We start from the raw sequence: 144,179 nt of genomic DNA, 5'->3' as shown, positions 1-144,179 counted from the left end.
CAATATCATTGATGAATATAGATGCAAAAATCCTCAACAAAATATTAGCAAACAGAATCCAACAACACATTACAAGGGTCATACACCATGATCAAGTGGGATTTATCCCAGGGATGCAAGGATTCTTCAATAAATGCAAATCAATCAATGTGATACACCATATTAACAAACTGAAGAATAAAAACCATATGATCATCTCAATAGATGCAGAAAAAGCTTCTGACAAAGTTCAACACCCATTTATGATAAAAACTCTCCAGAAAGTGGGCATAGAGGGAACCTGCCTCAACATAATAAAGGCCATATACGACAAACCCACAGCCAACATTATTCTCAATGGTGAAAAACTGAAAGCATTTCCTCTAAGGTCAGGAACAAGACAAGGATGTTCACTCTCACCACTGTTATTCAACATAGTTTTGGAAGTCCTAGCCACGGCAATCAGAGAAGAAAAAGAAATAAAAGGAATCCAAATTGGAAAGGAAGAAGTAAAACTGTCACTGTTTGCAGATGACATGATACTATACATAGAGAATCCTAAACATGTCACCAGAAAACTACTAGAGCTAATCAATGAATTTGGTAAAGTTGCAGGGCACAAAATTAATGCACAGAAATCTCTTGCATTCCTATATACTAATGATGAAAAATCTGAAAGAGAAATTAAGGAAACACTCCCATTTACCACTGCAACAAAAAGAATAAAATACCTAGGAATAAACCTACCTAAGGAGACAAAAGACCTGTATGCAGAAAACTATAAAACACTGATGAAAAAAATTAAAGATGATACTAACAGATGGAGAGATATACCATGTGCTTGGATTGGAAGAATCAATATTGTGAAAATGACTACACTACCCAAAGCAATCTACAGATTCAATGCAATCCCTATCAAATTACCAATGGCATTTTTTATGGAACTAGAACAAAAAATCTTAAAATCTGTATGGAGACAAAAGACCCCAAATAGCCAAAGCAGTCTTGAGGGGAAAAAACAGAGCTGGAGGAATCAGACTCCCTGACTTCAGACTATATTGCTAAGCTACAGTAATCAAGACAATATGGTACTGGCACAAAAACAGAAATATAGATCAGCGGAACAAGATAGAAAGCCCAGAGATAAACGCATGCACCTATGGTCAACTAATCTATGACAAAGGAGGCAAGGATATACAATGGAGAAAAGACAGTCTCTTCAGTAAGTGGTACTGGGAAAACTGGACAGCTACATGTAAAAGAATGAAATTAGAACACTCCCTAACACCATACATAAAAATAAACTCAAAATGGATTAGAGACCTAAATGTAAGACAGGACACTATAAAACTCTTACAGGAAAACATAGGAAGAACACTCTGACATAAATCACAGCAAGATCTTTTTTGATCCACCTCCTAGAGTAATGGAAATATAAACAAATGGGACCTAATGAAACTTAGCTTTTGCACAGCAAAGGAAACTATAAACAAGACAAAAAGACAATCCTCAAAATGGGAGAAAATATTTGCAAATGAATCAATGGACAAAGGATTAATCTCCAAAATACATAAACAGCTCATGCAGCTCAATATTAAAAAAACAAAAACCCAATCCAAAAATGGGCAGAAGACCTAAACAGACATTTCTCCAAAGAAGACATACAGATGGCCAAGAAGCACATGAAATCTGCTCAACATCACTATTAGAGAATGTAAATCAAAACTACAATGAGGTATCATCTCACACCAGTTAGAATGGGCATCATCAGAAAATCTACAAACAACAAATGCTGGAGAGGGTGTGGAGAAAAGGGAACCCTCTTGTACTGTTGGTGGGAATGTAAATTGATACAGCCACTGTGGAGAACAGTATGGGGTTCCCTTAAAAAAGTAAAAATAGGGGCTTCCCTGGTGGCGCAGTGGTTGAGAGTCCACCTGCCGATGCAGGGGACACGGGTTCGTGCCCCGGTCCGGGAGGATCCCACATGCCGTGTAGCGGCTGGGCCCGTGAGCCATGGCTGCTGAGCCTGCGCGTCCGGAGCCTGTGCTCCGCAACGGGAGAGGCCACAACAGTGAGAGGCCCGCGTACTGAAAAAAAAAAAAAAAACAAAAAAACCTAAAAATAGAATTACTATATGATCCAGCAATCCCACTACTGGGCATATACCCAGAGAAAACCATAATTCAAAAAGACACATGCACCCCAATATTCATTGCAGCAGTATTTACAATAGCCAGGTCATGGAAGCAACCTAAATGCCCATCGACAGACGAATGGATAAAGAAGATGTGGTACATATATACAATGGAATATTACTTAGCCACAGAAAGGAACGAAATTGGGTCATTTGTTGAGATGTGGATGGATCTAGAGTCTGTCATACAGAGTGACGTAAGTCAGAAAGAGAAAAACAAATATTGTATATTAACGCATATATGTGGAATATAGAAAAATGGTACAGATGAACCAGTTTTGCAGGGCAGAAATTGAGACACAGATGTAGAGAACAAACGTATGGACACTAAGGGGGGAAAGCGGCGGGGGATGGGGTTGTGGTGGGATGAATTGGGAGATTGGGATTGACATGTATACACTGATGTGTATAAAACTGATGACTAATAAGGACCTGCTGTATAAAAAAATAAATAAAATTAAATTTAAAATTTAAAAAAATTATTTTATGTTCTGTTTAAAGCTACATCATAATGTTATAATTGAAGAGAATTCTACAATCCCTTAAGGAAAAAAGATTGGTAATAATTGTGCACACAAACTGAAATCATGCATAAAAAAAAAGTAAAATCCCTATAATTTAAAAAAGACAAATGAGAAACAGAAAAAATTTGCAACAAATACAACTTTTAGAGTTAATATCACTTATCTTAAAAGAGTGTATAAAATACTCTGTTTTCCAACATTGCTTGATTTATTACAATGAGCATATACCATTTTTTCTAGTGAAGAAAATAACAAAGCTATTTTTATTTTTAAAAGAAGTACTTGTTTAACCATGCCTATTTCCTCCATTGTATAACTTCCAATATTTAAAGGAACCACACAATAACTTTAGATCACACCACTGCAACTCTAACCACAGGGGGTCTCAAAGCTGGATGTTCTTAAGAATCACCCAGGGGCTTCCCTGGTGGCGCAGTGGTTAAGAAGCTGCCTGCCAATGCAGGGGACATGGGTTCGATCCCTGGTCTGGGAAGATCCCACATGCCACGGAGCAACTAAGCCCATGTGCCACAACTACTGAGCCTGCGCTCTAGAGCCTGCAAGCCACACTACTGAGCCTGTGTGCCCCAACTACCGAAGCCCGTGCGCCTAGAGCGCATGCTCCGCAACAAGAGAAGCCACTGCAATGAGAAGCCTGAGCACCGCAACGAAGAGTAGCCCCCGCTCACTGCAACTATAGAAAGCCCGTGCGCAGCAACGAAGACCCAATGCAGCCAAAGATAAATAAATTAAATAAATAAATTTATTTTAAAAAAAAAAGAATCACCCAGGAAGGTTTTATTGCTGATTTCAGGGGTAGAGGAATTTGCCTTTAAAATTTAACAAGTATCTTAATGTGTCTCGCCTGCTAACCTCACTTTGAAAACTATAATAGCATATCCAGTCACACAACATTTTAACCTGAAAAAAAGTACACTGAGAGACTATCTCCATATTTACTAGGAGATGTAAAAATATCCAGTGCTTCTTAAAACAGCTACATTGGCCATTGAAGAATTGTTTTCTGTCTTGTAGCTTTGGTGGTCCCTTAAGACCTGATGTTAAAATGCTGGTGCCAGGGCTTCCCTGGTGGCGCAGTGGTTGAGAGTCTGCCTGCCGATGCAGGGGACACGGGTTTGTGCCCAGGTCCGGGAGGATCCCACATGCCGCGGGCGGCTGGGCCCGTGAGCCATGGCCGCTGAGCCTGCGCGTCCGGAGCCTGTGCTCCACAACAGGAGAGGCCACAACAGTGAGAAGCCCGCGTACCGCAAAAAAAAAAAATGCTGGTGCCAAATGAAACTTATTGTCTAGGTTTTATCCTCAAGACAGCTTACATTTTATGCCAGGAAAACAATTCTGGGGTATGACACTAAATTCTCTGCAGCTCCATGGTGTGAAGTATGCGAGGTCTGTCCTCCCCCAGTTAAATGCCTCTTACAGGAATTCAATCTTCTGTGTGCAGTATGAATTTCACTTAGTGGAGATGCTACACATATTTTCTAAGGTGAAAAAATTCTGCTTCTTTATTGGAACTTTCCTGCTTCATCCTGACAATCCTATTTTTTCATAAACTTGGAATGACCTTTATAAGGTTCTATTGGCTCCTCTTTCTCTCCTCAGTTTTCACTTCGATATTAGGAGCTTCACAGGCTTGAAGTATTGAGACACTACTACAGTTAGCTAGTTATGTGTGATTTATTCAAAACTATCTTGTTATGTTAGAAACTTAAGATTTCAAGTCAATTGATGACATGTCTAGAATTAAATGTAGTCTACTTTGAGACAGCTTCCTATAATTGGTTTTTCAAAGGATGTGAAGGCCTTAAAAATGGATTGTTTTTTCTAATTGTTTTTTCTCTTCTTTTAACTTTTAGTGAGAAGTAGTTGGGTCCTATAACCCACATGTTTAAGCTTGCAGTCATTTCTCTCCTCATACATACATATTATTGTACCAGATAAAAACAACTGTTACCATTTTATTGTTTATCTAACATTAGATCATTCCTTCCTTCCTTCTTCAATCATTGTTTGATCAGTTCTTATTGAGCACCAAGATTCAGTCTAATTACCTTGCTAGATCATAAGCACATACGAATTTTGGAAACTAATTGTGAGTGATATAATTTTGTTCTTCCCTATGCTTCCCCAGAAAGCAGCCAAACTCCACAATCACAACATAGCTCCAGAAATATCAGCTCTACAACTACCATGAGGTTAGGCTCAATAATCCTGGTAAATGGCCATGAAAAAATTTTAGCGTGATGTCTTACCAGTCAGGGACTAACAACTAGCATTACTTTCATCTGGTGCTCATGGCCCCCAGTCAGGTACTTCTGGATCTCCTGGTCTTCACTGGTATAGAAATACCTAAGCATCCTACCACCCGATGATATATATGACATGCTCTGCCAGTTGCTCTCCTTCATACTGGTTGAGGGACATATTCTTTCACAATTACCATTCTTCCAAAACAATCTTTACCCGTTATCTTGAATCTGGGAGTGGATCATTGATAAAACACTGCTGTCTGAACAGGGACTGCTTGTCTCCAAAGTCCTGATAATGATTTGGGATTGGCACCTGCTCACCCAGGCAGTAAAAATTTCTCTCTTCATGTCTCAACAACCTTGTACTGCTGTTTGATTTCTGAGAAAATTAAAAATTTACTCTCAGTGCCCAGGCCTCGCTCCATGCCAAAGAAAGCATCAAATTGGGATCAGTCAGGAGTCTCCCTTGGAAGTCATTGCCACGGATTCCACATATAAGATGATCTCACAGGAAGCTATTTTGGAAATCCCCAATATCAACGTGTGGGGCAGAGGCTTTGACTCTGGGAGGTTTCAGCAAAGCCTCTCTGATCTCTTGCTTGCATTTGTAGAATTCAAGACTCTGAACAGTGCCCAATAGGACTGGCAAAACATCCTTCTTTAATAATTCAATAATTTCACCAAACTCCCATATCTTAGACAAGCCACTGGTCACAAGAGTTGTTATCATGCCATGTGTTTGGTCCCATGGGCAGTCTGCTTGTGTTTATTTTATTTGCTTCTAGATAGCCTCCAATACAACTTGGAAAACCCTGAGCCTAAAAATTGGGGGAATTACGCAAAGTTCATCTGGAAGTCAGCACAGACTTTAAGCAAGTCCCTCGTTCTTTGGTGCAAGATGGGCTGGGTAATAATTCTCAAGGTGTCAGCTTGGAGGAAGGTCTCTAATCAATAGGTCACAGCGTTCTTTCTGTCCTTAGACATTGTCTCAATCAAAATGCTTCCCTCTGCCACAGACAAGGACATGGATGGCATGCTTATCAAATCCAATGAAATTCATGCAGCATATGAATCCCAAGAAACAGGACACTTGACATCCAATTCTGCAATACACTTCAGAGAAACCTTTTAAGCAGTGTCTGTTCAATTTTCAGTGAAGATAGGATTTAGTGGCATATGAAGAGTAATTATCAAAGGACTTATACTGCCTGCTATTGTTTTGTTTTCTTCTTCATTCTCATTAGTAACCCTTTTTTGGGGTGGGGGCAAAACTGTATGCAGACTTTGAGATCACGGTACGTGTCCATGGTAGTTAGTTCCAGCAAATTACAGCCAGCCATTTACTACCATCTTAAAGGAACACCCCAAGATATCACACACAGAAGATAAAGTCCTTGCAGGCAAGTTCAAGTCCTATAGCTCAAAGGCCACTGGATTTTAGAGCTGATAAAAATATTAGAAATTATCTAGCCTGTATGTCCCATATTACAAATGAGGCACTTTAAAGCTACAGGATTCTCAGGACTTCCAAATGCCCCACTACAATTCAGAGATAAAGCCTGAATAAGAAGCCCACTCCCTCTCTCTATGTCATTCCCCTGATGCTCCAGGATGCCTGACTCAATGCTTCCTTCTAAGTAGGTGGTGCCTCCCTTCAGGTCCCCTTCTTCCCAACACATGCCCTGTGAGCCATTCACACCAGCAATCCCACAAAGCTCCATCCCTTTATTGTGACTTCCTCTGTCTAGAAGTCCTTCCTGGTTGGTCTGGAAACCATTGCCTAATCATCTTCCAGGACCCCGCTCAAATATCAGATTTCGGGGAAACTATTTACTCCACCACAGTTAGCTGCTCATGTTCACTTTGTCCATACTATGTGAATTTTCAGACTGGTTTACATCCCGCTGTCTCTTCCACTGTGAGCTGCTGGGAGCAAGGATAAAATGTCAGCCATCTTGAAAATCCAACTTCAGGTAGAGCCAGGTATATGGTGACAATAAATGGCCAAATTAAAACAAGCAAATCGATAACAACAGCGATTTAAAAAAAATTTAGGCCCGGCCCCATTCCATAATTCTGTTGAAGCCACAGAGATTAAAAAGACAACAGTTTTGCTCTCAAGGGGCTTACAATCCAATGGAGAATTCACTTATAACTTCTCAACAAATATCTGCTGAATGATGAATTAACGTGATCTAATTCCAATTCTCCCATGTTGATAAGCTATTACCAAAATTCAACTGATCTCAGTGTGTTTTGTGGAGCCATCGTTTTTTATCTTGATTAACGAGACTTCCTACTTTGTGGTCCTGATTTCCTCACTTCATTGCATTTATCACAGTCCCCAATGCTGGGCTCTCACCATAAAGCTGTACAGAGAACACAGTGGGAAAATTCATTCACTAACATTAGAAGTGTCTCCCATGAAAAAACTATGCGTTGACCTGGAGTGGGGAAATAGGCACACATACTGCTAGTTGCAGTATAAAGCAGTACAATCATTCTGGTTATCGACTTGGCGATATTTATCACCATTTTAAATGTACATCTCTTAGTCCCAGCATTTCCACTGCTAAAGTATCCCGTGAACATGTTTGCACAAATCTGCAAATGTATAAGGATATTCACTGCAGTGATGGTTGAAGTAGCATAAATTTTTAAATTGTTACATCCATATCCTGGAATTCCATGCAATCATTACAAAGGATGCAACAGATCTAAAGGCACTGAGAAGGAGAGATGTTAAATATATTATTAGTTCAAAACAAGGCACTGGAGAGTTAAGGTTTGGTAATACCCCACTTGTGTAAACAAAGAATAGATACACTTATTCGTATATGTATAAAAATTACTAAAAAATATACAAAAATATTAACAGAGATTGTAACAGTGGATGGTATCAAAGAAAGGAAGGGAGAAGAGGACAATTTTTTATTTGATACACTTCTGCAGTGTTTGAATTATTTTCCTATTGAATATATTTTATGATTTCTTCCATCTTCCATCGTCTGATCACCTCCTTGTTTTATCTATTTCAGTTTAAGCAACTAGGTTTTCTCAAGACTAGGTTATTTATTCCATATTAACCCTCTCAAACTCATACACATCTCCCAAACTTATTCTCTCTAAACCACTTTTTCTGCTTTAAATATGACCTTTCCAAGATCTTTAGCTTATGATTGACCAGATGAAACCATCAGTACATGGACCCCCAATCCAGGTACTGAATTACAGAAAGTACTTTTGGAAAAAAAAATGCTAACTCAATTGAGTCAGTTAAAACATCCGCAAACATTAGCAATGCCACAGTGTCATGACGCAGGAGGTCAAAGGTCCATGCACCTCACACAGAGAGTCACATCAGGGCTTAACTGGGGCAGTTCTGGTTCTGCCATCAGGACCACGCACACTCCAATCTCAGTGAAAGTACGTAACACCACAATTATCCCCGGATCATCGGCACGGTAGACCCAAACAACTCCAGTCTACCATGTCAATGTATATTCCGGGAGTCTTTAATGCACGGATCATTGGCAAGCTGCGCCATAAAAGCCCTGTAGGCGCCGTGGCCGTGTGTGGAGTCGGTGCACACTGAGGGACTCCCCCAGGCCCGCATCACTGGCAGCGCACCGTGTCAATGCATACTTCGGAAGCCCTGTGCGTGCTGAGGAAAAATGTACACCAAAAATACTCATGAAATAGTTGTTACAGTGCATACACAGTATTCACTCTTCTAAATGGCATGTCAGCAAGTTTAGTGTGCGACAAATAACTCCTAAAAGGCACAAAGCACTCCTAGAGGCCCAACTTTGCACACGGATGGTTAGTCCAGGGAATCACGGTTAGTCCAGGGAATCGCGGCAAGCCTGTGGCGGGAGCGTGGGTCTTTCTTTACAGTGAACAAAGGGAAAGGAACAGCCAGTTGATGCAACCTAAGCCACTGCTTCTACTCTGTGTTGTTAAGGTTTTCAATAATCTGATTACTTCCTAATTATCGGCCTGGGCATTTGATGCTTAAGATCCAAGAACCTTCTCTCTCTCCCTGCCCTGTTCCAAAGAACCTGCAGAGAAAGGTGAAAGGGTTAGAGGGAAGGGTCTTGGGTCTTAATTAAGCCTCTAGACCAGCACTGTCCAATAGAAATATAATGTGAGCCACGTATGTCATTTTAAATGTTCTTTGTGGCCACATTTTTTAAAAGGTAAAAAGAAACAGACAATAGATTTTAATAATATATCTTATTTCACCCAATATATCCAAAACATTATCATTTCAATAACCTATCAATATTTTAAAATGATTAATGAGACAGTTTATATTCTTTTTTTCAGTCTTTGCAATCCAGTCTGTATTTCACACAGCACATCTCCATTTGGAGATTTCAAGTGCTCAATAGTCACACGTGTCCAGTGGCTGCCCCAGGGGACCGCACAGCTGCAGAGGCCTAGGAAAACGAATCCCAGCAGCTTAAACATTCACTGTGCCCCGTCAACTACCTGTCTCAAAGCAGGTGTGTGTCTAGCTTGCCGTCTCATCTCCTGACAGCGCTGAACCTGCCGAACCGCCTTTTCTCAGCCGCCTCAGCCGGTAGATCTGTTTGGGGCTTTGTAATCCTAAAAAGGACCACAAATAAGCCTTCAGAAAGGGAAGAGAACGACTTTAGGCCAAAGTGATACTGTCAGTGCCAAGTCCTCTTTCTTGGAGATGGAGTTGAAGAGGAGAGCGAGGGGCTGCTGGGGGGAGGGAAAAGGAGCGGGGACGGCGCCCAGTGTGAGGGTGGCGGCCTCCCTGCCACTAACCCCCCCAAACGTGCCGTCAGCCGGGCTTGCGGGGTCACGGGGGGTCAGCCCAGGTGGGGTGGCTGGGGTCTGAGGCTGAGTCTTCCCAGGGACACAAAGGGGGCGGGGGTGCAATGAGAGGGAGAAGACAGGGAGAGTGAAAGCGGGCGCGGGTGCGGGCCGAGCCACAGACAAAGCCGGCGGCTGGCAGGGGAGACGCGGCGCCGCGCTCATCCGGGTACTCGCGGGACGCAGGGGGCGGAGGAAGGGCGAAGGCCGGGGCCCGGCAGGCCTATTTGAATATCAGGCTCTGCCACGCTCGGGGCGCCGCTGACAACTTCATTACCTCCGCGGATAAAAATGACTGCGGGCGAATGCAAACGGCTCATCCGTCTCGCCGCCTGCCTCCGCGGCAGCCGGCTTCAGGCGGGGCCCCGCCCAGCACCGCCTCCTCCGCACACCCCGCGCAGCGGCCCCCTTCCCCCGGGCACCGCGCAGTGCCGCCCCCTCTCCGCGCCGCCGCCGACCCGCCGGCGAGCCCGGCTAGGGACGCCACGGAGTGTGGGCGACTGAGAATTGCTAATCTACTAAGATTTGCTCGTGAATGTTAAGAAAATGCCCTGCCTCTTAACTGTCATCGAATTAACGTATGGAAATGCCAGAAAAAGAGAGTACTCTGTGCGTAGGATTCCTAATCTTGAACCCTGATAGAAGAGGTTGGACCCCACTGGTTCCCAACTACCACTGCCCTGGTGATTAAGTTGGACGAAAGCATCCCCAGCGCCCCATCTTCACCCACTGAGCAAGCAGGTGAGGGGGTGTGCTACTCCCTGTTCCCCAGACCTTAGGGTCCTGCCACCACCAGGATGTTGCTGCGTAACCGTGCAGAACCCCTTCCCAAACCCCCGGCCTAGTTGAGCAGTCCATATGGGAATGGGGGCAAGTCGTGTGCAGAAGGAAAAGCTGTGTTTCCAGAGCCTCTCTCCTTCCTTTGGCATAAAGAAAAAGGGGAGGACTGACTCCTGGCAAGAAGTCACCTCCTGCCTTGCGACAGCTGCGGTTATTCCGTGTGGACTCCTTGTGAACTTCTGGGGAGCAGGAGCGAGGTCATTTTTATTAATGATAAAAACAGCAGCAGCAATAACAGTAATAGTAAACATCTACTGAAGGCTTATTATGCACAAAACATTATGCCCACTGCTTTACCGAGATTATTTTATTTTTGCCACAATGACCCTAGTGCTCTCCTGGAAACCGGGGTTTAGCCAAGCCTTGCAAGGAGCCCAGGGTAACCCAGCTAGGAAGGCGTGGAGCACAGGTGAGAAAGCAGGCCTCCCTCCCTCCAGAGCCTGTGTTCTCAACCACTCCGCAATTTTCTGGGCTTTTCTTGCAGCTCAGACTGCTGTCCCATGTCCTCTTCCTTCTCCCTTACGTCCCCCAGCCCCCCAAGCCATTCCTCCCTTGTGACTGAAGGGTGAATCCTAAATAGTCTAAATCAATCAGATCAACCCAGGGCTTTTTCTTTTGTCCAGGGCTTGGTTCAGAAAAGAGCACATGACCAGTCCTGGCCAACACCAGGTAGGGGGGACATCTGCGGGGGCATTCTGGGAAATGCTTCCTTGCCACATGGTATCTTAGAGCTGTGTGTATTTGGGCGGTGTCCACCACCTGGTAACCAGCAGCAAAGCTACTCTACGGAGACAGATTTGCAAGATTTAGTACGATTCATGCGAGGGCTGAAGTTTAGGAAAGTGGCTTTCTAGTCCCATCTCTACCAGCAGTGAAATCATGCTGCTTCATGATTATTCAGGATTATATTTAAGGTTGATTCCTTTTTGGAACAAGAGAAAATATAAAGAAGTTAACAAATGAAAACTTGAGAAATTTCGTTATGTCTCTTCCCCACTCTGTTCCGTTTCTTCATTAGTAAAATGACTGAAGAGCTCCTGCTCCTGGGCAAAGGGAACCTCACAATCCCAACTTCTCTTACTGGGCACCAACCTCATTCAGTCTCAAGGCTCTAAGCAGCTTTTCCTCGACTCCCTTTTCCATCAAGACATCTCTTTGCCTACACAGGCAAGGCATCCCTTCCCTCCCAGAGCATCAGACCCTCTATCTAACTGTCCTGCATGTGCACATCCAGGTGTCTGAGCTTGACTGCCTTTGAAATGTTGTTTACTGGCTTTCAAGTAGTCTCTCTGGAGAACTTGTGTCTGGTTTTGAACGTTTGGAAAACAATGGCTACTAACCAGTCACTTACTTGTTTCCCTTGGCAATTGCTTTAAAACACAGAATCCAAATTAGAATGGAAAATTGATTTTTATTGTTTCATTAAAGTCATGCACACCTATTAAAATATGCCAAAAAACCTATGTAAAATATTAATATATACTATATGCTTTAACAATTCATCCAGAATCAATAAGTGGTGACCAGCTCAAACATCTCTAATGTTTCCCACCACCGAGGAAAGGAAACCCAAACTCCTTAGCAAGACATTCAGGACAACCCACAATCTGTACCTAACCAGCTCCAGCCTTACCTGTCTACCGTTATATACCCCCAAATCATACTGATGCACTTCCTCTCCCACGACATACAGTTAAGCAGGTTGGGGGCCCACATTGTCTAGAATGCCCTTGAACCTCACCTCCAACTTTTCCAAGTCCAGATTAAATACCACCTTTTGCAAGAAGCCTTTCCCATTCCTCACATTTAGCGACACAAAATATTGAGTTGTCTAGTATTTGTTCTCAGTAATATTTGGCATATGTTTTGCGTTTATTGATACCTGGTATTCTAGAAATAATGCACATGTCCAAATAGCAGAGAACTTAAATATTATTATTCAAACGAGTAAAATGGGTTATAAATATTATCAGCAGAACGTATATACAGCTCACTCCCAGCTTAAGGATGAGCTGTTCTCTTAAAGGCAATAAAATAAAGCTTCTTTCACCTCTTGTTTTTGACAGAATAGCTTTGATGTAAATAAAATAGGAAACCTGTCTCTACTAGCTTAAACAACAAGGAAAATGTAATATCTCCTGTAGGAAGTCTCATGTAGCAGGTACTGAGGTTGATTAACTCATGTTTAATGTTGTCAAGGACCCAGGTTCTTCTCATCTTTCCACTCCTCCATCCTCAGCTTATTGACCTTGTCCTTAGCTAGTTCTCCTCAGGGTCTCAAAATGGCTGCCATAGTTCCAGGCATCACTTTAGGAAATGGTAAAGTCCAGCCAAAAAAGTGGGACTAGTCTTACTTTAAATTTCTTCTTAAGAGTGGGGAAGTTGGGGGCAGGGCGGTGGCAGGAGTGGGAGCAGCTGGGAGCCCAGGTGGCGACACAGCCCCAGTCGGGCAGAGGATGAGGGCTAGTGCAGGGCTCAGTGCTGCCCCAGCTCCCGCACCACACTCCTGCCCACCCTGCGGCCCGCAGCGGGCAGAGTCCACGAGAGTTTGCCCCTGAGCTCGGGGAAGTTTCCCACAGAAGCTCCGCTCCCATGAAAGCAGTACCTGCCGGTGCCCTCCGCTACCCTGGCCACTGGTGAGAAGGTATTGTGGAGAGGGACCTTCAAGATGGTGAAGGAGTAAAACGTGGAGATCACCTTCCTTCCCACAAATACATCAAAAATACATCTACGTGTGGAACAACTCCTACAGAACACCTACTGAAGGCTGGCAGAAGACCTCAGACTTCCCAAAAGACACTCTCAGGTGACCTACACACAGTGGGGGGGAGGGGGCAAATCCAAAGCTGAACCCCAGGAACTGTGCGAACAAAGAAGAGAAAGGGAAATCTCTCCCAGCAGCCTCAGGAGCAGCGGATTAAATCTCCACAATCAACTTGATGTACCCTGCATCTGTGGAATACCTGAATAGACAACGAATCATCCCAAAACTGAGGTGGTAGACTTTGGGAGCAACTGTAGACTTGGGGTTTGCTTTCTGCATCTAATTTGTTTCTGGTTGTATGTTTATCTTAGTTTAGTATTTAGAGGTTATTATCATTGGTAGATTTGTTTATTGATTTGGTTGCTCTCTTGCTTTTTTATATATATATTTTTTTCCGTTTTCTCTTTTTGTGAGTGTGTATGTATATGCTTCGTTGTGTGACTTTGTCTGTATAGCTTTGCTTTTACCATTTGTCCTAGGGTTTTATCTGTCTGGGTTTTTTTTGGTTTCTTTTTGATAGTTTTTAGTGCTTGTTTTCATTGCTGGATTTGTATTTTGGTTTGGTTGTTCTTTCTTTCCTTTTTTATTTTTAATAATATTTTTTTATTTTTTATTATAATAGCTTTTTATTTTATTTATTTTTTCTTTCTTTCTATTTTTTTCTCCCTTTTCTTCTGAGCCGAGTGACTGACAGGGTCTTGGTGCTCCGCCAGGTGTCCGGCCTGAGCCTCTGAGGTGGGAGAGCCAAGTTCAGGACATTAGTCCACCAGAGACCTCCCGGCCCCACATAATATCAAACAGCGAAAGCTCTCTCAGAGATCTCCATCTCAATGCTAAGACCCAGCTCCACTCAACGACCAGCAAGCTACAGTGCTGGACACCCTATACCAAACAAGTAGCAAGACAGGAACACAAACCCACCCATTAGCAGCGAGGCTGCCTAAAATCATCATAAGGTCACAGACACCCCAAAACACACCACTGGACGCAGTCATGCCCACCAGAAAGACAAGATCCAGTCTCATCCACCAGAACACAGGCACCAGTCCCCTCCACCAGGAAGCCTACACAACCCACTGAACCAACCTTACCCACTGGGGCAGACACCAAAAACAACGGGAACTACGAACCTGCAGCCTGCAAAAAGAAGCCCCCAAACACAGTAAGTTAAACAAACTGAGAAGACAGAGAAATACACAGCAGATAAGGGGCAAGGTAAAAACCCACCAGACCAAACAAATGAAGAGGAAATAGGCAGCAGACCTGAAAAAGAATTCAGAGTAATGATAGTAAAGATGATCCAAAATCTTGGAAATAGAATGCAGAAAATACAGGAAACATTTAACAAGGACCTAGAAGAACTAAAGAGCAAACAAACAACAATGAACAACCCAATAAATGAAATAAAAATTCTCTAGAAGGAATCAATAGCAGAATAACTGATGCAGAAGAACAGAAAAGTGACCTGGAAGATAAAATAGTGGAAATAACTACCACAGAGCACAATAAAGAAAAAAGAATGAAAACAATTGAGGGTAGTCTCAGAGACCTCTGGGACAACATTAAGCGCACCAACATTCAAATTATAGGGGTCCCAGAAGAAGAAGAGGAAAAAAAAGGGTCTGAGAAACTATTTAAAGAGATTATAGTTGAACACTTCCCTAATATGGGAAAGGAAATAGTCAATCAAGCCCAGGAAGCACAGAGAGTCCCATACAGGATAAATCCAAGGAGAAACACACCAAGACACACATTAATCAAACTATGAAAAATTAAATACAAAGGGAAAATATTAAAAGCAACAAGGGAAAAGCAACAAATAACATACAAGGGAATCCCCATAAGGTTGACAGCTGATCTTTCAGTATAAACTCTGAAAGCCAGAAGGGAGTGGCAGGACACATTTAAAGTGATGAAAGGGAAAAACCTACAACCAAGATTACTCTACCCAGGAAGGATCTCATTCAGATTCAACGGAGAAATTAAAACCTTTACAGACAAGCAAAAGCTAAGAGAATTCAGCACCACAAAACCAGCTTTACAACAAGTGCTAAAGGAACTTCTTTAGGCAGGAAACACAAGAGAAGGAAAAGACCTACAATAACAAACCCAAGGGCTTCCCTGGTGGCGCAGTGGTTGAGAGTCTGCCTGTTAATGCAGGGGACACGGGTTCGAGCCCTGGTCTGGGAGGATCCCACATGCCGCGGAGCAACTAGGCCCGTGAGCCACGACTACTGAGCCTGTGCGTCTGGAGCCTGTGCTCCGCAACAAGAGGCCGCGATAGTGAGAGGCCCGCGCACCGCAATGAAGAGTGGCCCCCGCTTGCCACAACTAGAGAAAGCCCTCACACAGAAATGAAGATGCAACACAGCAAAAATAAATTAATTAATTAATAAAAACTCCTACCCCCAACATCTTCTTAAAAAAAATAAATAAATAACAAACCCAAAACAATTAAGAAAATGGTAATAGGAACATGCATATCTATAACTACCTTAAATGTAAATGCATTAAACGCTCCAACCAAAATGCATTAAATGTTCCAACCAATGCTCCAATCGACTGGCTGAATGGATACAAAAACAAGACCCCTTTATATGCTCTCTAAAAGAGACCCAAGTCAGACCTAGGGACACATACAGACTGAAAGTGAAGGGATGGAAAAAGATACTCCATGCAAATGGAAATCAAAAGAAAGCTGGTATAGCAATTCTCATATCAGACAAAATAGACTTTAAAATAAAGACTATTACAAGAGACAAAGAAGGACTGTACATAATGATCAAGGGATCAATCCAAGAAGAAGATATAACAATTGTAAATATTTATGCACCCAACATAGGAGCACCTCAACATATAAGGCAAATGCTAACAATCAAAAAAGGGGAAATCGACAGTAACACAATAATAGTAGGGGACTTTAACGCCCCACCTTCACCAATGGACAGATCATCCAAAATGAAAATAAATAAGGAAACACAAGCTTTAAATGATACATTAAGCAAGATGGACGTAAATGATATTTATAGGACATTCCAGCCAAACACAACAGAATACACTTTCTTCTCAAGTGCTCATGGAACGTCTCCAGTATAGATCATATCTTGGGTCACAAATCAAGCCCTGGTAGATTTAAGAAAATTAAAATCATATCAAGTATCTTTTCCGACCACAATGCCATGGGACTAGATATCAATTACAGGAAAAAATCTGTAAAAAATACAAATACATGGAGGCTAAATAATACACTACTAAATAACCAAGAGATCACTGAAGAAATCAAAGAGGAAATCAAAACATACCTAGAAACAAATGACAATGAAAACACAATGACCCAAACCTATGGGATGCAGCAAAAGCAGTTCTAAGAGGGAAGTTTATAGCAATACAATCCTACCGCAAGAACAAGAAACATCTCAGACAAACAACCTAACCTTACACCTAAAGCAATTAGAGAAAGAATAACAAAAAATCCCCAAAGTTAGCCGAAGGAAAGTAATCATAAAGATCGGATCAGAAATAGATGAAAAACAAATGAAGGAAAAAATAGCAAAGATCAATAAAACTAAAAGCTGGTTCTTTGAGAAGATAAACAAAATTGATAAACCATTAGCCAGACTCATCAAGAAAAAAAGGGAGAAGACCCAAATCAATAGAATTAGAAATGAAAAAGGAGAAGGAACAACCGACACTGCAGAAATACGAAAGATCATGAGAGATTACTACAAGCAACTATATGCCAATAAAATGGACAACCTGGAAGAAATGGACAAATTCTTAGAAAAGCACAACCTTCCAAGACTGAACCAGGAAGAAATAGAAAATATAAACAGACCAATCACAAGTATTGAAATTGAAACTGTGATTAAAAATCTTCCAACAAACAAAAGCCCAGGACCAGAGGGCTTCACAGGCGAATTCTATCAAACATTTAGAGAAGAGCTAACACCTATCCTTCTCAAACTCTTCCAAAATATAGCAGAGGGAGGAACACTCCCCAACTCATTCTACGAGGCCACCATCACCCTGATACCAAAACCAGACAGTGATGTCACAAAAAAACTACAGGCCAATATCACTGATGAACATAGATGCAAAAATCCTCAAAAAAATACAAGCAAACAGAATCCAACAGCACATTAAAGGGATCATACACCATGATCAAGTGGGGTTTATCCCAGGAATGCAAGGTTTCTTCAATATATGCAGATCAAGCAATGTGATACACCATATTAACAAACTGAAGGATAAAAACCATATGATCATCTCAATAGATGCAGAAAAAGCTTTCAACAAAATTCAACACCAATTTATGATAAAAACCCTCCAGAAAGTAGGCATGGAGGGAACTTACCTCAACATAATAAAGGCCATATATGACAAACCCACAGCCAACATCATTCTCAATGGTGAAAAACAAAGCATTGGGGCCTCCCTGGTGGCGCAGTGGTTGAGAGTCCGCCTGCCGATGCAGGGGATACGGGTTCGTGCCCCGGTCTGGGAGGATCCCATATGCCGCGGAGCGGCTGGGCCCGTGAGCCATGGCCGCTGAGCCTGTGCGTCCGGAGCCTGTGCTCCACAACGGGAGAGGCCACAACAGTGAGAGGCCCGCGTACAGCAAAAAAAAAACAAAAAAACAAAAAAAAAAAAACAAAAAACAAAGCATTTCCACGAAGATCAGGAACAAGACAAGGTTGCCCACTTTCACCACTATTATTCAACATAGTTTTGGAAGTTTTATCCACAGCAATCAGAGAAGAAAAAGTAATAAAAGGAATCCAAATCAGAAAAGAAAAAGTAAAACTGTCACTGTTTGCAGATATGATACTATACATAGAGAATCCTAAAGATGCTACCAGAAAACTACTAGAGCTAATCAATGAATTTGGTAAAGTAACAGGATACAAAGTTAATGCACAGAAGTCACTTGCATTCCTATACACTAATGATGAAAACTCTGAAAGAGAAATTAAGGAAACACTCCCATTTACCACTGCAACAAAAGAATAAAATACCTAAGAATAAACCTATCTAAGGAGACAAAAGACCTGTATGCAGAAAACTATAAGACACTGATGAAAGAAATTAAAGATGATACAAACAGATGGAGAGATATACCATGTTCTTGGATTGGAAGAATCAATATTGTGAAAATGACTATTATATCCCACCCCATTATATCCTCAGGGGCAGAGAGCTTGTCCTCTACCTCCAGCCCATAATATCCAGAGATCCCACCTAGCACTACGTACCATCAAGCCCCACTCACAGGTAAGATCTCCTCAAGATCTCCTAAGATCTCCTCAAATCTCTGTTTTATTACATGTCCCAGCAGCCCAGGCAAAACCAGGGTACAAGAAACGTACTTGATAAGGTGCTTCTCTCTTCCACGCCTGTTTAGCTAGTGAGGAAAGGGGAAAATGGAAGAATGCAGTTGATGATGCATTGCTCTCCATCTTCTCGCCATCACAGTGAATTTAAAGCCAAATTTTAAGATTAGAATCTGACAGCTAAATCATATAATAGGTTTTTCGTTCTCAAATGTTAGTTGAATTTTCCCCCTTAAATAATTATCTGGATTTAGGAACCCTGGTGCCTGTATTTTTCCAATATGGAATTATTCCATTTGCATCATTTATTTAAACCCACAACTCATTTGTTCAAATCGTATACTTCTAAACAGGAGAAAGGAAAACGCGCTCTAGTTCTCTAATATCTTTAACAATTAAAGCACAACCAGGGCCTCCCTGGTGGCGCAGTGGTTGAGAGTCCGCCTGCCGATGCAGGGGATACGGGTTCGTGCCCCGGTCTGGGAGGATCCCATATGCCGCGGAGCGGCTGGGCCCGTGAGCCATGGCCGCTGGGCCTGCGCGTCCGGAGCCTGTGCTCCGCAACGGGAGAGGCCACAACAGTGAGAGGCCCGCATACCGCAAAAAGAAAAAAAAAAAAAAATTTAAAGCACAACTAGAGGATGAAGCCTCTTCACCCTCCTCCTTCTCCTCCTCTTCTTCTCTGACCAGCAATTGCTAAAATCCACAGTAATGAGGTAGACTGTGCTAAGAATTTTCTTCACTTAACATTTCTCATTATTAATAAATATTACACTGACAACTATAAAGTGAACACTTAGGATTTATGCACCTAACCTAATTACATATGCTACATGTACGCATTTCATTATTTACTTGACAGATTCATTCCTTGATATCATAAATAATTGAATAAGAATCAAATATTAACAATCAGATACATGTTAATTCTCCTCAAATCTGTAGAAACAAACTATATTTTTATTTTCAGTTCAACAAGCACTGATTAAAATGTCTTCATTAGGCAAATTTTGTAAGCAAAATTCTTGATCTACTTTTCATACTTTCACTGAAAATTAAACCTGGACCAAATTATTCCAGGATTACTTCATGGAAAAAAAGGAATACAACAGTATTTCTAACAAGCCATTGGATTCATAATCTTTCTCAAGCACTGCTGTATCTTATATATGAAACTAAATCTGTGTGTTTTAAAAGAATTTGAAAAGGAATTTTCAAATATAGCTTTTATTATAAGCTAGGAACCAGCACCATATTGGTTCCTAGTAGTATATTACCAGAGCTTCTTGTCTTATGGGATGATGGGTTTAACCACACAATAATTATATAACTTGTTTAAAGAAAAATTTCTAGGCATTCTGGATAATAGTAGAACTAAATTTATTGTGGCTGAAAATTTACCCTGAGATCAAAGTATAGCTGTTACTTTTTCTGCTTTAATGAGCTAGGTTTAAATTTTTTAATTCATGTATATCAACATCTTCACTGATAAACTATTCTCACATTTTATCAGATTTGCTTTGGTAGAGCATACCATACAGTTTCATCATTTAAAAAATATTAAAGATTCATAGATAGCCACATTATTCATAATACAAGATTAATGCCAGGCTGACAGGTTTTTGTAAAGATCTGACTCTTTTTTTCTAAGTGCATATACCATATCTGTGTGAAATGTACCTCTGATGTTGCATATTGATTACTCCCTTCTCTTTTCTTCTAATGCTAAAGAGAGAATATTATAGAATGATTGTCAGGGTTAGTGTGTCTCTAACCTACACATGTACTATTAATAATTTATGAGCTGACTTGAAATACAGCACCAAGAAACCAACTGAGGACCACTGCCGCTGCCTGGAATGATATATACTCGGTTTTGACAGCACGTGCACCCAGATTTTGAGGTTCTGTTGTTAAAATACATAGAGAGACACAAGTGCTCTAACTGCCAGAGCTAACTGAATGGAAGGAAGCCATGCTTCTTTGTTAGAAATCTCAAGTAGCTACATTTATCTCTTTTCATCCTATCCTTTACATGCCATGAAATTTCCTTTTTAAATTATTTAATCAGATTTCCAAGTGAACTCATGGTGTCTATAAACATTAGAGAATCTACATTCAAGCAATATGGAGGTGTAGAAAGCAAAAGATCAAGTCTTCTTATTTCCCACATTCCTTCACACTCAGAGTTTGTCTGGTGTGGATCCTTCCAGACTGTGTTCTATGCTCACACAAAGATCGTGGAGGTAGGGATAGGGTTTCCCCTACCCTCAAAAATGGTATCACACTCTACATACTGCACTGCAATTTGCTTTTTTCACTCAACAATATATCAAAGACATTTCCCATATCAGCACATACATCTGTAGTTCAGTTTTTAAACAACAATATAGTGTTCTATTTTATAGAGGTACCATGGCTCATTTATCCATCCCCTTATTAATAGATTGTTAAGTTGTCTCAGATTTTTCACAATTAAAGAACAATGCCACATACACTGAACATACTACGCACTTGCTTAACTATTTCACTAAGACAGCGTCCTGGAAGTGGAATTGCTAGGTCAGTAACTGATTGTTTAAATCCCTTTAACCGGTCAGTTAGGCGAGAATCAATAAATATTACCATTTAGGATTTAAATATTATAACATTTCATTAATAGATGTGCTCATAATATTTAAGTGTATTTTTTAAAAACATACTTTTAAAACTTTAAGAATAGGGAGTAACTTAGGAAAAAGATTATGTAAGGTTTTAGTTACATTAATTTCATATGTGAGTAGCTTTCTACAAAAGCAGACTAAAGCCGAAGTTGTTTCTAATGGTTTAGCAATATGTCATCAAGCCACCTGTCTGTATATACTACTTTTAACATCCATGTCCAAAGCAGCCAGTCTTCATTCTAGTAGTGCTACCCATAACTAAGGATGTTTATAGAGATTGACAACTGTTAAACCACTGAATGTTTTTCAAAATATATTCAAAGAATTTTATGTTTGAAAACATTTCATCTAGGAAATCTAATTAAAAACAAGGTTATAGTTATTTGAAACCACCACAAGTAAGTATAATTTATAAAATTTTCTGCTTTTCACCTAAAGTGTTTGAAGCCTTCTACAAACAGTGTAATGGTTACCTAGTGTGTCTGTCAAGTTCTATTATGTGAACTAGAATATGCTTTCAGAAAGATGCCTTGCATCCGATGACAGGCACTTCCTATCTGCTAGGATTCATAAAAAATGGAACATTGATCATTTCATGTAGAGATTTTCCTTAGGAAGAAGATAAAGGGAAAGTTTACTATGCTAAATGACTTACTAGTCAAAAGTAGCCAGGACACTGAAACCTAGAAACTAGTTAATGGTTTGTAACAAGTCAGAAATATAAAGATGTTCAACCAAGAAAATGACATCAAGCAGCACTGGCTACAAGAGAAAAGAGCAGCCTGTCAGAATCACGCGAGAAGACTGTGGTGACAGGTAGACAATAAGATGGGATGACACCAGTTCCTCTCACCGGGGGTGTTTTCAACAGCTTTCTCTTGGGAGTTTCCATGCACTTCCTTTGTAGGAAACCTTCCCTCTAAAAATGGCAGCAGACCCCTTGGAGGTCTTGTTAAAATTCTTGTTCTGTGTTATGAAGTGTGTTGTTTAAGGCAGGTGGCAGTACACGAACAGTTCATTCTTTGTTGTATAAAGGAAAGTGGGAACAACAGTCACACCAGTAAGGTAGCTCATGGCTGACATATCCCAGTAATATTGCACAGTAGGCATCGTGAAACAGGAAATGAGTCAAAGGGGAAAATCGGTCCACAATTCCACCTAAGATGGCAGACAGCATGAATCCAAACAGAAGCAATATGGTACATAATGAATATTTCATATTCAGATTGGTATCCATTATATCTGCAAACAAATTTCATACACCAGCTGAAACCTCCACATCACCATTAGGATGAACACTGCTTTTAGTTTTAAGAGAAATTTTCTTTCATTCCCTCCCCGCTACAAAACTGCAGCTATAACAGTGTACCTCTACCTACCTCATTATGGACTATAAAGGCTATGCCCCGAAAGAATTGAAAGAAAGCAAGGAGCCCAACTATTGCCCAATGACTTTTTTAATACCAGTAATTTTAAGGAATCCATCTACTTTATCTAAAATAATGCATCTCTGTTTTTTACTTAACCCTGTTCTAATGTAAAGTTATATCATTTCCTATATGTCTACTTAAAGTGTTATAATACCACTAAACTATTTCCAATAGGGTAATAGCTGTTAAAACAGTCTTCTAAACTATTTCTCTCTTTTTTTATTCTATTCCCAACATATTTTAAGCTGTATGACAAAATAAACATTTCATAACCTTTTTCAGCTAAATTTTTTTTCTATTAATGTCATTTCAACCAGTGGGAGATCTATATTTTCCGCACTGCAGTTCTACATCTAAAATTATTTCTGATATAGATTAGCTGTCCCTTAGTGAGCCATGAAAGACAAAATCTTAGCCTCTTTAAGCCCATCTTGTTTGACAGCATGCAAGCATTTACATGAAATATAAAGCAAATATTTGTTCTTTTCATACAAGCTGTCAGCACAAACTTGGGTTGTTTAGAAACCTGTTCAGACAAACAGAATTGGCATTTACTACATGACATACAGTAAAAGGTCAACAATAGGTAAAATCAAAGATTACTGAAAAAGAAATAAAGAGTTGACATGCATTTGTGGAACAAAAGTTGATCACATTATGCCATAACTTATATAGTAAATTGACAATTAAAATTTCATTGTTTATTCATTTGATTGTTTAAGAAAATGTGGGGCTTGATTTTAGTTGCTTACTTACCAGATATTAACTTTTGGTTCACTGCAGGGATAGGTATAAGAAAAGTCTTATTACCCTGAAAAGTTCCCAATTAAAGTTGCTTTTTGGCTTTTTTCTCCATGGAACTTTCTAATAGCTAATAGGAATGTATTCTGGAGATTTCTTGATATTACTGCCACCTAATCAGGGCCACTGAGCCACCACCTCCAATTGCCCAGCAAAGTCAGGCTTCTGCTTTAAGGAACTTGTGATTCCTGAGTGTGCAGGAGCAGTGGTTTACCAAAAGATGCAAATTTGCTTTCCTCGTGCCTCTAGGATTTGCACTATAATGGCTTCCCTGGGGAGTACCTCCATCGTGGAGGCACATTTCATCTGCCCCTAGACCCGCTCTGTTCTGAAGCCACAAGCATGGAACTTGTCCTGCTTCCTGTGGACAGCGTCCCATCTGCTGAACACACATTTTAATAAGGAAACTCTATTTCCAGGGAAATACCTATTGGTATTAACAAGAAAATAGCATCTCTACAAGATTCTCTGAAAAGAAATCGTGTCAGTGCCACTCATTCTGCTTTCAAAGACAAGTCCCTGTAATTACTTTCTCCCCTTCATTTCCTTGTGTGGATAAAGCAACAAGATCAAGAGAATCTATCCATTTTCCCCAGATACCTTCCAAAATGTGCATCCACTTTGCAAGCTGGGATCAGAAATTTCATCATCTGTATTTGTATTAGTAATTCACTGCACAAAGAGAACAGGGGGCAGAGGAGGAGAGCAAGCATGCAAGCAAACATAAGAGAGACAATTGTATATATGCAAATGCTTGCAAATTTCTGCCTGCATCTCCCTATCTATAACCACGCAACATGGAAGCCTATTCATCCCTCAGCTTCTTCACTGCCAAATATGGTTGTGGATTTGGAGGAAGATACTCAGGAAACATTGAACTTTCAGCCACTGGGACTAAATCTAACTCAAAACCTACTATATAAAAAGCTAATGCATAAATATAATCAATGATTTTCTAGAAAGACACAAGATATGCAACCTCCTGGCTACAGAGGGCAGAAGAACAAGATGCTCTGCGAGCAGGCAAGGGAAGGGAACGGTTGCAAGCGGCTCTCCAGCCCAACTGACAGAGGACTGAAGGGTAGCCTCCTGGCTTCAGGGCGGTGCATGTGCATAAACAGCCTGGGCAAGAAGGGGCATGGGAAACCAGAAAGAGGCAGGATGCAGAAAATGCCCCAAATTCAAATTCGTAAATACAGAGTGTTCACTTTCAAATGAATATATACATGGTGATTGAAAATGACAGCAAAAATCATCCTATATTTTGTTTTGTCTTGAAATTAATTATTCCCAAACAATATTGGTAATAGAAAATTTCATGACTTTCTTTATTCTTATATATTTATTTTACTCACTGCAAATCAGAAATAATGGTAATAACTCATATATACATGCTTTTCACAGACAGTAATTCCATTCATCCTCAAAATTATGCTTCGAGGTAGGGTCAGTATACCCATTTTACAGGGTAAAGAAACCTGGACATGGAGGTTGAATCAGCTCCACTGTGAACTGAGAGTGAAAGGGGCAGCCCAAAGAAAACCAAGAGACTTGTGAGAAGAGAAGGGACAGTGGACAGGTGAAACAATGGATGTTTACTATGTCTACTAGTTGTCCCTCAGCTACCGCCCCTGATTCATTCTGTCTGGCGTTATGGTTAGATGTTTTCATGTGTATCTGCCCTCGGATTGAGAGCCCCTGAGAACTATGTATCTGGACTATATATTTGTTATCATTGTATCTCCTGGAGGACCCAGGACAATCCTCCGAATATAGTATATGCTCAGTAAATATTTCTTGACATTATTGTTTCATTAAACTAGTTTAAACCAGTTCATCTTTTGCTCATTTTAAGTTCTGTGGTGCCTTGTTCTTTTTACTACATGGATATATATAAAATCTCACACACACATACACCTTTTAACACCATCAGAGACAGGATTTCAACAGCAGAAGCAAATATCCTATGTTCATAATTTACACATATATTGACTGTCCTGTAAAATCATTCCCTCAGCTAACTTTACACAGGTGAGAAAAAGCAAGCTTCTGTGGTGCCTTTCTAAATCATTTCATTTTGCTGTTCTGTTTTTGTTCAGCAAGTGCTGTATTTGCTGAAAATTCAAGTGCCTACAACTTTGTGTCCTTTCACAAGGTGTTAGTATGCAGTTGTCATCATTTGGATTTTACTGCGGTGTAGAAATGTCCTTACTCTTTCCTTGAGTCATTTAATTTCCATCTCTCTGGCCTTTCTCAAGGACTTCCCTCAAAGCCTATAATCTCAAGTACGGCCCTCTTTCCTTCTTCCTGGGTTTACAGCTGCCCAGCTAGAGACTCTGCCCAGCCTTGCTTGTAGCTAGACGTGGCCATGTGACTGAGTTCCTACCAAGTGATATAGCGATATGTACAACTTCCAGATCATCTGCTTAAAGATGTCTGGGATTTGATTTCAAATAATCCAGCAAAGGAGAACATATCTGGGGGATATAATGGTACAAGTCCGACCATGTGAAGATAACTTGAAGCTGAGTGATGGGCACATGGGGATGTATTATACTACATTATCCCTACCTTTATATGGATATGTTTGGAATTTTCTATTGAAAAATAAATTCAAAGGTGCTTGCACCAGATGTGTTGTCCCCTTTCCTTCTTACTGGCTGGAAATAGAAATGACTGTAGTGACCTTGGAAAGCACCTGTGGAGGATGGCAGAGCCACCCCACCAGACTGGGTCCCTGACTGACTTCCTGGAGCAGGGTTTACCCACCTGCCTTGGAGACTTACTGAAAGAGAAATTGATATCTCGCTCATTTGAGCCGTTGCATTGTGGGGTCCCTTTGTTACAGCTACAGAGTTCTCTACATAACCCAGCTCCCTATTTACTTATATTCTGTTTCAAAAGTCTCCTTTACTCTAACAGAAAGTAGAATCTCACCTGCTTTCCCCATTCCTTTACTTTTCTCTGGCTTTCTTATAGGTTGGCAGAGTGTTAGAACTCAATCAACCTTTACTATGGTTACATTTTTTGTTCCTCTGGAGATCAGGCAGAACCACAAACACCTAGATTGCACTAAGACCAACTTAAATTAAATTGCTCACAATCCAACTCACTGTCGAAACCCTTACAAAAATATCACTTTTGAGTTTGAAAGTCTACTATTTAATATAGCTATTGACAAACTTTATTCAAAAAAAGAACCCTACATTATTACAGCAAAACTTAGGATGAAATAGTAATGTTGAAAACATTTCAACTAGACAATAAAAGATTAAGAAAAAATTTAATTTTCTCCACACAAAATATGGTTGTATTCTAAGCCACCATTTAGGCTGCATCTGACCCATCAGTGTTTTGTCTCTCCCTCTCCAGGGCTGGCACAGTCCAGCACAGTGCTTTCAGGACTTTTAAATTTCAGTGTGTGTACAGGGAAGATGCTCTCCAGTCCAGAAGGGTTTCTGCCCTTCCCTGTGGCCTCACAGCAGCCTCTCCCACACTGACCCTGGCCATAGATTGGGCTTAACATGTAGCATGAGGCATGTGGGTTAAAATAATTTTCTAAAAGGAGTCGTTAATCCTTGTAATAAATTGCCTAAGAAGGTCACAGACTCTTTCTCCAATAGTCCTTAGAAATAAGGTAGATTTTCACACAATGGCTTTTAGGGGAGGTCCTGTGAAGGTCAGAGGGTGAACTTCGTAGGCAAACCAACAAAGAGGAAAGCAAAAATGAGATGCAAACTAATGTTTGTTATTCACTGAAACTAAACAAAATGAGGAGTTTCGGGAAGTTCTCTTTGCAGGGCTAGACTGCAGGTTTCATTTTGCCCACTTTTGCTCACAGGAAAAAAAAAAATCGGCTGTGAGTATAGCTGACCTGTTCCCACCCTCTGCCCCCCAGCACACTCCACACTCCACTCTCAGCCCTCCTGCCCCCACCCTTCAGGAGAATTCTGTCTTTGCCAGACTAGTTCCTGAGCTATGGCTGCACAGGTTGGAATTAGTGTGGGCAGGAATCGAGAGGACTGGGTTTATACCAAGGGCTACTGGGAGAAGTGCAAAGAAGGTTAGAGAAAAGGAGGAGAAAGACAAGAGCCAGTGTGGGCTGGGATCTGGAAGTTTGGGATCTACAGTTGTCAGGAGTTTGAAAAAAGCTGACAAGGAATGTGAGGTGTACATAGATAGATAGACCATCTATCTAGAGATAGAGAGGGAAGAGGGACTGGGGCTTTTAAGAAAGTTTTGGATGTTAAAATTAGAATCCTTCAGTGTTTTTTAAGGAGAACTTAGTAAAGCTTTAAATTATTTTTCAATTGCTTTTTGAAAGCCAGACTGGGTTTCAGCTTTATGGGCTTATATGACATAGCAGCATACATTTGGAGAACATGCTAGCCTGTCCATATAATCAAGTATTTCAACTTAATCATCAATCATTTATTGAACGTCAATCTAGTATGTACACACTGCGCTAGGCACGATGCCTTAGAAACAAGGTGACCAAATGAAATATTTCACCAAAGTATTTCATCAAATGGTCTCTTTGATCAAAGAAAAGAGGAATCTTGAGCAAAGCATTGACTGACTGCCACGTAGACCTCATGAATGGACAACTACATCACCATTTCAAGGTCTACTGCTGGAGAGAAATGGAAATGAGGCACTGTAACAGAGGGTTCTCCTACACCCTCAGGACGACCAACATTTTCAAGTTCAAGGAGGCAGACATCTCTGAATTACCTACTACCATTCCTGAAGTTCGTCTTCTACTACTTTTGCTCGTTCTGCCACAGGAAACGGGCTTTAAGAAGGGTCCTACGTAGAGGAGACCTTCAAGATGGCGGAGGAGTAAGACGTGGAGATCACCTTCCTCCCCACAGATACACCAGAAATATATCTACACGTGGAACAACTCCTACAGAACACCTACTGAACGCTGGCAGACCTCAGACCTCCCAAAAGGCAAGAAACTCCCCACGTACCTGGGTAGGGCAAAAGAAAAAAGAAAAAACAGAGACAAAAGAATAGGGACGGGACCTGCACCAGTGGGAGGGAGCCGTGAAGGAGGAAAGGTTTCCACACACTAGGAGCCCCTTCGCGGGTGGAGACTGCGGGTGGCGGAGGGGGGAGCTTCGAAGCCGCGGAGGAGAGCACAGCAACAGGGGTGCGGAGGGCAAAGCGGAGAGATTCCCGCACAGAGGGTCGGTGCCGACCGGCACTCACCAGCCTGAGAGGCTTGTCTGCTCACCCGCCGGGACGGGTGGGGGCTGGGAACTGAGGCTCGGGCTTCAGAGGTCAGATCCCAGGGAGAGGACTGGGGTTGGCTGCATGAACACAGCCTGAAGGGGCTAATGCGCCACGGCTAGCCGGGAGGGAGTCCAGGAAAAAGTCTGCAGCTGCCTAGGAGGCAAGAGACCATTGTTTTCGGGTGCGCAAGGAGAGGGGATTCAGAGCACTGCCTAAACAAGCTACGGATATGGGCGCGAGCCGTGGCTATCAGTGCAGACACCAGAGACGGGCATGAAACGCTTAGGCTGCTGCTGCAGCCACCAATAGGCCTGTGTGCAAGCACAGGTCACCATCCACACCTCCCCTCCCAGGAGCCTGTGCAGCCTGCCACTGCCAGGGTCACGTGGTCCAGGGACAACTTACCCGGAAGAACACACAGCACGCCTCAGGCTGGTGCAACGTCATGCCAGCCTCTTCGCCCCGCATTCCGTACCCTACCCTCCACCCAGCCTGAGTGAGGCAGAGCCCCCTAATAAGCCGCTCCTTTAACCCCGTGCTGTCTGAGCGAAGAACAGACACACTTAGGTGACCTACATGCAGAGGCGGGGCCAAATGCAAAGCTGAACCCCAGGAGCTGTGCGAACAAAGAAGAGAAAGGGAAATCACTCCCAGCAGCCTCAGGAGCAGCGGATTAAATCTCCACAATCAACTTGATGTACCCTGCATCTGTGGAATACCTGAATAGACAACGAATCATCCCAAAATTGAGGTAGTGGACTTTGGGAGCAGTTGTAGACTTGGGGTTTGCTTTCTGTATCTAATTTGTTTCTGGTCTTATGTTTATCTTAGTTTAGTATGTAGAGTTTATTATCATTAGATTTGTTTATTGATTTGGTTGCTCTCTTCCTTTTTTTTTATATATATATAGATGGATATATTTTTTTCCTTTTTCTCTTTTTGTGAGTGTGTATGTGTATGCTTCTTTGTGTGATTTTGTCTGTATGGCTTTGCTTTTACCATTTGTTCTAGGGAACTGTCTGTCCTTTTTTTTTTTTAGTATAGTTTTTAGCACTTGTTATCATTGGTGCATTTGTTTTTCGGCTTGGTTGATATTTCTTTCTTTTTTCTTTTAGTGTAGGTTTTAGCACTTGTTATCATTGGTGGATTTGTTTTTAGGTTTGGTTGCTCTCTACTTTATATTTTTTTCCTTTTTCTATTACTTTTTAAATTTTTAAATTTTTTATTTTAATAACTTTATTTTATTTCCTTCCTTCCTTCCTTTCTTTCTTTTTTTCTCGCTTTACTTCTGAGATGGGTGGCTGACAGGGTCTTTGTGCTCCAACCAGGTGCCAGGCCTGTACCTCTGAGGTGGGAGAGCCGAGTTCAGGACAATGGGCCACCAGAGACCTCCCGGCTCTATGTAATATCAAATAGCAAAAATCTCCCAGAGATCTCCATCTCAATGCTAAGACCCAGCTCCACTCAATGACCAGCAAGCTACAGTGCTGGACACCCTATGCCAAACAACTAGCAAGACAGGAACACAACCCCACACATTAGCAGAGAGGCTGCCTAAAATCATAATAAGGTCACAGACACCCCAAAACACACCACTGGATGCAGTCCTGCCCACCAGAAAACAAGATCCAGTCTCATCCACCAGAACACAGGCACCAGTCCACTCCACCAGGAAGCCTACACAATCCACTGAACCAACCTTAGCCACTGGGGGCAGACACCAAAAACAACGGGAACTACCAACCTGCAGCCTGTGAAAAGGAGCCCCCAAACACAGTAAGTTAAGGAAAATGAAAAGGCAGAGAAAAACACAGCAGACGAAGGAGCAAGGTAAAAACCCACCAGATCAAACAAATGAAGAGGAAATAGGAAGGCTACCTGAAAAAGAATTCAGAGTAATGATAGTAAAGGTGATCCAGAATCTTGGAAATAGAATGGAGAAATACAAGAAACGTTTAACAAGGACCTAGGAGAACTAAAGAGCAAACAAATGATGAACAACCCAATAAATGAAATTAAAAATTCTCTAGAAAGAATCAATAACAGAATAACTGAGGCAGAAAAACAGTTAAGTGACCTGGAAGATAAAATAGTGGAAATAACTACCACAGAGCACAATAAAGAAAAAAGAATGAAAAGAATTGAGGGCAGTCTCAGAGACCTCTGGGACAACATTAAGCGCACCAACATTATAGGGGTCCCAGAAGAAGAAGAGAAAAAAAAGAGGACTGAGAAAATATTTGAAGAGCTTATAGTTGAACACTTCCCTAACATGGGAAAGGAAATAGTCAACCAAGTCCAGGAAGCACAGAGAGTCCCATACAGGATAAATCCAAGGAGAAACATGCCAAGACACATATTAATCAAACTATCAAAAATTAAATACAAAGAAAAAATATTAAAAGCAGCAAGGGAAAAACAACAAATAACATGTAAGGGAATCCCCATAAGGTTAACAGCTGATCTTTCAGCAGAAACTCTGAAAGCCAGAAGGGAGTGGCAGGACATATTTAAAGTGATGAAAGGGAAAAACCTACATCCAAGATTACTCTACCCAGCAAGGATCTCATTCAGATTCCACGGAGAAATTAAAACCTTTACAGATAAGCAAAAGCTAAGAGAGTTCAGCACCACCAAACCAGCTTTACAACAAATGCTAAAGGAACTTCTTTAGGCAGGAAACACAAGAGAAGGAAAAGACCTACAATAACAAACCCGAAACAATTAAGAAAATGGTAATAGGAATATACATATCGATTACTACCTTAAATGTAAATGGATTAAATACTCCAACCAAAGACATCAACTGGCTGAATGGATGCAAAAACAAGACCTGTAGATATTCTGTCTACAAGAGATGCACTTCAGACATAGGGACACATACAGACTGAAAGTGAGGGGATAGAAAAAGCTACTCCATGCAAATGGAAATCGAAAGCTGGAATAGCAATTCTCATATCAGACAAAATAGACTTTAAAATAAAGGCTACTACAAGAGACAAAGAAGGACACTACATAATGATCAAGGGATCAATCCAAGAAGAAGATACAACAATTGTAAATATTTATATAACCAACAAAGGAGCACCTCAATACATAAGGCAAATGCTAACATCCATAAAAGGGGAAATCAACAGTAACACAATCATAGTAGAGGACTTTAACACCCCACTTTCACCAATGGACAGATCATCCAAGATGAAAATAAATAAGGAAACACAAGCTTTAAATGATACATTAAGCAGGACGGACTTAATGATATTTATAGGACATTCCAGCCAAACACAACAGAATACAGTTTCTTCTCAAGTGCTCATGGAACATTCTCCAGGATAGACCATATCTTGGGTCACAAATCAAGCCTTGGTAAATTTAAGAAAATTGAAATCATATCAAGTATCTTTTCCGACCACAATGCTATGAGACTAAATATCAATGACAGGAAAAAATCTGTAAGAAATACATATACATGGAGGCTAAACAATACACTACTAAATAACCAAGAGATCACTGAAGAAAACAAAAGAGGAAATCAAACAACACCTAAAAACAAATGACAATGAAAACACGATGACCAAAAACCTATGGGATGCAGCAAAAGCAGTTCTAAGAGGGAAGTTCATAGCAATAAAATCCTACCTCAAGAAACAAGAAATATCTCAAATAAACAACCTAACCTTACACCTAAAGCAATTAGAGAAAGAAGAATTTAAAAAAACCCAAAGTTAGCACAAGGAAAGAAATCATAAAGATCACATCAGACATAAATGAAAAAGAAATGAAGGAAACAATAGCAAAGATCAATAAAACTAAAAACTAGTTCTTTGAGAAGATAAACAAAATTGATAAGCCATTAGCCAGACTCATCAAGAAAAAAAGGGAGAAGACTCAAATCAATAGAATTAGAAATGAAAAAGGAGAAGGAACAACCGACACTGCAGAAATACAAAGGATCATGAGAGATTACTACAAACAACTATATGCCAATAAAATGGACAACCTGGAAGAAATGGACAAATTCTTAGAAATGCACAACCTTCTGAGACTGAACCAGGAAGAAATAGAAAATATAAACAGACCAATCACAAGCACTGAAATTGAAACTGTGATTAAAAATCTTCCAACAAACAAAAGTCCCGGACCAGATGGCTTCACAGGCAAATTCTATAAAACATTAAGAGAAGAGCTAACAACTATCCTTCTAAAACTCTTCCAAAATATAGCAGAGGGAGGAACACTCCCAAACTCATTCTACGAGGCCACCATCACCCTGATACCAAACCAGACAAAGATGTCACAAAGAAAGAAAACTACAGGCCAATATCACTGATGAACATAGATGCAAAAATCCTCAACAAAATACTAGCAAACAGAATCCAAGAGCACATTAAAAGGATCATACACCATGATCAAGTGGGGTTTATCCCAGGAATGCAAGGATTCTTCAATATATGCAAATCAAGCAATGTGATAAAACATATTAACATATTGAAGGACAAAAACCATATGATCATCGCAATAGATTCAGAAAAAGCTTTTGACAAAATTCAACACCCACTTATGATGAAAACCCTCCAGAAAGTAGGAATGGAGGGAACTTACCTCAACATAATAAAGGCCATATATGACAAACCCACAGCCAACATTGTTCTCAATGGTGAAAAACTGAAACCATTTCCTCTAAGATCAGGAACAAGACAAGGCTGTCCACTCTCACCTCTATTATTCAACATAGTTTTGGAAGTTTTAGCCACAGCAATCAGAGAATAAAAAGAAATAAAAGGAATCCAAATCGGAAAAGAGAAAGTAAAACTGTCACTGTTTGCAGATGACATGATACCATACATAGAGAATCCTAAAGATGCTACCAGAAAACTACTAGAGCTAATCAATGAATTGGATAGAGTAGCAGGATACAAAATTAATGCACAGAAATCTCTTGAATTCCTATACACTAATGATGAAAACTCTGAAAGAGAAATTAAGGAAACACTCCCATTTACCATTGCAACAAAAAGAAGTAAATACCTAGGAATAAACCTACCTTAGGAAACAAAAGACCTGTATGCAGAAAACTATAAAACACTAATGAAAGAAATTAAAGACGATACTAAAAGATGGAGAGATGTACCATGTGCTTGGATTGGAAGAATCAACATTGTGAAAATGACTATACTACCCAAGGCAATGTACAGATTCAGTGCAATCCTTATCAAACTACCAATGGCATTTTTCACAGATCTAGAAAAAAATTTCAATTTGTATGGAAACACAAAAGACCCCGAATAGACAAAGCAATATTGAGAAAGAAAAACAGAGCTGGAGAAATCAGGCTCCCTGACTTCAGACTATACTACGAAGCTACAGTAATCAAGACAGTATGGTACTGGCACAAAAACAGAAATACAGATCAATGGAACAGGATAGAAAGCCCAGAGATAAACCCACGCACGTATGGTCACCTTATTTTTGGTAAAGGAAGCAAGAATATAAAATTGAGAAAAGACAGCCTCTTCAATAAGTGGTGCTGGGAAAACTGGACAGCTACATGTAAAAGAATGAAATTAGAACACTCCCTAATGCCATACACAAAAATAAACTCAAAATGGATTAAAGACCTAAATGTAAGGCCAGACACTATAAAACTCTTAGAGGAAAACACAGGCAGAACACTCTGTGACATAAATCACAGCAAGATCCTTTTTGACCCACCTGCTACAGAAATGGAAATAAAAACAAAAATAAACAAATGGGACCTAATGAAACTTCAAAGCTTTTGCACAGTAAAGGAAAACATAAACAAGATGAAAAGACAACCCTCAGAATGGGAGAAAATATTTGCAAATGAAGCAACTGACAAAGAAGGAATCTCTAAAATTTACAAGCAGCTCATGAAGCTCAATATCAAAAAAAAAAAAACCCAACCCAATCCAAAAATGGGCAAAAGACTTAAGTAGACATTTCTCCAATGCAGATATACAGATTGCCAACAAACACATGAAAGGATGCTCAACATCACTAATCATTAGAGAAATGCAAATCAAAACTACAATCACCTCACACCAGTCAGAATGGCCATCATCAAAAAATCTACAAACAATAAATGCTGGAGAGGGTGTGGAGAAAAGGGAACCCTCTTGCACTGTTGGTGGGAATGTAAATCAATACAGCCACTATGGAGAACAGTATGAAGGTTCCTTAAAAAACTAAAAATAGAACTACCATACGACCCAGCAATCCCACTACTGGGCATATACCCTGAGAAAACCATAATTCAAAAAGAGTCATGTACCACAGTGTTCATTACAGCTCTATTTACAATAGCCAGGACATGGAAGCAACCTAAGTGTCCATCAACAGATGAATGGATAAAGAAGATGTGGCACATATACACAATGGAATATTGCTCAGCCAGAAAAAGAAACAATACTGAGTTATTGTAGTGAGGTGGATGGTGGACCTAGAAACTGTCATACAGAGTGAAGTAAGTCATAAAGAGAAAAACAAATACCGTATGCAGAAAAAAAATGGTTCTGAAGAACCTAGGGGCAGGACAGGACAGGTATAAAGACGCAGACACAGAGAATGGACTTGAGGACATGGGGAGGGGGAAGGGTAAGCTGGGACGAAGTGAGAGAGTGGCATGGACATATATACACTACCAAATGTAAAACAGATAGCTAGTGGGAAGCAGCTGCATGGCACAGGGAGATCAGCTTGGTGCTTTGTGACCACCTAGAGGGGTGGGATAGGGAGGGTGGGAGGGAGGGAGACGCCAGAGGGAAGAGATATGGGAACATAGGTATATGTATAACTGATTCACTTTGTTATAAAGCAGAAACTAACACACCATTGTAAAGCAATTATACTCCAATAAAGATGTAATAAACAAATAAATAAATAAACTTAATTTAAAAAAAAAAAGAAGAAGGGTCCTACGTAGGACAGTAATTCATCCCTGACTCTGGAACGTGCTCCTTATTAAACTGTGGCTGGCACTGGGAGGGCGGGGCGGGTCAGAGATAAAATGCAGTCCTCGCCCTCCGGGGGCTACTGCCTGAAGGGAAGATGAGTGAACAACGATGCAGCACAGGGGGATGGGTGCTGCCAGAAAGGCATGTGCGAATGTGAGGCAGGTCCTGCCCAGAAAACACTGCAAGCGTCCCTGCCCTGTAGAGGGTGTGGTCAGAGTGGGCATCTGCACCGGGAGGCATTTCATCAGAGTCCTGAAAAGGAGAAATTAGCCAAGCAAGAAGGCATAGGAGGGGAAATGAAAAGACTCTTCCAAGTACCGGGAACACGCAGTGATTTCATCAGCACCTCACACCTGCCCTCAGGTTGTATTATTATCTTCATGTGGTAAATGAAGAAACAAACTCCAAAAGGTTGAGGGACCTGCCCCAAGTCACTCATCTTTAGGCAGTGAACCTAAGATTAAACTTAGCACCATACTCCCTGCCTCTTTACAGAACCTAGTCTCAGAACGGGATTCCTTCTCATTTGGTGATGTCCACACATCCCTCACACCTTGGCCTCAGGAACACTTAGGATGAACACAAGTGTCCCTTAACCATTCTGGGAAGGAATCCAAAGTATTATAGATTCAAAAGATCATAAAATTCTTATTGTCTTCTTGCATACGGTTTTTAAAAACAGTATCACACACACACACACACTCTCTCTCTCTCTCTCTCTCTCTCTCTCACTCACTCACTGTATATCAACATATGAAAGGCACTGAGAAGTCCTGCAGAAATAATGTAATAGACCATGAAAACCTCCACCCTCTCTCTTTCTTCCTTCCTTCCTTCTTCCCTCTTTTTTTCTTTTCTTCCTTCCTTTCTTTCTTTCTTTCTTTCTTTTTCTTTCTTTCTATAACCCTTATTAACACCTTTAAAGACATTCTGTATTGTCTTCTTATTGTACTGATGAGGAAACCCCAGTCTACAGAGGGTGGGAGCTGCCTTTGGGTATATGTTAGTGGCAGAGCCAGAACCCCATTCACTAGACTTCCTTCCTGTCAACACCCTCTTGGCTAAATCACACTTCAAAGTGTCCATTCCATACCTCCAATATATAAACAGTACATACAGCACATGAGCTGATAACCTTGTAATTGTCAACTTACAAATTACCCTTTTAAAAAAATACAAAGAAATCCCTAGGTGAGAGCTGAGATGGTGTATACAAATTTGAAGTGTGTTTATATACACTATTAATCGCCCTTGTCAAGGTTTATACGAGTTATCCAAGTCTTGCTGATATCAATTGTTTATCTTCACAGACTTCCCACTGAAATAATAATACCAATAACAACTACTAGCTCTTTTTTTGCTATCTATGAAGGATAACATTAATATGCTGATGCAAATTTCCAGTGTTTATGCATGCACTTAAATGGAACCAAAGCTGAAGAAACCACACCTTAACAAGATAATCACAAAACAAATCTTTGTACCAAGCACTTCATTGCTAAATCATATCCCATTATCACTAAAAAAAAAAAAAAATTCTTTACTTTGGAATTTGGTTGGAATCAAGACAGCAAAAAAAGTGGGAGAGGAGATTGGAAATCCTTTCATTTTTGCAAAGATTCACATTGTAACAATATTTCTTATATTAAAATTAAAGTTGTTTGGAAAAATTTTTAAGTCATATACAAATTTAAAAACATATTTCAAGAGCAGTCAGTATCCAACTTTGAAGAGTATTTATGAATATTCTAGTATGAATAACGTACTAGAAAAGGTCAACTGGGCTTTATGTCTAAAAAGTTAAATATGCAGTGCTTGTATTCTGCATTAGCAGAAGGAGGCAAATGATACCCTGAAAATGTTTTAAACGTGCAACTTTGCTTATCTTCCTGTATTAATGATCCTTACGGCAGTTGTTATATTAACCTTATCACGTTGCACAGTAATTGGGGAAACCCATTGTGAAAGAAAGGAAAAGAAAAAGCATTTAGTTTAATCTTGGAACTTTTTCCCAACCTAGCATTTTTCTGATTATCAAAGAGGGTGAAAATGAAAGTTAGATTTTTACTGGATTTTCTTAAAATCTCAAAGAAGAAACTAGAGAGTTCCAAATGGGTGATTCATTAAACATCGTATTCTGTGAAAAGGACACAAATTAGATTATCGACGAACTGCTCATTATGTGAATTCTGGGTTTCATGAGGTCCACGAAGGAGCTCTGACTAGGAGACAGTCAGTGGCTCCTTAGAAAGCCAGTTTCTCCTTCAGGGCTCTGAATCGCTCATTTGTGGATATGATATTCAAAAAATGCCATTTGCCCCTCGTACGACTTCTATGTCCTTCTTCATACATTTCTGTGTGCACATAGAGGAAATTCAAAGCCTCCATCTTTTAATCCCTTCTAACTTTGACAACTATACTAAACCTGACCCTGAGACCCTTCTACCTTCACGTGCTCTCAAGGTGCTTGAGAAACCAGCTAACTTTATGATTGAAATTAATGTTTTCAACTGCAGATGCTTGAGCTCAATACACATACCAGCAGTGTGAGCACCAGCCCCTTCCGCTCCTTTAGCCAGGTAATATGCTTTTTCCTTTTTTTTTTTTCTTACTTTTTTTTTTCCCCATTATCCTTTTAATACAGAGCAGCGCTACTGATTACAAAGAGGCAGTTTGACTCCAGCAATAGGTCTTCTTCACTAATCCTCACTGTCATGAAAATTCCAGCTGCTACAAGAATAAGAGGCTCAATCCATATTTGCCAGCTCTAATATGAAATCTGTCAGAACCCAAATTAATGAGTTCCAAATTCCTTACATCACGATAACAGGTTAAGACTGGTCAATTAATTACATAAATCCTTCCCGATTCATTGTGCATTTGCAGCCCAGATTGTGTCTTACATTACTCCATGACACAAGGCCTTTTGGCTCCTGTTGTTCTGCAGAAAGGCCCCATTTAAGTGGAGGCTGCCTGCCACAGCAAAATGTTAAATGTCACACGTTAAATTTGCACTTTTCTGTAATTGCTTTTGTTAAAAAAAAAAAAAATTAAACTACAGCACAGGGCTCCCAGTACACCACTATGCAGAGGGCTGGGATTGTACTGAATAGATCCCAGGGCAGGCAAGCTATCTTTTATAGTTTACACAGGTCTGAGAGTTTACAGTCTCCTTTGTACCTGGTGCCCAGTAGGCAGCAGAGCCCAGAACGTGCACGTCTGTGAAAATAAACCAAGTTTCCCTAAGATCTGTGGCAACAAAAGCATATATTCAGAAGATTCTTTTCCTTATGAAAGGATTAAAATAGGATTCTTTAGCCAGTTTCCCTTTTGTTTACCAGTAAAAGTATTAGATATATAAAACACTGTTGATCTACTCACCTTTTCAGGACCATATATTGTACAAATATATGTTATACTTGTGCAGGTCTTTGTGTAGGCTTTGCTATTTGTATTTGTAACTGGCACACACCTACAGAGGGAGAATAATTGAGGATTAAGATCTCAAAGGACAAAGACACAGACCTACTAGAGAATGGACTTGAGGATATGGGGAGCGGGAAGGGTAAGCTGTGACAAAGCGAGAGAGTGGCATGGACATATATACACTACCAAACGTAAGGTAGATAGCTAGTGGGAAGCAGCCGCATAGCACAGGGAGATCAGCTCGGTGCTTTGTGACCGCCCGGAGGGGTAGGATAGGGAGGGTGGGAGGGAGGGAGACGCAAGAGGGAAGAGATATGGGAACATATGTATATGTATAACTGATTCACTTTGTTATAAAGCAGAAACTAAAACACCATTGTAAAGCAATTATACTCCAATAAAGATGTAAAAAAAAAAAAAGAAAAAGAAAAAAAATCTCAAAGGACTTCAAAAATTATCCGGGCCTTATCCTTCTTAAAACATCAAAATGCACCTGGAATCACAACTAGTTAGATGTATACCTAGAACTATAGGCGTCCAGTGCCATCTCTCTTCACCACACTACATTTCCTGATGGAGTGGACTTTTTAAGTACCTAGGTACTCTGTATCCAATGGAACCTGTTCCGGTTGTGTTTCCTGCTTCATCCTTTTGAGGGCTGGGTGTTCTGCGAATACACAAGCGAGCAGATGATGCTCCCAAGCACCGACGGAAAGCTGTGTGAGGCGTGGGTTCTTTCCACCTGGGAGCCCTAACACCACGCCACCACACAGACAGCTGGCCAGACCCCAGGCGGCGCGTTCTGCCGCGGACCGCCGGGCCACCGCGCTGGCCCGGCAGCGCCCCCCTCTGTCCTCCTGCAGCCTTGCATCGGGTCGCCGCTGGCCGCGCGCTTTTTTCCAGGGTAAAGGAAGCTCGGCCTCTGGGCTCCGGGCCTGATGGGGTGAGGGACTTGTCCCTCCCTATACGTCCCCCACCCTCCCACATACACACATTAAACCCTGACCCAGGGTCGTTTCTGGACCCAGAGGCACGCGCTTCTTCCCCGGCGAGCCAGTCCCGACACCAAGCGTCGTCGGTCCCCTCCCTTCCCAGATTAACGGATTAACGCGACGGCGCGCTTACCCGCAGGTTTTATTTAGGGTTCTGGGGAGACTAGAAGAGAAAGGGGTCGACTAATGTGTGTGGTGCGTGCGCAGATAAAACTTTCGCAACGCCTGGGCTTGGCCCCAGCCCCGCCGCGACCCCGGGGCCGCTCTAGGCCTGAACCACACCCGCGCCGGCGGCGCGTCGTCGCCCCTTCTCGGGCTGGGCGGCGGGGCGGAGGCCGCAGTGCCGCGCGAGCATCTGCAGAACAAAGACTCGGGTCCAGCCCTAGACTGAGAACGGCCGCCGCCGTCTCCCCGGCCCGGCCGCCCTGACCCAGCCAAGCCCGAAACCCACCCGAGCGGCGGGGGCCGGCTCCACGCGCGCTGCCAAACCAGCGGGGACCCGGAGACGACTGAACCAGGAGGCCCCAGGGGGTCATCGGTATTCAAAGCTCCCTCCTGCACCAAACCCACTACCCCAGGCCCCTCTGCATTATTTTATTTTTTATTTTTTTTCAAGCCGCCAAGCTGTCACTCTAACTCTGGGAAGGGGACCTCGCGGTGCCCACGTTCGAGGCAGGTGGGCAGGGGAGGGGGCGCTGCAGGTCGGTGCTGTAAATCCTGTCTCTTTGCGGTTGTTGTTCCCACTCACCACCCGCCGTCCCCCTCCACCCGGGTTTCTCCCCCCCTTTCTTTCCGCCGCGCAGTTGCTATGGGTTACCAGGGCGGTTGCCATGGGTTACCGGACCGAGGCCGACTGGCTCGCTACCTGCCACGCAGTCGCCGCCGCCGCCGGAGGCTGAGCGGCCAGGGCGGGAGGCAGCGGGAGCGCGCGTGTGCGGGCCGCAGCGCGGGGAGTGTGCGCGAGCCGGCCGGGCGCTGCAGCCAACAGGCGGCCCGGGTGCAGCCGCGGGAGCGCCGCCGCCGGTGGGGTGGGGGGCAGAGCTATAAAGAAGGCCCAGAGGTAAGAAACAAGCAAAAACAACCGCAAGTTATGCCCGTGCTGTGCCTCTAACGGCAAAGACAAGCGGTGTGGGGCTTTGGATGGGTCTGCACTTCTCGTCGGGGGAGAAAGGGTATTTTCCTCTTTAGCATAAACCATTTGCATAGTGTCTTTAGACCAGAGTTTAAATTCCTTAGAAAACTGTAGCTTAATTTTTTTTCTCGTTTCCTATCTTTTGAAAACAAGTCTTTGGAATTTTGGAGAAAGAGAAAAGGGTCACTACCAGAGTTTGCGCAGCTAAAATAAATTAGTGTCCAATGCACTGTTCATAACAATGATCTAGAAAAGTTTCCAGCAAGAGTGAAGAGCAATTGTGCCTGACTTAAAGGAACAATGGTGACTCGTTTGTGAGCTGCATATGGCAAAGAATAGAGCCAAAATCCTTTGTAAATACTTCAAACTTAAAGAGATTGTTGCTTATTTACGTCCTAAACTTTTTGAACTCCATTCTACTAAAATGTATTAATTTTTTATGACCTTTATGTGCAAAGGAAACTGTATCTATGCTTTGACTGTCAAACTGCAATAACTAATCTCAGACAGCTCTGTGTATTTGAAAATATGTGTATATATATATTATATATATAATAAAGGTCTACATTACAAACAAAAGCAGAAAATTGTATTGAAATAAATTGTTCCTACATTGAAAAGATGCTGCATTGTATTCATAGGATACCAACTAAGTGATTTAAATATTAAGAGGAAAACTATTTAGAAATAGAATAAACTTTTGTTATTTTTATCTTAAAATTTTAGAGGCCTTTCATGGAAAAGGGTCTTCCTTTATAGCTGAAATACTGAAAACCTTATTTGTACCACAGTAGCTCAATAATGATGACTCCTTAAGGCACCAAAAAACATAAACTGAGTTCAAAACAACATTCAGTTTACTGTTGGGATATAATGGTAATTGTGGCTAGGATAAATGAATGTTTAAATTCTTAGTAGCCATAAAAGAAATTTTATTTTTTTTACCAGACTATAGTAAGGTTATTGCGTATCACTTGTTTGTATTTAATTACTTAGTAAAATGTGAACTAGGCTTAAAAAGTTCCTGCAATGTATTTAATATCTTAAGGGACATAACTACTTAAAGATTAACATTTCTGTTTTTCCTTAGTAATTTTTAAAACTTGAAATTTTGACTAGAATTTAAATCACTTTCTTCCAGGCGAGACTTTAAAAGAAGCCCTAAGTAACAGGTTATTGACTTTCATTGTTGACACCTTTGGGTTATATATAAAACCAGTTCTCAAACAGAACACATAAACTATCTTTATAGGTGAATAAGTGTGCCCTTTAAGAATTAGCCAGGGAAATACAGTTTTTTGTATGTAAATCATAAAGCAACCAGGATTAGAATTCTTTAAATTTGTTACATTTAAAATAGTTTTAAATAAACATCTATGCTATTTGGTTATTTAAGTAATTGTTTTCTTTTTCTAAAGAAAGCTTTATAAAAATATGGCGGAGAAAAATAAGAGACTTGAACAAAACAAGAAAGCCATTGGGGGCTGAAGTTCATTTAAAAATTTCAGCTGCAGGAAATCAGTTTAAAGAAGCCAGTGCTTAGATATCAAAACAACCAAACCAAGGCTAAACCTTAAATGTACACAACTACAGTGAATATGAAACCAAATTTTACCAAAATTATTCACTAAAAATTACTAATCATTCAGAAACACACTGAATTTAGATCTAAGACAGAAGAAATAATATTCTCTTGTATAAAATAAGCGATCCAACAAACTGGAGTTGATTTTTTCATGTTTAATGTGAAAATGAAGATCTCATGAAGTTTACATATCACAGAATTAGGCATTACTTAATATCAATTTTGATAGCTATAGTTACATCATCTAAAAATCACATGACGATTGATGGCACGTTATATGCTTTTCAAAATTGCAGTAAAACAGAAATAACGTGAATGCAAACACGTATTGCCAAGGACCTAGGGATCACACTCAAATGACTGGATGGCAAACTTTACATGTTAGCAAGATAAAAAGAAATTGCTAAATCTTTTTTTCCCCCTGTATTAAAATAATGAGTCTTAGATGACAAAGTAACAAGATCCAAGATACCTTAAATCAAAATATTTATGAAAAGTTCAATAATGTTTTAGAGCAAACAAAAAACAAAAAGGTGAAATTAAGGAGATCATTCGTATTCTAAATTTAATTTTTTCTGTTGGTTCTTAGTTCCAAGCATTTCAAAGACTCTTTAAATAATACTTTTAAACTCCTAGTTAAAATAAAATGAGGTGAGGTAATATTTAATTAAAGCAACAAGTTATACCAGTTATGTAAAAATATCTTCCTGTTAATTTCAGAGATATTTTGTACCATTCAACAAGGACGAAACTTGAACAATTATCTCAAGAAAATGCTGCTTTATCTGAAATTTGAAGTTCAGTATACTTTATCTAAGACATTTAATCTTTGGGCCACTAAAAAAAGAAAAAAGACATTTAATTACTGCTTTATAAAATAAGCATTTATAGATGCTCAGGCAAATGCCTTAAAAGAAAGGACTTTTTAAAAATGAATAATTCTGAAATTAGCAAGTTCATATCCTTTTCTAAATTATGGGAATATTTATTGGCAAAATTTATTAACTTTCATAAGATCCTACTTTTAACTTAAAAAAGTAACAAGCAACTATCACTGACACTGAAAGTTATCTAGTGATAAGAAATTGCACATAAAGTCAGAAAATAAATCATGAACCTATAATTCTAATTACACACAGATAATGAAAACAAATGGTTTGTTTCCAGAAACCATGTGTTAAAGCTGATTTTGGACAATGAAAATGTATTTCTGAATCTATATATTGCAAATATAAGCAAGATGACTAGTGCTATTTCTAGGCTTTTTCTCTAAGATGTAAACATTATTTTAACATGTCTCTCTATTCATAAGATACATTTTCCATTTACGTGTGAAATAGAATACTGGAAAGGTTAAACACTCTTAAAACATTTCAATCAACCACCCCAAAAGTGTTTTCCCAGTGCAGGGGAGGTGCCCACAGAATTCCAGCCGCCTGTCTGAGAGAGGCATTCTGGTCTGTGCCGAAAGCCTTCGTAGCGGCTATGACCATACCTGCTGTGTTTATGCTAACACTGCCCCAGTGATACAAGAAGGAATGCTCTATCTGGATTTCAAATGCTACCTATTTACCTATCTTTTAAAATACAATAAAGCCAACTAGTTTTTTTTTAAACATATAAGTCATTTCATTTGAGGGCAGGATCTTGTTTTACCAATAGCGTGCGCCTATCAAGGAGAATACTGCATTCACTGGCTTTTAGCTTTTTACAGAAGCTTAGCCAAAATAGGACAACATAAAGAGACCACTAATAAACAACACAACGTCTTTACGAATTTAAATACTTAATATGACAGTGAGCTTTAGGTAAGAATATATTATTAGCAAGCTTTCTGCTCTACGACTGGACACAGTTTGCTATTCCTAAAATGGTAACATTAGAATTATTTTTCAGGATTCCTGCAGAGCTGTGCTCATTTTACATCCGTGTGAACTGCTCTCATCACTACTATGTCCAAACCCAGAGGATGAACTGGAAAAGAAGAGAGGGGGAAAATAATAAAAAGAGGAAATTGGTTTTCACAACACACTCAAAGCCTGAGTAACAGAGGAGAACTTTAATTATCTCCAGTCACAGAGAGAGACAGGAAATTTGGACTTTTAATTAGCCATTTGGAGTGCAGTTGGATATTTTTTTAGCTAGATAATTTAAACGCGAATAATTCAAGTCTGACTAAATGAAAGTCACATAATCAGAATGCAGATAATTGAATTTCTACTGCATTCATTAATTCAGTGTGGAGGTGTGTGTGAAGACTACTATGATGAGCTGTCACAGCTCAATAAAATCTCAGTCAATTAATTTTTTCATTATCTTAGTATTACATCAACAAAAATGTGGAGTGTGTGTATATATCTATACACACGCATATGTGCACGATGTGTTATATAAATACGTATACATTAAATCAAAATGCAAGGAAATACCTTTCTGAATCATAATCTATATCATTTTCTTTTTTTCCTTCTTCTTCTTCTTCAGGGAAACGTCTGTTCATCAAGGCAAACTTGTGAATTGCTTCTTCTACAGAGTACTTAGTCTGCCCGGAAACACATGCCTCGATGTCTTCTGAATTCAGATGGCTTTGCAGGAAGAGGTGAAGGCTGCTATCTGAAAGCAGAAGTGCATTCTGTAGGACCCTATGTAAAAGAAAAAAGGAGACATGACCAGTGGACGGGGATGGACAGTTATAGGGTGGGAAAGAAAAAACATTAGAAATGTGCCACTGAAGTAATTTCTCTACTATGGCAAACTTGGCATCAATTACGACTCTGCCTATTAAAGGGATGAAAGCATATGTTAACTTTTATTCCATTATTTGGAAATTTAGGTGAGTAAAAACATGAAGCTAATAGTTAAGAACATCTGTTAAAAGAATAACTTCAAGGACATTTCTTCAATTTAACCATCTGTTATGACCATGTGGATTAATTATGGAAATATTTTGCTTAGATAGTCACAGAATTTTATTCTGCTTTTAAAAAATTTACTGCCAACCAGCATGTCAATTCTGTGATCTTTATTGGCTCGGCTGTCATAAAACATCAAAACTTTCAACAACTATTAAAAACTATATTGAAAAGTCAATAGATTTCTCAGCATGTCTTACATTTTCAAACTTTACAAGGAGGCTTATATACGTGTTCACAAGGGCTCAGTTGAGAGGTGGCTTTTTTGAATACTTAAGATTGACTAGAAATTTCTACAAAATCTTCAGCAGCACTACTTATCTATTTTTAAATGAGTCCTTAAATAAAATTGCTCCCAGACAATTTTACCATATATGTAATTAAAGTATGATAATTTTGTAATAAGTACATACTAGCCTTCCCACATGCAAGATCAAAGTTTACAAAGAGAATACAAATTTCAGCAGGTGCATCAGAACTACATGGAGAATGAAAAACTGCCCTGTAGCAAAATCTGCACGTGCTCAAATTCATATTAGCAGTGAATGTGTCTTTTTCTGAAATGCATGTCAAAGAATACCCTTATATTTAAATAAAAACTGGTTTTCTCTTTTTAGCAAAGATTTTGATGTCGGATAATTTAGTCTCTATTAATAGCTTGATAATGATATAACACAGACACTAAGACCAGATATAGGGGACAAAACTGAAACACTGAAACCCAGGTATAATTCTGTCCAACATGGGATTTTTCATATGGAGATCTATGAAAAATAGAGTAAGTATTTCATACCAAACGAAACTTACTTTATATTCTGCATTTTTTAAACAAGTAATTAGATAAGTAAATCTCTTTTGGCCATTCATATCAATTTACTTAAAATCCAGGGTCACTGGAATATTTCCTTCTCTTCCATATAAAACAGAATTATTTCTTCAAGAAGGCAAGCGTCTAAAAATGTACAGTATCAAAACCAAAATCTAGCTGTCCTCTTTGCTTCAAATAGGCTTACAAATGTAGTTTGAGAAATATTCTTTACTGACCTACTAAAAGGAAAAGGAAAACCTTTGTGCCTTTTTAAAAGGCAAAGTCTCAAGCAAAGCAGTTAAATATTTACACTCCCTCCATGTCCTCTGCCCTGGATGCCCTCAGAAGATGACCATATCACATGATAAAGATTAATTTACCAAGTATAAGGAGTAAAGTAGTAAATCCCTTTTACTACTCTTTGAGATTTATTTTCTACCTTTATAAATGTTTACCACTCTTGTTTTAAATGCTTCAAATCAAGAGAAGATTTATATAGCAACGACCCATTAATATTACCCTGCATTTGCTGTGAAGTTTGAACGGAGTGTTTCCTGTGTCCTTTGTCAGTGGTTTCCTGCCAGTGATGTTACAAGTAACTGTTCATAGGATTATACTTACTGCTTTGTTTCTGCTGGAAATGTATTTTCTTTATAAAATAATGGGTAATCTTTAAAACTGATTTTAGATGGTTTGAGGCATTACACCACAAAAGTAATGAGCACTAATGCCAATGATATTGGACACAAATTCAGTTTAGCTTTATTTCATGTCTAAAGCAATTCTACTGAGCCTTGAACTGGTCACACACTGTTATTAACTTGCTAGTAACCTAACACATGGGTACAGCAAACAAAAGTGATCAGAGTCCAGGTTGATCGGGACCTCAAGGCTACTGTCTTTTTTCTTGAGCTATAATTCAATTTCCAATTTTACTGTGCATTAGACTCATTTCCCAGTGTTTTCTTTTCTGCTTAATACTGCCATCTGGAGGACACACAGGTGAACAGCCAGAGGGAGCCCGGCACACCCAGCTCACGATCCTGAACTGGGAGAAGGATGTTCAGGGAACATCCGAACACCCACACAGGCCCTGAGTTCAAAAACATGTGCCAGGCACAGTTTAGGTTTTTTGAATTGCTTCTGTCTGATTGGCTAAATTTATGCCACCGTACTCCATGGGTATGAGTTTTAAATAAGCAAAAATACTTTTTTATTGTATTTAGGATTTTTATTTTCAGTCCAGTATTTCATTCCAAAATTAAAAATACAAAATTTTTAGAGTGTTTTCCCATCTGGTTCAGTGAGCATAGTTAGTTCATTTTAAGTAATATCTGATTTATTATATATCAGAGAGTGTTGTGACTGCCATAATATTAAACCTTATTTTTACCTTAGTCATACTTGTGCCACATTTTCCACCAACAAATCTAACAGCAGAAAATCAACTTCAAACTTAATATAAAGAGTACTTTGTAAAACAGGCAATAAAATGTCATCTTTATAAGCCTCCATAAAAATAAATGTATACAATTTTCAAGCCTTTATAAAAGGAACAAAAAATAGCCTCTAGAATTTTGAAGGAATTTCTGAAAGGATATTTACAACACAAGTAAAAAGTTATTCCTTTCTCCATACCAACTTTTAAATTAAACAAAGCAAAACCTGTTTTTCCTTGAATTAAACACAGCTGAAAATCTGGTTTTCCTCAACGTGATTTTATTAGGTGTATTATATATTGGTTCAGCTGAGAATATACATAGCTATGCAAAACCATGTAATCCTAACTAAGGATGCCCTGAGTCTACTGAACCCAATATAATGATATGTATACACATCTGTATAGCATGTGGAAGGTTAGCAGTTTGATATAGGAAAAAAAATTAATTCAGCCTGTTTACCTCTTACCATGAGAAAAATAAAACCTACAAATCTTCATTGAAGACACTCATGATCTGTGCTGTGGTGCCCTCTATTGAACACAAAGACATAAAAATTGTGTGTGTGTGTGTGTGTATAAAACTAGCTGTAGTGTTTCCATGGTATCCTTTTGCAAAAAAAATTTTTTTATTCAATTCCTTAAATTTTTAAGAAATACAAAACTGTAATACAAAAGTCTACATTGTACGGTACATGTAGTTATATTAATGGGGGTGGATTCAGTAAAAAAGGAAAGCTGGCTCCCATTTGTGATAGCAATCAAATGTAAAAAATTAGTAGGAATGCCAATTTCATAGTTAGAAACTTACCAACAGAGTTTATCATTTAGTCTATAACTTCTTTTTTCATAACTATTAGTAAAAGTGACTTACAATTTGAAAGTAACTGGGGGTGGGGGGAGACCCCAAAGGGAGAGTATAGCCAAGATTGAGGAAAAATGAATATATCTGAAAAATCTCACAATCATACTGACCAAATTTAGCTAGCATTTAAGAGTTCTAATTATACACCTGCCAGTTCCTGGGATTAATATAGTGCCTCTACCTTTCTTATAATTTCCTTGTCTATAAAACTGAGATGTAACCTGACTCCTAATGTTGTAAGTATTGAGATAAAACATGTAAAAAGCTAAACATAGCCAGTGTTCAATAAAATAGTATAAATTACTCTTATTTGATATCCTGGCAAAGAAACAACTTTCTAATTCCTCTATGAAGAGTGGCCTGGATATGTACTTTGCTATTAATTATGTATTACTTCACAAATGACCTTAAAATGGAAAAAATATATATTTGTATTACAGGCACACACCTGTGCACAGAGACAGCAGCAGTTTGGTTTCAAAGGTCTTGAACATATATAGCGCTCTTAGTTCATAACTTCAAAACTTACCTAAAAACCAAGTTTTAAAAATACTTGCTAAAAATCTACAGCACAGGCATGTTTCACATTTTAATGCTGTGGTGTTTCCCTCTCAAGTTCCGAAAGTGCTCGACAAACAAGGTACAGGCTGCTAACGGTGGCCTTACTTAATGGGTAACCAACAGGGCCTCAGAGGACAGCAAGGTGGGGTCAGGACACAGATGGCTGGCTGAGTTGCATGTCACATCCAGTTTCCCAAAGTGGGCTTAGGCTGGGGTGACAGAGGGGGTGTACCCGGGGCAAAGAGATGCGAGGTTGCTATTTCTACACAAACTAGACAAAGAACATGAAGACTATGCATCAGAATCGGAGGGGCACAGGAAAGACGGTGGCGAGGATTAGAAGGGCCACAGTATTCAGGGCATTTAGGTCAGGACTGAATCCAACCGTGTGGTATTAGACTCCTTACTTCCTTCAGGTTCAAACCACGTAGAAGCACCAGCTTTCATTTTTAATGTGAAACTCATCGCTTGGAGACTAATGTTCACAGACCATAATGGAACAAATAACATCACAAGAGAACTTGGTGTCCATTTCATGATTTGACTTCTGGATGGTAATCCAGATCCAATTTTAATGAATCTAGCCATCCCTGGTATGTATATAGTTGCTTCCCACTAGAATGGAAGCTTCAAGAGGTCAAGGATATGTGTCCATCTTGTGCAGTCCTATATCCCCAGAACCCAGCCTGGTCCAAAGCAGTCACTTAATAAATAGGTTTGCAGAGTCCTTTCCAAGCCATCCTCTGAATGACTTAACTACCCATGAGGTCGGCAATACATGTGTTACATTATTGCATTCTTTCTAGCAAACCAAGGCTCACAGGAATGAAGTGACTTTTCCAAGGTCGAAGAGCCAGAAAACAATCAGAAGCCAAGATTCACAGGAGACCTGGAACCCAGTTCCTCAAGCCCCTGACCCACGACACTTTCCATTATGACCTCTGCATCAAATTCAATCAGAAAACTGCCAAAGGACACAGCATGCCCAAACAACCTCGAGTAACTAAGCACAACCCCTCTGCAGCCCAGTGACCCTCACTCTGGCATGAATCTGGTTGACCAACTGTGCAAGGAAAGGTCATGTTTAAAACAATGAAGTGATTCCTGGTCGAAAAACACATGCCCTGCACTTAACCAGCAACATAAATATAGAGACACAGGCTGTCCTTTGATCTCAAATAAGGAGATTCCTCTACCAAAAACATGTAGCTCCCCGACACTTGTGGGGACTGCAGGATTTGACTAGCTCTGTCCAGGCCTCACTGGCGATGGCCAGTCTGCAGCTTCCCTGAGCAGCATCTGGAACGACAAGCCACTCTGCAAACTTGGCTGCGGGGACCACGTCTTAAGGGAGAGGCCATTAGCCACCTGGGTCCCATACAGACAATTAAAATTGGAGCTATCCCCAAAGGGAAAGGGCAGAAGAAACTTGACAGGGTCTTTGTCATGCCTATGATACCCCAAAGAACACCACTGTGAGGTTTTCCGAGAACCTGGCTCGGTTAATCAATTCTTCTGGTCTCTTGTCATTTTTATTCCTCTGCCTTCTTTTTCTCTACCAACCCTCCCTCAATTTATAATCTTGGATGTTTCTGTATGTCTCCATGACCCCCTCAAAGGAAAAGCATGATATCAATCTAATAGAAATAAATGTTAATATTCATGTGGATACTTAACACCCAAACCCTTGATGAGTGAGCCATATGGGGAGAGGGCAGTAGATTATTTCAGGCTAGCTCAAAGTTACCGTGTAGGAAGCTCAAAAGGAGATGGCTTCAGATCGTGAAGCTAGTAGAAAAAGACAGTTCAGGAGACTGGGCCCTGCCACTAACTGGTGGTCATAGGACTCATCCTATTTCCTTATCTACAAAATAGGAAGATAGAAAAATTAGCTCAAAGCTATTTCATTTAAGTACATTAAAATAATGGCCGATACTTGGATACCACACATTATATGTCAGTCTGTTGTGAGTGCTTTACATTCGTTAACTGATTTAATCCTCTAGACAACCTTATGAAGTAGATACTATTATTACCCCATTTTATAGATGGGCAAACACAGGCACAGAGGAGGTAAAAGACTTGCCCAAGTCCCCAGCTAATAAGTAGCAGAAGCAGGATTTGAACCCAGGCAGTCTGGCCTTAGGGTCTGTGTGCAAACCACTGTGTTGTCCCATGGGATAGGTAGGTATTCCAGCATTCCAGAGTGGAAAAAAAGGGGAATTATAGCAGTGTGAATTCAAGTCACTTTCACTGCAGTACCAACCATCACCAAGGTACCCCAGAGTTAATAACCCACTGAGACTATTCAAACACCAATTAATACTCCCTTATAAACATTCTCTCCAAAGAGTATCACTAAGCTATTCATTTAGAGGAGCTCAGAAGGGTATTAGCAGCCCATCGTAGAGCTGATTTTGGTCTGTCGATCCTAAATGTTGTAAATAAAGAGAATTTCTAAGAAGTGCCTTTTTAATAAGGCACATTTGTTTCCTGGAAAATTTTACTTTTGTCAGCTAAACTCCCAAGCAATTTGGCTCTGCTTTATAGCTTAAGGGAGTATATATTTATTATCTGATTCAATTAGTTTATTGTTTTCTTTCTGGAAAGTTTGGTCCCGAATATGCACTGTGTGATGTGAGCCACAAGATGGCGCTCTAATATAGGAAATGAACTACTGAGAGTCCCTCCAGAGCAGATTACTAGCGTTTTAGAAACAGAAACATTCTCCCCGACTTGATCACAGGACACTCAACTCTTGCAAAGCACTGTGCTCATATCTCCAATCTGGCTGCAAAAGTTTCTGCATACTTACTTTCTGAGGAAATCTTCCAAACCCTGACGGCGTTGATCTACATGCTGGCGATTGTTCATGTTGAAAAATAGGTTTTTAGATGGAAGTTCTGGCAGTTGTCTTATGAGAAAGAAAAAAAATGTTTTTAATCATCAAATTAAGGTGGTTTAGTTACAGAAATCCCTCAAAATGAAAGCAAATTGTGCATGATAATTATCACACAACTATTATATACATATTATATGGTTATATTATATAATCAGGGTGCGAGAAAATCAATTAACTTAAACAAAAAAAAATTTTTAAACATTTTTGAAGACTTTCATGTTGGTATAATCCAAGTGATAAATTTTGATTTCAGATGCAGTAGCCAAAAAAAACTAACTAAAGCTATATATTGCGATCAAGAAGAAAGCCTACAAAATCCTTCCTATTTTATATATCTTAATACATGTCAATTTTTTAATTGAAGTATAGTTGATTTACAATACTGTGTTAGTTTCAGGTGTCTTCCATTGTTTTTCAGATTGTTTTCCATTATAGGTTATTACAAGATATTGAATATAGTTCCCTGTGCTATACAGTAAATCACTGTTGTTTATTTTATATATAGTGGCATGTCAAATTTTAAAATATTGAATATAATAATAAGGTCTCCTTAATATACTCTTTAAATCACTTACACCAGTAATGCATTACTTTGGAGTCTCTGCCTCAGCCACACAAATTCTCTATATCTTCTTCGTACACAGGATGTTTTCATTGTAAAACACATGCTATTGGTCTGTTTAAAGAAAACAAAAAATATAAGCCTCACTTGAGGAAAAAATGCTTTTCTTATATCTATAACTCCCTATATGCCCCCAATATTCATCTAAAGTAGGATTTTAAAAATCAAAAATACATTTGCATTTATGCCAGACTCAAATAGTGCACATAACCCACCAATATAGCATCCATGAAGACAGCTGGGGTGACATAAATGAGCAGTGTTGTCCTGGAGCAAGGAATGACCCTGCACTTCCCTGAGTCCTGAAGTAGCTTCCTGCTCACCTATTAGCACTCCCTTCAGAGACAAATCATAAACATTAAATAAATCCTGAAGAATAAATGACCAATAAGAGCTCAGGGTCATCCACTGCATTCAACCCCATCCATCCATCCGTGGAGAAGCCTTTGGAGATTAGAAACACCTTCTCTTGGTCCTTCACATGACATCACGGAAGCTGTTGTGTCCTTGATATGGCCATCGCCACAGATCACACAAATCACCCAGAATCCTGAAATCACTTTTAAACAAGAGATCAGCATTTCCCTTCTCTACTTAGATGTGCAAGGAAGCGTGATCAAGTAAAAAGAGACATGTGGTGCACAGGACGAGTATGTGCATGGAGGACCCAAATTCCAGTCCTGGCTCTGCTATAAAGCAAGTCACTTAAACTCCAGTTCCCTGAATGGTAAAATGGGGATGAAATAGTACATCCCAATTTCACAGGGTTGTTGTTATTAGGATTGATAATATGCACATGGCAAATGTTATCTCTTAATAGTATTATTAGTGACTAGACATTGGTTTCCTTCCAGCTACCTTAAGGCAAACTTAGAAAAAGCCACCCTCAGAGTCCCTACCCAAAGCAAAACAGCAATGCTTCTCCTCTGGGTAAACACAAGGCTGGTAAATATGTGTGTTCCTCCTTTCTGTAAAACAAGAGACTGGCTTATTTGTCTGTTGGTTTTGTAAGTAGATCTCTATTCTGCCTATTAATTTCAAAATTCTATTTCATAATCTTTACACTGCCAAATGGGAAATTTTTTTGCCCCCAAGATTTATATCATTTCAAAAACTGTTATCAACCTACCACTTAATAAGCACCCAGCCACTGTTTTCCTTGGAAAGTGTCAGGGATGGTGTACATTAGTTCCTAACTGTTCCCATGAAATGTATGGCACAGTTCCTGGTATTCCTGAACTTCCTAAAATTCAAAGAACCTCAGGATACAGGGAGGTTAAGAGACTTGCCCCCAGAATACTTATTGGCCTAAATCTCGTCATGGACGATATGGCAGCAAACGCATTGGATGGAGTCTGTGTCACAATAATAACGTTGTGGGACTTCCCTGGTTGCGCAGTGGCTGAGAATCCGCCTGCCAGTGCAGGGGACACGGGTTTGAGCCCTGGTCCGGGAAGATCCCACATGCTGCGGAGCAACTAAGCCCGTGCGCCACAACTACTGAGCCTGTGCTCTAGAGCCCACGAGCCACAACTACTGAGCCCGCGTGCCACAACTACCAAAGCCCGCGTGCCTAGAGCCCATGCTCCGCAACAAGAGAAGCCACGGCAGTGAGAAGCCCACGCACCGCAACGAAGAGTAGGCCCCGCTCCCCGCAACCAGAGAAAGCCTGTGCACAGCAACGAAGACCCAATGCAGCCATAAATAAATAAGTAAAATAAATTTATATATAAAAATAATAATAATAATGTTGTGTGTGTGGATTTCAAAGCACACCAGGGCCTCCCTCTAACGTGACCCTTAGGGACTCAGGCAGCAGGCCGTTTACTCCAGAATTCGTGCCCTAACAAGGGCTGGGTGAGTATCCTCTCAGTGCTCTCTCCCCAGAGAGAACCAGGCCACTGCAGGGCCTCTTGAACCTCAGGCAGAGGTGGAGTTCAGTTCAACTGCTTTTCATTTCTCTGCTCAGAATCACTGTGCATGCAATAACTGGAGATCCATCTGGTGCCTACACCAGACAAAGGTCTACCTATAAGTCCTTCATTTGCAGGACAAGCTCAGGAGAGGATATATGAAGGACTACCCACCTCGACAGTCCACTAGTTTAAAATTCCAAGTAAATGCTACAACTTCGGAGTTGCCTGGTATCATTTCCCTTGAGGTTAATTTAAGTGCGTTTAACACCAGCTTCTCTACCTGCAAAGCTCTATGGGTACAGCATCTAAGTGAGGGTAACAAGAACTCTCCAGTCTCCCCACCCATTCCTAATCGTACAACAATACGTAGAAGCCTCTTCAGGATCAGGCTACACTGAGATCACTAATTTATTAAGTTCCTCTAAATCTAGTTGCTTGTTTCTGCTATCTATCAAGCCAAGAACATTTACTCATTGTCAATTTATTAGCATCTCAGAGAAACACCAGAGCCGCCACCAAATAACATGTGTCGAACCCATTATGTCTGGGTTTAGATGGACATTTCTGAATTCAAGTCACGTTATTTATGTAGAAGAGAAGGATCTATACTTTCATTAACTCCCTGTAGATAATTAAATTTCATGCCTACTATAAAGTGTGTCATAAGGACCCACAAATTTTTTAGAGGAAGTCAAAAGGCAACTAAAGAATTTCATTTCATTTTCAAATGCTTAGTCTTACATACTTGTATTATAGTTTTCCACACAGAATGCATATCTGGTGTGACCTCATGAGTAAAACCAAAACAAAATCTAAATACAAGGCATACCCTGGCAATGGGCTTCAACACAATCATCAAAAGAAGCAGTTCTGAGTTTTTACTTTATTTTCTAAGTTGGGGAACTTTGAAAGAAAAAAGGGAAGAAAGGAGAAAAAAGAGAAGTTTTGTGGGTGGTATCTGGGTACCCAATATACCAATGTAGCTATTAACAATGTGAAGATCAAAAGATGGCTAAATTTTATCTCACCTGTTCTATACAGTCACAGATAAAATCTGAGCCCATTTCTATGCTCTCAAGAAAAGTCTGGACTAAATTAGACAAAAGAAGTGACTATCTTCATGATCAAGGGCCAATAAACTATATACACCTGTGGGCCAAATCCAGCCGCCACCTGTCTTCACTAATAAATTTTTATTGGAACACAATTATACTCATTCATTTATATATTGTTTACGGCTACTTTCACCCTACAACAACAGAACTGAGTAATTTTGAGAGTCTGTATGGCCCCCATAGCTAAAGGTATTTACTACCTGGCCTTTTACAGAAAAAGATTGCTGACCCTCATTCAAGATAATCAGAGGAGGCGACACACCACACAACACTGTTCAAGAGATTATGATACAGTACTACTTCCAAGTAAAGTAAATCATTTCTAGTTATTTACTTATCTTAATTACTCAGAATTGAGACTAAGGCAAAATAATTCCATATATTCATTTCCTACTTTCCTGTTCTACATGTAAAACACTGCACATCTCTTTTCCAGAGAACTCTACATCCTCTCAAAACCTAAGATTTATCAGGCAATATAGTCTCCAGAAATATGCTATAACAGATCATAAAGAAATACCATTAATGAGCTATAAAAACTCTTTCTGAATTTTAGATGTATTCACATCTTCATACATGAAGGCAATAAACATTAAAATATTAACAAAGGTACAATAAGGAATTCAAATAAAGAACTTTAGGAACCATTGTACTACTTCATTTAAGAGACAGGCACTAATTGTAATCATTCAAATTCAGTTCTTTGAATTCGAAATTTTTTTATAAATTTCAATTATATCATAGTATCCCATCAAATGTATGCTACCTAAAAATTACTATGATTTCTATGGACTATTGACGGCATACTTACATGAATACATATCTCATAGTCAATATAAGAATGCCAGAAGTCCTCCTTCTGAATCCTAGGATCTCGAACCCAAACACTTACAAATTCCTGTAAGGGCATCACAAGCAAAGAAATAGGTTTCAGAATTGCAAATAGGGCTAAGAAGGGCTGAGAGAAATGACTGTACAAGAACAAAGCTGAAATGAGCTTTAACCGATGTGGCTGTAATCCTTTAAAAAACAAGAAGTTAATGAATCAAGCACCACAGGAAGTCTAAAAAACGCTGTTGCCACAGATGGAATTTTTACAATAACGCAAAACCGAGCTGGGTGCACTTGTGGATAGTTTTACAGGTTATGTGAAGGCAATAAGAACAGATACTCTAAAACTGATTTTTAATTTTGCATCATGAAAAATAGGTTCACATTTTTATCAAGTTTTAAAAGTGGCCATTTCTTACTTTCTTCATTTCTCTGAATTAAAACTATAGGCCCTGCCTGATAAATCACTTGCTAGAACCCAAGTAAGAAAGAGTGACAAAGGTCATGTGAAAAGCAAGCAAGGAGAGCTGAAAATGACTTTGTGTGTGCACCCCGACTTCCTGAGAATAAGCACCACTAACTTAGTAATAGAAAGATGAGCACCTTTGACACACTCTTCTATTTTTAAAATATACCTTCCCATGTAGTCAATCATTTCATCTTCATAACAATCTCATGTTATAGATAAGAGTTAGAAAAGTTAAAAAAAAATACAAAGTAGATCATTTTGTTCCTTTTTAAAGATAGTAAGAACAGGAAATAGGGGGTAAAATTTTAAATACAATATTTTTTTTTAAAGTGCTCTTTATTAAATCAGCTTAATTTTAAAATATGAAAACATACAACAAAAAAAGTGTTATGTTTGGCACAACAATTCATTGCTAACTGAATTTCATTTTAAATATTTTAACTTTTTGTTTTGAAAAAAAAGACTTCAGGGCTGAAATTTTAGGCATTTCTTACTGCTTTGCTTTGGCACGTCTGAAAAGCGGGCCGTCAGCGCTCTAGAGCAGCAGAAGAAAAAAGGTTATGAGGTTTTCTGGACAGCGCACCTCCATTCTGTTATGCAGATAATGTAATGAGAATTTTTCAGGACAGAGGATTAAGAGAGGAGGAGAAAAATAGTCCACATTCCCTTAAATCGCTTTTGCCACCTATCAAGTTCACCATTTGGCCATTTTTTCTTAAAAGCGTATTCTAAATTATAAGAGGGTCTATAAAGACAATTGTTAGTAAGAAGGCCTCTTACATATAGTGTGATTGGGTCAGGGTAAAGTAGATCCTGCCCAGAGGTGGAAATGAAACAGAACCCAGGCACCCTGCCCTTAGTGCGTGTGTGTGCGTGTGTGTGTGTGTTCATTTTCCCAGAGTGCTTTTCACACATCCATAGTTCTTAGAAGGAGTGAATCAATCACCAATGAATCAATGAACAGAAGGACAGACAGGTCAGGAATAGGAGAGAAGACCAGAATCCAGGGTAGACCACAGCTAACCCTCCAAATGCCCCCAACACACTCAGGGCAAGGCAGAATGTTGACAAGGGCTGACAAGGTTATCCTACCCCCGTGAAGCCAGCCTAAGGGAGAAGGCTGCTAGTCATCAGGCCACATGTAAGCCACACTCCCTCACAGGGTGCTGGCAGCTCCATTTTTCCACTGGAGAGGCAGAAGTTCTTGAATATCTCACAGGGGAAATTAAATATTTCCAACAGCTCAGTGTTCCATATTAACAGTAGAAGATATGCACCTGTTACTGAAATAGTGGGCCTCCACTCAGGTTAAACAAAAATGAAAAGACAAAGAAATGCATCTGTCAATTTTCTACAAACCTGTCATTTAAAAAAAGGTTTCTGAACTAAAATTATAAAATCCACAGTTACCACAGCATCACAGACCCCTTGAACACTCAACATGTTATTAATTGAAGATGGCAGTAATGACAAATAGTTCTCAAAAAAATCAGGACTTTTTCCCCTGTATTTGTTCACTACTGTCTAACTACTGACATCTACACTTTGAGTAACATGCCCCTTTTCATGGAAAGAGCACTGAAATTGTGGTCACAAGACCAGGGGTAAATTCTGGTTCACTTACTTCCTAAATTATGAACTTATTCACTGAGCCTCCGTTTCTACATCAGGAAAATAGGAATGATGCCTGTCCGGCCCATCTCAGCTGTTGGTTAGGAGGATCATATAAAAAATACCTGTGAAAGCACTGGGAAAATTTTCATTAAGTGCTACATGACAGTCAACTATTATTATGTAGAAAGGAAAACGCTTATAAACCCAAAGCACAGAGGTCTTCCCATAGACCTTGGCAATAAGCAATTCAGAAAAGCTAATCCGGATATATATCTTTTTTTAAGTAAAAATTTATTAATTTAAGAATCGAGTTGCAAACACTTTAATACTGTAATTTTTCAGTGAAAGGCAGAGTGACCTAAAGATTTCACAGAAATTGCTTGGAGCAGGCCCCTCATAATATCTGTAAAAGGAATGAACATCATAATGAATACTGTAGATTCTAAAGTAAAGAATCTACTTTCCTCATCTTAGTGGATTGTAATTCTTGGATTGTACCATTATTATTACTCATTATGACTAATCTTTATGTAGGAAAGATATGTTGAAAACATATTCTAAAGTCATGCTGGAAAAAGAAACTCCTAAGAACATAGCAATGCACTTTAAATGAACACTCAAAATTAACTGTGGTGCTAAGGCTCCAAATGCTTTTTCAATCCTGAAAATCTTTAACTTGGTTGAAGCGCTAAATGGCGAACTTTCTTCCTTCTCGTTCCCTTCAACGTTGCTGTTGCCCTGAGAGCCATCCCAGGCTGCTGTTCTTCACACCCTGTTAGGATTCCAGGATGACTTCATCCAAACATATGGTTTCAAGTGCTCAGCGTGAGCTGATGATTCTCTCTCCATCCCAGTCCAGGCATCTCCCCACATATCCAGCCTCCTGCCTAGACAGCTCACTGGGAAATCCCACGAGCACAAAGAGTCCACACCCTTCCCACATCCTCCTCCCCATCTCATCCCCAGCAACCCCAGCCAGAAACCCAGAGCCCCCGGACTTCTCTATTTGACTCACTGACCGCATCCTCCAGATTCACCCTTCTTGATCCACCCACAACTCTATTCCCTCTGTGAGTGCTTTGACCCAAGGACTGCTTGCCCAACATTAATGCAGGGGCTGCTAATTGACCTCTGGGCCCGTAATTCATCCCCCACACTAAAACAAGAATGGTTCCAGAGCACACATCTAATGATGTCATTTTCCTGCTGAAAATCCTACAAAACCTGCCCCATAACCTTCAAGATCAAGTTCAAACTCTGTAGTTAGCACAATATAGCCTTTCATGATTTTCACTCTCCTTATCTCCAAAGGCGAAGCTTACATCCCCATACACAACATGCAATTTCACACCTGCATGCCTTTGAACATGCTGTTCTCTGTGCCTGCACTGCTGTCCTCACCCCAGTTTCTGCTTTTTCCTTCATCGCCATCATCTGGTTCTTTCTTTTATTTTCTGCTAACTCCAATCCATTTTCCAAATGCAACTCAGTCTCTAGAAATCCTTCTGGAATTCCTCTGGAAATCCTCAGATTCACCCAGTCTGACTCATTTGACTCTACTCCAAGCCCCTACCGCCTCTGGGCAGACCTTGGGCATCCTCCCTCTTCACCATGCCTTACTGCACTGTAATTACCTGCAGGCCTCCTCCACTAGATGCTAAGCTCCTTTAGGGTAGCTTAGGCTGTCCAGCATGACTTGAGTGCCTGGCACACCCAATGCAGTCCATTAATATCATTTAATGAATAAATGCATGCCTGCAGGAATAAATGAACTGGCTTCAGGAAAAAAAAAAAAGATGAGATCAAACTTCAACTGAAATAAAAACCTCATCCACTTGGGTTCTTGGACTCCATGAATTAATGATAAGTTATTTAGCAGCTGGTCTAAAGTTTATCTTAATTTAACAAACCCCTTCCTCTAAGGGTGTGCCAATTTAACAGCACATGGCTACAAGAGCAATGTTTAAGGTCTATGAGAATCAACTGTTTTCAAGCACCCTAAAGAATTCCAGAAGCACCTATTTACATAGAAATAATTGAAAATCATTCTGAGAGCGCCAATAACTTGAGTCCCCTAAGACTTGTACCAGACAACAATTTGTTTGCATAGTTGGAGTTAAAATATGTACTTGAGGGCTTCCCTGGTGGCACAGTGGTTGAGAGTCCGCCTGCCGATGCAGGGGACACAGGTTCATGCCCCGGTCTGGGAAGATCCCACATGCCACGGAGCGGCTGGGCCTGTGAGCCTGTGCGTCCGGAGCCTGTGCTCCGCAACGGGAGAGGCCACAACAGTGAGAGGCCCGCGTACCGCAAAAAAAAAAAAAAAAAAAAAAAAAAAAAATGTACTTGAAAGTAATAAAAGTACATTTATTTTAAAATATTCTATAATTCAGATGGGCCCCCTCCCCTAATCTGCAATTAGTAGGAATTAGTGAAGTTTCACGATACTTCCAGCTACGAATAGCACACCCAGGAAGCCAAGGTTCACCTATAATCTCTTAATTAGACGCATCCCTCATGATGCTGCCCACCATCCTTCAAAGGAATGTTGACAGCCTGTCAGCCACAAAGGACAGCTCCAAGTTCCATAACTAGAATCATATGGATTTCCTATGAAAATTGCTTCAGTAGCAGCAGTTAGTCAATTTAATAACCTTATTAAACACTTTAATGACTTCTTGGGCCTAATGATTATATCCAGTATGAAGGAAGAAGTCAGGCAGAGTAGAATTAAAAATTTAAGCTAACTGATCCCTACTGTTCTCCATGTGAAAACAAATTTCTGAAGAAAGAGAACTGCACTCTTTGAAAGTCTAATTCCTGTGTTGTCTTATAATCATCACTCTTCAATTTCAGTGTACCCCCTTCCCTCCCCAACTCCCACCCCAGGTTCAACCTTTATCCATTTATCCATCTACCTCGTCTTTTCTTCCTTAGCCCTGATATATGAGAATAAATCAACAATAAAAATAACCATACTGAACAAGGCATGTACATGTGCCAGGCACTGTGGTAAGTGTTTTATACATGTTTTCCTTTAATCTTTATGACAATCCTAAGAGGTCAGTAATATTATCACCCCCTTTTTACAGATAAGAAAAATAAGGCTTCTTAAGCTTAAGCAACTGGCCCAAAGTCAAATGGCAAACAGCCTGAGCTAGGTTTCAAACTCTGGTCTGCCTTGCTCCAAAGCCTGTGCTCTCAAACATGTTCTACTGGGTGCTTCTTCAACAATAAATAATAAATCTCCGATTTCACTATATTTCCAATTTCACAAAAGGGCATTATTTTGGAGGGGAAAAAATTATTTTCTTTGCTATTAGCTAAAACATCAGTTCAAACAACAAGTTCTTCTGAAACTCTGTCCCACTAGCTTCTCAAAGGCCTTGTATTTCATTTTTATATTTCTAGCACCAAGCACAGTATTGGCACTCATTAGTAAGTGCTGATGAAATGTTTGAGAATTAACCAACTGATTATAAAGAAGATTCAAAACCAAAGGATGTACAGGTTCTGTATGCTGAAGACTATAAGATGCCATTGAAAGAAATCGAAGAAGTATATACTTCTTTGTATATATCTGTGTAAGTATATTCTATACTGTGTTCATGTATTGGAAGAGTCAACATAGTAAAGAGATAAATTCTCCCCAAATTGATCTATAAGTTTAATGCAATTCCTGTAAAAATCCCAGCAAAATTTTTGAAGATACAGCTGACCTTATTCTAAAATTTACATGGAAAGGAAAAGACCCTAGAATAGTCAAAATAATTCTGAAAGAGAATAAAGTAGGAGGAATCCTTCTTCCTGATGTTAAGGCTTACTATACAGCTATAGTAATCAGGATAGTGTGGTACGGGTAGAGGGGCACAGGTCAATGGAACAGAATAGAAAACCCAGAAATAGACTTATGCAAATATGCCCAACTGATTTTAGACAAGGGTGTAAAAACAATTCAATGGAGGAGAGATAGCCTTTACAACAAGTGGTTCTGGACCAACTGGACATCCCCAGGCCAAAAGATGAACCTTGACCTGAACTTTGCCCCTTATGTAAAAATTAACTCAAAATGGATCGTAGATTTAAATGGAAACATAAAACCATAAAACTTTTAGAAAAAAACATAGGAGAAAATCTTTGCGACCTATGATTAGACAGAGTTCTTAGACTTGATACCAAAATGATAATCCACGTAAGGAAAGAGAGCTGAATTAGACCTCGCCAAACCTAAACTTTGCCCTGCACCTCCTGCAAAGAGGTTGAAAAGAAAAATTACAGGCTGGAAAATATCTGCAAATCACTCATCCCTCAAAGGACTTGTAGCTAGAATACATAAAGAACTCTCAAAACTCAACATGTAAAAAAAACAAAGAATTCAATTAGAAAATAGGCAAAACACACGAAAAGGCATTTCACTAAGGAAGACATACAGATGGCAAACAAGCGCATGAAAAGATGTTCAAGATCATTAGCCACTAGGGAAATGCAAATTAACACCACAACGATATGTCACTACATACCTATCACAGTTTCTACTATTTTTATAGTACAGTAAACATAACTGTGTGCTAACTGTAAAAATATTTATTCTTATTACAAAAAGATGAGTACAGACAAAAGCTAACAAAGAATCTCTAGGTGTTAGTATTAGTTTTTCATAGCCTTGATGAGAATCTTCTACCACAAAAATGAAAACTTGTTTCATTTTATGCTCACTTTCTCAGGCCATTTTTATCCTATTCCAAAGAATATACCCATTTTATATGTTTATGTATTTGAACTGGAGACTCATTCATTCAATTAAAATGTATTGAGTCCCGGTTCTGTGCGAGGCACTGACGTTTAACCTGGTGGTCTTATTCACCAGGGTTCTATCCAGGACTCCCACATAACAATCTCAAAATTAAAATCTAGCCCCTTTCACACACACTACATTCTCTATAAATAACATGCTTGAAAGGCACAAGCAATGTGTCAAGTAACCTTCCTTTATTTCCTAATAATATTTATGACAAATAACCTAAAAGACATCCTCCAAGGAATGTTACTTGTCACTTTATAGCTTGGAGTGTGTTTAAATGCCGTTCTCTGGCAGTTTTGAACGATGACTTTTAAGAAAGCTTTTATTACGTCGGGATAAATAGCTGTGAATGAAATTCAACTAGGCCTGCCTTTTACATGACTTATAATGATTCATGATGTTACGAGTTTCTTTACATAAGCAGCGTCCAGAATTGAGGAGAGTTACCTTTTTGTATTTCATAATACATTAGTGGAAAAAACTCATCTTTTACAACAAGAAATAATTGCCAACCTGTGTTAAACTACACCACAAGGACACGATCAGCAAAATCCAGAATGTGAAAACATCTGTAGGTCAAAAGATGCAGTTTCTTCAACAAATAAATGGCACAAGGGGGAAAATGGGCAGAATGAGAGGTTTTAAGCAATATATTAACCAAATGCAATGTGTAGTTCTTATTTGGATCATGATTAGAACAACCAAATATACAATTTTTTTTTCAGCATAATCAGGGAGACTTGAACACTGACTATTTGATGATATGAAGGAATTAATGTTAATTTTTTAAGGTATGATAATGTGGTTTGTTTCTAAGAAGGGTCATTTGTTATAAATGCATACTAAAATATTGACAGATGAAATTACACTATGCCTAAAATTCGTTTCAGATAATTCACTGTGTGGTAGCAGGAGGGAATGGGTGGCAGTGGGGTGATAGCTTGGTCATGAATTAATAACGTGTTAACTCTTGAACCCTCAGGTACATAAGGGCTCATTATATTAGTCTCTCTACTTTGTGTGTTTAAAATTTATAATGAAAAGTTAAAACCAGTAAAGGAAGAGAAGGAAGGGAGGAAGGGAAGAAGGGAAGAGGTCATCTCAAGGGGACTGCTTTATGAAAAGAGACACATGTGGCACTTGAAAGCGAAAGTAAGTCAGAAACATGAATCTGAAAGCGTTAACCATGAGCCCAACAGGTACTGACACTGTTAACATAATGACATCCTAATACTTATCTACCTTTGAAAAATAAGATTTTTTCATTATTATAAAAATAAAATATGTATGTGGTTAAAGAAAGAGAGAGAGAGATCATTTCAAGTACAGATGAGAACACCATGAAAATGAAGTCCCCTCCTACTGGACTTCCAGTTTCTTGTCAGCCTATCTAGGACTTTTATATACTTCTTCTATTATACACATAATTGGCGCATATATGTATATATGTGTGTGTGTATATACATGTATATATAATTTTTAATGCAAATGGGAGCACACTGTAAATACTGTTTTGTACCTTGGTTTATTCATTGCACAGTCTTTTAGAAATCTTTATGTGTGAGCACATATAATTCAATGTTGTCTGTTTTAAAACTAACTGTTTTAGAGCAGTTTTAAATATACAGAAAAACTGTTCAAAGACAGTAGAGAATTCCCATATATCCCATGCCCAGTTTTCCCTATTATTACATCACGCCACATAGGCAGGGAGGAAAGGAGGAAGGAAGAACAAATTGAGTTTTGGGGATTGGGAAAGGGTCTGGTCTTGTCACTTCCCTTCAAAGTCCCCAGCACCGCAGGACACCAGGTGGAGGTCTTGCTTATGGGATATCCTTTAACGTTACTCACTGGTCCCAGCTCAGTCAGTTTCCAATCAGAAATCAATATTAAAACCATGCTTTCCTAGAGCAAGTCCAAATGTTACCATCAATCAGTGTAAGTGTATCTTGAACACTTAAATGTTAAGCTTAGAGCCAACACATCCAAAACAGCAGCACATCCTTCCCATCTCTCCCTGTAGGGCCCTGTGTGGCAGGGTCCTCATGGCGCCTGGAACTGTCCCGGGCCCACTTGGTTCTGCTCCACTCAAGGTATCTCCTGCCACGGAGCTGTAGATTTACTGTCACTCAAGTGTCAATAAATGTTAATTACCATTATATCCAATATAAAGTATGTACCTTTTGAAGGAGAAAAAACTCTTATACAAAAGGTATGAATCTCTAAAGGTAGAATTCAGCCATCATGATCCAGGAGAGTTGGGGACATACACACACACACACACATACACACACAGAAAAGAGGTTTCAGCCCACCCTTCCAGTCACATCACATATATAGGACTAGCCCACTCACACCAAGCAAGCCCTGGGCAGAGACACAAACACAGTTCCTTGGAGGGGCCAGAATGTCAGACTCCATGAAAGAGTGTAAACTGCTTATTTACATATCACATAAGATGAGCTCAATGTGGCTGAAGCCAAAGGTCCTTAGTGATGCAGGAAGATCAACCTATTCATTCTGGGTGTTAGAATATAAAGAGAACGAAAACGCCTGGCTCCACACAAGACGCCGTCTGAAACGCGTTTCCTGTCACAGCCACCTACCTTTTCATTAGGGTTCTGGGTTCTGTCTCATTAAACAGAAGAGTTGATTCAGTTGGGTCCACCTAATTATTCTTATTAAAATATGTAACCATAATATTTTAATTGTAAATTAAAGCGGCATGCATGAATGAATCTGAATTCATTTTAATTTTACAATGGCCCGATGCCAAGGCCTTTTTACGGGGAAGGTCCATCAGCACGGATACTGCTCTCGTGGGAATTCAAACCAATGTACAAATGGAACATGTTTAGCTAACAAGGGAGCCTCTCCCTCCCTGTTCTCCTCTCTCTAGATTTATTGCGATAATAAAGCTACTTTAACAAGAGAGACTGCAATCGACTCCCCACTCTACCCACCCCATCTTTAAAAAAAAAATTTTACCAAACTTCTAAGCTGGCACTACCAGCTTAGGTAGAACCAAGATGTCAGTCCTGGGCCGTTTGCATCTTGAACAAGGATGGTAACTAGGTCTCAATTCACATGTCAACCTTACGATTAATTAGCAAAGTCTCCTGTGGGCACCAAGTGCAAAGGGCTTACACACACACTGCCCCCCTGGTCTAGATTCTAGAACAATCAGTGATATTGCATTCAGCCCTTATATATGCAGTTAGGTGGGACTTGAATTATTTTCCACTAAACAACCACCAGCCACTAGGATATTTAAAGGCTCAACCAAAACCTCCTCCACTTCTAACTGGCATTAACTACAGGGTGCTGATGGGGTAGCTGCTGAGATAAAAATATCTTGATAATTGAGGCTTTAGGAAAGCCTCTCCTTGACTTCTAAGCTGAGGCCTGAAAGATAAGGAGTCGTCAGCCTGTCAAGGTGGTGTGAAGGCTGGGGAGAGAGATTATTCCAGGCAGTGGGAAAAACATCTGTGAAAGCCCAGGGGCCCAGGGCACACAGAGCAATCCAGTTTCCAGAATAAGGCGTGAGAAGGGCACTGGGTGGAGTGAGAAGGAGGAGACAGCCTGGGGAAAGAAGCAGGGTCAGATCATACAGGGCCTTGGAAACCACACTGAGGAATTTGGACTTTGTTCTAAGAGCAACGTGAGAGAAACCAAGAAATTCTGGCCACACATAGAAAATGAATTGATACGTGATGAACAGTAGTATGTCACAGCACATCCAGAATTTCGCCTTGCTGTGCTCATTTCTTGCTGACAGAGGCTCAAGTAAATTTCTGGGCATTATACCTCTTTCTCCTTAATGGTATTTTCCTTTTCAATTGAAGGACTTTCCAGTTTAAAACTGCTTAATGTTACAATATTATTATATAATTAGTTATAATAAAGGCCTTTGTAAGGTCAATATAATGCTTTCTTTATGCAGTTGGTTAAAGTTTGTGTCTAGTTTTTATTAACTGAAATGAACTTTAAAAAGCGTGATTAAACCAGCCAAGCCAAAAGAAAAAAAAGCTTCTCATTGGAAAAAAGTCTTTGTTGCTTTCATGGGTAGCCTTTGGAATAGTGCCGGCTGTCAGCACAGCTCCGCTCTCAGGCCAATACAGGTGTGTAGCTTACCTGAAAGGAGGTCTGGCCTCTGCCCTTGGCTTCTGGGAGGTGATCTCTAGGCCCCTGGAATGTCTTGCCTGACAAGAGTATCTTTGTTTGCCTGGGCTTTGGCCACTGGACAGTCTTAACAATGTGAATATGATGGAGGCTTAGGGCCACGCTGTATCAGCTGTGACCTCTGGAGGAACTAGAGACTAAAGGTATTAGCCTGATCCCAGGAGGAGCGGACAAAAAGGTCGGCCATGCAGGCAGGATGAGCCCCAATAAAAACTCTGGACACCAAAGGCACAGGGGAGCTTCCCTGTGGAAATTATCACACACTGATTCCTTGTGGAGAGAAGAAGCAGTAGCTCTGCATTTGGGCCCCTTCCCAACTTGGCCCTCTTCATCTCTTCCTTCAGCTGGTTCTAACTGGTATCCTTTCCCTGTAATAAACCATAACAGTGAGTATAACTGCTCTCAGTGAGTTCTGTGAGTCTTTCTTGTGAATTATCAAAACTGAAGATGGTCTGGGGAGCCTCCAAATTTGAAATTGGTATCAGAAGTGAGGGCAGTGTGGGGACTTGCAGTTTGGCCACCTTCACAGAGAAGGTATTTCCTGAAGCAAGCACCTTGGTCCCAGTACTGTTTAACACAGGGACAAGGAAGAAGCATGCTTGGTCTTCGTACTGGGTAGGGCCAAGAAGGCTGCACTGATGCTGGAGAGTGGGGGTCAGCAGGTTCAGGAGGGCAGCTGTTTTGTTCTTTCATTAGCCCCCTTCTATGACATCCTGTGGTATCTTGACTCTCCTCTACAGATTTATGGTTAGAGAATGAAGAACTAACCTGTAGTGAGTCAAAGCACATGGATTATCTATTTTGGGATTTCTGATGACATACCTCTTTCTGCTGTTCTGGAAACATCTTCAACACAGGACACGATCGATCTGAAAAATAAGATACCAACACTCAGTGATTCGGAACCTCCATACAGGAGCAGATATGCCTCTCAGGGCCTCCCACCCAGATCCCCCCTGAGAGCCTGCCCTCCCACAGTCTCTGAAAAGTATACCTGTGCTTCTCCCCTACCCTGTCTCCTGCTGACCCAACCAAGGGGAACATCGGTCCACCTGGGAATTGGGAGTTTAAGACATGGCAAGGCCAAGACAGCCAGATGATGACCGGCCCTCACACTGAAGGCCAGGCAAGGTCAGGCTGGAGTTGGAGCCTTGAGGAAATCAGAGGAGGCTGGAGATGCTGGGGAGCAGAGGGCCATGAGGGGCAGCAGGGGATGCTGGTTGGCAGTGAGGTGAAGAGAATGGAAAAGGTGCCCAGAGATCCACCACTGAGAACAGCCCTGACGGTTTCACCAGCAACCCAAGCTTTCAAGGGACAGGTCACTCCTGTGACATTTAAACTACTCCAGAGTTCAGATAAGAGATGGTGTGGCCCCAAGAGGGATGAAGATGGGAACCTTGATTCTGAGACTCCAGTCAGTGCAGTCAGCCTCTCGGCTGATTCCAGGCCCTGCCTGTTCCTAAGATTGTCTACTGTTCCTTAAAACCCCACTTAGCTAGTTGGACTTAACACCTACTCCCTGCCAAAAAAAAAAAAAAAAGAATCCTCTCACTAGATGCATGCACAGGTATTTTACAACAGAAAGGTGGCTATGGCTGCATGGTCACGATTTGCCTTTATTTTGATAATGTAAGTCTGACCCCACTTTCCAGATGATTATTATCATCCACAAGTATTTCCTGAGTCTCCACGAACATCCCTGGCACTGTAGGGAATACGAGGAAGCAAGTGGGTGCTTCCCACATGGTGAGTGTCGGGGAGGAGAACCCAGAGCAGGCAGAGGAAAGAGCTCCCGAAGGAGGTGAGTGAGCCACACCGTGAGCAGTGGCTGTGCTTCCAAGGGGAAGGAAGCTCCTTTCAGCCAGAGTGAGTGAGCGAGCAAGGGGACCCACAGGTGAATTTCAGTGTTCACGAAAAGAGGAGGAAGAGGTGTGACAGTGACATACACAGAGGATGGGGGAAAAGCGTGATGGACAATCCAGAGATGGGGGCCAGGCCAGTTCAGCTGAGGGAAAGGGCTCATGGAAGGTGGGAAGCTGCCAAAAAGGTAGGTCTGCATCCTAACCTCTGGAACCTGTGAAGATGATCTTATTTGGAAAAGGTGTCTTTGCAGGTGGGTGGGCCCCAAATCCAATGACAAGTGTCCTTCTTTTTTTTTGTTTGTTTGTTTGTTTTCTTTTGCGGTATGCGGGCCTCTCACTGTTGTGGCCTCTCCCGTTGTGGAGCACAGGCTTCAGACGCGCAGGCTCATCGGCCATGGCTCACGGGCCTAGCCGCTCCGCGGCATGTGGGATCTTCCCGGACCGGGGCATGAACCCGTGTCCCCTGCATCGGCAGGCGGACTCTCAACCACTGCGCCACCAGGGAAGCCCAAGTGTCCTTCTTATAAGAGACAGAAGAGAAGAAATCATCCACACACAGAGGAGAAGGCCATGTGAAGATGGAGGCAGAGACTGGAGTGATGCAGCCACAAGCCAAGGACACCTGGAGTCACCAGAAGCTGGAAGAGCAAGAAGGCCTTCTCTCCTAGAGCCTACGGAGGCAGCACAGTCCTGCCAACGTCTTGATTTCAAAGTTCTGGCCTCAGGAATGGCGAAGAGAATAAACTTCTGTTGTTGTAAGCCACAAAGTTGGTGGTAATTTCTTATGGCAGCCACAGGAAACTAATACAGAGAGGCTCTCTGGGGATTAGACTAGAAAGTCAGGCTGGGAACGTAGCTGGGGAAGGGGGAATTCATTCATTCACTCACTCACTCAGTATTTATGTGCCATGTGCTGGAGTAGGAGTGGGACACACAGTGGAGGGCAGAGCAGACCCAGAGCTTACGAGATGACTTCATAAATATAGTGTACAAATGATAGGAAAGGAAAGGGAAGGACAGCCTCTTGAAAGAACGGAAAGACTAAATGGGGAGGTGGGGGAATGTCGCCTGGGAAGGCTGTACTGAGAAAGTGGCACTTAAGCTGAGGCCTAAAGGGTGGTGTGATTTAGCCAGGAAGGCTACAGGAGAAAGGCATTTTAAGCAGAGGGACTGGCGTGTGCAAAGGGCCGGAGGCTGGAAGGAGGAGCAGCTCGAGAGTTCAGGTTATTGAAGGAATCCCTGCATCGGCTGAAGGCTAGGCCATGGGTTACCTCCATCTTGGGATTCTGCCGAAACACTGATCGGGTGGGTCCTTGACCCCATGCCTCCACCCCTTCCAGATCATCCTGCCAACTCCCACCTCTCTTCCCCGCTCCTGCCCCAGCTCTTCACCCTCATTACACAGCATGTTGTGCAAGTCCCTGCTGGCATGAACCTCACTTGCATCATAATATTTGTATATCCTCTTTCTCCCAGTTGACTGAATGTCTCCAACAAAGCACATCTGCGTTTTCTTGTGTAAACTGCACAACCATTCTGTGAGGGAGATTTGAGTGTCCTCACTTTTCAGGTAAGAAAACAGAAGGTTGGAGGGAGCAGGTTGCCCCAGGTCACACAGGGAGGGAGAGAGCTCAATTAGTCCAGTGTGAACTCAAGCCAGTCTGCTTCCCAACTCAGGTCTTCCCATTGCCTGAGGCTGCCTCCATGACTGTGTGGCTGGACAAATGGTTCAAATTTGGGGTCTTTAATTTAATTCTCCCCAAAGGACTTGAGCTTTTCACCCACCCCCACCCAAGGCAGGAGGATTCAACAGTTCTCACAGGGCCACCTGAGATGCTAGAGACCAAGTCAAACTGTACAAATAGGAAGCTGAAAGTTTAAACTGGCTCCAAAACATCACAGAGAACACACAGTCAAGCTTTAATATTTTAAAGCTGGATAGAGGGATGGGGGTGGGGTTAGAGGGGAGAAGACTTTCATTTTCCACTCCATCCACTTCCACATTGTTTGAATTTTTCCAGTGAACAGAAATTAATTTTACACTTTTTCAGGTAACAATCATTTAAAAATAAACACAATAATTCTATCAGAAGTATTAAAAAAGAAATGACAGGCCCAAAATGGAGACACCTGTGCTAAAACCAAGACTTAATACCTAACCAAACTGCCATTACAACCTTCCCCAGGAATGTAATCCTAACTAGAAAATGTGAAATTTTCTAGTCAGCACCAATTAGGTCACTCTTTGGATCCCCCCAAAGGAAGATGAGGTAACTCCTTCTGTCCCCCATAGGGAGGTTACCTAAGCCAGAAATAATCTTTTTGTTTGTTTATGGCCTGTCTTGCCTTTGAAAACTTCTCCCTCTCTGCAGCCCTCTGGAGCTCCCCTCTACTTGCTAGACGGGATGCTGCCCAATTCATGAATCGTTCAATAATGTTAATTAGATCTTTAAATCTACTTGGTTGAATTTTTGTTATTCAACAGAAGAAATAGTGACTCAAACATAAATTATGGAAGATTTTTACTTCATGTAAAATAAACAGCAGATTCAAACGCAGGAAAAGATGCTACCTTTATAACGCAATAGGAAATGTCATCTGGTACTGGACCTTGCCATGGCATTTACTGATGGGGAGAAGGAAATTAAATGATAGCATGATAGAATGGTTTGAGAGAAAAGGTTAGATGTCTATAATTTAGCAAACCGAAGCCGCTAGTCAGAAACTGCCCCCTGATAGACTATGCCCTCCTGGTGGGTTGTAAAATTTTTCATTTGTTTAGATTTCCAAATTCCCCAGGCTAGCCCCTATGCCTGTCAAAATAATGGATATGGAGAATTCTTGCCTCACTGAAAGACTAAACAGGAACCAGTGTGGAGATCTGACCCCAGGTGACCACCAACAAGGCTGTCCTTGGAGCGTTTTCTCTCCCCACCACAACCAGGAAGCCACAGCACACGTCCATAGTCACCCACCGCAATCCATTCTCCCTCCCGCTTACCTTCCTCACAAGAACTGGTCAGTCTCACAGCCATTCCAGACAACAGGTTTGATTTCTCAAACCTGTTATTCAGGTTAGAGTTGGGGACACACAGATGACAGAGCTACATGGTGACCCCCTACAGGGAAATATGGCAGCTACGGAGAATCCTCTGAGAGACTCAACATGTGTCTTCATGACTGCATCACCACCTTGACAGTAGGATTTGCCAAAACCAGAAACTCCAGGAGAAACCTGCCTCCACTTTTCACCCTGGAATATTTCTTCTATAAACAGAAAATGTTTGTGAGACAAACAGAACTCTCTAGAGCAGAGGTCAGTACTATTTTTCTATGAAGGGCCAAATGGTAAACATTTGAGGCTTTGCAGGCCATATGGACTCTGCTGCAACTATTCAAATCTGCCATTTGTAGTAAGAAAGTCCCCGCAGATGGTAAGTAATCAAATGAACATGGCAGTGTTCCAGTAAAACTTTATCCACAAAAACAGGTGACAGTACTCTGCCGACCCCTGCTGCAGAGCAGTCGAGTAGTGTGCTTTCAGTTCTATACCTTAAAAGCCCTTTCTTAAATCACCAGAGGACAACCTTTGTATCGCTAAGCTTGGTCTGTATACCTAATGGTGGTCTCCTCTCCGCCAAGCAAATTACCGACCAAAACTAGGCTCTATATGTGAGTGGAGTGAAAAAGGGTTACACATGTTCTCCACCGGTGAAATAAGGAATAACAAGCACGGTTTATAGATTTCTTTAAAATGAAAATAGAAGGGGGTGAGGTTCAAGTAGCACAGTTTTGGTTTTTCCTACCATCCCATGTCCAAACAACAAACTTGTTAATCATGAAACAAGATCTGAATTTACATCAAAGTCGCAAGGATATCCTGAACAGAATGAAACTGGTTTTATCAAAAATATACAGTTTTTGACCCACCATAACAATATACAATTTCATAAACCAAATAGACACGTTTTCCTGTACTTCCAATACAGAAACCAAGAGAAACCTCATGTGTTTCCAGAATAAAGTGCAGGTGGATTCATAACTAACCTCACGGTGGACAAGGCCTAAGAGTAAGGGGAGATGAGTGTATTTTTACAAGGAAACGACTTTGTTATCTTTCTTTTCTTTGCTGTGTTAGGAGTAGTCGTCAGCCCTCAAACAAAATATACTTAACCTCTTCTCCCTTCGGGAAGTGTGGCCAGGTTCCAAGAGTGGGGGGCTTCAGGCTGGGGACAGGCCTGTAAGTTGGGTGTGGAGAAGGCAAAAAACTAAAAAAGATACCATCTGATTATTATTTCCCTCCATGTCTCACCATCTTGCTTTGACACTGCTTCCTGTCTAGTCTTAGAGAAGAGACTCCACTACGGGACACCCATGCTTGGGGAATACCTGGTTCCTTTCCTATTACAATTCTGCCTCCAGAGAGGGTTATTTTATAAGACAGTTAGACAAGAGCCTTGGTACTGAGAGGGGCGGAAAGGGTGTGAGATAGGAACCCCAGGGAGCACTTGAGAGGGTCCAAGGGGAGTTGGCTGAATAGCCTGGGTCAGTCTCAGAGGTATCTAAGAAGTGGGGGGCAGGGGGTGGCTACTTCCAGGGGCATCCAGTAGCTGTGTTGATCTGGGGTTCTCAAAAGCTTTGTGCCCACCCTTCAAAGGGAGAACTTCCTCCCATTGCACCCTGTCCTGTGCCTGAGGCTCCTCAAGTGTGCACAGAGGAGCGAGCCGTGTTGTGCCATGCCTGTGTCTCACCAGCTCACTGCCTCACAGGGGAAAGGCTGGCCATGCCAGGGAGTTTATGTTGTGGCCATCATGCTCCCTAGGGCACTGAAGTCCCCAAGGAGTCCTCTAGGACACCGAGAGGAATTGGTCCTAGTAGTATGGTTAGTAAACATCTCCCTACCCTCACATAAACATAAAAACAATACAAAGAACTTGAGAAAACAGTGATAGACATAACCATATGAAAATTAAACCTGCTGTATGTTTGAAAAGGGATTTAAAGACAAATGTCACATAATAATAATATTTATAATATGTATGACAAGGTATTAATATTTCTTAATTTGTGGAAAGCTCTTACAAATCTATAGCAAAGAATATTCCTGTAGAAACGTGAACAAAGGTTACTAACAATCAATTCACAAAACAACAACAATAAAGGTCAAACTCAACAAGAAAACAACCTGATTTTTAAAATGGGCAAAGGACCTGAATAGATATTTCTCCAAAGGTAATGTACAAATGACCAAAAAGCTTATGAAATATACTCAATATCACCTCACATCCATAAGGATGGCTACTACCAAAAAAACAGAAAACAAGTATTGGTGAGGATATAGAGAAATTGGAAACTTTGTGCTGGTGGGAATGTAAAATGGTGTAGCTGCTATAGAAAATAGTATGGAGGTCCCTAAAAAAATTAAAGTAGAATTACCTTATGATCCAGTAATCCCACTTCTGGGTATATATCTAAAAGAGTGGAAAGCAGGATCTCAAAGACACATTTGCACACCCATGTTCATAGCAGCATTATTCATAACAGCCAAGAGGTGGAAGCAAATCAAGTGTCCATCAACAAACGAGGGATAAGCAAAATGTGGTGTGTGTATACACAATGGAATATCATTCAGCCTTTAAAAGGAAGGAAATTCTGACACACTCTACAACATGGATGAACCTTGAGGACATTATGCTAAGTGAAATAACCCAGACACAAAAAGACAAATATTTTATGATTACACTTACTTTATGAGGTTTCTAAAGTAGTCAAATTCATAGAAACAGAAAGTAGAATGGTGGTTGCCAGGGCTGGGAGGAAGGGGAAATGGTGAGTTCTTGTTTAATGGGTATAGGGTTTCAGTTTTGCCAGATGAGAAAGGTCTGGAGATTTGTTACACAACAATGTGAATATACTCAACACTATTGAACTATACGCTTAAAACAGGCAAGATGGTAAATTTTATGTTTCTTACCACAATTAAAAATAACATTTTTTTCATAAAAAGGTCAATAATCTATTTTGAATGTTTAACCTTGCTGTAAGTGCAAATAAAAATGAGATGCCATATTTCTGTCTATCAAATTAGAATGTTTCTTCAATGATGTCCATTGCTGGCAAGCATCATGGGAAATGGGACTGAATGCTGCTGGTAGGAATGTGAGCTATTTCAATATTTCTCAAAGACAATTTGGCCATATGTTTCAAAAGCATTTTTAAACTGCTTATGTTCTTTGACTCAATTATTCCACATCTGGAATCTCAACCTAAAAAAACTGGCCAGACGTGCAATTAATTTTTATATGAATATTCACAATGCAGTATTTTTCATTTAAAAAATCAAATAAAATAGAAACCTAAATGTCCATAAGTAGTACACTAGGAAAAGTGAATTATGGTAGGGCTGCAGAAGAGACCACCTTGTAGCCATTCCAAATTATGTTACAGAAGAATATTAAATGGGGCTTCCCTGGTGGCGCAGTGGTTGAGAGTCCGCCTGCCGAGGCAGGGGACACGGGTTCGTGCCCCAGTCCGGGAAAATCCCACATGCCGCGGAGCGGCTGGGCCCGTGAGCCATGGCCGCTGAGCCTGCGCGGGCTCCGCAACGGGAGAGGCCACAACAGTGAGAGGCCCGCGTACCACAAAAAAAAAAAAAAAGAATATTAAATGATAGGGACTGTTCAAGAAGTATTAAGTGATCTTTTTACGTATGTTTTTATTTCTTATTTATTTAAGAACCGAAGCCTACATGTGACAAGTCAACAGTGGTCATTTCTGTTTTATTTCCTTCTTTTCTGTATTTTTCCAGAAGTTTACAATGCATTTGTTAAAGTAAGAAAACCATGATGATATCACTTATATTCAGAATCTTAAAAGATGATACAAACGAACTTATTTACAAAACAGAAATAGACTCACAGACATAGAAAGCAAACTTACAGTTACCAAAGGGTGGGGAGGGATAAATTGGGAATTTGGTATTAACAGGTACACACTACTATATATGAAATAGGTAGACAACAAGGATACTGTATAGCACAGGAAACTATATCAATATCTTGTAATAACCTATAATGGAAAAGAATCTGAAAAAGTCTGTGTGTGTGTGTATGTGTGTGTGTGTACATATATATATGACTGAATCACTTTGTACACCTGAAACATTGTAAATCAACTACATTCCAATAAGAAAGTGGGAAAAGAAAAAGGAAACTATATATATATGGTTTTTTTGCCATATGGCTCAGCATGCAGGATCTTAGTTCCCCAACCAGGCCTACGGCAGTGGAAGCACCAAGTCCTAACCACTGGACCACCAGGGAACTCCCAGAAAACCATATATTTTTTAAAAGATAGTAAACAATGTATTCAATTACTTTTATTATTCCCCCCTCCAAAAAAAACAAATAGCTAATTTCACTTTCAGTGTTTGTTTCATTTCCTCCTAAATGTTCAGCAATTTTTCTACTTAAATTAAAAAAATCACTGGCTTCATACTTTCATCTGTACAAGGATATGCCATCAGTGGGGTTATTTAAAATTCAAAGTTTAATTTAGTGCCAGTTTTTCCCAGACCTGCTCTCGGTGCTACCTATGTCCTTTGTAGGTCTGTAGTGGGGATAGGGGCAGGGGGTGGGGGCCGGTATAGCCCTCCCAAATCTCCCCTAGGGGGAAGTTCTTGGCCAGGGTCTTGCTGGAGGGGTAGTTCTACAGGTAGCCCTGTTTTCTATCACCTGGGGGGCCCTCCTCAGACACAGGAAACAGCATCAGTGATGGGCATCAGACTCCAGGGAAGCCCATGCACAGGTTAGCCAGGTGCCTGAGGCATGGCCTGGCATGGAAAGCAGGGAGGGCTGGGCACCAGCTCCCTCCCAGCATTTAGACTAGGAAACACTAAGACTTGGCAGTTCTCTGGGTCCTGAAGCTAGGAAATGATGATGAGAAAAGGGAGAGATAATGATGTCTTAACTGGAGTTCTAAGGGACCAGAGCTTATGCTTAAACAGAAGCCATGACGTAAATAAAAGATCTCTTGAGATATTAAAGAAACCAGCCACCAGAAAAGTTGAATTACAGAAGCCGGCTTCAGCTGCTGATGTCCGCAGGGCTGCCTGGTGCCAGCACCGTAACCCAGAGTTCTTACTTCCCCAGTGGCTTAAGTGCCCAGCGTCTCCTGGGTTCCCATGCACAGTGTCCTTACAATAAGCAGCACCGTACTCGAGGCAGCTTGAGGGAGATCCCAATTTGTGCAATCAAAAGAGCTCAACCAAAAAGAAAAAGAAAAAAGAGCTACACCAAAACATGAGAACGGACTGAAGTGGGGCAGCCGTGCACTTTGGAGGAGGGCGGCAAGGTGTGCAGAACCGTGTGTAAATCAGGCCCAAGCTGTTCTTCCTCAGTCTAATCTTAGAACTTTCAAAAGGCAAGACCAAAATGGAAAAAAAAGCAGAAATCTGAAATTCAGTTAATGTTGGAAAGACAAACAAAATAACCATTCAATTTTTCCAGCATTGATCACACATACACAAAAATATATTAAAGAGGGTTAGCAGTCTAAAAAAAATACTGGTTCATAACACATAAAATAATGAAACCACTAACTTGCTAATCTCTATTATATAATCTCTACAATGGGTTCCATTTGTGGTCATGAATATGATGCTAGGACAAATTTAGGGTTTGAAATCCAGAGACAAGAAAAAGAAAAAAAAAGTGTATATATATATATATATATATATATATATATATATATATATATATATATAATTTTAGCCTCACAACCATTTTGGTGGCATTTAGGAAAAGTGCTACCTTAGACTTACAGATGCTCCGGACACAAGCATGTGCATGTTGGGCCTGACCTCCACCTCCCTTCATACACATGCTAAGGAGAGCCACTGAGGGGAGAGCAAAACACAACTAGGATAAACAGAGGAAGGAAAAAAGCCATAAAAAGCAGATGTAGGAGAGAGAAGCAGACCGCTAGAGCAGACAGGCAGGTAACAATGGACTTCCTAACTTGTGCTGTGACATCCTCTTTCCTCACAAGAACCTTAACCTCCCAGATCAAATCCAAAAATATTTTTCACACTTCCCAAACGTCTCCTTCCTTTTTTATGCTACTAAATTTCTCCTATTACTGATTCATCTGGGCTACTCATTTTCCCCTTTTAGAAAAGCAGACAGGGCTTCCCTGGTGGCGCAGTGGTTGAGAGTCCGCCTGCCAATGCAGGGGACACGGGTTCATGCCCCAGTCCAGGAAGATCCCACATGCCACGGAGCAGCTGGGCCTGTGAGCCATGGCCGCTGAGCCTGCGCGTCTGGAGCCTGTGCTCCACAACGGGAGAGGCCACAACAGTGAGAGGCCCGCGTACCGCAAAAAAAAAACAAACAAAAAAAAGAAAAGCAGACAAATCTCAGAAGTTGGGGGAGGGGTATTAGTAACTTAAATATTAATGTGAATTAGTCCAATCGGATTGCATTCCTATTAACCAAGAGTGATCAATCTTCAGCTACTCACTCTCCTCCCCCACCACACAAAACCATCGGCTTTTGGGTTTATGGAGTTCTTCGCAGGCTGATGTATCCCTCAGTGGCCTGCCATAGGACCATGAAAGACTTAAGCACACAGCCTCCTAAAGAATGACAGAAAATGCCCTGCTCCTCTCTCCAGCCAACAGTTGGAGAGACATTTTTTTTAACTCTCCACTCACCCTACCCCTTCACCTGATAAGAAGACTTTGCAAAAGTATTACCACAAAAGTTCCCATCAAAACACTACCTGAAGAATAGCATCAAAAGAATAAAATACCTAGGATTAAATTTACCAAAAGTGCAAAACATATACTCTGAAAACTACAAAACACTGTTGAAAGAAATTAAAGAAGATCTAAATAAATGGAAAAACATCCCGTGTTCATGGATTGGAAAACTTAACATTATTAAGATGGCAATTCTCCCCAAAATGATCTATAGATTCAGTGCAATCGATCAGAATCCCAGCTGAATTCTTTGTACAAATTGACAAACCGATTCTAAAATTCACATCTAATTGCAAGGGACCCAAAACAGCCAAAACAACCCTGAAAAAGAAGAACAAAGTAGGAGGACTCTCACTTCCTGATTTTAAAACTCACTACAAAGCAACAGTACTCAAGACAGTGTGGGACTGGCACAAGGATAAACAAATAGACCAACAGAACAGAAATGAAAGTCCAGAAATAAACCCATATTCCTATGATCAACTGTTTTCATCAAGGGTACCAAAGCCATTCAACGGGGAAAGAACAGTCTTTTTAATAAATGGTGCTGGGACAGGAGGATAGCCAAGAATAAAGTTGGACCCCTACATTATACCATATATAAAAATTAACTCAGGGCTTCCCTGGTGGCACAGTGGTTGAGAGTCCGCCTGCCGATGCAGGGGACGTGGGTTCGTGCCCCGGTCTGGGAAGATCCCACATGCCACAGAGCGGCTGGGCCCGTGAGCCATGGCCGCTGAGCCTGCGCGTCCGGAGCCTGTGCTCCGCAGCGGGAGAGGCCACAACAGTGAGAGGCCCGCGTACCAAAAAAAAAAAATTAACTCAAAATGGATCAAAGACCTAAATGTTAAGAGCAAAAACTATGAAGACTTAGGAGAAAACAGGTAAATCTTCATGGCCTTGGATTTGGCAAAGGATTCTTAGATATAATAAAAGCATGAGCAATAAAAGAAAAAATAGATAAATTAGACTTCACAAAAATTAAAAACTTTTGCGCTTCAAAGGATGCCATCAAGAAAGTGAAAAGTCAACGCACAGAATGGGAGAAAATATCTGCAAATCATTTATCTGATAAGGAACTTGTACTATCCAAAATATATAAAGAACTCTTACAACTCAGTAATAAAAAGACTTAAGGATCTAATGTATAACATGGTGACTACAGTTGATAACACTGTTAGTATAACTGAAATTTTCTAAGAGAGTAGAATTTAAATGTTCTCTCCAAAAAAGAAAAAAAAAAGGTAAATAAGTGAGGTGGTGGATGTGTTAATCAACTCAGTGGGGGAATCCTTTCACAACGTATACACATATTATCACATTGTACACTTTAAATATCTCACAAATTTGTCAACTGTACCTCAGTAAAGCTGGAAAAAATAATAAAAAGACTAACAACTCAGTTCAAAAATGGGCAAAGGATCCTGAATAGACATTCTTCCAAGGAAGATATACAAATGGACAATAGGCACATAAAAAGATGCGTGATGTCATTAGTCATTGGGAAAGCAAATCAAAACCACAATGAGATACCACTTCACTCCCACTAGGCTGGCTAGAATCAAAAAGTCAGATAATAACAAATGTTGACAAGAATGTAGAGAAATTGGAACTGTCATATATTGCTGGTGGATATATAAAATGGTGCAGCCACTTTGGAAAACACTCGCATTTTCTCAAACAATTAAACATAGTTTACCATTTGACCCGGCAATTCTATTTTAGGTATATACACATATGTCCACAGAGAAACTGGTATATAAATAGCAGCATTATTCATAATAGTCAAAAAGTGGAAACAACCCAAATGTCCAGTAATGGGCGAATGGATAGATAAAGTGTGGTATATCTATACACTGGAGTATTATCCGACAATAAAAAAGAATGAAATACTGACACATCCTACAACAGAGATAAACCTTGAAAACACCATGGTAAGTGAGAGAAGCCAGTCACAAAAGTCCACATATTATATGACTTCCATTCACATGAAAGTCCAGAATAGGGAACTCTATAGAGACAGAAAAGAGATTCCAGGTTGCTTGGGGCCTGGGTGGAGTGGGTGGAAGGGTGGAGATTGGGGGTACAGAGGGTGATAGCTAAAGGACAGTGAAAATGAGGTAGTGAAGTATTCTAAAATTGGTTGTGATGACAGTTGCACGTATCTGTGAATATGCTAAAAACCACTGAATTGTACACTGCAATTGGGAAATTGTATAGTATGCAGATATCACAACAAAGCCACTTAAAAAAAAAAAGTACTATCTGAAACCCTTCATTCGTGGCCCTAGTGTCACTCATCCTGCAAACCACAACGTCTGCCAAGCTGAAGGCCCTCCAGGCATCATCCCTCCCCTGGGGTTCCCTCATCCCTACCTGGCTCCTGTCCCTCCGCCATCTCTCCTAATCCTGACTTCCAATATGCCCCTGGAACCCTCAATCCAGAGCCAGCAAATGTCCCACATTTGCACTTATCTCAGCAGCTTTATCTTAGCTGGGTCCTGGTTCTTCCACCCTCTCCTTCCATGGTAACCCTCCCAAGTCAAAGCTACTCATTTCCTCAGCACTCCTGTTTTTCAGGACCAGGAGAAACCAAATTTCCCTGGTCACTGTTATCTCCAGACAATAACCTACCAAGAAGTACCCAGAACCTAGGCATGGGACCAACTAACTCTCTTCTCCTCACTTCCTAGCATCAATTCCTTCTCTCCAGGCTCCTGCTCTTCCTTTCTACATTTTTAGGGACCTCCTCTGTGTGCTCCTCCCCACTTTTTCCTGATCCTTCCAAGGAGGACCTCATTCACAGAATGACCTAACATTCACTGGTCTCACTTTAGCCTGTTCTCCTTCATTCCTGTGACCTAACACTTTGTTTACCAACAATGTATTTACCATGTGGCTACATCCCAACCAGGAACTGTTCTTTGAAATGGAAAACTAAAAAGTCCCCTCTGACCACCACCTGCCCACCCTTCCTTTACTCACTTCCTCATTCTCACCCAATTTGCTCTTCCACTTGAATGAAAAGCCACCAGAACTTTTGATCCTACCCTTCTTATTCTCCCTCTGGACTTCACTTCCTTCTACCATTCAAATATTCTCCCCCCTCCAGCATCCTTTTTTTCCTGCTCCATTGACACATAGCTCCTTCTACCTGCCAGTCCCCCAAACATGGATCAACATAGCCTCTGCCTCCTCCACTTTCTCTCTTGTCCTGTCCAATACTGAAGAAAAATCCAGTCGTTCTGTGACAGGCTCCATCACCAGGTTCTGAGTTCCAGCCTAAGTGCGGCCCTCCAGGGTTCAGGAGTCTTTCCACTCATCCAGCAGTTTCAGACCATTATCTCTCATACCCAGCCTCCTTCCTCTTCCCAGTCTACTCCTCCTCTATCATCTGATAACTGTATCTCCCACTTTATCAGATAGTAAGACCATCAGGTTTACACTCTTCATCTTGATCCTCAGCTGCCTTGAAATCTACCCATATATTCACCCACTTCCCTTAGTCTCAAAGAAAAGCATCAAACTCTCTCCTGTCTTCATGATCTTATCTCCCTAACCTCCTCCAAGACCTCAGCCCATCAATTATTCCACCCCCTTAATAACTACAGCTTCTTTCTTTTCATAAGTCCCTTCTCCTTCCCCAGCAAGCAAGCTCAGGTTCTACTCATCCCAGTGTAGATGGGCAGCCCTGCCTAATTCATCAACCTATGAAAGACCAGGCGCTGCTGCAGACATTGTAGATGGGGCAAAAAAAAAAACAACCCCAGGTCCCGGGTTTCACTTACATCAGAGTGGGAGGAGAAGGAAAGTTCTCCAATAAATGTACAACTCAGCCATAAAAAAAGAATGAAATTTTGCCATTTGTAATAACATGGATGGACTCGGAAGGTATTATGCTTAGTGAAATCAGTCAGACGGAGAGAGACAAATACTATATGATATCACTTATACGTGGACTCGAAAAAATACAACAAAACTAGTGAATATAACAAAAAAGAAACAATCACAGATATAAAGAACAAATTAGTGGTTACCATTGGGGAGAGGGATAGGAGAGGGGCAATATAGGGGTAGGGGATTAAGAGGTACAAACTATTAGGTATAAAATAAATAAGGTATAAGGATATATTGTATAACACAGGCAATATAATCAATGTTTTATAACTATAAATGGAGCATAGCCTTTAAAAATTGTGAATCACTATATTGTACACCTGTAACATATAATACTGTACATCAACAGTACTTCAATTTTTAAAAAGATAATAAACAAGCTTAATGACGAAAATGGAACAGGATGATGTGATCAAGAGTCATTATGGGGACTTGGTGGGGACGACTTCACATTCGGGTCATCAGGGAAGGCTTCTCTGAGGAGGTGACATTTGAGCCGAAACCTGAAAGGCAGGAGGGAGCCAGTGCAAGGCAGTCTGGGGAAAGAGCACTCCAGGAGGAGCAATCACCTCATGCCAAAGCCCCAAGGCAGAACAAGCTTGGCTTACCTGGGGAGCCAAGGAAGCCATGTGGTCAGACGGAGTGTGGTGGATGAGACCGAGGAGCTCAGAGAGGGAGGCAGGTGCCCTGTGGACCACAGTGAAGAATCTGGAAGCCATGGGAGCATTTCCAGCAGGTGAGTGACATAGTCTGACTTATGCGTTAGCAGGATCCCTCTGGCTGCTGGGTGGGGAATAGATTATCAGGGGCCAGAGCCGAAGCAGGGAGGCCTGTTGGGAGGCTACTGACATGGTGCAGACCAGAGGTGATAGTGGCTCAGACACAGGAGTAGCAGCAGAGGTGTGTATGAGGGGAAGTAGCTATTGGTGTGCTTCCTCATCTGTGCATATCCAATTGGACAAGAGAGAAAGTGATGAGCCACAGTTGCTAAGAGAGAGGGACCACAGCATCTATTCAAGAAGGGTTCTATGAGACATGCTGCAGGGGAAGGAGACAGACACTCGCTGCAGCTTAGGGCCTGCAGGTGATGCAGTGAGGCCCCCGTGGGGAAGAGGGCATTCTTCTCCCCACCTCCGCACTGACACCCCAAAGGCTGGTCTTGACCTGCAGACAGTGAGCGGTGTGTGGTTGGCAGAGGACATGAGTGGTTTCTGTGGTGAGGAACCACACATGGCTTCCCAGGAGAAGCCACAGACTCACTGTCACCTTCCACTTTAATCAGGGCAATGCCCCAAAGGGCCACTGGCAGCCCTCTTCTCTTCCACTCTATACTCGTTCTCCGTCTTGGCCACCACCCCCATCTCACATGCAAAGGAGTCCACAATCAGACCTCCTTAGTAGACATCCCAGTCCAGACATCCTTCAGGCACCTCAAACTGACTGTGTCCAATCCAGGCTGGTTGTCACATGACACCTCTTCCTGGCCCTTCCAAAACGCAGCCAATTTACCACCTCCTATGCCATCCAGTTTTAGTTAGTGGTGTCAGTATCCACACATTGACTCAAGTGAGATCCCAGAGGCTGTCTTTTTTTTTTTTTTTTTTTTGCGGTATGCAGGCCTCTCACTGTTGTGGCCTCTCCCGTTGTGGAGCACAGGCTCCGGACGCGCAGGCTCAGCGGCCATGGCTCACGGGCCCAGCCGCTCCGCGGCATGTGGGATCTTCCCGGACTGGGGCATGAACCCGTGTCTCCTGCATCGGCAGGCGGACTCTCAACCACTGCGCCACCAGGGAAGCCCCAGAGACTGTCTTTGATTGCTTCCTTTCCCTTACTTTCCAAATTCAGCTGGTCAGCAAGCCCTGACCATCCTCTCTCTAACTGCCTGCTAAGTCCATTCCCTTCTCACAGCCCCCAATGTCACTGGCCTAATTCAGGCTCTTGTCATTTTTCTCCTGGACCCGAGCTGGAACAATGGTAGATTCCTGGGCCCAACACACTTAGCAACTGCTCATAAATGATTTTTGAACAAATGAGAGAGAATGCATGAATAAAGAAAATGACTGAGTGGACAGATGAATGAGGAAATCAAACAAAAGAATCAATGAATGCTGTGTAGAAACAAAGAAAACTAAGGAATATATAGTCTAATGGAGGAGATGCAACCAAGCAGGTACAAGGCATCAGGTGATAAACAGAGTGCTATGTGGGGAGGGGAACGGAAAATAACACATACAGATTGTCTTCCAGTTGTCAAGTACTAAGCCAGGCACTTCACACATGGTTCACACATGACTCACCCAGAAACCATGTGATTTATTGTACTCCAGATGCGGAAACCGACATTCAAAGAAGTTAAGTAACCATCCAAGGCCACCCAACACAAGGGGCAGTGTTCAGATTCAAACTTAGGTCCTCAGTCCCTAAATCCCACGTTGGTTAGTGGACACAGGCTTATAGGACAGGCCAGACTTCAAAAGATAATAATAATAACCAACACCCAGAGAGTCCTTCTGACCAACAGTCACTGTGCTAAGCACTTTACATATATCCACATAAAAATCCTATGAAGCAGATATGAATATTATCCCCCTTTTAGAGTTAGGAAAACAGAAGTACCAAGAAGGTAACAAGTCATTTGTCAAAGGTCATAAAGCTACTAAGCGACAGAACTGAGATTTGAGCCCAGGCGGTCTTGCTGCAGTGCCCATGCTGGTCATCCCTATAAGCTTCTGTTGTGTTGCCCTAAGGATGGAGGTAAGATGGCAGAGGTGGGTTCCAGGTGAAGGGGACAGTCTGCTTACCCCCAGGGAGGCAAGAAGTTTCAAGCCACTTTGGGGAACAGGAAGTGGCTCGCTGTGGCTGGGCTCCAGGGAGTGGTGGAAAGTGAGACTCCAGGCAAAGGTGGGATCAGACATGCGGCTTCCTGTCACCTGGCCCAGGTCCTTGGCCTGTCGTGTTTGATATATAAAGTTCCTCCCTCTTTCACAAGGTAGTGAACAGTTGGAGGAGCACGTTCGTTCTGTTTTCTTAACCAAAGTATTTTGTTGTCTTGCATCTGAAGGTGGAAAAGCTAAAAGGCAAAGGAATCACTGATTTGTTGGTCTTACCATTAACTAGACGGTACGACCTTCTCCCCACAGTCCATGCAGATAAATATCAGGGCCATGATCCCTTGGCACTGATCCATTTTTTTTTTGGCTGCATTGGGTCTTCATTGCTGCGCACGGGCTTCTCATTGCGGTGGCTTCTCTTGTGGCGGAGCATGGGCTCTAGGCGCGCAGGCTTCAGTAGCTTTGGCACGCGGGCTCAGTAGTTGTGGCTCACGGACTCTAGAGCACAGGCTCAGTAGTTGTGGCTCACGGGCTTAGTTGCTCCGCGGCATGTGGGAACTTCCCAGACCAGGGCTTGAACCCGTGTCCCCTGCATTGGCGGGCAGACTCCTATCCACTACGCCACGAGGGAAGTCCCGGCACTGATTCTTGATACAGATTTAGTTTGAAAAGATTACACATACTTTAAAAATCTGTCTCTGATTTTATTTCCTGGCACTATAAGTGTGAGCCAATACATTGCATCTTTACAGCTCACTACTACAAAGTTATATAAAAGTCAGTCAAATATACATTTATATTAGGAACACTTTAGTAGAAGAAATTAAAAGGCAGATCCCCAAAACTAACATTTAATTTGAAAACTGCTTTGGGAAATTAAAAAAAAAAAAAAAAAGAAAGAAAAGAAGAAGAAGACCAGGTCTGCCAAGTAATCTAAGCAAGCCCTTGGGTCATTTGGAACCTGCTGGGGTCATAATCTCATCAGTCACAGGAAAAGGGCATCTTGGAATCTGCAAGTGCTATTCTAGTTCCTTCCTGCATGACAATCTAGGGGGAAAAAATGATCACAACTGGAAAGCCTCCCAGCTTGAAGGAGACCAACATAGTCATTCCGCATGGTCAGGAGGACAGACTAAGTATAAGAGCCCAAAGAAATGTTCTCTGACCTCCGAGAGTAAATATTCTAAAGCAAAATGATTATTTTTACATATTTTAGTTCAAATTAAATTTAAAGTAGTATAATTCAGGAAGTTTGAAAAACAGAGGAGTAAAATTACCACCCGTAGTTAGGGTGACCACATACCCTGGGTGAGTCAGGACAGTCCTGGTTTACACTCATCACACTGTAATTACTGATAGTGCACACACACATACACACACATTTTAAGAGTGCTCAAAAGTACTGTGGTTTAAATGGTAAGTTATTTCTGGTCACCCTAGCATAATCCACTGCTATAAACAATTGTCACCACAGTTTTGGTATATTTCTTTGCTGTCTTTTTCTCACACGCATATTTTTTTTATCATCATAATCAAGTGTTTCAACAAACCTATATATTCTTTTCTTCAATTTTCATTACAACGAAAATAGCATTCTAGGTTCCTAGATAATAGGTCATAGCGTTCCACTGCGTAGATGCTACCTTTCTTCTATTGTTGAACATGTAGGTGGCTTCAAGATAGTTTTAAAGGAAATGAACTTGTGGGGTACTTACAGGACCAGTGATTAGGTGAGAAAGAGTCAAAAGAAATAGTAATTAGGAGGAAATTTCACAAATTCTATTTTTTATGAACAGGGGAGTCCCCTGTTCCCTTCTAGACCAATGAATTTCTTCATTCTTCCCTGATCAAGGGTTCCCAGACCCATTCCAGTGTGTGTGTGTGGCCTTTGCATTCTTGCCCCTACAATCCATGCGCCACACATGCAGTGATCCTCTCAATACAAAATTCAGATCAAATGCCTCTCCTGCCTGAAGTCCCCCCATGGCTGCCCACTGCAATAAGAATAAACTCCAAAGCCTTTGCCATGTCTTATACGCCCCATGTGGTCTGATCCCAGCCTACATTCCTGCTTCCCCTGCTTCCCCTCTCTTCTTTACTCTCTGCCCCTCTGGCCTTCTCTCCATCTCTCATATAAACCAACTTCATTCCATCCCAGGGCCTCTGCACTTACTAGTCCCTCTTTCTAGAATGTTATTCTCTATATCTTCTCTGACTATGTCCTCAACTCAGATGTCACCAGAGGCATCTTTGCTGCAAAACCTTAACTAAAATTTCCTCCCAAAGTCATTCTCTTTCCAGTTACACTATTTTATTTTCCTTATGGCACTCAACACAATCTGAATCTATAGTATTTGTTTATATGTATTTTTTTTCCCCTGTGATGTGGACTCCAAGAGGGCAGAGACTCTGCCCAGTTCACTGCTGCACCCAGTGCCCAGCCCGTAATAGCAGATGGAAAGCAAGTAACTAGAATGAGTGAACGACAGTGGATGGGAGAGTTGCCGTGAGAACAGATCCTTATTCAATCAGCAAAGTACTACAAACCCCTTTTTGTTATTCTGCAAAATGATCAACCAGTACTATTATGTGGAAATAATGAAATTAATGAAACAAAATATTCATCCAAGAACACATCATCAACACCAATAAACAATATCATCTGGATTAAAGGAATTAAAGTTTTGCTTTGTAGGACCCCCCCACTAAAATATAAAGAAAAAACTTCTAGCAGTCTGAAATATATAACAGGGGTCCCTATATGGCATTTAGGTCCATGACCAAGTTTTTAACAGTCCAGAGTAAAATGGGAAAAAGAAAACAATGCATTGAATTTTTAGAAAGCTAAAATCTTTCAATTTAAAGGACTCTTCATTATTCTTAGATTATGCCTTTCTTACTTTTGGGGTATCAAAATATTTTTTTATGCGACAACAGGGATTGTATCCAATAGGTTGTGAGGAGGTTTTTATGCCCTTTATATGGAAAGCAAAAAGTTAGCGATCCTGGGGCTTCCCTGATGGCGCAGTGGTTAAGAATCTGCCTGCCAATGCAGGGAACACGGGTTCGAGCCCTTGTCCAGGAAGATCCCACATGCCGCGGAGCAACTAAGCCTGTGCGCCACAGCTACTGAGCCTGCATGCCGCAACTACTGAAGCCCGCATGCCTAGAGCCCGTGCTCCGCAACAAAAGCCCGCGCACTGCAATGGAGTAGCTCCCATTTACCGCAACTAGAGAAAGCCCTCGTGCAGCTATGAAGGCCCAAAGCAGCCAAAAATAAAATAAATAAATTTATTTAAAAAAAAAAAAAGGTTAGTGATCCTGTGCTAGGCCTCAACCTTCTTTTATCATTTTAAAAATCCAAGAATTCCACAGATCTGGGTACCATTCATCTCTGCATTCCCCTCACTCCTTCTTCTCAACTGTGGCCCTTGGAGGTTTTACTAGGCGCACAGTTGTACCAACTCTAATCCTAGAGTGCCAGGCCCTCTGGCTCTATGGGAAGAGGCAGGATCAATCAATGATTCAATCAATTAGTGACGCCTGCCATGGTGAGGAGGAGGGTGGGCAGGAGATGGGAGATGCAGTAGAGGGAGAGTGGCATGAGCAATGTGTCTAGAAAAATAACCCCTCCCCTAAGACATGTCAGAGTCCAATATTAAAACCACTTGGAAAATTATAAGTGAGAAATCTAAGTGACTTGTTCAGCCCCTTAACATAAGTCGTTGCTGAACACAGAGAAGTGAGGACAATGAAGTCACGAGGGTGCCCAGCGGTCAGCCAGCCTCCCTCGCTACCTCCTGGTACATAACTCATTGCCTGCCTCACCAAAACAGTGGGAAGCTGTCAGTGCGGAATCCATGAGCTCACCGGGCTGTGGTGCACCTGGGAAGGAACCTTGGCCAAGGTAGTCTGGCCAGGAAAGGGCTCAGGGGGGAAGGGGTCACAAAACTGATCAAATTAAACTAAGCCAGTGGGAGTCATTTTCAAAGAAGGCTAATCTTGTGATCTTGTCAGCAATTTTAAAGTCCAACGGTTAACAAAATACCAAGAAGGAAAACAAATGCAGGTGGTTGGGGAGTGGGAAAGAAAACCAAGACCAGCCTTGTTCTAGGAGCAGACCTGGCATACCGGAGTTCTCTGTGAATTCATCTGGAGTCAAGCAAAAGTCAAGATTTGAAACTTGTTACCTTCATAAATTGGAAAAGGGTGAAACAGCTGGGACAAGCATCATGCCCATTAACTAGCTCTGTCCAGGCCCAGGGCTCCGGGTGCTGCTGCTTTGCCCGCCTCATGGAAACCAAGACAGGATTCCATCCAAGTCAGGCCAGAGCTCGCACCTCCACCCTGACTGGAACACAGGGTCACTGGCTCCGAAGTCTAGAGCTCACACACCCTTTGACCTGGCAGCCCCACCTCTGGGAAGGGATCCTCGAGAAAGACCAGCACCCAGGCGCCAAGCCACACGTGAGGCTGCTCACTGTGGCTGTGTTTATAACTAAAAAAGTTGAGACAACCGAATGCCCATTCCTAAGGGAGTGATTAAATAAAGTGAGCTGCATTCACGGAATACCTTGCCGTTGTTCAAAAAAGAGGGAAATCTGGAAGTGCTGAGGTGGGGGGATGTCAAGGATGCACTAAGTGGAAACAACAAATTGCAGAACAACATGCAGTGTGATCCCATTGTTTCAGTGTGTACGTACACTTGTATACACTGATATGCTTGGAGATGCATAGAAAAAGATTCCAGAAGAATTAAAAAAGACACATGCACCCCAATGTTCATTGCAGCACTATTTACAATAGCCAGGACATGGAAGCAACCTAAATGTCCATCAACAGAGGAATGGATAAAGAATATGTGGTACACAGTTAGACTGGGCATCATCAGAAAATCTACAGACAACAAATGATGGAGGGGGTGTGGAGAAAAGGGAACCCTCTTGCACTGTTGGTGGGAATGTAAATTGATACAGCCACTATGGAGAACAGTATGGAGGTCCCTTAAAAACTAAAAATAGAATTATCATATGACCCAGCAATCCCACTACTGGGCATATACCCTGAGAAAACCATAATTCAAAAAGATACATGCACCCCAATGTTCATTGCAGTACTATTTACAATAGCCAGGTCATGGAAGCAACCTAAATGCCCATCGACAGACGAATGGATAAAGAAGATGTGGTACATATATACAATGGAATATTACCCAGCCATAAAAAGGAACAAAATTGGGTCATTTGTAGAGACGTGGATGAATCTAGAGACTGTCATACAGAGTGAAGTAAGTCAGAAAAAGAAAAACAAATATCATATATTAATGCATATATGTGGAACCTAGAAAAATGGTACAGATGAACTGGTTTGCAGGACAGAAACTGAGACACAGATGTAGAAAACAAACATATGGACATTAAGGGGTGGTGGGGGTGGGGGTGGGATGAATTGGGCAACTGGGATTGACATGTATACATTGATGTGTATAAAATTGATGACTAGTAAGAACCTGCTGTATAAAAAAATAAATTAAATTAAATTCAAAAAATAAAGTATTTTAGAATTTAAATTCAAAAAAATAAAAGATGTGGTACATATATACAATGGAATATTACTCAGCCATAAAAAGGAATGAAATTGGGTCATTTGTAGAGACATGGATAGACCCGGAGACTGCCATACAGAGTGAAGTAAGTCAGAAAGAGAAAAATAAATATTGTATATTAATGCATACATGTGGAACCTAGAAAAATAGTACAGATGAACCGGTTTTCAGGGCAGAAATATAGACACAGATGTAGAGAACAAACATATGGACACCAAGGGGGGAAAGTGGCAGGGGGTGGGTGGTGGTGTGATGAATTGGGAGATTGAGATTGACATATATACACTAATATGTATAAAATGGATAACTGGACTTCCCTGGTGGCGCAGTGGTTAAGAATCCGCCTGCCAATGCAGGGGACACAGGTTTGAGCCCTGGTCCAGGAAGATCCCACATGCCGCAGAGCAACTAAGCCTGTGTGCCACAACTACTGAGCCCACATGCCGCAACTACTGAAGCCCGTGCGCCTAGAGCCCATGCTCCACAAGAGAAGCCACCGCAATGAGAATCCTGTGCACCGCAACAAAGAGTAGCCCCCACTCGCCGCAACTAGAGAAAGCCCACACGCAGCAACAAAGACCCAACACAGCCAAAATAAATGAATAAAATTTAAAAAATAAAAATAAATAAAATAAAATAAAATGGATAACTAATAAGAACCTGCTGTATAAAAAAATAAATAAAATAAAATTCAAAAATTCAAAAAAATAAAAGATGTGGTACATGTATACAATGGAATATTACACAGCCATAAAAGGAACGAAATTGGGTCATTTGTAGAGACATGGATGGACCTAGAGACTGCCATACAGAGTGAAGTAAGTCAGAAAGAGAAAAACAAATATCATGTAATAACACATATATGTGGAATCTGAAAAAACTGGTATAGATGACCTTATTTACAAAGCAGAAATACAGACACAGACATAGAGAACAAATGTGTGAATACCAAGGGGGAAAGGGGGGGGTAGGATGAATTGGGAGATTGGGATTGACACATATATGCTATTGATACTATGTATAAGATAGATAACTAATGAGAACCTACTGTATGGCACAGGGAACTCTACTCAGTGCTCTGTGATGACCTAAATGGGAAGGAAATCCAAAAAGGAGGGGATATATGTATACATATATATACGTATAGCTGATTCACTTTGTTGTACAGTATAAATTAACACAATATTGTAAAGCAACTATATACTCCAATAAAAAAAAAATCTTTAACTTAAAAAAAATGAATGCAATTGGAGCAGGGGAGGGGGACTTCCTTTTTTTTTTTTTTTTTTTACTTTATACACTCCTGGATTGTTAACTTCTTTTTCTTTTAATATATTACCTTTGTGATTTGAAAATACAGATCAAATAAATATGTAAGTACATATATATAAAATAAACAAGAGCCCCCCCCAAGGCATCTTTATTCCTCTTGCTGAATAAGGAAAAACCAATTACTAGGACAGAAAGCAAAGCTGGAGAAGGGACCACTCAAGCCCTCTCTCCAGCAACTGTTTGATATTTCTCCCTCCCTTAGCTGACATGTCAGGTTGGATTTTTATTTAGTTCTGATCAAGAACACTTACTTTTTTTTTTTTTTTTTTTGCGGTTCGCGGGCCTCTCACTGTTGTGGCCTCTCCCGTTGCAGAGCACAGGCTCCGGACGCGCAGGCTCAGCGGCCATGGCTCACGGGCCCAGCCGCTCCGCGGCATGTGGGATCTTCCCGGACCGGGGCACGAACCTGTGTCCCCTGCATCGGCAGGCAGACTCTCAACCACTGCGCCACCAGGGAAGCCCAAGAACACTTACTTTTTGAAGCAGGATTTGAATTAGCAGAAAACAAAACAAGAAGTGCAGAGCAAATCGGTTTAGAAGTGAGCTCTGCCAGTCTGCAGCGGTATCAGGCACTGATAGTCAACAGTTTTTTTGGCCGAAGGTCTCATTGATATACCTTTCCAACTCCACCCACAGAGACTGCATCCATCTCTGAATATACTATTTATTTATAATGCATCCTCCCCTTGCTTCCAGATGAATGTGAAGTAGTTCCCCAATAGATTTAAGGCAGCGAACAATGGTTGACCTGAAGATGGTAAAGTTATTAATATAGGAATTGAGGTAAGAATAAGGAAAAAACTAAAATGTTATTTTAAGTATAAACCCTTAATACACATAAGCATATTTAATTTTTGCTTGATATACACTAATGCTCCTTAAGGTATGTACTGCAAAACCAAGGTTTATAACAATCAGGAAAATCATCTAGAAGACATTGCTACAGTGTCCACTTCTGATTCACTGAATAAATCTAAATTCCATAAGCTTCCTCATGCTCTTCAGAGGCATCAACATTTTTCATAAGCCTTTCTCATGACCATATAAAAGTATAATAGACCTTTGGACACATACCTACCTTGCTGACACAGGGGTTTGATAATCTTCAAAAACTAGTTTGAAAGGAAGCATCAGAGTGTTTGGAGCTCAGGTTTGGAGCCACTCACACCTGGGTTCAACCCCAACTATGCCACTCATGGCTGTGTGACCTTGAACAAGTTATTTAACCTCTCTGAGCTTCCATTTTCTTGTAGGGGAGGGAAAAGCATCCTTAATAGTGCCTATTCCATAAGGTTACTGTGAGAACTAAATCAGGTAAGTAATTAAAGCACTTAGCAAGCATGAAATAAAAATTAAGTTTGACCACTGGCTGAATTCTTGGTACCTTTCTTTTCAAAATGTAAGAACAATGGAAAATGCATAAAATTACATATCCAATCCGGTAAAAAGCTGGACTGGATATATGCATATACATGTATATCTCCACAGATCAAAGAGAGAAAAGCAAGACTTGCCTTTCCCAAAGGATGCACAGGGACCCCTGCACATTTAGCTATAAGAAATATCCATACATAACTACAAACACTGCAAAAATCACTGGGCAAATAGAACATGGTGTTAGAACAGAAAATATACATTAGCCTAGCTATGTATGATTGACTGCCATGAGAAATGTAGGAGATGTGATCTAATAATACTCGTGTCTTAAAATCCTAGTATATTCCAATTGCTTCCAAGGCAGCCCCATCATGAATGTGACTTCACGCCAAAGGCTCTATAAGAACCTTTCCCACATCTTAGATGCTGAGGACACTTGGCCTATTTGAAGACCATCGTTAAATCTCCCTTTAGCTTCCATTTTCCAAGTAAACTATTCTCAGTTATTTAGTGGCTCCTGCTACCAGAACAAGGAAAGATTTAAGTAAGTATCTTTTCAAAGTGTCCAGCAAAATAAACAGAAAGCACAGACAGTAATAAAAACAGCTACCATTTACAAGCATCAACTGTATGCTGGCACCATGCTGAGTATATGCTGTGCACTGTGTCATTTAATTCTCACAACCATCCAGTTCACAGATGAAGACACTAAGGCTTAGAGAGGGGAAGTAACTTGCTCAAGGTCACCGCCACAAGGTCACCAACTTGCTCAAGGGCAATGCTGGGATTCAAACCCATCTGTCACTAGATAACTGCTACTCACTTTTCAGATCTCGGTTCCATTCTCACTAACTCAGGGGGGCTCGCCCTAACTTCCTCCAGCACAGGCAAATCCCCTTCGTTACACTTCCGCTGCACCATGGTCTAACTCTGTAGTTCTGATCTCAGCGATAGTCTTACCCTTATTCATTTAAGTATTGAATTAATGTCTGTCTCCCCACCAAACTGTAGGCTTGGGGACAACACAACTCTCACTGTTCTTTATTTAGGGCCTCTGGCCTCTGTCACAGCACCAGGCACTTAATGGGTCCTCTGCACACATTTACACTGATTGAACAAATAAATGGGAAAAAACAGTGCTCAGAAATCACCCAGACACTTGGGCAACGCACCAAGGAAGCACAGGCAGCCCAGTGTTCGTCAATGTGCAGGCACCACACACCAGCTGCTCACTCGGAGGGTCAAGATAATGCTGAGGCAGAGGTCTTTTTCGGAACGGGAAAAGGATCTCAGGTACAAAGCGCTGCAGTGGTGAGACGGACACAGCAGCATCTTCGCATTTGAACGAGGGCAGTGCGAGGTATGGACTCTTCATCAATCCAATTAATACACTGTTAACAATAAATCGCTTTTCTGATTCATTTTGGTTGATTCTTTTCACTACGTATGGCTCATTTCTGTTTTGATTACTTTTCCCACTATTGTAATCTGCTTTCTAGTCCCTTCCTTGAATATCTTTTTTCTTAAAATATTTTAAGCAGAATCACATGCCATTCACAGGCTAGGTTCTTAACACTCAACTAGAAAACTGAAATCAACTGAAATAAAGGAAGCTATATACACAACAAAAAAAGTTATCAAGGGGACTTCCCTGGTGGTGCAATGGTTAGGAATAAGCCTGCCAATGTAGGGGACACAGGTTCGATCCCTGGTCCAGGAAGATCCCACGTGCCATGGAGCAACTAAGCCCATGCGCCACAACAACTGAGCCAACCTGCTGCAACTACTGAAGCCCGCGCTCCATAAGAGAAGCCACTGCAATGAGAAGCCCGCGCACCACAAGGAAAACTCAACGCAGCAAAAACAAAAACAAAAACCATTATCAAATCTCAGCACTTCTTCACAAGTCACTGTTATAAGGAAAAGCCCAAGGGTTTCAGAACACTATATTTTAAGCAAGTCACATAGCACCATCCCACATTATACTCACTCCTAGTATAAAAATATTAAACCAGAAGAAGGATTAAGTCCTTTATGAGAATAGACTACCCTTTGAAAACACATCCACAGGCAACTTATTTTAGTCTAAAAAGATTTTTTTAAAAAAAGGAAAAAGAAAATTATATGTGTTGCCTGTCAAAAAGTGAGGTTCTTAGGGTCTCAGGATTTGATTAGCACGATGACAGGCTCGATTTCATAATGTTTTTATTTTTATGCCACAAGTGAACAACAAACTTTAAGAGGAGAGAGAAAGTAGAGACAAGCAGGAGGTGGGGCTTTGCTACATGAATGTTCAGGACAAACAGGGAAATAACAAACTTAGCTGCACTGGTTTGGCAGAGCCTCAAACTCACATAAGGCCTAAACTATTTGCCCTTTTTAATAGGTAGATAATTCCTCTGCATAGTCTTTTCAGAGAGCTACGGATAAAGCAGGTCCCACCAGAGAAGCAAAACCATCTTGAAAAGCCCAGTTAAGCAACTTCCTGACCAAGAAAAGTGCCTCAGGTGAGTGAAACCTTGGGGAGGCCTTGGGGAGGAAAGAATTCCATTTATAGGTTCTAACAAGATCAAGTATCTGCTAGATGAATACATTTAAAGATCTGCTATACAACCTTGTACCTATCGTTAACGATACTGTATTGTTCACTTAAAAGCTTACTAAGAGGGTAGATCTCGTGCTAAATGTTTTTACCACGATAAACTTAATTATTTTTTTTAATAATCAGGTATCTGCTAAGTGGTTTTCTAGTGAGCCCTCCAGGAAGGACTAAGGGAGAGAAACACCAACATCCCTAAAACGCTGCTGACACAAACACCCCTTCGTGCCTCTTTGACACACACACACACACACAGCCTAGCTTCTCTCTCCTTTTCCTTGATAACTTCACGTTTTTGTTTCATGTGACCCCTCGGTTCTTTCCTGAGAGGCACCTCGGTGCAGGATGTACCATGTGATATCTTGTGCTCCAGGTGGGGAAATCGGCTGAGGGAAAGGAAAAGCACAGCGCTCTCAGCCGTCTCCCCACCACCACCCAGGACCAAGCAGACCACCAGCCAGGCCGCTGCTTCACGGGGAGGCCTCGGTCCTGGTCAACCAAAGGCCACCATTTCAAATCACAACTCGGCCCTGTCATAGACATTACTGTGTACCTGTAAGCCGACATCCCATAATGCTTTTATTTGCTGTTTGTTATCTGTCCCCACAAGAGCAGGGCAGGCGCTGTGTCTGTCTCATCACTAGCTGTTACCAGCTGCTTGGCACAGAACCGGCCACTAGGTAGGTGCCTTATTTCGGGACGGATCCCTGACTTCTGGGCCCTGGGCAGCCCAGAGTCAGCAAGAGGAATCTGAGCAGTGGTGGCGGAAGAGGAATTTCCACAAGGCAGAGGGAGAACACACAGGGAAGAGGCCCTGGGTCTGGGAAATCCAGATTCCCATTTCTGCTTAAAGTGCCGTTCTCTCCAAGAACCCCGAAGAACCTGGTGGCTCAGCAGCTCTACGTGCTGAGAGGCAAAGCCCAGAATGGCCGAGGCCGGAAGGAAGCCAGCTTCTGAAAGACAACACGGCAGGCCCAGCCGTCAGCCCCTGGGGACCTGCCAAAGCCACAGGGCTGGGGTTTCTGCTCCTCTCTCTGCGGGGACACAGCAGAGGCAGAAAACTGGCTTTGAAGAAGCAGGTAACCATGAGTGTCCATGCAGGAGAGCCATTATAGACCCCAGAGTGTTCTCTCTCTAGAGACACTGAGCCCTGGGGTCTAGTACCAGGTACTAGGTGGTGGCCCCTGATCCAGACATACCTCCAGGGTGGCTCGGAGGGCAGAGAGGCAGGATGAGATGTGATCATCTTGGTTAGAGGTCAGGCCACTCAGGGTAAGGAGACAGAGAAGACAAGGGGAGGGGGAAGCAGATTCTGGAGGCAGGGCTCAGAAACTAAGCCTGCCTCCCCACTTAAAGAAACCTGATCAGCACCCTAACTGCACTCATTGTCATCCTACCTGCTGAACCCGCTCAAGCACAAAGTGGACGCGCCTCAGCCCAGCTTCCAAGGCCACCATCATCTGGCTCCATGCTCCTTACCAGTGCTCCCACCACTGAGGTGAGCGCCCCCCTCCTCCTCTCCCAGGCAGGAGGCCTGGCATCCCCGGATGCCCCCCCTCCCCTCTCTGCCTACCCCTGCCTTACCCACCCCAGTTGAGGGCAAAACATCAACTGCAAACACTCCCACATCCCTTAGGAAGGCCAGGAACTACTCCGAGCACTGTACACACATCCACTCTTTTCCTCTGCACAGCAGCCCCTTCAGGAGGCATCATTAGTATCCCCACTTTACAGATTAGAAAACTGAGGCACAGAGATTACGTGACTGTCTCAAGGCCCCATAGCTAGCAGGAGGCAGAGTCAGCAGGCAGCACCAGAGTCCCTGCCCCCAAGCAGGGAGCTGCAGTGCCTCTCACAGCACAACTCAACTGCCACCTTCTCCCCAGGCCTCCCCTGACCCCTTGCAAATCTCCATGCCACTTTCCACACTGGCTGGGTGTGAGGACTGGTTAGGTTCTTGTCTTCTCTCCCCTTCTAGATTAGAAAGCTCACGAGTAAAGCTTCGGGGTATTTCTACATCATCTTCGTATTAGTTTCCGGTTGCTGCTGTAACAAATTGCCATTGACTTAGTGTCTTAAAACCACACAAATTTATGATCTTACAGTTTCGTAGGTCAGAAATCCAACACAGATCTCTTTTGATTAAAATCAAGGCATCTGCTGCGTTGTGTTCTTTCTGGAAACTTTAAGGGAGAATCTGTTTCCTGGCTTTTTCTAGGTTCCAGAGGCTTGGCTCATGGCCCCTTCCTCCATCTTCAAAGCCAGCAACACATCATCTCTTTGACCCTTCTGTGGTCACATCTCCCTGAGCACAGCCAGGAAAGGTTCTCTGCTTTTAAGGACTCTCGTGATCAGACTGGGCTCAACTGCATAACCCAGAATAATCTCCCCATTAATCAAGGTCCTCAACTTAATTACACTTGCAAAGTTTCTTTTGCCATGCAAGGAAAAATATTCACAGGTTCCAGGGGTTAGGACGTGGACATCTTTGGAGGCTGTTATTCTACCTACCACAATCGTTGTACATAAACCTTGAACACCATGGTCCCCATCATACTTCAGCTGCACCAGCCCCTGAAGGCTTGATTATATGGTCCTCTCACTGGCCTCTGATTGAGGTGGACATTAGCTCTGTGCCCCCAAGTCAACTGAGAACTCTTTGAAGGAGTATCCCCAAATAGTGATAGTGATAGTACATGGTGGACACATAAAGATGTTTGATAATCTGAGGATCAAATACAATGCTAATGAATCTACTGCATTCAGTTCAATTCCTACCTCATCACTACTTTCTGTTTTTTGCTTTGTATTTTACTTTTATTATTTTTGAAAACAACATTTGTTTCAAAATGCAAAAAAATGCAAAAGGGTCAAGAATAAACATTCTCACCCTCTCTCTTCTGCCTCTTAGTCATCTTTGGTATCCTTCCAGGGAAATTTTATGCAGCTGCAAGTAGAATATACTCCTATTTATTACCTCCCCCACCTTCTTTTCTGTAAATGGTAGCATCACATACAGTCCTTCCCATGCCTCCCTCTTTACTTAACAACATGGACTGCTCCACAGCTATCCACAGGGCATCCTGGTTCTCTTTTTGTATACTATGCCACTGTGCAGCCACAGCATAATTCATTTCACCAGCCCCCACTGATAGATACTCTTTTGCTATTAGAAACAGTGCTCAGCGAATACCTGTGAATTTGTCTGAGCGATAAATTTCTATAAGTGGAATGTCTGAGTCAAGCAAGGCCATGTGAATTATTAACTCTGATACTGGCAACATGCCCTCTGCGGGGAACTAATACACATTCGCCAAGTGTGTATGTATGAGTTCTGTTTTCCCACATCTTCCCTAACACGGATGGTTATCAAAATCTTTTATTTTTGCCAACCCCAGATAGGTGAAATGTAATATATTTCAATGTACTTCAATTGGTATTTTAAAAATTATGTGTGAGGTCAAGCATTCTTCATGTGTTTAGGAGCCACTAATTTATTTTATATGGATTATTTGTTCATATCCTTTGACCATTTTCCTATAGAGTTCTGTTCTTTTCCTTATTGATTCATAATTCTTTACATATTAGGGAAATTAATCCCTAATGCATAACATGAAGCGCAAATATATTCTTCCATTTGTAACCTGTCTTTTGTTTTGCTTACAGGGGTTTTGCTATGCCAACTGTTTTTAAGCAATGAATTTTATGAACCTTTTCCTTATGTCTTCTAAGTTTTGTACCATACTTAGAAAGCCCATTCCTACTTCAAAGTTATAAAAATATGCTCCTTTGGATTATTCTAGAGACCAGTCATCTATGAGCAGTGAAAAGTTATTTTCTATGGTCTTGGATTACATCCTGGTTATAATGTGCTACTGGCCATAACATATGCAAACAGATTTTAAGTTTTATACAGAAACTTTTATTTTCTGATACTTTGCGGTTTATAAAACATTGTCCCATGACAATCAGTGAGACAGGCAGCACAGGACTTATCTGTCTTATTTTACAGAAGAGAACTTCCCAAGCCAATACCCAGAGAGGGTAAACGACCACCCAAAGCCACACTGTGTGGTCCAGACTCACACTGAGGACTCCTGAAGCTGTTCTCTCCTCTCTGCTCCACCGCCTCTCTCCACAACAGGACAACATCCATATGCATTAAAATCTTAAAGGACATCTCCAAAGGCATTTCCCAATAATGTCCAAAGAACGTGAATAACTTTTCTTTTCAAAAAACAGTATTTATTTATTTAAATGGGCCACACAGTGATCCAATTAAACAGTGACTCATCCTCAAACGTCTGTGCCAATGTTCTCAGCAACAGACAGAATTCTACAGTATGCCTATATAACCCTGCAAAATTTAATTGAGAAGTAAGAGATGTAAATGTCCCCAGATCCCAAGGCTTCTGAGTGGGTCATCAAGAGCAGTGCTTCTCAATTTATGGAGGGGGAGAAGGTGAGTTATATTTAAATTATGGAGGGTTCTTTTCAAATCACACATACCCCAGCATTCCCCATCACCCACCCCCCAACAGTGCCACCCCACGAGCGCATAGCATGCCCCTTCAAGTGTATTGATGGTAGAAAATTTTTGAAAATCACTGTCCAGAGGACAGGGTCTGTGTCTGCACAATCCCTATACACACACCCTTTCTCTTCTGTACCCCCAACTCTTCTGCACCATCACAGTTTCCATTCACCCTAACCAGGTAATTTCTGAAACTCCCCCCTCACGCCCTTTGCACCTCTTGTTCCCTCTGACATCCCCCCACCTCCCCGGCCCAACCCACCAAGGTGGCTCCTTGGTTTAAATGACACCTCCTCCGAGGAGCCTTGCCTGACCACCCACTAAAGCAAATTCCCCCAGTAATGCCCTATCCTTTTAATTTTTTTCCTTAGAATGTATCACAGTCTGTATTATTTTCATCTATTTTTTTTTTTTTTTTTTTTTTCGGTACGCGGGCCTCTCACTGTTGTGGCCTCTCCCGTTGCGGAGCACAGGCTCCGGACGCGCAGGCTCAGCGGCCATGGCTCACGGGCCCAGCCGCTCCGCGGCATATGGGATCCTCCCAGACCGGGGCACGAACCCGTATCCCCTGCATCGGCAGGCGGACTCTCAACCACTGCGCCACCAGGGAGGCCCTATTTTCATCTATTAATTTACCTTCTTGTTTATTGCCTGTCCTCTCAAAAGTGCCATGAGGTCAGGGACTTGTCTAAATCATTCACACTTTATAACCTTAGCACTAAGCAGAATGATTGGCATAGAGTAAGTGCCCAGTAAAAAATGGGTCAATTGAGAATCACAACTAGCTGCTGGACAATCATTAACAGGAAGACACTGGAACTCACCAAAAAAGATACCCCACATCCAAAGACAAAGGAGAAGCCACAATGAGATGGTAGGAGGGGCACAATCACAGTAAAATCAAATCCCATAACCACTGGGTGGGTGACTCACAATGTGGAGAACACTTTTACCACAGAAGTCCACTCACTGGAGTGAAGGTTCTGAGCCCCACATCAGGCTTCCCAACCTGGGGTCCGGCAACAGGAGGAGGAATTCCTAGAGAATCAGACTTTAAAGCTTACTGGGATTTGATTGAAGGACTTTGAAAGAACTGGGGGAAACAGAGACTCCACTCTTGGAGGGCACACACAAAGTAGGGTGCACACCAGGACCCATGGGGAAGGACCACTGACCCCATAGGAGACTGAACCAGACCTACCTGCTAGTGTTGGAGGGTCTACTGCAGAGGCGAGGGGTGGCTGTGTCTCATCGTGGGGACAAGGACACAGGCAGCAGAAGTTCTGGGAATTACTCCTTGGCATGAGCCCTCGCAGAGTCCCCCATTAGCCCCACCAAAGAGCCCAGGTAGGCTCCACTGTTGTGTTACCTCAGGCCAAACAACCAAAAGGGAGGGAATCCAGCTCCACCCATCAGCAGTCAAGTGGATTAAAGTTTTACTGAGCTCTGCCCACCAGAGCAACAAGTCACCTCTACCCACCACCAGTCCCTCCCATCAGGAAACCTGCACAAGCCTCTTAGGTAGCCTCATCCACCAGAGGGCACACAGCAGAAGCAAGAAGAACTACAATCCTGCAGCCTGTGGAACAAAAACCACATTCACAGAGAGACAAGATGAAAAGGCAGAGGGCTATGTACAAGATAAAGGAACAAGATAAAACCCCAGAAAACCAACTAAATGAAGTGGAGATAGGCAACCTTCCAGAAAAATAATTCAGAATAATGATAGTGAAGATGATCCAGGACCTCAGAAAAAGAATGGAGGCAAAGATCGAGAAGATGCAAGAAATGTTTAACAAAGACCTAGAAGAATTAAAGAACAAACAAACAGAGATGAATAATACAATAACTGAAATGAAAACTCCACTAGAAGGAATCAATAGCAGAATAACTGAGGCAGAAGACCAGATAAGTGACCTGGAAGACAGAATGGTAGAATTCACTCCTGCGGAACAGACTAAAGAAAAAAGAATGAAAAGAAATGAAGACAGCCCTAAGAGACCTCTGGGACAACATTAAACGCAACAACATTCGCATTATAGGGGTCCCAGAAGGAGAAGAGAGAGAGAAAGGACCCAAGAAAATATTTGAAGAGATTATAGTCGAAAACATCCCTAACATGGGAGAGGAAATAGCCACCCAAGTCCAGGAAGCGCAGAGAGTCCCATACAGGATAAACACAAGGAGAAACACGCCAAGACACATAGTAAGCAAATTGGCAAAAATTAAAGACAAAGAAATATTATTAAAAGCAGCAAGGGAAAAATGACAAATACAAGGGAACTCCCATAAGGTTAACAGCTGATTTCTCAGCACAAACTCTACAAGCCAGAAGGGAGTGGTATGATATACTTAAAGTGATGAAAGGGAAGTACCTAGAACAAAGATTACTCTATCCGGCAAGGACAGCATTCAGATTCGATGGAGAAATCAAAAGCTTTACAGACAAGCAAAAGCTACAAAAATTCAGCACCACCAAACCAGCTCTACAACAAATGCTAAAGGAACTTCTCTAAGTGGGAAATACAAGAGAAGAAAAGGACCTACAAAACCAAACCCAAAACAATTTAAAAAATGGTCATAGGAACATACATATGGATAATTACCTTAAATGTGAGTGGATTAAATGCTCCAACCAAAAGACACAGGCTTGCTGAATGGATACAAAAACAAGATCCATATATATGCTGTCTACAAGAGACCCACTTCAGACCTAGGGACACATTCAGACTGAAAGTGAGGGGATGGAAAAAGATATTCCGTGCAAATGGAAATCAAAAGAAAGCTGGAACAGCAATACTCATATCAGATAAAATAGACTTTAAAATAAAGAATGTTACAAGAGACAAGGAAGGACACTACATAATGATCAAGGGATCAATCCAAGAAGAAGATATAACAATTATAAATATATATGCACCCAACATAGCAGCACCTCAATATATAAGGCAACTGCTAACAGTTTTATAGCTGCTAACAGCTATAAAAGAGGAAATCAACAGTAACACAATAATACAGGGGGACTTTAACACCTCACTTACACCAATGGACAGATCATCCAAAATGAAAATAAATAAGGAAACAGAAGCTTTAAATGACACAATAGACCAGATAGATTTAATTGCTATTTATAGGACATTCCATCCAAAACCAGCAGATTACACTTTCTTCTCAAGTGTGCAAGGAACATTCTCCAGGACAGATCACATCTTGGGTCACAAATCAAGCCTCAGTAAATTTAAGAAAATCGAAATCATGTCAAGCATCTTTTCTGACTACAACGCTATGAGATTAGAAATGAATTACAGGGAAGAAAACATAACAAACACAAACACATGGAGGTTAAACAATACGTTACCAAATAAGCAAGAGATCACTGAAGAACTCAAAGAGGAAATAAAAAAAAACTACAGACAAATGACAATGAAAACATGACGATCCAAAACCTATGGGATGCCGCAAAAGCAGTTCTAAGAGGGAAGTTTCTAGCTATACAAGCCTACCTCAAGAAACAAAAAAAATCTCAAATAAACACTCTAACCTTATACCTAAAGGAACTAGAGAAAGAAGAACAAGCAAAACAAAAAGTTAGCAAAAGGAAAGAAATCATAAAGATCGGAGCAGAAATAAATGAAATAGAAACAAAGAAAACAATAGCAAAGATCAATAAAACTAAAAGCTGGTTCTTTGAGAAGATAAACAAAATTGATAAAGCATTAGTCAGACTCATCAAGAAAAAGAGGGAGAGGACTCAAATCAATAAAATTAGAAACGAAAAAGGAGAAGTTACGACACCGCAGAAATACAAAGCATCCTAAGAGACTACTACAAGCAACTGTATGCCAATAAAATGGACAACCTGGAAGAAATGGACAAATTCTTAGAAAGGTATAATCTTCCAAGACTGAACCAGGAAGAAACAGAAAATATGACCAGACTAATCACAAGTAATGAAATTGAAACTGTGATTAAAAATCTTCCAAGAAACAAAAGTCCAGGACCAGATGGCTTCACAGGTAATTCTATCAAACTTTTAGAGAACAGCTAACACCCATCCTTCTCAAGCTCTTCCAAAAAATTGCAGAGGAAGCAACACTCCCAAACTCATTCTATAAGGCCACCATCACCCTGATACCAAAACCAGACAAAGATACTACAAAAAAAGAAAATTACAGACCGATATCACTGATGAATATAGATGCAAAAATCCACAACAAAATACTAGGAAACAGAATCCAACAACATGTTAAAAGCATCATACACCATGATCAAGTGGGATTTATCCCAGGGATGCAAGGATTCTTCAATATACGCAAATCAATCAATGTGAAAAACCATATTGACAAATTGAAGAATAAAAACCATATGATCATCTCAATAGTTGCAGAAAAAGCTTTTGACAAAATTCAACACCCATTTATGATAAAAACTCTCCAGAAAGTGGGCATAGAGGGAAACTGCCACAACATAATAAAGGCCATATATGACAAACCCACAGCAAACATCATTCTCAATGGTGAAAAACTGAAAGCATTTCCTCTAAGGTCAGGAACAAGATGCTCTCGCCACTATTATTCAACATAGTTTTGGAAGTCCTAGCCACGGCAATCAGAGAAGAAAAAGAAATTAAAGGAATACAAATTGGAAAGGAAGAAGTAAAACTGTCACTGTTTGCAGATGACATGATACCATACATAGAGAATCCTAAAGGTGCCACCAGAAAACTACTAGAGTTAATCAATGAATTTAGTAAAGTTGTAGGATACAAAATTAATGCACAGAAATCTCTTGCATTCTTATACATTAATGATGAAAACTCTGAAAGAGAAATTAAGGAAACACTCCCATTTACCACTGCAACAAAAAGAATAAAATACCTAGGAATAAACCTACCTAGGGAGACAAAAGACCTGTATGCAGAAAACTATAAGACACTGATGAAAGAAATTAAAGAGGATACCAACAGATGGAGAGATATACCACGTTCTTGGATTGGAAGAATCAATATTGTGAAAATGACTATACTACCCAAAGCAATCTACAGATTCAATGCAATCCCTATCAAATTACCAATGGCATTTTTTACAGAAGTAGAACAAAAAATCTTAAAATTTGTAAGGAGACACAAAAGACCCCGAATAGGCAAAGCATTCTTGAGGGAAAAAAATGGAGCTGGAGGAATCAGACTCCCTGACTTCAGACTATACTATATAGCTACAGTAATCAAGACAATATGATACTGGCACAAAAACAGAAACATAGATCAATGGAACAAGATAGAAAGCCCAGAGAGAAACCCATGCACCTATGGTCAACTAATCTATGACAAAGGAGGCAAGGATATACAATGGAGAAAAGACAGTGTCTTCGACAAGTGGTGCTGGGAAAACTGGACAGCTACATGTAAAAGAATGAAATTAGAATACTCCCTAACACCATACACAAAATACACCATACACAAAAATAAACTCAAAATGGATTAGAGGGCTTCCCTGGTGGCGCAGTGGTTGAGAGTTCGCCTGCTGATGCAGGGGACGTGGGTTCGTGCCCAGGTCCGGGAAGATCCCACATTTCGCGGAGCGGCTGGGCCCATGAGCCATGGCCGCTGAGCCTGCACGTCCAGAGCCTGTGCTCTGCAGCGGGAGAGGCCACAACGGTGAGAGGCCCGCGTACCGCCAAAAAAAAAAAAATGGATTAGAGACCTAAATGTAAGACCGGACACTATAAAACCCTTAGAGGAAAACATAGGAAGAACACACTCTTTGACATAAATCACAGCAAGATCTTTTTTGACCCACCTCCTAGAGTCATGGAAATAAAAACAAAAATAAACAAATGGGACCTAATGAAACTTCAAAGCTTTTGCACAGCAAAGGAAACCATTAACAAGATGAAAAGACAACCCTCAGAATGGGAGAAAATATTTGCAAACAAATCAATGGACAAAGGATTAATCTCCAAAATATATAAATAGCTCATGCAGCTGAATATTAAAAAAACAAGCAACCCAATCCAAAAATGGGCAGAAGACCTAAATAGACATTTCTCCAAAGAAGACATACAGATGGCCAAGAAGCACATGAAGAGCTGTTCAACATCACTAATTATTAGAGAAATGCAAGTCAAAACTACACAATGAGGAATCACCTCATACCAGTTAGAATGGGCATCTTCAGAATATCTACAAACAAGAAATGCTAGAAAGGGTGTAGAGAAAAGGGAGCCCTCTTGCACTGTTGGTGGGAATGTAAATTGATACAGCCACCATGGAGAACAGTATGGAGGTTCCTTAAAAACCTAAAAATAGAATTACCATATGACCCAGCAATCCCACTACTGGGCATATACCCAGAGAAAACCATAATTCAAAAAGACACATGCACCCCAATGTTCATTGAAGCACTATTTACAATAGCCAGGTCATGGAAGCAACCTAAATGCCCATCGACAGACGAATGGATAAAGAAGATGTGGTACATATATACAATGGAATATTACTCAGTCATAAAAAGGAATGAAATTGGGTCATTTGCTGAGACGTGGGTGGACCCAGAGACTGTCATACAGAGTGAAGTAAGTCAGAAAGAGAAAAACAAATACCGTATATTAACGCACATATGTGGAATCTAGAAAAATGGTACAGATGAACCGGTTTGCCGGGCAGAAATAGAGACACAGATGTAGAGAACAAACGTATGGACACTAAGGGGGGAAAGCGGCAGAGTGGTGGGGGTGGTGGGATGAATTGGGAGATTGGGATTGACATGTATACACATGTGTATAATGTGTATAAAACTGATAATGAATAAGAACCTGCTGTATAAAAAAAATTAAATTAAAAAATAGAGTCAATTAAGTTTGATTGAATTAGTCCCACCTAATTCTCTCCATTTCTACATCACCATCAAGTTTCTAAGCAGTCCAACCACGTGGGCTGGGAGGATGGACAGAGAACACATTCCCGGCCCCTCCTGCAGCCCACCTCTGCTCATGGTTACTCATTCATCTTGGGAGAAAATAAAGCATTTTATCCAGCAACAATCCAGGATGGAATGTCTTGAAGGCCATGTGCCTTCCTCTATTGTCTTCTCTCTTTCCTCCTGACCTAACTCCACTAGACTGTGGAGGATGAGACTGGAGAATGATGTTAAAGACACACCATTCATAATCAAAAACAGCAACCCAACAAAAAAATAACTTAACTATGGCGCCAGACACTGTACAAAGACTATAACATGAAAGATCTCATCTCATCCTCAAGATAGCCCCACAGGCAAGTCTTATTATCCCAATTTTACAAATAAGGAAATAGCGTCCAAGGTCATGCAGCTAGTAAGTGAAGGAGCCAGGGTCCAAACCCAGCTAGGTACCACACGGTACCTGCCTACATCTAACATGGCATCCAAGCTACATGCTTAGAGATAAATGCTTAAAAGATAGCAATAAGTGGAGAGTATCAACCAATACATTGAGTTATTAATGTCTCAAATGCTTTAGGGATGTCAGGTTGGGGGCAGAGTTCTGTCTATACATGAACTGGGAAAGCCAACAACCAAACATCTGGAAATGACTTTTTCATCCTCAGAAAGGAGGTAATGTTGAGAGAAGTGTAGTGCCTTCATATGACCTCTTTAGGGTCATTAGCTATAAAGGAGGACCCCCAAGAATAACTAGAGGACAACAACAATCCAATTCAATGAGCAATCACTGAGAGCCCACTGTGTGATGGTTCTAGGATTGGTCCTGGCGAGGGTTAAGTCACACTCTCTGAGTTCTAAGACCTAAAGATGTCCAGACACAGATATGAAACAGTTCGCTTCTAATACAAAGTTCACTGTATGTGCCAAAAAAAATAGCACTGGTAACAGGATTACAGGAAGGAGGCCAGTGGAGAGAGAGAAGCTTCACGAAGAACGTAGCACTTGATGAGGCCTCGATGCTTGCATGAGGACAAGCAGAGAAAACAGGACCAGCCTGGGGTGATTAAGAAGCAGCACCACATGGGACTTCCCTGGCGGTCTGGTGGTTAGGACGCCGAGCTTCCATTGCAGGGGGCACGGGTTCAATCCCCGGTTGGGGAACTAAGATCCCGCAAGCCACATGGCATGGCCAAAAATAAAATAAAAAAAAAAGCAGCCGCAGCACCACTTTCAGTATACCTAGGGGTCCAGTCAACCAAGAGTGAAGGGACTGTGTTGGCAGAATATCACAAGGAGGTAAGTCTGGAAGAGCTTCAGTGGGCATCCTAGGATGGGGAAGTCCTGAATGACGAGAGGAGGAATGCTGACTTCTGTTAGAAGGCAGGGATGTAGTACACGGAAGCCTGCCACGATGGTGATGACTCATCTGGGGATGGGGTGGAGGATGGATTGATAGGCCGTGAGCTTCATCACAGGGCTGCTGGAATGCACCGGCCAGCAGAAGAGATCATGAACTCAAGGTGGGAGGGGGGATGGCCAAGCGCATTTGAAAATAACAAGAAGCAGAGCCCAGAGGATTTGGGGGGCAGTGAAATCATTCCGTGTGATACTATAATGGTGGACACATCATATACTTGTGAAAATCCAGAGTGTACAACACTATGAGTTAAATGAACCTCAATGTAAAGTGTGGACTTTGGGTGACAATGATGTGTCAGTACAGGTTCATTGACTGTAATGACATATGTACACTCTGATGCTGAGGTTGATAATGGGAGAGGGGAAGCAGGCAGGACATAGGATGTCTCTGTATTTTCCCTCAGTTTTGCTGTGAACTTAAAACTGCTCTCAAAAATCAAGTCTAGGGACTTCCCTGGTGGCTCAGTGGTTAAGAATCCACCTGCCAATGCAGGGGACTTGGGCTCGAGCCCTGGTCCAGGAAGATCCCACATGCCGCGGAACAGCTAAGCCCATGTGCCACAACTACTGACCCTGTGCTCTAGAGCCCACGGGCCGCAACTACTGAGCCCACATGCCACAACTTCTGAAGCCCGTGCGCCTAGAGCCCATGCTCCACAACAAGAGAAGCCACCACAATAAGAAGCCCGTGCACTGCAATGAAGACCCAACGCAGCCAAAAATAAATAAATAAATAAATACGAAATGATCATTTAAAAATAAATAAATAAATAACAACACCACCAAAAAATCAAGTCTATTAGGGACTTCCCTGGTGGCCCAGTGGTTGGGACTCTGTGCTTCCACTGCAGGGGGCCCCAGTTCAATCCCTGGTCGGGGAACCAAGATCCCACAAGGTATGCAGCCAAAAAAAATCAAGTTTATTAAAAAAGATGTACGTAACAAGAATAACTTGAAGACAGAGCATGATGGAAGAAAGGGAGTCAAGGATGACTCACCAGCCAGTGACAGGAAGAAGGCTGGGGTCATAGGCAATGGGGAAGTTGGAAAGGAGGTCTGTTTTTAGAGGTAAGAGAGAAAGAAGCTGAGTTCAGTTGGGAACAAGCTAGGATGATGATGGACATCCACATGGAACAGTCTTCAGGCACCTGGAGAACAGTTTGGGGCTGAGATAAGAAAAGGGTACAGGCATGCAAATTGGAGACAAAAGTCAGCATTAAATGTTCCCCTTTTAAACTGAGTGATAAATTCTCTTTCAAAAAGGAAATCACTGCAACACACTGGAAATAGTCTTCCCACCAAGCTCGCCACCTCTGTCCAAAGCACTGCCACTGGGGAGGCAAGTTCAATTACATGGGAAGACAGCAGCACCAGGGGTAGTCCGGATAGGAAGAACTGGCAAGTCATCTGAGGCGCCAGCAAGAAGGGAGATTTCACTTTTGAGCAAGGAGTGTCCCCCTAACAGGAGTAGGAAGGGCACAGTGAACGCCAAAAAGCCTGGCTGCGAATTCTTATTCTGCCCCTTGCCCAGGGAAATTCTTTCACGTCTCTGTGCCTTAGCTTCCTCATCTGTAAAATGAGGATAAGAGCCTGCTTCATGGATCCACTGTAAAGACAGATCACATGAGCGAATGTGGAGGTACGCACCTGGAGCTCACTGTGCCAGCTACTGTCACTGCTCATTATTGTCTAGATTTTTCCAAGACCCTTGAAGGAGGAAATGCTGAGGTCTCTTCCTGATGATCACAGAGCACTGTGCCTTTTAAAAATGTGCCTTTTTAAAAATGTCCCCTTCAAGTATCTGATTTGTCAGGTGGGACAGTAATATTTACAGGAGCAGAATATTTTAAATCTATATGCTCTGAAACAGCCCACGCGGTGAAGCACACACCTTGGCCATTCCCTGCGGCACATACTTACCCAGGGGTGTCCAATGCCTGGCCTTGACCCAAGAAGGCTGAGGAAAGACATAGAGAAAGTCCTTTTAAAAGTGAGTAAAATGCCAAACTTATTATTCCTTAAACTATCTTCCCGAAGCACTGACTGCAATTCAAGGCATCTGACTCATATCTGTCCACAGACTCAGTTTGGTAAAGTTCTCAAAACAGAGGTCACATTTTTTCAAGGTCTCCCAACCGTCAGGGAAATGAGCTGGCTACAAAAAGCCAGCGACCAGTCTGTGCCTCCCTGTAAAAGGTTAAGTTGATTTCCTGGTGTAGGAATTTTCACGTGCACCTGGGCAGAAGGAGTCCTGATTCTCAGGGTCTGATTACCCAGAGATAGCCCACAGAAAGGCTCCACGTCTCCTGCTCTGAGACACCAGAACCCAGGGCTGTGGGAACACCTGCATTCTCCTCAGCTGTCCACTCTACAGCGAACAGAGCCGCTGTGTCAGTGAGAAAGGGGAGGATAATTATCAGTAATAGAAACCTCCTTCCCATGTATTGTGTTTATAATTTCTAAGAAGCATAGGTTCCCTACGTACAATGCCCCCTGCTCTGTTCCGCACTTGGAACCATTTGGGTTTGTAAGTCTGAGAGGAACTGGGGAGCATCCACAGTCATCAAAATAAAGAGAAAAGACCCTGGAGCTCATGGGAAAGGGAGGGGGGGGAGGGGCAGGGCTGAAAGACTGAGAGAGGGACCCAGGAGAAAGTGGAAGGTCAGGAGCCCCACAAGGTGACTGCTCCACTAGCTTAGCAAAGTCTTCTGAACCAGCAAAGCACGTGGTGGGGTGGATTTCTCCATCAACATGTCAGGGCTGTCACCAAGGTAAACCAGGAAGAACACGTGAGCCCTCCCCCAGCGCACAGCCCAGGGAATTAGCAGCAAACCTGGGAGGCCTTTGGAATTCCCTGGGCCATGGGCTCGTGGGTTCTCACCAAGGTTAATTGGTTCTCTAAGGAACAAGGACTGGCAGGCCCCCAGATGACACCTAGGTTAGAAGAGAATGTGTCTTTCTTCTCCAAAACTAAAGATAGTCTAATATTACTATTTAACATCTAAACACCAGAGGAATGCATTGAAGGGACGTCCACCCCAGCTTGCTTGGTTCAGCAGGGACAGGTACCCTACACTGATGACAGCCCTTTAAGGTTCTGGGCCCCCGAGGCTTGAGTTGCGTGTGTCCTTCCATGTTTTCTATGATGCTCAGGGAACTTTGGCCAAATGCTGCAGGAGCCTCAGCGGAATCAGGGAAGCATATAAAGGCACAAAGAAGGAAAATGCACACCTGCGATGGAAAATGGGAAAGGGGGGTGGAAAAAAGGAGAAGAAAATAACTTTCCACCACTGATTTCAAAGCTAAAATGCTCTTAAGTGTTAAATCTACCTCACGGTTCGTAAATAATTAGGACAAAACCCTGGCTGCCTATGATATCACTGAAAATCTTTATGATAACGCAGCCCTCAAATTACAGCCTTTTATAATCTGCATGGAGAATGTCTGAGGATCAGAAATGGAAACCTCAGAGTCCTATAGCTAATAATGCACCCAGTATGGCTTTCAAAATTTTCCTGTAATCCTTTTGTCAGAGAGCATGCCACCTTGGCCCTAAAAGTAAACACAATGGTGGGAATTTTAAAACAGAGCACGGAAGAAAAATAAAAATCAGGCATGGAAGCAGCTGTGGGTTCAATTCCTGCCTTATCTACTTGGTCAAGTCATGAAATATCTCTGCACAGTATAAAATGGCTATAATAATTCCTATTTCACAGGGGTCAATGACATAATGTAAATCAAAGTGCCCAAGGCCGTGCATGGTGTGTGGTGAATTCTGCATAGGTGTTGGTCCCCAACTCTTTCCTAAACCTGTCATCATGCCAAACATATAAAAAAATTTTTTCTGGAAACAAGTCAGAAAGCTTTATCACATGCCTGGACACAGAACTAGGACTAGATGAAGTCTGTCTTGTCCTCTGGTGCCCCCTTTTATTCCCCTCCCCCCTTCCCTCTTTCTGTTTTTCCATCTCCAGGAATCCAGCGCTCCCTAGAGGAGGGCACCAGCTATTAGGAATTAAATTAGGTATTTCCAGTCTGAATCCGAAAGGGGTTCGAGATTTCCTTTTCTTATCTTCCTAAGGGTATCCAGGCTGTCGGGGCGGTGGGGGGGGGGATGGCAGACATCAAAGATATCTACATATGTAGTTCATTATAATTTCCACTATTTTTTTTCTTTTTTTTTTTTTTGCGGTATGCGGGCCTCTCACTGCTGTGGCCTCTCCCGTTGCGGAGCACAGGCTCCGGACACGCAGGCTCCGGACGCGCAGGCCCAGCGGCCATGGCTCACGGGCCCAGCCGCTCCGCAGCATGTGGGATCTTCCCGGACCGGGGCACGAACCCGTGTCCCCTGCATCGGCAGGCGGACTCTCAACCACTGCGCCACCAGGGAAGCCCAATTTCCACTATTAATGAGCCAGATTTGTTGAGTAAGAGAGAATATTCTTCCCTTATATTCTCTTCTGCAGGAGAATATGTTCTCAAGAGAATATATTTCTTGAGTGCAGTTTTTAACTGCATAGGTGGATAATATGCAATCTGGACTCTCAAAGTCAGAAAGCCCAGGTTAGACATTTACCGGGGTCGGGGTGGAGGGAGGATGCTGAGAAAATACCATGAAAGGGTAACAGAACTAGTTTTGCGCTATACCCAGGAAACAAAAACTAAATTGAGAGACGAATGCTGATATTTTTTTAAATGCTTAAAGACTACATAATCTAGGGCCAATGTACTTCGGAACTGAGCAACTTCCTTGCTACATACAACTCCTGCCTTCAGGAGTGGGGGCTGGGGCACATCTTTGGAATGAGTAGCAGAAAGGGCAGCTGGGGAGAGGACAGCTCACCTGGAAATCCAGAGGACTGGCTCCTCCACGCATGGGAAACCATACCCTACCCAGGCATTTATATCATGTTATGTCCTTTTTTTATCAGAAGCATTCTTAAGAATTATTTTTTTATTTTCAGTACTATATACTCATTATTTTTAAAAGTAAAAGATTTATTACTTTTGGTCATTGTTCTGTAAGGTTAAAATCAATTCAAAATTTAGAAGATTTTTAAAAATAGGAACCTACTAATGAAATCCTCCATACTACCAACCCCTTTCAATTCCACTGCCCAAACATAATCACTGTCTACAGATTAGGGGCATATCCTTACAGACTATTTTTTCCCCCAAAAAATGAGATCATAATATACCTACTGCTCTGTACTTTGCTTTCATTACTTAATATATAATAGACATTCTCCATATCAGCTCATTTATAGCGATTTCCTCCTTTGTTCAAGGAGGCAAGTATTTCTGAGGGATAAAGTCCTAGAAGGGGAACTGATACATCAGAAAGTATGCAAAGTTTTAAATGTTATAAATACTGCCAAAGTGCCTTTCCAAAAAGTTGTACCAATTTACACTCCCCAGAGAAGTATATGGTGACAATCTATTTTCCCATGCCCTCACCATGGTTGCTTTCTTCTTTCTTTTTTTAAAAAATTTTAAAAATTTATTTGGCTGAGCCAGATCTTAGTTGCGGCACATGGGATCTTCATTGCCATGTGTGGATCTTTAGTTGTGGCATGCAGGATCTAGTTCCCTAACCAGGGATTGAACCCAGGCCCTTGCACTGGAAGTGTGGAGTCTTAACTTCTGCGTCACCAGGGAAGTCCCACCATGGTTGCTTTTAATCCACACTTACCTGATATTAATGAGGTTTAGGACTAAACCTTTCTAATAAGACTAAATATTAGTCCTATTTAGTCACAGGGGCATCAAGCTTTGGCTAAGAGGTGGGCTGGCTTCCCGGTGATTCACACCCTACCCTTAATCTCAGACTTACTGGAATTTTGCTTGAATTTACAAATCTCTCAGCAAAAACTTTCCAATACTACAATTCTACCAAGAGGCCTAAACAGCCTCCTTGTGCCTCAACCAATGCATGTTCTCACTCTTTCCAAGTCTTTTCCCCAAATTTTATCCTCTTGGCTTGTATTTCTCAGCATTGTAGATTCCCATCCTAAATCACTGTAGAGTGGTTCAGCTAACAAGATGGCATGCCAAGGATGATATATTTTGATAGAGCTTCCAGGAAGCTTTGCTGGTCTCTCCCACAGTGGGGAAGCCTAGTGGGAGAGTCGGGCGTCTGTTGGCATTTCATAATTTATTCACCTGGCACCACTCATTCCAAAAGGAGGTATTGGGGTGTGATGGAAATAATATGAGACTGGAAGTCAGGAGACCTGAGTTTTAGTCCCCTTTCTACTTCTAATTAGCTGCATAGTTCAGATTAAACTATACTGCCTCTCCACTGGGCCTCGGCTGCCTCATTTGTAAAACAAGATTATTGGACTAGAATAGTCATTACTAACCTTTCTTTCTACCATGGGTGACACTTTAAGAATCTAAAGTAAGTTGTACATTCTCACCCCCAGAATAATATACTCTTGCACAAGAGTATGAAATCATACATTTTCAGGGAGTTCACAGACTCCCTAAAGCCTATCTCTGTATTCCCAGGGTCAAGATCACTGAGACCTACCATAAGCTTTTAAAAAATAACAGAGAATACAACAGAAATGTATGCAGAATCACAAAACCTTAAGTGAAGTTGAATCATTTCCAGAACTAAAAGCATCTCCTCCCCAGAGACTGGGAGGAGGAAGTGGTTACTTAGAGAAAAATAAATGAAAATGCCAATTAAGAGCTGCCCTTGATTGAGGTCTGGCTAAGCCCTTTACCTACATTCACAGAGAAGTGGCTGAGGGAGAGTACCCATTCCAGAGCCAGTCTGCCTCATTCAAATCATGGCTCCACCATTTACTAATTGACTTAGGCTCTGTGCCTGTTCCTTCTGTTATTTAAAAAAAAAAAAAAAAAGGAAAGAAAAGAAAAAAGGAGGCGAGGATTAAAACAATACCTATCTGAAGGATTGTTAATATACATATGGTATTTGAAACCAGGCCTGGCACACACTAAGCCCTAAATAACTATTCCATATTATAGAAATCTGGGACACATTTGCTGGGTGGTTAAGATTGTGAGCTGAAGAGTTTAGGAAAGCCATAGATATCTTGATAACTCATTTTCTCCCAGATGCAAACAGAATCTGCTTCAGAAGTTTGTTGTAAGGATTCAAATGTATGGACACCAAGCGGGGAGAGCGGCGTGGTGGTGGGAGGGATGAATTGGGAGATTGGGATTGACATGTATACACTAATATGTATAAAATAGATAACTAATAAGAGCCTGCTGTATAAAACATTAAATAAATTTTAAACATTCAAAAAAAAAAGAAGTTTGTTGTAAGAATTAATGAGCCTGCCACATAAAAACTCTTTTCACAATGCCTAGCACATAATCAGTGCTCATTAAATGTCAACTAATGTTATGAACAGTTCTGGGAGGCAAGGATTATCAGTTCCTTTTTTTTATCTCTGAATAAAGGATAAATCAGACTTTGAGAGTGAAGTGCCCTGCTGACAGTACCTCAGTTAGCAAATGATAATCCCAGATTTCAACACTAATGAGTCTGAAACCAGAAGTTGTAACCACTACCACATATAACCTCTTAGTTTGAACAGGGCTTAGAGAACATAAAAGCTGATTCATACCTACTAGATTCTAAGAGGAAAAAAAAAAAAAAAGACGGTGATAGCAGTTCAAAATGCGGGCTATTCTCCATGGAGGTCAACCATGACTTTGGCCAAAAGCCCTCCTTTGCCACTCTTAGAAATGGAAGACTGCAAAGGCTGGACCCTGGTCTCAGTCAATTCTAAACCCGTCGCAAGTGGTTCTTAAACCACAGCCCTGACACCAAAAGAGGAAAAGGAAGCCATTTCCCATAATAGCTGAACTAACAAACTAAGCCCTCTAAAATGAAAGTAGAGACCCTAAGGCTGAGAAAAGCTATTATTAAGAATGTTCCAAGGGAGGGTGGGAGGGAGACGCAAGAGGGAGGAGATATGGGGATATATGCATATGTATAGCTGATTCACTTTGTTATAAAGCAGAAACTAACACACCATTGTAAAGCAATTATACTCCAATAAAGATGTTAAAAAAAAGAAAAAAGAATGCTCCAAAATCAAGTAGAAATGCTGCAGTAGAACACGTTAGTCTTTAAACAACAAACTTTTATGTGGGAAAGAATGAAGGTGTTTATTTCTACGTTTTGGATACCAAGATCCGGGAGGCCTTCCCCTAAGTAAAATAAGAGGAAGTTACCACAGCCCAGGATGGTGGGGAGAGAAGCAGAATGCCAGTCAGTCAAGAGACATCTGGTGAGGAGCAGTGTCACCTGAGCAAGAAGTCCCCACTCTCAACACCAATTTCCTCCCTAGTGAAACAGTCACCTCGGAAATGAAAATGAAATAGACCGGCAGGCGAAACAGGGTGATCCAGTGAAATACAGTTCAGTGCTAATCAACTTACTTCACATCTTATATATATTTACTTCTGGATGTATTTTATTTTGTATCTTTATTCAAAACAGTCCCATTAGGCAACCTTAAATCTCCCATGCCTTAAAAAAAAAAAAAAAAGGCTTTAGGACTAGGTATCACTGGAAGGGATGGTAGAAGCAGGAGAAGCACCTCACTCACCTCCATTCTCAGACTGAGGCACCCCAGCTGAGTTTGGTCCAAGGATGGAGCAGCCAGTTCTCCCCAGTGGCTTCACTCACCCAGCCCACTCCCAGGGGAGAAGAGGTTGTTTATGTATTCCAAGCCTACACCCACCCCAGGCCCCTAGGGGTGGGGAGAACGCTGGAGTCAGAAGTCCGCCAGAATCTAGGCCTGTTTCTTCTCCCACCCTGCTGAACGACTCTCCTCCCTGGGGCCTTAGTTTCCCATCCCTCAAATGAAAGGTTTGAAGGAGATCACATGAAAGCCTCCTTCCTGCTCTAAATTTCTAATTCCATTATTCTTACACGTAAACGTGCCTTGCAGAAATAGAAGCCCTTCCTTTCGAGCAGGACATGTGGCTCTACGTCCTCGTGACCATTCCCCTCAATCACCCGCAGACCATCTTACAGAAGTATAATGCATCAGAGAACAAACGTATGGGCACCAAGGGGGGAAAGCGGCGGAGTGGGGTCGTGGGATGAATTGGAAGATTTTGATTGACATATATACAGTAGTATGTATAAAATAGATAACGAACAAGAATCTGCTGTATAAAAATTAATTAAATTAAATTTAAAAAAAAAGAAGTATGATGCATCAGAACTGAAAAACAGGCTGTTGCTTTCCCGTGGCACCAGACCTAGTAATCAGTCAACGTGGATTTTCTCTCGGGCCTTTTCCCGCAATCCCACAATCCCACGAAAACCCCCTGCCTACCCCTCCCAATTTCTAAACTCAAAGCTACCCTTTCGTGAATTAAAAAAGACCCACCCACAACCCGGCCTGGTGTAAGGTGCCTCAGCACTTTTCCTGGCATCCAGGATTCCACCTCTGCTCCACCCTCTCCCCGGGGTGTCTTTTTAGCCGGATCGATCCGATCCTTGCCCTCCCCTGGCAAACAGGCTGACCAGTTTCTCCTCCCCAGCAGGAAAGAAGGCAGCGCCCGGCTCCAATCCCAGGAGACCCAAACCTCTTCCCAGCCCGCAGGGAGTGGCTCCTGGGCGCAGCAGGAAGGGCCCCCACGCCTCGGGAAAGGAAAGGAAAGGGCGCCCGGCTCGCTCCCAGCCGCGGTCCTCCCCGCGGCGGCGCGGGGGAGGCCTACCCAGCAGGTCTCCTGTCACTTACGGGCTGCACCTCCGGGCAGAGCCTGGCACAGCAGGGCCGGCGGGCAGGCGGGCTGCGGACTTGCTGACTCAAAGGCGCGTCGGAGGCGGCGACGAGCGCACACGAGCGCAGCCCCGCGCTCCCAGCGCACGTAGCGGCCCCGCGCCCGCGCTCCGCGCCCGCCTCCCGCTTCCCCGGCCACCGCACCGCCCAGCCCAGGTGCTGCCCGGCGCCGGCCCGCCCCGCCCCCTGCCGCGGACCTGGAGGCGGCCCCTCGGGCCCAGGGGCTAGGGAGAGCCGAGCGGCCGCCGGGATGCGCAGCGCGCTCGGAGCCCCCTTCCCCCTCCCGCGTCCGCGAAATGGGGCTGCGGAGGAGGCACCCGTGTTTGGCCCCAAGCTGAGTCTGAAGGGGTGCAAGTCGCGCCCTTGGAATCGCCACTGGAAAGCCACCTTGAGCTTGCTAACTCCGCCCCGCCCCCTTAGTTAAGGGGAGGATTGATGAATGGGGAAGAGGGATGGTAGATAACGGTAGACTGTCAATGATAGAACGTAGGTGCTGGGCATATGGGTGTTTACTGAAAATTTCTTTCAACTTTTCTGTATGTTTGAAATTTTTCACAAGGAAACTTTGGGGGGAAAGAAATGAGGTCTGCCAAGGAGCCTGAATCAGTAAAACATTTTCCAGGTGGCACCTTGGGCTGCATCTGACCCACCTGTTTGCATGGAAAACCGCAATAATCACTTAAACCGCTAATGGGTGACTACATGGCAGAATAATAAACGTAGTTTTTAAAAACAATAAAATTCCACTGAGTACATTTTAAAGATTTTATTGGCTTTATTCAGTGATTCATGATTGGGCAGCATCCAATCCAGCAGATAGGAGGGAGCTCTAAGGAGCTGTACAAAATGAAAGTCTTTTCAGACATAAGGAGGCAAGACAAGGAACTTATCACAGCAAAAAGCAGATTGGTCATGGCAAGGTCATGTCTTTTCTCTAGGAAGAGACAGGGGTCTATCAAGGAGATTCACCTCGCCAGTGCTGACCAGGTAATTGCAGATTGACTGCGTTCCTTTACTGGGAGAGGCTGAAACTACTATTAAGTTAGGTACTAAGTTCCCACTTGGTGATGTCTCAGCATAAGTGCTTAGCATAAGTGACTCCATTTGGGGCCTATTGTCTCTTTTTTAAACAGGAGCCCAACATTTCATTATTTAAGCATGAATTTTCCCATTAGACACAGCCAGCTCTGATGATCATTCAGTGCCATTACAGGCCCACCTGAAAATATACACGTCTATCCTCCATACCCAAACTGGCTTAACATAACAAAACTTCTAAATCTACAATGTTGTGTCTTAATATCTTGGATCCTGACATTGCATCGCTGAATCTTGAATCACCTGTATTTAACTTCCTAAAATTGCACCCCAGTTATAACACACAAGTGACTGTAAACATGATCACTTCTGAAAATCGAATTAAAGTGTATTTTTCAAATTCTTTTCCCTATGCTCCACAAAGAAAAGCATTGACTGGAAAACAAAATGCAATATGTATCTAAGATCCTAAGAGCTTCTGCAAAATTAAAATCTTTCTGGATTAGTATCATCAAGAGCACACCCTTACAAATGTGGGCAGAGCAGCAAAAAAAAAAAAAAAAAAAAACTTTTAGAGAATCTATAGGAGGTCATTTAAATATCTGTTAGAATTATGGCCCTAAAAGAAAGGAAGAATATGAAAAGGATTCAGAATAGAATGACGCAATGGATTTTAATCCACTCCATCAGGTTAGCTGCTAGGTGGTATTTCTAGTTTAAGAATTGTACTGTGCAACCTGAATCCAGGGGACTGAGCTAAGTGACCACCAATTTTTTGGGGTTGTGACTTTTTGTTATACTATCAGTGGGCAGGTAAAAAACTGGGACTCTCTTGTGCTTAAGATATCCTGAATGCTAATAAAACCACCATAAAATTGCTTTTAAGAAGAAATTCCCTTACCTGCCCCAATCCTGCCTCTGCAGTAGCTCCTAGGGTCAGGTTAACTGATTCAAACCCCAGCTTTACTACCTCTCACTATGTGATCCTGGGAAAATAACTTTGTGGACCTCATTTTACCATCTGAAAAGGGGAGATAATAATAATAATAATAGATGATAATAAAGGGGAGATGATAATAATGATGATAATACAAGCACCCTCATAGGGTTGTTGTGAGGGTTGAGTGAAATAATCCGGTAAAGCTCCTGAACTGTGCTAGATACATTGTAAGTGCTCAATAAATTTTATTTATTATTATTGAAACCAAGTGGGGCCCTATGGGGCTCCCAGGCATGGAGGCTTTTTTGTCCCCCATTTCTTTTAGGCAAGACTCCAGCCTCCATGATCTTCCCTGAGGTCCAAAGGGCAGATTCAACAGTTGCAAATCAAGGGAGGAGCAGCCAGGAAACCACCTGAGACAAGATCAAAGGGACCAGAGAAGCTCATCAAGATTAGGAGACTGGGACTTCTCCGGTGACACAGTGCTTAAGAATCCACCTGCCAGGGCTTCCCTGGTGGAGCAGTGGTTGAGAGTCTGCCTGCCGATGCAGGGGATACGGGTTCATGCCCCAGTCTGGGAAGATCCCACATGCTGCGGAGCGGCTGGGCCCGTGAGCCATGGCCGCTGAGCCTGCGCATCCGGAGCCTGTGCTCCGCAACGGGAGAGGCCACAACAGTGAGAGGCCCACGTACCGCAAAGAATCCACCTGCCAATGCAGGAGACATGGGTTCGAGCCCTAGTCCCCTGGTCCGGGAAGATCCCACAGACCGTGGAGCAACTAAGCCTGTGTGCCACAACTACTGAAGCCCGCGCCCCTAGAGCCCGTGCTCCGCAGCAAGAGAAGCCACCACAATGAGAAGTCCGCACACTGCATGGAAGAGTAGCCACCGCTCGCTGCAACTAGAGAAAGCCCGGGCACAGCAACGAAGACCCAATGCAGCCAAAATTAACTAATTAATTAATTTTTTAAAAAAAGATTAGGAGACCACCTGAGACCCTGCACACACCCTAATCTTGTTAGCAACTCCACCCTTTTGAAACTCTGCAGAAGAAAGAAGAATGCAGGACTGTTACTGCCTTGATCCTTATCCCATACCCCTGACCACAAGCCCTGACTATAAGACCTCTCCCTATTCCCCAGGGAGGGGAGCACAGTTCTTGACGTGGCAGCCTGCTGTGTTCCCCTCTTTGCCTGGCAAAGAATGAGGCCACCGTTTTTTCCTCCAAAACTCTGTCTCCATATCTCATTTCGGCATCTGTGTACAGGGAACCAAGATTCTGACAGCATTATAATGCTCTTATTATAACGTAATCCTCTTGTTGAATCTCTTCCATCTCCAGGTAAAGTGTCCTTAGTTAGACCTTTAGGGAAAGCCAGCTTTGTGCCCTGCCTCTGACTCCAGAGTCAATAAAAAGACACTGAGTCCTTCGTCCACCTCCTGGGAAAACTGCAAAATCCACAGACGATAAAAATGGAAGCTGCCTGAACTTGGTGTTCAGAAGTTATAATTAACTGATACTATACTATCCAAAACTCTATCTTTAAATTTACATGATTGTCCTGCCTTCTTGAGAAACACTGTCATGGTACATACGCATACTGTACAAAAGTTGGTTTTATCGTCAAACAACTAATAACGGGATGGGAGCAAAAATTTTAAACAAATAATTTGGATTTTGATTTCTCATTTTACATCATAATCTTTTTTCAATAGTATGTAGACATATAGATTAATGTGAATAAAAATAATCACTCTTGACTATTGTTGATGAAAAATTAATCAGTCAATCTAAGAAAGAAATGAAAAATTTTACTCATGCCAAATTGAGGATTATAACCCACGAACAGCCTCTCAGAAAGCTCAGAGAACTGTTCTGCCCATTAGAGGTCAAAGCACTGTTATATAGGTTTTTGAGACAGAGGGCTGTATATTAAATGACATAGTTTTCACCATCAGGATCTGCAGGTACACAGAGGTGGGTCACTGTGACTCCTTACGAAATCAAGAAGGAATGTTATCTTTAAGGAGTTGTCTTGTTGGTGCTAGGAGAATGTTGTTCTTTATGGTTGAGCAGGCATTTCTGCCGGTGGGTAGGTCTGGTAGATGCATAATGCAGATACACAATGCACAGTAGAGCAGGGAGAGGAGGCCAAGGGGCAGACAAAGATTTTTATGTTTAAATTTTCCTTGACTTACCTTAGAATATGAACATTATGCATATCATCATATTCTTCCTCTCCTGCTCCAACAATTCCATATTACTGTCCACTGCCCATAAATCTACTTCAAGGAATTTCCCCTTGGTTGCTGTGATGGAGGCAAATTGGGAGAGAAACTTTGTCTCTTTCCTCTCGTGTGAACTTTAACCCTGACCTTGCCCAGATGTTCTCCCACATTGCTCTCCAGTGCATGAGACAGACCACCCCAATCAAGTCCACCTATTGCTATGTCACTGCGCAGGAGAAGACATTTAGCTCTTTCCTCAAGGCAAGGCAGCTTTGAGGAGCATTTCAGGGACTCAGACAACCTGACAACCTCAGAATGGTTTCCTGCCAGCTATGGTTTCCCTTCCTACGCTGGCTGGCACTGGCTCTACTTTACAAGCCTCCCAGCAGCAGCTGGTCTCTGTCTCCATGGCAACAGACAGGCCTGAAGGAGCACACTCTCCAGCTTCCCTCCACAGGACAAAATTAGGGTGCCCACAAGTAGTTCATTAACGAAACAAAGACAGTGGATTAAGACAAAATGCGAGAAATAAAGGAGCAACTGATCTGAACAATGAACAAAATAAAAGAATAAAATGAACATATGGACCTAGAGATTACCATACTAAGTGAAGTAAGTCAGGCAGAGAAAGACAAATACCATATGATATCAGTATATGTGAAATCTAAACAAACGGTACAAAAAAGCTTTTTTACAAAACAGAAACAGACTCACAGACATAGGAAACAAACTTATGGTTACCAAAGGGGAAAGGGGGGGGAGGGGTAAATTAGGAGTTTGGGATTAGCAGATACAAACTACTATATATAAAATAGATAAACATCAAGGACCTACTGTATAGCACAAAGAACTATATTCAATATCTTGTAATAACCTATAATGGAAAAGAATCTGAAAAAGAATATATATATCTGAATTGCTTTGCTATACACCAGAAACTAACACAACATTGTAAGTCAACTATATTTCAATTTTAAAAAGTTAACAAAAGCAAGAGAAAATATGTAAGGATGGAAAGAAGCAGTGGAAAATGGCAGGTTATAAAAGGTGTGTAAATTACCCTTTCATTTTTGTTTTCTTAGAGAAGGCACATATAGTAAGTACAAAGTGGTAACCATAATCTCATTTTTTCAGCATATGACCCATTTCTCTATTTTGTTTATGAAAATAAATCAGACTCTAAACCCTACTGCACTGGATTAGTGGGAAAGTCAATCTTAGGCGTTACTAAAGTCCTCTTAATGCCTTCCCCCGCAATCCAATTCCTGCTTCCGCACCCCGCTAAAAAAGGAGCCAGAGATTTTACTCAGAGCTAAACATCTGAGGAAGTTTCAGATCTCTAGTCTCCACTGGTTCTCACTGAGATGCCCATTGTCCAAAGTCTCATGGTCCTTTTATGTTATTTCTGTGCCATGGAATTTGATGAAGCTGCCTTGGAAAAAAAAAAAAAAAACACTGAATGTTCTAAGGATGTTAAAAGAGACAAATAAATGAGCAATTCCATTAAAGAAAAAAGAAATTATAAATCCATAATAGGCAGAAGAAAAACAAGAATAATTGGATATAAAAAATTGCCAACTAGGGGCTTCCCTGGTGGCGCAGTGGTTGAGGGTCCGCCTGCCGATGCGGGGGACGCGAGTCCGTGCCCCGGTCCGGGAGGGTCCCACATGCCGCAGAGAGGCTGGGCCCGTGAGCCATGGCCGCTGGGTCTGCACGTCCGGAGCCTGTGCTCCGCGGCGGGAGGGGCCACAGCGGTGAGAGGCCCGCGTACCACAAAAGACAAAACAAAACAAAACAAAAAATTGCCAACTAAAACTCTGAGGAAAACTGTAGTCAATGAAATTTAGAAGTTAATGCATGAGATAAACTCTAGGCTGGACACAGGTGAAGAAAGAATTATTAAACTGGAAAACATAACTGCAGCATTTTCCCAGAATGTATCACAGAGACAGTTAAGAGATGTGGATAATAACATTGAGAGAATCCAAAATACATACAAGTAGTGCTCAAAAAGAAGACACTGGATTAAATGGTAGTGAAGTGATGTTTAAGGTGATGACAGTTGAGAATTATCCAGAATTGTTAAAAGGCATGATTCTTCACATAGAAAATTCACTCTAAAATCCAAGAAGGAAAAATAAGAATAAAACTACACTTAGAGCAATAAAAGTGCTATTCTAGAACATCAGGGATAAACGGGTATCCATGAAACTACCAGAGAGAAAAAGCAGATTATAAAAATTATTTACACTGGCCATAGAATTCTCAGCGGTAGCAAGATATCAGAAATGCTTAGCAAAAACAACTGACAACCTAGAACTTTTTATCCAGCTAAGTGATCATGCAAGAGTGAAATCAAAATTTGAGATACACATAGATGAAGGGAATTTCCTACCCACAAACAAACAAAATCAGGGCTCTTGAAGCAGCCACAGCTCTGACCCACAGTGAGATCAGGTGTTGCTGAGAAAATGCACTGGCTCTGAAAACAGTTGCCATGAATTGGTGTCCCATGTGCCAGGCATTCTTATGCACCATCTTACTTTATCCTTCAATGCCCCTGCCAAGGGAGTGGTCAAAGTACATAAATGTCAAATGGGGGAAATACAGGTATTCCCTGTTATGCGTTACTTTGCCTCTGCCATAGCTCATTTGTTTGACATCCTTGGGGAATAGTGTTACACATTTTCCAGATGAGATGAAACAGAAAATAATACCTCCACTCACTAGAGAATTCTGGCCAGAACAATTGCTTGCAACAAAACTCCACGATTATTACAAAGAAGGTACAAGCCCCATTCCTAAGGCCCAACATCTCACAGGTAGGAGACCCTTAAAAGTCAGCCAGACCTCTTTTCCTTTTATTTACTGCAATTCTTCACTATCAGGTAGCCCAGAAAGCAGAAGTGGACAGGGAATGTTAGAGGTAGATATGACAACACCAGCAAAGAGGGAGAAAAACTTTTTGAAAGCAAGTCTGAAAAGATTCTTGAAGTTCCAACCCCACCACAAGGCTGATGTCCACCCTCCCCACAAGACTATGAGTTTCCTGAGGGCAAGAACTGTGCCTGCAGACATCTGTAGCTCCAGACACAGTGCCTGACACACAGACAGTAGGCCCTCAATAAATAGTCACTAGGATGGAACAGGGAGGAGATGAGGGAACGAAAGGAAAGGAAAAAGGAAGCGAGCTAAAAGGAACGCTCTGAAAAAAAAACCTAAACAAACCCGCTGAGAAAGCCTCAGTCAGCTTATCCTAAGGTGTATTGACTTGTTTTCTCTATATTTGATGCTCTGGTATTTGGGGTCTTGATCCTGGAGAGACTGTTCCCCACCCCATCCCCAGGGCCAGCCAACTCCTAGAAAAAACAAAAGACTCCCCTGCAAGTACGCTTTTGATATACAAACGAACCAACCAATCCAGACAATCCAGCGCTCTCACCGCAACCCTCTCCTTATCAAACTGTCACACATCAAGCCAGTATTCTCCCTGCCCTAAAATGCCCCAAGGCCAGGTGCTGGCAATTAGGGACCACCCAAAGAGCCCAGAACCTGCTGAAATTATTCAAACCATCCAGTCCTAAATCTCTTCAGTGTACCTACTCTGCCTGGCCATTCCTTTCCGAAAGAAAGAATCTTGATAAGGCTCTAGGCCATGCTCTGCCCTCTCCCACTCTTGTGCCTCCTGCCTGTCCCTGGTCCTTCCCCATGTGGCCCTGAGTGGACGGCGTGGTATGCCTCCTGTATCTAGGGTTTAGGGAGAATAAACATCTTCCTTCATGACAATCACGTCCACGTCTGTGGTCTTACCACATCTGATTAAAACAAATTCTAGGTGCATTTTTAACACATAAAGGTAACCTTTCTTTCCTTAGAAATACATTTCCAATTAAATAACAGAATTGTGTGGAGAATAGAGAAAGCGTTTGTGAATTTTTCCTGTAATATCTATTTCACAAAGCAAAGGGAACCTTGAAAAAAAAACCCACAAGTTTTCTGAGAAGAAAACAAACAGCCCATATCTTTTCATCAAGCCAAAGATATGAGTTATTTAAAGAGGTCTCTTCTAACTCACGTTACACCTTGGTCAAGCCCTAAAAAGATTACAGCTTGGTTCTGGAATTTTTTTAAGTGTTACTATCTAGAAAGCCTATTTCAGTTTCCAGTTGAGAGAAAATGGAATTAACAATAGAAATGTTCAGTTCCTTTTGTAATCAGTACAAGTAGCATTGAATTGCGTGAGGCAGCATTGAGACAAAGCTAATCACAGTCTGTCCTTTTCCAGTGCCTTATTTGGAATATTTCTCTTTCTTCAGTTTCACTGTGATTCACTTTTCCTAGAAATTAGTGTGGACCAGATGAAGCCAGTCACAGGCTGTTCTGGAGTATTTTTCCTGTACAGAAATTAATATACTTCAGCTGTATATCAATGCCCTAGTTAGAAAACATCACCTCCATACCTACTTATTTTTAAAAAAATATTGAAATTTCTGTTCTCCACAATTCCCTCTGTGTAAGAAAGGCCATCAAAGTAAACTCAGAATCATAGATGATTGCCACCCTTTCCTTTGCCCCTGCTTTGGTTTATATTTATCTTCTTAAAGTTTATTCATTCATTCAATATGTATTTATTGAGCACCCACTAGGTGTCAGTCCACAAGCTAGTTGGTTCACTAGATATTGTCCCTCTCCTCATGGAGCTAACAGTCTAATAAGAGAGACAGATGTTAATCTAATAACCAAAAAGTTAATAATTAAGTATCATCTGTATTAAGTGCTATGAAGAAAAAGTATTGAATGTTATGAAAGTAAAACCCAAAAGACCTGACCTGGGGGAATCAAGCAAAGAATCCACAAGATCTGGAAGGATGGGGAAAGAACACAGGAGAGTGTTTGAGGCATTTGGAACAGCATGTGCAAAGGTCCTGTGGCTGAAGCACAGAGCTGGGGGATGACAGCAGGAGATGAAGCTGCTAAGGTGGTTATAGGATAGATAATTGCCAAGTTAGAGATTTGGGGCTAACTTCTAAAACATCATGAAGCCGGTGAAGCATTTTACATAGGACAGGAATATGATCAGCTTTCTTTTGGAAGAAGATCACTCTGGATTGTGTGGAAATGCCGAAGGGAGTGGGATGGAGAAGAGTGAATACAAGGCGACTAGTTAGGAAGCTATTACAAATGTGTAGGTAGGAGATGATGGCCTAGGGTGTTGGCAATGAATATGGAGAACATGAAAGGTCTTGAGAAACATTCAGAAAGCAAAATTGACAGTCTTGATTAACTACAAGTGGTTTCGTTGGCAGTAATTTCAGAAAAGAATGCCATTCTCATAATGCCTGAGAGGTAGCAAGTTAGAATGGGAAAAGCCTGGATTGTAGAAGGAAAAGTACATTCAATTTTAACTCTGCTGCTTATTAGCTGTGTAGTCTGGGATGTGTTATTTAAACTCTCTGAGCTTTAATTTCTTTGTTTATAAGTAACCCATATTAATGTCACTCTATAAATTCAGGTGTGCAAGAAACATCTTGACTTTCTTTATATCAACCACCTGGCTCCGGTTCCCCATTTCACTTGACCTGTGAGAAATTCAATCTTGGTTATTCTTGGGGCTACCTCTGCTGTGGTTGGGCAAATGTCTTGGGGTCTTACACAGCGCCAAGGGACCAAGGAGGCCTTGGGTCATCAGATAACAACCTATGCTAGTTACCATCAAGTCATCCACAGTTTTAGAGCCCAGGCTCTGCCTCTTTCATGCCTGGCAGGAGGAAAGGATCTTCGGTAAAACCCAGAGGTCATTTGTCAGAGGTCAGACTTCTAAAGGTACCACCAAGCCCATAGGCCTCCCAGGGCCCTGGACCTGCCAGAAAATGAAATGCAGCTACCCAGTCCTTCCAGGCAGGGTTCAGAAAGAGGCATTGTGTGTAGTTAAGACAAACTACCCAGCCTGAAGTCTGGAAGAGGGTCTAGGACCCAAATATAAACTCATGTAAAGATTTTGGGCTGGGGCACCCTTGCAGGAGGGCCTCCAGTTTTTTGTACCAGGAAGAACAAACTTTTGATAGTCCTTCTTGGAGGACTCACATACCTTCCATCCAGGGAATTTTTCCATCACATCACATCTCAAAGGCACCCCCTTCTTTCAATCCCTCTGGGACACCTTGAAAAATGTCTCCATCAATGATCTCACAATGGGTAGAACAACACCTTGTCAGGGTGGTAGGGACAGTAACATATGAGTAGATCTAGCTAAAGTTCTGACATGTTGTCATTACCCTTCCCTTAAGATTCTGGAAAGGTGATAAGTTTGGAAAAAAAAAACATGAAAAGAAAATGTTCAAGACAGAACAGTACACTGAAGATAGTATCTAGAAGGGTAGAAGGCAGTTATAAATCTGCCAGCCTCGGCTGAACACGGTGGCCATATGGACACAGTACTGTGGGACATAACCACAAGAAGCAAGGGAATAGGATCCTGTTAAGGCTGAGGTTAATTTCTACCAGTCACTGAAGGAGCAGTTTTTTTGTTTTTGTTTTTGTTTTTTTTTTGTGGTACGCGGACCTCTCACTGTTGTGACCTCTCTCATTGCAGAGCACAGGTTCCGGACGCGGCTCACGGGCCCAGCCACTCCACGCATGTGGGATCTTCCCGGACCGGGGCACGAACCCGCGTCCCCTTCATTGGCAGGTGGACTCTCAACCACTGCGCCACCAGGGAAGCCCATGAAGGAGCAGCTTTTAAAAGAGGAAGCTCAGGCACCGAATGCAGGCAACCATAAGGTTAATCCTGACAGAGAAACACAAGAGGCCAAGATAGCATAAGGAAGAACGGTAGGCTGCGTAATTTCTCCCCAGAAAGTATCACTCTTTCCTTGTGACTTTAAGTAGTCTCTTTCCACACTCCAATATCTGGTCAGATTTTTCTCCACATCAGTTTAAACCCAACATGTATGGTCAGGGAAACAAATTACATACTTAGGTTGTTCTCAGACTTTTTCAGAATTGTTTTGAATTCTTGATGTTCTTAGTCAGTTCTCAGGTCTCTACCTGAGAGTGGGACAAAGAACTGCAAGGGACAAGCGGACTACACACTGAGGTGAGAGCTGGGCCTGGGGTGTTAACCTAGATGCAGGTCTGGCCTCCACATGCTAAGCTCTAGCCATCATGAACCACTGTGGCAGGATAATATTTTAAAGATATTATCTCATATTCTTCCTTCTCTCCCCACCTCTTGCTCATCCACAGTGCTTTCCTTTTTTTTTTTCCTCCATTCAAGCAAAAACCAGAAATATCATTAAGTCTCCTGGCTGGTTTCCAAAATCCTAACCCCACTGAGATTAACCTAAGTGTCCCTGCGTGACACATCAAGAAAAATCAGTACGACTATTAAGAATGCATTTAATCCAACAAGCAGTGGTTTAATAAAGAGGAGTTTCTTTTTTCCTTATACAACAGATAGTCCTGAGGTAGGGCTTTGCTCTTTGGGTTCAGAAACTCTTCCATACCAGAGTTCTGGGTCCACATCTCTTGAGTTCTATCTACCTGCCCATCATGGCTGCAAGATGCCTGCAGTGGCTCTCACAACCATTTCAACAGGGCAAGCAAGGTGTGTGTAGCAGATGCGATCACCCCATATTTCTATGGCCTGTTCCATTTTCAGGGGTGCTGGCCCAGCTTCCAACTGCCAGCATCCCAGCACCCCACTTCCAACTGCCAGCATCCCTCACCCTGCTGAGGTCTCTCTCTGGCCACCAAAACCTGCTTGAGCAGCACTCAAGCAAGAGTTGTTGAGAGTTGGTGAGTAAATCCTGCTCCTTCGCCCCTGGAAGGGGGGATCACATTAAAGTTATGTTCTACATTGCTCCCCCCAGGGGGAATATGTCTCAGTTAGCCACACTGGGTGACTTGCCTTGATAACTCATCTTTTATTGGCTTCTTGACCTTCCCGGTCTCTCTTCCCCACTTCCCTACCAATGTTTCCTGGGAACATCTTCCAAATAAACCACTGATGCTCAAATCCTTACTTCAGAGTTTGCTTATAAGGGGACAGGAAGCGAGTGACGGCAGCACCAGAAGCCCTATTGCCCTGGTGCTCTCCCCTTTGGGGGAAGGGGCAATTTCCCAGAAGCCCTCTGGGGACTCCTCTTTCAGCCTATTGGTCAAACTGGGTCACGTGGGCTCCCTCAGCTGTTGAAAGGCTGGGAGAACAGCTCTGGTGGAAGATGGAGGAGAGAGCAGGGCTTGGTCGTGGCGCTTGAGTTGGCCAGTGTATTAGTTACGATAAAGCTCAGGGGTAAGGGACGGAAAACCCCAAACAAGAGAGACTTAAGATAGAAGTGTATTTCTAACATAAGAACTGAGAGGCGGGTACACATTGGTTAGGGCATACGCTTTTACTTGGTTGCTCCACAACGCCTGGCTTCGACCCCAAGTTCACCATGTGTTCTGGAAGTTTTCCTACGTGACAGGTACTATTCTAAACCTCTCATATGCATTACTACATGTAATCCTCTTAACCTTATGACGTAAGTGCTATTATTACGGAGATAGGAGGGCTTAAGTAACTTGCCTGCTGCAAAGTGGCAAAGCCAAAGGCAATCTGCATCCAGAGTTTATGCTCTTGAGCCGCGTTTCAAAGATAATATCTTCCCGTTCAGGAACATGGATATATGTGCGTTTAAGTGTTCTTTAATGTCTTGTATACTTTTACTAAATTTATTACCAAGTCCGAGACCTGGGTTCTTGGACTCTTTAATCAATAGCAATTGATAAGAGGCCGGATGAGGAATTCAGGCAAGGCTTTATTGGGACTGGTGGAGCAGGAGTGAGTGGGAGAGAGAACAAGTAACAGGTGCCCTTGCTTGTTCCCTGAGGGGGAGGCGGGGGTGGGGAGCTGGTCCTTTAAATGCAACGAGGGTTGGGGGCGGACCTGTGGGTTGGGCGGGAGGGGCGGCTTAGGGTGTCTGCCCACCCCTCTTGGTGGTGCTGTGTGCAGGGATCATGTGGTAGTACCTTGCTTTTGCTCCCTGCACCTCAGAAGTGGCAGTTGAGTTTTGGCCTTTGTGTATCTCTTTCATAATGTGCCCCAACTGTACATGCCTGCAGTTATATTTTTATTAATTAATTTATTTATTTTTGCTGTGTTGGGTCTTCGTTTCTGTGAGAGGGCTTTCTCTAGTTGCGGCAAGCGGGGGGCCTCTCACTATCGCGGCCTCTCTTGTTGCGGAACACAGGCTCCAGACGCGCAGGCTCAGTAGTTGTGGCTCACAGGCCTAGTTGCTCCGCGGCGTGTGGGATCTTCCCGGACCAGGGCTCGAACCCGTGTCCCCTGCATTAGCAGGCAGATTCTCAACCACTGTGCCACCAGGGAAGCCCTGCAGTTATTTTTAGTCTCTTATAGTTTCTTTGTATTCTGCTGCTGGAGGAGACGTGTGTCCAGGTGCAAGCAGGGCACTAAAAGGCCCCAGGTCCCAGCCTGTCTCATTACTAGGGTCTTTATTTTGCTATTGTTAATGGTATTTTGGAAATTAAGTTATCTTTGTGGCTGGTGAATCTAAATATAATGGATTTTGTGTATATTGGCTTTATATCCAGCCATCTTACTAAATTTATTAATTTGTCTGAATAATCTTGGGTTTTCTGTGTAGATATTTATCATCTGTGAATAAAACCAATTTTGTTTCTTCATTTCTGACCCTAATGTTTGCCTGTCTTTCTTCCCTCCTTCCTTCCTACCTTCCCTTCCTCCCTCCTTCTTCCCTCTTTCCCTTACTTAATGCACTGGCTAAAACTCTAGTACGGTGTAGAATAGAAGTGATAATAGTGAGCATCTTTTTCTTTTTCCTGGTTTTTAAGGAGAAAGTTTCTAATGTTTTATTACTAAGAATTATTTTGATTGTAGGTTTTTTGTAGATACTCTTTACCTGGCTAAAGAAAGTTCACTATTTCCTGGTTTGCCAAGGTTTTTTCCACAAATGCTTTCTCAACAACGATTGAGAATATAGGGTTTTTCTTCTTTAATCTATTAATGCAATCAATTGCATTTATAAAACTTCTAATGCTAGATTAGACTTGTGTTCCAGGAATACAGTGAATTTGGTATAGGTGTATTATCTTTTCTGAACATTGCTGGGTTCAGTTTACTGATATTTTGTTTAGGCTTTCTCAACTATGTTCATGTATGAGATAGGTCTGTAATTTCCCCTTCTTCCAGAATGAATTGAGGAGTGTTTCTTCCTTTTGTTTTTTTGTTTTGGTTTGGTTTCTGGCCACACCTCTCGGCTTGTGGTATCTTAGTTCCCTGACCAGGTACTGAACCCATGCCCCCTGCAGTGGAAGTGCAGATTCTTAACCACTGGACCGCCAGGAAAGTTCCCCTTTTGTATTCTTCGGAAGGCTTTTATTAAATTGGAAATGGTCTATTCCTTGAAAGCTCAGCAGAATTTTCTTGTAGGCATGGTGATTTGTTTTATTTTTTGAACATTGTCTTAACGTTTTGTTTTTAAATAATTTCAGCTTACTGAAAATTTGCAAGTACACTACAAAGAAGTCCCGTATATCCTTTACCCAGATTCCCCCAATTGTTAACATTTGATCATATTTGCCTTATTTTTATCTTTATGTTGCATATGTATTTTTCTGAGAGATTTAAGAATAAGTTGCAGACATGAAGTTTTATTACCTCTTAATTCCTCAGGGTGTATTTCCTAAAAACAAAAAAGCTCTTCTACATAACCACATAACCAACAAAATTAACATAGATATTATATGTCCATCTATCCACAGACCCCATTCAGATTTCACTGTTAGTTCCAATAATGTCCTTTAAGGTCTGAGATCCAGTCCAAGGTCAAAATTGCACTTATTGTTATGCTTCTGTAGTCTTTTCATTCTGGAACAGTTTGTCTTTCATGACCTTCACATATTTTAAAAGAACAGTTCGGTTACTTTGTAGATCACACTGAAATTTGGGTTTGCCCGATGATTCCTCGTGATTATGTTCAAGCTATGCACTGTTGGCAAAAAAAAAAACACACAAGTGATGCTGTGTTCTTCTCAGTGTAACATATCAGAAGGCACATCATGCCTGTTTGTTCCACTACTGGTGATGTTAACTCTTATCACTTGGTTAAGTTAACGTCTCCCATGTTTTCCCACTGTAAAGTTAATTAGTAAGTATTTTGTACTATTAATAAGTAATCAATGACTATTTTTGTGAAGAGATACTTTATATAAATATCCTGTTTCTCATCCAGCTTTCAACCATAAACTTTAGGATTTATTGATGATTCTTTAGGATTTATTGATGATTCATTTATTACTATTACAGTGGTTGCCAATTGGTGTTTTTCTAATTTTGTCATTCCTTCTACATTTATTTGTTGGTGTATTACTGAAAGGTAGAAATGTACTTTCTCCATTTGTTTATTCATTTATTTTTGTGACAACTGACTCAAGGATTCCTATTTTATTCAATAGATTATAAGAATCAAAATTATTTTTATAGCAGAAATTATTACATATTGTACCGTGGGAGCCCCTCAGTACTGGTTTTATGTCCTATGACATGCCCCCATAATTCTTTGAGCACTTCCTTACATTTCAGCACAATAAGACATTCCAGGCCCATTTGTAGTTTCTCTGCCCTGGCCCTGAATCAGTCATTTCTCACGGAGCATTGATTCCTTTTCAGGGAGAATGATGTTTAGTTAATGTAGAAATGAAGACCTGGGTGCTAGGTGTGCTCATTGCTTCTAGTGTGTCTTGCTTCTAGTCCCTCTCAATGGACAGAGCCGGGAAATGTAAGTATGTATACACATATATACACTTATATCTATCTCAGTTTCTAATATATGTATATGTATTCAAAATCGTGAGATACATCAGTGCCTCCAATTAGATACCACAAGGTTTATTCTTGTCTGCCTGCATTTCCCCAAGGGAAATCGGAGAGGTTTAAAATAACTCACAAGGTATTGGGCATCTGGGAGATTCCCAAGAGACTTACAACTCGAGGCTTGATTAGGACTATTAGGGCAATAAATAGTAAGTGCTCAATAGCATATATTCTACAACATATATAATACCTGCTCAAGCAGTGGTCATGGATATTAATATACGCAGGGTTGAGGATGGGATAGTAGGAATTTTTCTTCCATCTGTTATTAGTCCCAGTAGCGTAGTCTAACTGTCTTATGCATTTCTTGTAGATGAAATAGGCAATTCTGGCCCTAGTGCCAAACAGCTGGCTGATAAATGAACTATTAGAAAATAGCCTCTTCATAAGTTAAAGGCTGCTGGTGCATTTTTACTTGTTATTGTCAATTTTGATTACCAGATACCTCAAATTTCAAGTGTATATATAGTCCAGATTGGTGAGAAATGGGAATTTTCTCTTTATTTCATAGCCAGAAACAGAATATAATTGTTCCTTTGTTAGCTCACCAGCAAGTGAGAATGACTGGAAGAGGACTTTGCTTCTCAGTGACTGCCTGCTCATCAGAGGCGTGCTCCATAAGGTGCATCCCAAAACCAAAAGAAGCCAACAGTGATTAAGCAAAATTTCAAAGAGATTGTGTCTTTGCATGACCAAGATATCATTCCCTTTTCACTCTAAGACAGGTGCAAATAAGACTTGTTACTGTAGATTGAGTTAAGCTGCCTTTAAATTCTCTGTACTGGATTTTAAATGACCTGAAGCCAGACTGGAGCTACCAACCTAAGCAGTGCTGTTTCTTCATAACAACAACAATAATAAGTAATATGTAATATATAATATGTGATAAATCGCAACAATAGTGATATAATATGTATATTGTAAATGTAAAATAGTAGTAAAATGTCATCTGTCAAGCCTTTTCACAGGTGCCCTAATACTCTTAAAATACAAACTAATTCTTCTGGACAGATTTTTAAAAAGACACCTCTCTGAGTTTCAGATGTCTCTTCTTTAAAATGGGAATTGGGGCTTCCCTGGTGGCGCAGTGGTTAAGAATCCGCCTGCCGATGCAGGGGACATGGGTTTGAGCCCTGGGCCGGGAAGATCCCACATGCCGTGGAGAGCTAAGCCCATGTGCCACGACTACTGACCCTGTGCTCTAGAGCCCACGGGCTGCAACTACTGAGCCCACGTGCCACAACTACTGAAGCCTTTGCGCCTAGAGCCCATGCTCCACAACAAGAGAAGCCACAGCAATGAGAAGCCCATGCACTGAAACGAAGAGTAGACCCCTCTCGCAGCAACTAGAGAAAGCCCGCACATGGCAACGAAGACCCAACACAGCCAAAAATAAATAATAAATTTATAAAAAATAATAAAAAATAAAATGGGAATCAGAAGTCCTTATCTGCCCATTGCAAAGCTTTGTTTAAAGAACCAAATGAAATCATGCATGCGGAAGAAGCTTGTGAATAGTAACAGTTGTGCAGATATAAAGCTTTGGTTTTGACTTAAGAAATATTTCCAGATCCATCGGCATTCATCTCTATAGCCATGACGAGCTCCCACCAGCTATTTGTGTCAAGCCAAAAATTAATGTTTTGGTTATAATACGAATTATAATGACTTAACTAAAGAATAATAATAGCAACAAACACTACATACAGACATTATTTTGAGTGCTTTGTATATATTAACTTATTTAATTTTTATAAAACTATAAGGTAGTACCATTATTTTCCCCATTTTATTAATGAGAATTTTGAATCATAGAGTGTTTAAGTAACTTGCTCAAGGTGACACAGCTAGACCCTTGTGTAAACAGAATTAAAATAAGGGGATCTTCTGATGTGATACAATCAGAAATACACAATATCACCTATGCAGTGTTCTTGCTAAAGGATATGAACAAAGTATTGCCTTTCTTTATTTTCTCTAAGTCAATCTAATTATTATCGAGTCTTCATCCCACCACACTGGTGAGAAATTCAATCTCAGTCATTATTGGGGCTCCCTTACCTTCCACACAAGAGACTGGAGGGCTCCAGGGCATCTAGAAAACAACAGAGGACCTCAGATTTCTAGGTCATATCCATTCCATCAGTCACCACTCATATAATCATTTCCAAGCCACATGGTCCCTGTTAAGTCTGGCCACCCTGCGAAGTGGGAGTGGCGGACCAGGAATCCCTGCAGAGGCTAAGATCCCTTTGTCTGGGTCTAGCTTGCCTGCCCCCTGCTGGGGACACTACCAAGTTTGCGGCCTGTTGCCCACCTCCTCCGGGATCTATTCCCGATCCATTGTCCTCCATGCCCACTCCTGGATTCCTAGCATAATCTCTTCACAAAAGGCAGGAATAGCCATTTTCAAGAAGTTTCTTTCTTCAAGTCCTGTAAAAAAGACATAAGACAAGGACATTTAAAGAGCCTAACTACCTCTTTGGAGTGCAGAAGTCAAGGAGAACAAAGCATAGAAAGTATCCAACCGCAAATCTAAGTGGTCCCGCTGATATCTGAAGACCAGATCCTTGCTGATCCTAACAGAACAGTGGTGAAATTCCCTGTAAGGTGATGCATTGTCCCTATCTGCTTATGTAGAGCAGATCCAGCCACAGCCACGCCATATAACGTAAGCACCAAATCTAAAAGATGATACTGCATATAAAATATTGATTGATTTATTTTCTGACTTGAAAGGACAAATAAGTAGAGGGCTTCTAAATGTGACACCAACTAACCAAGTTCTCACAAAACCCCTTTGGAGGACAGGGAGAAAAGGATAATTCTACTGCATTTTTTCCCCTTAAAGATCCTCCTCTGATGGCAATCCTTCAATAGTTTCCCACTACAGAGTAAAAGCCAAAGTCCTTTCAGTGATCTACAAGGTTCTACATGTTCTACCCCCTCTACCCCCAGTAATGTTAATTTTAAAACTTATTATCAAGAGACTTCCTTGGTGTCACAGTGGTTAAGACTTTGCGCTCCCAATGTAGGGGGTCCGGGTTCAGTCCCTGGTCTGGGAACTAGATCCTGTATGCATGCTGCAACTAAGAGTTTGCATGCTACAACTAAGGAGCTGGTGAGCTGCAACTAAGGAGCCTGCCTGCTGCAACTAAGACCCGATGCAACCAAATAAATAAATAAAGATTTTTAAAAAAAAGACAACTGGAGTCATATCTGACTTAAAAAAAAACAACAAACTTATCATCGAAAGCATAAGGCCCCACCTGTGATGACCAGTGCCTTGATGTTGTCACAGCATTTTGGGGTCTCATGCATAGATTTGTGGCTCTAGAAATTTGCTTTTGTCCGTAAGCCAGAGTTAAGCAGACAGACTTAGGTTAACCATACCATGTCTATTTGTTAATTTTACAATGAAGAGCACATAAGTATCCAGTGAAGGGAATAGGCATGTCCTCTATCAACTGTATTCCTCTTCTGCCCAGGGGGCAGAATTACTGACCAAAAGGCTTCCTGGAAGCATGGAATCAGCGTATGGATTTCTGGAGGTGAGGGTGGGGACGGTCAGACAGAGGTATATTTACCTTGAACCACAAGGGTTTGAACTGTGCTGTCTACTTATACCAGATTTTTTTCCCACTAAATACCTACTATAGTTCTACATGATCCACATTTCTTTGAATCCCAGGATGCAGAACCACTTATATGGGGGGCCGACTGTAAAGTTATATGTGGATTTTGACTTTGTGGAAGTTGGCGCCCCTAACCTCCGAGTTGTTCAAGGGTCAACTGTGTTTAATCCACGAAGTGGATGCTCTCATACGCTTTGATGTCAATGCAGATTGGTATACCGTGGGGGGCAATTAAGTACAATCTATTAAACTTTAAAATGCATATACCTTTTGGTATAATGATTTCACAACTAGGAATATAGTGTGGCTTTCACTTATGGAAAGGACTTCTACCCAAAGATATTCATTGCGGCATTGTTTAGAAACAATCTAAATATTACCAGAGGATTGGTTACATAAGGAAATGGAATATCAGCTGATAAAAAAGAATAAGTTAGGGGGCTTCCCTGGTGGCGCAGTGGTTGAGAGTCTGCCTGCTGATGCAGGGGACACGGGTTCGTGCCCCGGTCCGGGAAGACCCCACATGCCGTGGAGCACTTGGCCCGTGCGCCATGGCCGCTGAGCCTGCATGTCCGGAGCCTGTGCTCCGCAACGGGAGAGGCCCGCTACCGCAAAAAAAAAAAAAAAAAAAAAAAAAGAATAAGTTAGTTATGGATTGAAAAATAATAATGTCCAAGGTGAATTTGTAACCACTTTGTTAAAAGTTACGTAGAGACACTATCCCTATACTTATATAACCCAGGAAGGACAGATGAGAAATGGTAATAATGTGCAGCTATGGACAAACCACTTGGGTCCACCCCTACCAGTCAGGGGGCCACACCAGCTCTGAAGTCAGGTAGATGAAATCTGCTTAGCATCCCTGTGATAGGAAATAATGTAAAGACCTTTTAGTGGCCCTTGTCTCTTTGTGTCCAGAAATGTCCATCCCTCCATCTTGAAAAGAACTTTAGGCAGTGTGATTATAAGCAAACGGGCTGTGAAGCCAGACCATCTGGGTTTGAATTCCAGCTCCACGGCTCATAAATCCTGCGACCTTGCTCAAGTTACTGAACTCTATGTGATACAGTGTTCTCAGCTGAAAAATGAGATCATAAACTGAACATATTCTGAGAGTTGGGGGGGGTGTTGAATGAGTTAATATATGTAGGAAGTTTAGTTTCTGGCACGTAGTAACCACTAAAAAAAATGTGAGCTATTATCATTACTATACCTAGAGAGGGAAGGAAAGCAGTGTCTGACTCTGGCAATCTTAAGACAAGGACACTTGCTTTTTGCTGTATAAATATTAGTATTGTTTGATTTTTTTTCCCTTGTGAGCATGATTTCCTTCAGGAGAAAAAAATTATTCTGCTAAATTGAAAAAAAAATCCAGGTCATGGTAGGTTTGAATGAACTATCTAGCTCTTCCCCCAGGGTACACTGGGGCAGGTCATTTATTCATTCATGAGCATTAGGGTCAGGTTCCCTCTCCCCTCCATGCAACTGGCTAAATGCACCCAAATTTGTCATGCATATCATCCTCTTTTTGTTAATTCTTTCTTAAAGGACAATATAAATGATTCAGTTTGATCTTTCTTAGTCATAACCACATCAGTCCACACTGTCCTGATATTTCATCCAGACGATTTTAATTGGATTTTGACTACCCTGAAGCGCCAATCCCACCTTCACAGCCTGCTTCACACCTCAGTACTTCACATCAGGTCTCCCTGCCTCTAGGCCTCCTCCTGAAACTCCAGCCCTCACACTGATGAGCAAAGTCCTTCCTTCCCTGCTCAGAAGTTTCATTGGTTCTCTCAACTGCATATAGAAATAAGTACTAATTAAAACCAAAATAGAATAGCAAGCTGAGGTTTTTGTTTGTTTGACTATTGGTTGTCAAAAATTAAGAAGACAAGGAGTGCCCATTTTGGTAAAGATGTTGAGAAACAAGAATTCTCATACCCTATTGGTGAGGTTAACCATCTCTTAGGATAAATCTGGGAATATCTATTAACATTTTTAATGTGCATGTCCATTGCCTCAGCATTTCCCCTTCTGGAAATTTAATTTAAGAAAATAATCCAAAAATACAAAGGTGGTTGTACAAGAATTAAATGTAGCTTTAAATGATAATAGTAGAGAATTTGTTAATTACTTATGGTGTATTATAGCATGGAATACTATGCTCCCATTGAAATGATTATACAGATTTATATTTATTGACATGGAAAAATAGTATATAAAACAATGTTTTATATACTGTTGTAGATATTCAGTAATATTAGATGAATCCGTTTATAATATATTAGGTTTAAAAAGTTATAAAACAATATATATGTTTCCATTTTTTGTTTTTTAAAAACATATATATCTCTGTGTTACATTATATTATATATATTATATATGTCTCTGTCTCTCTGTCTGTCTCTGTCTCTCTGGCCCCCCCCTTTCTCTATCTATCATCTATCTATCTCTACCTTACTATCTGAAAAAATCCTGGAAAGATATTGATAAAACAGTGGAGAGTAGAGTTGGGAGAAGCAGGGTTTTCACTTTCTGCTGATTGGTCTTCAGTACTGCTTAATTTTTTTAATTAACATATATCAATTTTATGATTTATTTCAATTCTGAAAGATCAAAACCATATTGTGTGGAATGTACAAATAAATAGAAATTCATATTATGATGGAAGGGTAAATTCCTACAATCAAGGATAATTTGACATTTTGTTTCAAAATCCTTAAACATTAGCATATCACATGATGCAGCAATCTCAGTTGAAGGAATTTGTGCTAAGGAAGCAAATAAAATTCCCACTAAAATATCTAATAATAGAAGGTAGTTAAATAAATTATAATATCCATATGAGGGAATAAGTTGCAGTTGAACAAAATGTAATTATGTTTTGGGGAGATTAAGAAAGGATCCCCCACATTTCCTAGAAACATTTGCTCTCTCCCCGTTCAATATGTGGTAGTCATCATCTCAGTGGAAGAGGTGAATTTTTTTTTTTTTTTCCCTGCGGTTCGCGGGCCTCTCACTGTTGTGGCCTCTCCAGTTGCGGAGCACAGGCTCCGGACGCACAGACTCAGCGGCCATGGCTCACGGGCCCAGCTGCTCCGCGGCATGTGGGATCTTCCCGGACCGGGGCACGAACCCGTGTCCCCTGCATCGGCAGGCGGACTCTCAACCACTGTGCCACCAGGGAAGCCCGAAATGAAGATTTTTAAGATTCAAAAGTTGAAGAAGCCAGTGTAGATAGATGAAAATGAGCTCAGACCTGACATTAGCCTTCTCTTCCCTCCCCCCAGCCTTGGGCAGAGAAAGGGGAGGGATATTAAATCTACTGAGAGTCAATTTCTACTCCTAGATGGAAGGGGGCTTGAAAAAAATATTAAGTTCATTTATATAGAAGTTTCAAAAGTTACAGTCCTTGCACAGCTGAGTTTATATCTGATTCTAAGATATTTTAAAGTATGCATGAAAAAGATTGAAGAATATATATCAAAATACATAGTGAATTTTTCTCAATTTTAGCATTTCTTTTTTAGAATGAATAAGAATTACCTTTGGAATTGAAAAATAAAACAATGCTATTAGAAATGCTTCTAAGCACAACTTCTCCTGCTTTGCCTTTAATAATATACTGTAAATACTCAGTTTCCACTTTGCTCTTACCATCCAGGTATTTTACTAATAGTTCTTGCTTTGCCAAGCTTGCCTTTTTTACTTTGTATTAAATCCAGTTTGGGGATTTTTCTCTCAATTATGCTTGTGTTTTTCCATGTTCCCATGGTGAAGGCAGAAGTAGGCACTGGAAGCTGTTGTCATGGATATAGATGACACCATGTTGTCTTAGAAGTATGTGATGACATGGAAGCAAAGTAAATGCCCATCGACAGATGAATGGATAAAGAAGATGTGGTACATATATACAATGGGTTATTAGTCAGAACGAAATTGGGTCATTTGTTGAGATATGGATGGATCTAGAGACTGTCATACAGAGTGAAGTTAGTCAGAAATAGAAAAACAAGTATTGTATATTAACGCATATATGTGGAACCTAGAAAAATGGTACAGATGAACCGGTTTGCCGGGCAGAAATAGAGACACAGATGTAGAGGACAAACGTATGGTCACCAAGAGGGGAAAGCCGCGGTGGGGTGGTGGTGTGATGAACTGGGAGATTGGGATTGACATGTATTCACTGATGTGTATAAAATGGATAACTAATAAAAACCTGCTGTATAAAAAAATAAATAAAATAAAATTCAAAAAAAAAGCGCAAGAAAAGATGGTGAGCATAGAAAGTAGCTGACTTTTCGGTAAATCCAAACAAATATTTCCTTATAAAAAGAATACTGTTTAGGGACAAGGGTACTACTTCGCAGCTTTTTCAGTTTCATCACTGGAAATAAGAGATCACGGAGCTGTATATATTTTTTGTCAACCACCACCTCCCACACCAGAATGTATGCTCCATGAGAATAGGGTCTCTGTCTGGTTTGT

At 41.5% G+C, this 144,179-nt stretch overlaps 1 protein-coding gene across 2 annotated transcripts; it reads right to left on the bottom strand.

The window, feature by feature from the left end:
* Positions 1-43,140: 43,140 nt before the first annotated feature.
* SNX10 (sorting nexin 10) lies at positions 43,141-120,055 on the bottom strand. 2 transcript variants are annotated; one of them, XM_082632556.1, is made up of 8 exons: positions 119,903-120,055; positions 112,083-112,119; positions 68,849-68,895; positions 56,941-57,027; positions 53,052-53,152; positions 52,390-52,488; positions 45,420-45,632; positions 43,141-44,964 (listed from the first exon to the last, which is right to left on the bottom strand). In XM_082632556.1, exons 3-8 carry the CDS (start codon positions 68,870-68,872, stop codon positions 44,883-44,885), a joined length of 606 nt encoding a protein of 201 aa, XP_082488682.1. In that variant the 5' UTR covers positions 68,873-68,895; positions 112,083-112,119; positions 119,903-120,055; the 3' UTR covers positions 43,141-44,882. The 2 variants fall into 2 exon arrangements, with proteins under 2 accessions (XP_082488682.1, XP_082488681.1); XM_082632555.1 differs by lacking the exon at positions 112,083-112,119.
* Positions 120,056-144,179: the final 24,124 nt, after the last annotated feature.

Source organism: Mesoplodon mirus (assembly GCF_964341445.2).
Source record: "Mesoplodon mirus genome assembly, chromosome: 9".
Classification (NCBI taxonomy): domain Eukaryota; kingdom Metazoa; phylum Chordata; class Mammalia; order Artiodactyla; family Ziphiidae; genus Mesoplodon; species Mesoplodon mirus.
Note: the sequence above shows the minus strand (reverse complement) of the source record. Positions and strands in the feature narration are given on the sequence as shown.

What these genes read in the sequence shown, in the direction of transcription:
- SNX10 (XM_082632556.1), bottom strand. Translation starts at nt 68,872, where the DNA reads ATGTTTCCAGAACAGCAGAAAGAG. An exon ending in TTCCAGAACAGCAGAAAGAG is followed by an intron (nt 57,028 to 68,848) that starts GTATGTCATCAG and finishes ATGCCCTTACAG; the next exon opens with GAATTTGTAAGTGTTTGGGT. An exon ending in CAAAGTAATGCATTACTGGT is followed by an intron (nt 52,489 to 53,051) that starts GTAAGTGATTTA and finishes CTTTCTCATAAG; the next exon opens with ACAACTGCCAGAACTTCCAT.